The sequence below is a fragment of the Aythya marila genome (assembly GCF_965140915.1).
Source record: "Aythya marila genome assembly, chromosome: 16".
NCBI lineage: Eukaryota > Metazoa > Chordata > Aves > Anseriformes > Anatidae > Aythya > Aythya marila.
In genome coordinates this window covers 14435448-14537943 of record NC_139057.1, presented here as the reverse complement: position 1 = coordinate 14537943, position 102496 = coordinate 14435448, and the positions used below count along the sequence as shown (strand labels likewise).

At 50.1% G+C, this 102496-nt stretch overlaps 5 protein-coding genes and 1 long non-coding RNA gene across 11 annotated transcripts; 3 read left to right on the top strand and 3 right to left on the bottom strand.

The window, feature by feature from the left end:
* Window positions 1–5039: 5039 nt before the first annotated feature.
* On the bottom strand, window positions 5040–12455 carry FITM2 (fat storage inducing transmembrane protein 2). Its single transcript, XM_082773414.1, has 2 exons — window positions 12257–12455; window positions 5040–10410 (listed from the first exon to the last, which is right to left on the bottom strand). The coding sequence occupies exons 1-2, from the start codon at window positions 12427–12429 to the stop codon at window positions 9768–9770; spliced, it is 816 nt and encodes a 271-aa protein (XP_082629540.1). The 5' UTR covers window positions 12430–12455; the 3' UTR covers window positions 5040–9767.
* A 12606-nt stretch (window positions 12456–25061) lies between these two features.
* On the top strand, window positions 25062–28508 carry R3HDML (R3H domain containing like; the record flags this gene model as incomplete). The annotated part of the gene is made up of 6 exons (XM_082773397.1): window positions 25062–25094; window positions 25637–25940; window positions 26875–26993; window positions 27143–27275; window positions 28170–28285; window positions 28376–28508. Exons 2-6 carry the CDS (start codon window positions 25680–25682, stop codon window positions 28506–28508), a joined length of 762 nt encoding a protein of 253 aa, XP_082629523.1. The 5' UTR covers window positions 25062–25094; window positions 25637–25679.
* A 1815-nt stretch (window positions 28509–30323) lies between these two features.
* Window positions 30324–65253, top strand: HNF4A (hepatocyte nuclear factor 4 alpha). Of its 3 annotated transcripts, none has more exons than XM_082773197.1 (10): window positions 30324–30520; window positions 49892–50066; window positions 51891–51985; window positions 54277–54383; window positions 56549–56704; window positions 59950–60037; window positions 60519–60674; window positions 60965–61201; window positions 61884–62006; window positions 62665–65253. In XM_082773197.1, the coding sequence occupies exons 1-10, from the start codon at window positions 30472–30474 to the stop codon at window positions 62805–62807; spliced, it is 1329 nt and encodes a 442-aa protein (XP_082629323.1). In that variant the 5' UTR covers window positions 30324–30471; the 3' UTR covers window positions 62808–65253. The 3 variants fall into 3 exon arrangements, with proteins under 3 accessions (XP_082629323.1, XP_082629322.1, XP_082629321.1); XM_082773196.1 differs by lacking the exon at window positions 30324–30520 and adding an exon at window positions 45618–46064; XM_082773195.1 differs by lacking the exon at window positions 30324–30520 and adding an exon at window positions 45618–46064 and having other exon boundaries at window positions 49889–50066.
* On the bottom strand, window positions 31797–42784 carry LOC309884338. Of its 4 annotated transcripts, none has more exons than XR_014318606.1 (5): window positions 42065–42784; window positions 38883–39090; window positions 33822–33988; window positions 32266–33018; window positions 31797–32043 (listed from the first exon to the last, which is right to left on the bottom strand). It is a non-coding gene; the product is annotated as an uncharacterized lncRNA (long non-coding RNA). The 4 variants fall into 4 exon arrangements; XR_014318607.1 differs by having other exon boundaries at window positions 32266–32540; window positions 42065–42725; XR_014318608.1 differs by having other exon boundaries at window positions 32266–32533; window positions 42065–42725.
* Window positions 65254–71702: 6449 nt separating the features above from the next.
* Window positions 71703–80889, top strand: TTPAL (alpha tocopherol transfer protein like). Its single transcript, XM_082773194.1, has 5 exons — window positions 71703–71776; window positions 72678–73130; window positions 73834–74027; window positions 76125–76235; window positions 76923–80889. The coding sequence occupies exons 2-5, from the start codon at window positions 72692–72694 to the stop codon at window positions 77196–77198; spliced, it is 1020 nt and encodes a 339-aa protein (XP_082629320.1). The 5' UTR covers window positions 71703–71776; window positions 72678–72691; the 3' UTR covers window positions 77199–80889.
* Window positions 80890–81041: 152 nt separating this feature from the next.
* On the bottom strand, window positions 81042–88779 carry SERINC3 (serine incorporator 3). The gene is made up of 10 exons (XM_082773193.1): window positions 88691–88779; window positions 88376–88537; window positions 87686–87879; window positions 86620–86699; window positions 85788–85925; window positions 84754–84923; window positions 83973–84063; window positions 83415–83592; window positions 82769–82996; window positions 81042–81978 (listed from the first exon to the last, which is right to left on the bottom strand). The coding sequence occupies exons 1-10, from the start codon at window positions 88727–88729 to the stop codon at window positions 81840–81842; spliced, it is 1419 nt and encodes a 472-aa protein (XP_082629319.1). The 5' UTR covers window positions 88730–88779; the 3' UTR covers window positions 81042–81839.
* Between the last annotated feature and the right edge of the window lie 13717 nt (window positions 88780–102496).

The window sequence follows — 102496 nt, the reverse complement described above, 5'->3', positions numbered from 1 at the left end:
TGTTCAACAAACTCCTAGTCTAATTTCAAAGCATGTCCATGCGCAGAGGCATGTGCAGGTGGTTTGTGCTTTTTCTTTTGAGCTGTACTGGTATAAAACTCGCGTGGAAACAATGCATATTCCTCTTCCAAAGTGCACATTTCTGCAGGCATTCAGCCCGCTAGGACCTCCTGTGGCTGGTTTGCAGAGCGCTCTGGTGATCCCTGCCGAGCCACACTGCCTCTCTCGGCTTGGGAACGTATGCCAACTGTGGCTGAAGCAGTATGAGTTTCATCGCCTCCAATTCAAAAATGATCTTTATGGCTTGGAAAGCTGCAGGATTTCCCAGGAGCTTTGGTTCTCAGTACAACCTGGCAGCCATGGAATTGTGAATACTGAGCAGGAGTTACAAGGGTTGAGCACACAGGGATTAGACAAATGCAAAATGCACAAATGTATGCAGTGTTTGCAATGAGTATGGGCTGGTGGCGTGCCTCTGGAATACAACCTGTGCAGCTGCAATAGCAGTTACCCCCGTTACCTCCCAGTGTCATGCTTTTGGTGTGTGAGAACCCAAATTCACCACCTGTGCATGCACAGCAGGCACCTGCAGCTCAGGTTGCTGAGTGGAACATCAGATGTCCTCCCAAATACGGTTACCTATTTGCTTCATGGCATCAGTGACTTCAGGAGAAACAGTTGTTCTGCTTCTCTTTGAAGAAGGAAGCAAGGGGGTCCCCTGAGGTCATCCCTTCTGTTGAATCTGAAAGGTGTAAGTACATGATGATCCCTAGTTCATCGTGTCTGTGACACTAAATTCCCCCCCAGTTGTTTTTACCTGGATTTCATCCTTCTACCTTTGTTGGTTGTTCTACAAAGGCATTCTCTGGTGCTCTCTAAGAGCCAATGAAATATACCCACCAGATATAGAAAGGAATAGTAATGGGGGAACAAGGCCATGAAACCCGGAGAGAACAGGAGCAAATACTCTCACAGTTCCCAGCATTTCAGCCTGAGAACGAGGCAGAAGAAAGCTTCTTAGCAAGACTGCTGTTTGTTATTTTGCTGCCCCCCGCCCTTTTTTTTTTAAGGAAATAAAGAATAAATTTAGAGTCACAAATCAGAACTCTAACCACTGGGGAAAGTAGGTGCTTGTTTTGTTTTGGAGCACGTTGTTATAATCCAGCTATTATAAGGAATGTCAGAGAGAGCCAACAGCCAGAACAAGGCACAGGTCAGCTCGGACCAAACTGACAGCTGTCTGTTTTGTTGTCTCATGTTCTGCTGGAAAGCCACAGATGCTGTAGTGACGAGTGTTGTATAGGGTAGTAGGTGGGCTAGTACTACTTACTGACAAACCTTTGTTTTGATCCAAATAAAAGAAAAATAAAAATCGATGAAGACAGTGCCACTCCCTGTCACTGAGCCTTGTTTCCCGACCTTGGTAATGAAAAATAACAGGAGTTTGCTCCAGGGAAAAGCAATCTCCAAGAGTGATAAGAGACAATTACTGTGACAGGCAGGGGCTGGATGGATGTTGAAGTGAACCACGAGATGAATGTCACCACCCCAATTGATCCAGATTAGAGACTTACTGTGAAGCAGCCCTGTTGTGATTACAGGCTATCATAATAAAAAGTTGCTTTCGCTCCAGTTGACCTAAGCCTCATCGGTTTTTCCTCCTCCAGTTCCATTTAAAAACAGGGAGCCCCATCCTACAGCACCGTAAGCCAGGCTCTGGCCTGATGTTCCCTGCCCAAGGTGCCTTCTGTACATACAAATGTGAAAACGAGAGCAACCATCTGTTTTCTCGCTCCAGGACTTTGTGCTTTGCTCTCAGCAAGGTGTGGGGTAAGAGCAGCTCCCAGGGGTAAGGCTGGAAGTTGAGGCACTCAGAGATGCTGTTTGGAACAAACGCCTGCCCTGGGATACCTCACAGTTTGCTGCTGACCAATTCTGTAGCAAGCTGCTAGCCCTGAAGCACTGCCTCAGCTGCACAAGACAAGAGAGGGAATGGTTTCTGCTGTATCATCCTGCACCACACACTCCTGACTACCTGACCCAGCCCCGTTTAGGGTCCTTCTTCCCTCCCACTTGCCAAGTCCCAGTCCAGCTCCGAGGGACAGCTTCACCTTACACGCACTTATTTATCCAAGCAAATTTTTAGGCTTCAAAATCCCTGCTTTTCAGGAGCAGCCATGCCTTTAGACACCTACAGACCTTAAAAATCTTTATGCATGCTGAAATGCTGAGATATTGAAAGAGGGGAGATCAGTGGCTACTTGACAAGTCCAAGCTCTTCTAAACACCTCTGAGATGGAGCCTCATGACACTGAGTGAGCTGCGGGTACCGCACAACCTCCTCCTCCCTCCCAAGCCTCCTGTTCAAGAGGCTCCCAGGGATCAGATTCATAACCCTACAGTTTCTTTTCTTTCATAACCCTACAGATCTTTTTACTCCTATGGGTTTTGCTCAAAAGGCTCAAATATGAAAACCAAAATGTATGGGTCAGTCTTGTGGCTGCAGCTTGTAGCCTTCTCTTCGTGTTGAGGCATGGGGAAAATCTCTCCATGCAAAATAAAGGACTTGGAAACAAAGCTTGGTGGAGGACATAGGACAGACTTTAAACCTGTCTGTCACAGGTTGCCAAAGAAATCGAGATCAAGGGCTAAAACTACCTAATGACAGTCTTGTGGCCCTCTGAGAGATTAATTGCTGAGTCTTGCTGTGCTTCTGGATGGAAAAATATCCTTACCACCCAACTGCAGTTCCAGTGACCTCGCTAATGAGGAGAGGGGGATGGTGTAAGAGGTACTCTTTCAAGCAAGGGGAAACTTCATTTCTGCTATGCAAATAAATGAGGGACTTCTTCCCCACCTGAGAATGGCAAACAGAAAACATTAGAGCTGGTGACGGTACTGTGTTTTGTGACATTCACATCAAGATCAAAGCCAAACCCACCCAAGCTGGTTCTGCAATATTCCTGTCCATCCCCCTAAAGGATTTCCTAAAGCATGGCCTCACTGTTCACAGGAAAGGTTTTGTCTCAGACCCCTAATACTGAATCTAAGGTTTTAAGCAGGAGCAAAAACCCCAGGAACTTTTATTCTCAGATAAAGCACATCCATGACAACCAAGTTTCCTTTCCTCCCCGTCACACTGACTTCCTAACATGCCCAGGTGACACATACTATCATTACCTTTTATTTTCCATTTTACACGCTTTCCCCTGCAAGATTCAACAGAGAGGAAACAGCCTGCTTTCAATGCCTCAGCAAAACAAAGAGTTGCATGCGGGCCCTAAATAACTGAGGGGAACAATCGCTGTGTCAGCACACAGATGCCTGTCTGTGTGCTGTTGCAGCAGCAGGAGCGGAGGCCGCAGGCTGCAGAGAGCCGCGTGCTGCAGGCCACGGCCGTACATGCAGAGGGCAGCTGCCACTGCCAAAGCAGATTATTTCTATTTCCACACAGCTTCAACACCAAACCGTATCGATGAGCAAATCGCCAACCTCCACCCACTCCTTGGGAGCTCACACTGCTTTTTTCTGCCTTGTCCTTCTTCTCTGCACAGCGATCTGCTTTCTGCTCCGCTTTTCTTTGCCCCTCTCCACCATCCTACCCCTTTTCTCTCTTCTGGATTTTCCTGATTTCACTCCTATCTGCAGCATAGGGATACATGAGTATTTTCACGGGGACATCTCCGTTATCAGGAGCCCATGGGCTGTGGAACTGCATCAGTAGGCAAAGCACGTCCCATTTCCACCTTCTGAGGAAGAGCAGAAAAAAAAAAAAAAAAAAAAAAAAAAAAAGATAAAATCTTGTTAAAGGGCTCTCACCTAACAGCAGAGAGCAACTGACAACCTAGAAAGCTTTTCTTCAAAAATAACACTGCCCATCCCCCTGCTTTCAGTGTCTCAACCCTTTCCCAACTGTACCTCATCTCTCCTGTGACCCAAATCCCTTTTAGCTGCAGTGGAGTTAGCCAAATAAAGCTACTTTGCAACCAGAACTGCGTGTAACTGGGTTTGAGGGCGTGTTTGAATGTTGCAGGCACTTCTTGGCACAGAACCACTTTCTATAGTTGAGAGCTGTTTCACCCGTACTTACATCACAAGGTAATGTCACTCCACTGCAAGTCTCCTAGAACACTCTTCTATTTTTGTTGACCAAATGCAATTTCTTCCCATCCCATGTTCTCTGAGCCAAGCATTAGAGAAGAGCAACAGAAAGGATTCTTGGCCACAAACAAACAAAAAAAAAAAAACCACCACAAAACTGAACTAAGAAGAAAAACTCTCCCACCAAACAAACAAAAAAACCCCACCTGGCATCACTTCACCTCCCTCTCAACTTCCAAATCATGACAATGAATGGGAAAAAAATACATTCTTAAATTCAATCCTCTACCACCTCCATTCTCCTAAAGACTGAAATGGTAACGCCAGGCTCCAGCAAAGCTGGAGCCATGGTGCACGGTGCTGAGCCAAGCTGTGACCTAGAATGACACCGAGTGTATCAAGTAGATTTTAAATCGTGCCTTGTTTCCATCATCTGCCAAGTACTCAGTGCAGACTGAATGCCATGCAGAACCAGCCCAATCCTGCTGGCTTTGGGTACAGCTCACATATGTGGCTGTAAGCCTAACAGGCTTTGTGGGCATAGCATCACATTCTCGATTAGCTTTCCATGGATTTCTCTGTCACAATCACCTATTTTGAGCCACAACCTATTTAGCTGAATTTTCCCCAGCACTGAGTCACGATCCGTTACGCCTGGCACTGATGCAGTCACGCCATGAGCGACCTCTGAGCGCTGCAGCTCTCCCCAGTCCCATCGCTCTGCAGAACATCACAGGAGTCAGGAAGAGGTTTCAGAAGAGAGCTGCTGTTACATCAAGGATGTGCCTATTTGTTGCTTGGACATCAACGTTTTCCATGGGTTAAATGTTATTAAATTGCATGATGGAGGGAATGCATGATCTAAAACTGCAGAACAAATCTAGACTGCACGTGGAAAAAGGCTTCAGAGATGAGACAGAAAAAAATAATCATTTATATTTACTTTTATTCCAAGCTTTTCTTTATTCAGCCTTATACCACTAGGGAGGCATGCAGTACAACTGCAGATCTCCTACCAGGGGGTACATCTTCAGGAGAAGCCTGACCAAGAAAGGGCATTTTGCTGAGTACTCCTTTCCCTCAATGTTCAACTCTCCTGAAAAGCTAGTAAAGCTCTTCATGCTGCTTATTTTCTGTGCCACATTACAGTTCCAAAGCTTTACAGAAAACATTGCTCAGATTGTTACAAAGCACGTGGCATTGCTTGTGTTTCGTGACAGCCAGAGGGCAGATTAAAAAAAAAAACAACTTTCAGACTAAACGTTGCCTGAAATTTCAGGGATTGCTCTCCATCCTGACGGTCATTTGCATTTCTCATTTCCCAACTAGCCACCTCTACATTCTCATTGTATACTTAAGGCACTGAGGTCCCCATCTCACGTTCAAATGAATTAGTAATTTTCTGCTAAATACCCAGGTAAAACTACCCTGCAGAAAACGCAGTGCTTGTCCCCAAGAAAAAAGAAAAAGCTAACTACTAACGCATTGAGTGGCGCTCTCAAGTGACCTTCTTTCCTTCCAGGAGTTCAGGCACATCAGACTTACTCCTGCTTCAAAAAATTACGCATGCGCTTTTTTTCCAAGTAAAAAATTACAGTGACCAACTCCTTTTAACAATGGTTAATTATGAGTTCAGAGCCACAACAGCCTTTATTGCTAGTACTAACTACCTTTGTCTTAAGCTTTGACAAAATACTTAAAAGAGGGGAAGACAACATAAAGGGAGAAAGCAAGCATTTAGCAGAGGTAGGGAGCGCTTATTACTAATCTGCACCCCAGGAGCTGAGATGAAGCTATGAAAAGAAATAATCCTAGGAAACAGGTTTGAGTGAGCAGAGATAAACATGGGCTGATCAAAGGCAAAGAGCTGGAAAAGGCTGATTGCAGAGAAGCTGCAGGGATGGGCTTTAAGCTACGGTGAAAAAATGGGTATTATTTTACTAAGAAAAGCGGCTGCATATTTGCGTTCAGAACTAAAGGCTGATTTTCCAAGGCATTTAATATATCACAGCAGCCCCTACAGTTTTTCAGTTAAAGTGCACCACCACACATAACTGGGCCTTGCTCACATTGTCACAAATTACCGTGCATCAAAACAGAAAACGGGATTCGATTCTTGTGGCTGCTCCATGACCCAAGCTTCAGCCCATGCACACAAAAAAAGGGGAAACCAGGAATTTAGCACCAGTGAAGTGTTTTGGACTAGATGATCTTCAGAGGTCCCTTCCAACCTCAGCCATTCTGTGATTTACAGAACAAGTCTGCTGTGAACAGACACTGAGGAAGAATCAAAACCCCCAGTTTCAGGTATGCTTGAAGCCTGAACTGTTCGAATGGATTTTACAAAAGACCCAAGCCTTCCTGTTTGCCTGATCTTGCCTCCCGTGATGCAAACAGCTGAACGAGTCCCAGGTAAGTGAAGAGGGAAATGAATCTTAATCCATTTAAACTTCCCCCTGTGTTCTAGTTGAGACTCCCTCCTTTAGTGGCTCCATCAGAGGAGAACCTCTAAGGCACCAAGACCAAGATCATCATCTGCATCACTCAGGCTAAATGCTACTTTTGTGAAAGCAGAGATAAAGAGCCTGCAAAACAAGCTAGACAATCACATGCAATGAAAAATTAGCAAACTTATGTTAAAACAATAAGCCAGTAAGATGCTGCAGAGAAAAATTCTCTATGTAATTCTACAAACATGGAAATACAATTCTGTGGAAGTAGAGAAATGCTGTGCTGAACTAACTTTAATGCAAAAAAAAAAAAAAAAAAAAAAAAACCAACCAAAACCAAACAAACCAAAACCCAATTGTTTCTCAATATTATAGTTTTCTGTTGGAATCCACTACAGAATGTGAACATTTACCTTTAGATGATGTTATTTTATTCCAAAATTTTAAAACAAATTATGAGTAACTGTTGATAATTGAACGAAAGGATCTGACAGTTTGGTAGAAGCCCTCAACTCCAGTTATTCATAGCCTTGTTTCTTCTTTGGCTGAAAATTTCTAATAGACCCACATTGTTATTTTAATGATAAAAGTGTGGGGAGGAGGAAGTCAGGTAAAGGTGACAGCATATATGCAAACAGAAAATCTGCACCTTTGATTTCCAGTTAACGGAAATAAAGTCAAAAGGCACAAAAAGGAGGCCTGGCGCATGAGGAAACCTAAGGTAACAGTCGGCACATGGTCTCTGGGCACTGAGAAAGACACACAGGCCATGATTTTCAAACTCCTAAGGAGTATTACAGTGCATGGGAACTTTTCCATAGATTTCAGTGGATTAGGCTTTCATTTCGCTATGATGAGCAATTGTTGGTGTCTAAATAATCAGCTGCATGGCGAAACAGGCACACGTTAGGAATCTTGCATTTGGCAGGTTTTGTTTTTGTTTTTTTAAACCTTGTACATTTGAGAGCTTGTGCCATATTAACCTCATTCAAATACTGTGTGCTCAGACTGTGATTGATAATCCTGCATCTCAACAGCCACAAAAAAACAAACAAACAAAAAAACAACCACAACTGGAAGGCTGGATTGTTCAGGGAAATGAAGAGCAGCAGCAGTATCTTCACAGATTCCAGAAACATCCTCAAAGACACAAACACTGATAAGGTTTAAGTATTTTTCTTTCATTGTTTAAATTTTGAGAGCAGCCATATCCCACATTATTTTCATAATAAACAGTTTGCATGACACTGGTCTGAAGTGCACAGAAACATCCACATAGTGATCGCACAAAACACTGGTGGCACTGAAGATAATTTCAGCAAGCCCTGTTAGTTTAAATAAATAGCATTTCCTATTATTAGGCCTTGTCTATGTAGCAAAATTACATAAAGATAACCTAAAATAGAAACTTAAATCTAGTGAAATTAATCAGAAGACCTTCTGGGTATATAATCCTTTTTCATGATCAAAGTTGCTTGCAAACTATCTTAACTCAATTGGGAGCAGGCTTATATTACATCAAAAGAACGTCTGCAAATGAATCTACATTGTTAGTTAAACCCAATATGAGTTAGTCAGTACAAATTTCCCAAAGAGTCAGTTTAAATGCAGTTTAATGCCAAAAACAAAAGGGCACACTTGACAGAAAATACATAACCTCCTGAAAGAGCTTCTTTCTGAAAGGTGATTTGCACTTTCTGAGGATGTGCAGCTCCCACTTGCCACTGAATTCAAGGGAATTCAGTTTTCCTCAGAGGCAGGCCCAATAGTGGAATTAATATAGTATTTACTGCATATACTTCCACTCACTTGCTGGAAAAGAGATGTTGAGATGGCAAAATAATGTGCCGAGATTAGACTATGGTACATCATAATCTATATTCAGCAAAATAATCAAACATTGCAGACAGATCACGTCCACTATCGGATCAACAGACACTTCTACAGCCTTGCCTACAGACCTTCTGGACTGTCTTGTTCATCTTTACAACTGTCAGACCAGTTTTGTGCAACTGCGATATGAGTAAGCCTTTATGAAATAATAAAAAGCTTTTCCAGATAAAAACTATGCTAAATGTTTGCTTGATATGATGAGTAAACCCATCCCATATCATACCTATTCATTACACAACAGTAGTGTTTTATTCAGTAGTGGCTTCCCAACCACAACAGAAGTGGCCACAACTTCAGGTGCAATCAAAATTAAGCAGCTTATTGATACGCCTGGATAAGCAAGAATAAATATTGCTTCAAGCACACCGTTTTGCAGCTCTTAGGATAAATGATATGTTTCATTCATTTCCAAGCATAATATTCAGAAAATGGCAGCTTAAACCAACATGTTTGTAACACCAGAATTTCATTGTTCTTCTGGGAGAAACATACTAGAAAATACTCTTCATTGTAAGGTGCTCAATTTGCAAAATTAAAAAAATAAAAATAACCCCTCCAAGTCTCTTATTTGACTTGCTTTCTGTCTAGAATAAAATGACAAAACTTGACTACAGATACTTCATGTAAGGAGAAAGTGAAGACTTGTTATTCAAGAGTTTCCTTTCCAAAGGCAGGCATGAATTTGAAGTCACAATCTGCTTGAGACATTACATGTCAGGTTCACTCTTTTTCTTGTAGATTGTGCATCCTCTTAACAACAATTTGTGGCAAGTTGGTTTGATAACATAAGATGTTCTAGTTTCACAACTGAGCTCTATGCTGCTTTAACAAGTGAATATTTTTGGCCAAGCCTATTGCAACAATTAGCAGCACTATCATTACGAGAGATTTCCCTTAAGGCAATACAAGTAGAGCATTAAAAAGAATATGAGGTTTGGATCATCCCTGGAGTTTTTGACAAAAACAAACCAAGAAAGAAGAAAAAGAATTGACTTAAGATCAGTTAAGCTCCTAACGAGCAAAGGCCTCTGTCAGTCTCAGAGGATCTGTTCCTCAATATATCATTAAGAGAAACAAATCCAACTTCTTACTCCTTTGCTGAGAATGCCAGCCAGGAACTCCTAAACAAGAGCTGACCTTTTCCAATACAATTTTTTTTTCTCATGAGGACAAAGCTCATTACCACCTGCCAGCCATCAGCTAGTGAAGATTGTTCTCTGCCCCAGCCCATCATCTTGTTCCTTACAGTGGAAATACTGTAACCATTCCTATACTCAACTACCCCAGTACTGAAAGCAAAATTCAAAGTGTTTAAAACTTCTTTTATCTGCTGTAGCTGTATTTCTTTGAACTCAAAGGTATATTTGGGAGAGGTAGTCCAGGAGAAAAGGGTTTCAAGTACCAAACTCTGTACGTTACATACCAAGCTGACAAACCTATCAGTGCACCAAGAAGCTTTTGACTGAAATCATGGAAATATATGGCAGTGCACACAAACATGAATACCCAGATCATGGTGAGAAAACACAAGGAAACAAAAAGGCTGTTGACCACAACACGCAGCTTTGAGTTCTGGTCTATGGACAAGCCTTCCAGCACTGCCATTTCCTCCACAATCATTAGAGCACAGTACGAGAGCAGAAAACAGTGCCCTGAGATATCAAAACCATTCCAGATCCCATTGTTCTGGTGGCACTCCTGCTTGGTGGCGTACAGCCGGTGAGGCTCGTTGTGTTTACCCGAGGTAGAGCACATGCCGGTGAGATTCTCGATATACATGAAGAGTCCAGTGCAGACATACCAGATGGCAGTGCCCACCAGCAGTGCACTAAGACGCCGCAGAGCTGTCAAAATGCTCTTCGTGGGACCATAGAGGAACTTGCTCTTGGCAAAAAGGTAGGTGGTAACTCCGATGAAGGGCAGCAGAAGCCAGAACGTCCATGCCCAAGCCACCTTGACAAAGTATCTGCCAGAGAAAAGCCAGAAGAGAAACATGCACGTGTGAAATTTCATAGGAGCCAGGACGAGGGAGCTGGGGGTATGTTATGGTGCTTGAACCAGCAGCTTTTCAAGGTCACTGTTCAGAGCTGTCTAAATTAGGCACGTGATTCCTGCCCTCCGAGTACAGTATAGATAAAATCTTAATCCTCTCCCCATTAATTTCTCTTGGGTCCAAAACCTGAGTACTTTCTTGACCACATACTTCAACTGTTTCCCAGGCAGCAATCCCTTGGACCTAGAGCCTCATTCAGACTCCCAGCTGACTTGCAGTTCAGCTACTGCAATTGCCTTTACCCTACAAACCCATTCAACTTTGCCTTACTCAAAGAACAGCTGCAAAGATATTCTCAGCCTGCCACCCCGACCACAGTAACCCTTTCTCTGACTTTCAGTGTTCCCCTCTTCCTCCATCTCAGATTATCTTTGCTTTCAAATCCCTTCACAACCTCACCCTCTTCATACTAAGATACCCAGGAGAAGGGCTGACTCTTCTCCCTCATCAGCCCACAACACTCTTCCTCCATTATATCTTGTAAAATAAATGAAGTAACATAACCTCACAGTAGTGTCTGGTCTTTTGCTATCCCTCCAGTTGATGAAAGCCATCCTATGGCATACACAAACCTTTCAGTCTCAAAACTCACTCTCTGCCTTGCCTTTTTTTTCCTGTGATGTCTGTAAATTTTGAAAACGAGCTGACAACGTGCTGCTATCCTGTTTAACAAGATATTGCCTAACTAGTCCTGACAGCATTGCGTAACTAGTCCCCTTTTCAGATCTTACAATGGGGCAGGTTCAAGTGAATTTACTACCGCGTTAAGGAGACCGTGGCCTCTGACCTTTGTCCCAGCAGCACTTTCCCAGGCAGCTTGCTTCCTCTTTACCCACATCTTTGTTTGAAAAGCATAGGCAGAATTCTGATCTGTGACCAAGTTATAGCCAGACACACTCATAATTTAATCATCACCTACCTCAGCACCTAAGACAAGAACAAGCAGGAACAAAGCTCTGTGTTTTCATTAAGGTCCTAACAAAAACTGTCAGGGACTGCCCAGGACTTTAAGGAGCACCTCCCTTGCCCTGCACTGTACAGCAGGGGCACCTGTGCAGCAACTACAGCTGAAAATAAAACTCTCATTTGGCTGAGACACTTAAAAGAAAAAAAAGAAAAAAAGGCTGCTAACACGACTGCTGTCAGCAAACCAGCACACAAATGACCTGTGGGGAAAAAAATTGCCTCGGTACTGACACAGCTCCCCTCTTTCAGCCGGGCAGGGCACCGCAGCACTGTCAGACCAACTCCCCTCCGAGCACCCTGCCAACTGCTCTCTGCAGTCACGCTGAAAGCACTTCCTCTACCACGTGTCGACAAGCGAAAAATTCAAATCAATAAAGTAAAGAACCCCCAAGTCGCCACGGAATACAGAAATCTTAGCTTCATCTTCTGGTCTACAGCAGGTAGAGGATGGGTGCACTCGCATGGCTCAATCCCTTCAGCATTCAAGCAAAGGGTTAAGGAAACGCTGAGCCATCGCCTAAGGAGCAGAAAACAAGAATAATAACGCTGCTTTTACAAAGATGCTAAAAGACTTAGGCTTGCAAGACTTCAGCTTGCTTTTGGATCAATTCACTGCCAGGTCTGAAAACCTGAAAAATTATCTGGGAGCTGAAGAAGGGGCAAGGATCCTGATCCTCCTCCTCCTCCTCCTCCTCCTCCTCGAAGCCGGGCAGCCCCCGGCAGCCCCAGCCCGGGGGGACCCGCAGCCCCCCTCACCTCCTCGCCCCCCGAGGGCCCCCCCAGCCCTCCTCACACGTTGAGCAGGTTGCGCTTGTTCTGCATGGGCGTCTCCGGCACCAGGTCGCCGTCCTTCAGCGCCGACCCGAGGAGGACGATGCCGAGCAGCACCCAGGGCAGCCGGCGGCGCACGGCCCCGGCCGCCAGCCCGGCGCGCAGCGAGCGGCTGCACCGCTCCAGCCGCTCCATCGCTCCCCGCCCGCCTCCTTCGCGGCCCCCGGAACGAGCCGAGCCCGGCTCCCGGCTCCGCCCGCCGCCACCACACGGCCACCGCCGAGCTCCTCGGGCGCCCCCGGGCGGCGCCCGCCGGGCCCCCGGCCCCGCGGTGGCGGTGAGGGGAGGAAGGAGCGCGGCCGCTGTGGGCATGCGCGCCCCCCGGCCCGCCATGTTGTGGCCGTGGCCTCAGGGCGCCGAGCTGCGCTGGGGGAATGGGGCCCGGCGCCCTGCTTCGGGCCGCGGGAGGGTTCCTGGGCTCTAGGGGTGCTCCTGCCCCCGACAGACGGTTCAGGGGCGGGCAGGGCTTAATCCCCTCGAGGTTCCCTCGTAAAGCTCTGAGGGCTTTTTGGCTGCTGTAGCTGATGTGTCTGTTGAAGGAGCTGAGTGATCCTAGCAGGGGGAGAAAGCGCTCTGCAGGGATGCTAACACAACATTAAAATTGGGTGGACAAAAAGCACTGGTTTCTAGCCACAAGTCACCATCTGGCTTTAAAGAAGTTCCCATGCTGGGCGTGCAGCTGAGGGACATGAGCAGCCCCACCTCTCGCTGCAAACAAGCACAGAAAACCAGGGATCTGGGGGCACAGCATGCCTGGTTCAGTTCAATGGTGTAAAGTGGAGTACAAGCTCCAAATCTATCACGTATAATGAGAGAAATGCTGCTCAAACAGCAAGATCCTCAACATATGTCAGTAAACTACATATTCAGAAGCATTGTTTTCCCACCCTAATGTATCAAAACAAGAACAAAAATTACTTTTTACAGCCATTACCAAATGGGTAGGTGGCTTCCAGACCAGAACATCAGAACAGGGCATCAAGAGGGTTATACTACGCACCATAAATGAACGTCCATTCCTTGTAGAGTAACATGCACAGCTTCCCTTAAAGAGAGTATAGTTTTTTTTTTTTTTTCTGTGCCTGAAGAGTGTTCTGGTAAGACTCCTGCACTGCTCATACTGCTGAGAGCAACAGTGTCCAGGCACTGGCAGTCTGTCACTATGGTGTTTGAGACCTGCTTCATCTATTGAGCTGCTGCAGATGTCATTTCAACTTACGTTTTGGAAAATAAAATGCCATCAGCAAGCAGAGAAATTGCTAAATGAACAAAGAGCCTTTATTCATCTGAATGGCCTTAGTAATAAAAAATGTGAGGTGAAAAGAAAGCAGACCCTATCTGAGACAGGATGGGAAAGTATTTCTTGCCAGAGTGCATTTCAAAGCCTTTTTGCAGTCATCGTCAGCAAATCTATGACAACATCTGGGCTGAAAGAGCAGAAGGATACATCAAAGTCGACTGACGCACAAGCAACTGCAGCAGATATGGACAGTTTCAGCTAAGAAGGTTATCCAGGGTAAATGGCATTTGGCAATTTATTGTATGTTGTTTTTAACAAGACTGACATGGCCACGTCTAGCACTTCTAGCCACAGCATTGTACCCCTGAATTAGAAAAGACAGACAGCTGCGTTCACTCAAATGAGTGAGGATAACAGGGTCTGGGAGCAGGTTTCACAGAGTCCAGCATTGTCTGCCTAAATCCCCTCCTGTGGGAGTCCAGCTGCCTTTGAAACTTTTCCTTCTTTGCTTCACAGGTTTGGGTCTCTGATCTCCAGATTGTTTTCAGTGCCTGTGAGCTGGAGATGGCAAGTTGCTTGGTTGGCTGTTAATGAAGCATACTGTGGTGTCTACCACATTGCAGGAGGATTTCATAAGCTTGGCACCTGTTACAGATGAACGGAATTGATGGCATGGGCTGGAAATTTGTCTGTCTTCAGCCCAGCTTGAAATGTCTGAGGATTATCTCTATAAATCATCAATTCTAGCAAGTGCAGTGAGCAAAGCTCAACTGGGTTCCAGGTGTCCTGCAGATTTAGACTGAATCTGTACTTTCATACCATGTATATGCTGCCACATGCACCGGCCAAGGCCAACAGTCCTTTTGAGAAACCAAGTGTAGTTCCCTCATTAAAAGTAAAAAATATTAAAAAAAAAAACAGAAGCAGGATTTAGATATTTCAAAACTGCAGAAAATGCTTTTACTCATAACCAGGAAATGGGGTTTATTCTAGGGCAATCGTAGAAGGTTCCCAAAATGTTCTCACAGACAGCAAATTAGTATTTGACGGCTATAAACAATAGCAAACAATTAATTGCTCAGGTATAACAAAACTGGCTGTCCTTTCCTTTTTTCATACCTTTTTCCTTAAGCTCACCAAGTCACTGCCTGATTCAAGCTGAATACTTCCAGACTATTTGATGAAGACCATTGTTTTTTTTTCCTCCCCGTTTGAAGAAAGTGTTTAACATGAACCAAGGCCCAAGACAAAGTTGGTGAGTATTGCCCCTGCATGCCCAGTTGCCCAAAGCTTTGGGCAATTATTTGGACGTGCAACGTGGAAATCACAGCATCCTGAGCAGAGGTCTGAAATGAGATCAAATATGCCTTGAGAGTGTCCTTGCTCCTGAGCCGTGTCAGATTGGAGGGAATCTTTCATGGTCATAAAGTTCCATGTTTTAGCAGGTGTTCCATTATTCATTGGAGCAAGAACAATGACACTGAGTTGTTCTTAATATTATTTAAAATAATTACATTACACTTAAAATAACTCATCTAGTTCTAGCAATTGTATTAATCATCCATTTCACTTTGCAAGGAAACTTGCCTTTCTCATGCAAGACTATGACATGGATGCCTTCTGCAGAATTGAGAATAATCATCTGGAAACAGTCACCTAACCTCAGCGTGCAGTTAGTGGAGAGAGACCCTGACCCTTCACAGCTCTTGCCAGACCTTTTTGTCTGAGTGACATTTTGCTCAGTCATAGTATGATTTCTGGGTCCACTACTCTGTTGCAATCACAGAAAGATGCCTAGAGAATAAAAATAAAACAACAACAACAAAAAAAACCCTGCATATATATATATATATATATATATATATATATATTTTAAACACAGGAAAGGTTGGCTCTTCTCTGACCTGAGATTGGGCTAAGGTGAACTCTCACCAGCTGATCTACCCTTAGGGAAGATGTGCTTCAGGGAGCGCTCCCCAGGCACCTGGGCCGGGGGTCGTGCTGGAGCTCAGCACAGCCACTCACCTGCCCACACGGCTCAGTCTCTTTGCCATGGATGTGGTAGCACGCGGGCACAACTTGCACCTCATCCTCACTTGGAATCAGGAGGAGACAAGGACAACAGGTGCCCTTCAGAGCACACTGCCTGTGGTTGCACACTTGATGGGTCTGAGATACCCCAGTAAGGCACCCGTCTGGACCTGGGAGACTCCCCGTCTTCCCAGCTTGCCCTCCTGTCTCAGAACAATACCTACAACCCGGTGGCATCTGCTTGTCCATCATTACCTGCCTGCTTTTCACCCTGGGGACCATCTACCCCAGCTCTCTCCATCCACAAGGCACTTTCCAGATGGAAACCATTTAGAAACCACGGGCTCTCAGTGGTTGTGGCACCCCTCCTTTCCAAGCCTTGCTTGCTCTGCTTTCCTTGGTGAATGCTGCTCACATCTCCATGATTGATTGTGTTTGAGTTTGATTGTTAAGTGTGCTGGGATGTTTGCATGAGAGGTGCTACATAAGCATTATCTGTGCTGTATTTTCTTTGCCTAATAGGAGCTTAAGCTTGAAGTAGAAGATAGTTTTGGCCCTTTGCTGAGATACCATCCTTCAACTTCAGTGCTTTCAGTTCTGCAGCCTTCTCTGTTCACTGTCAGCTTAAAAAAAGTATGCTTTGTTCCTTTCTGTGTCAGTGATGCCTTTGAAATGCAGCCAGAGCAGAGTCACCACAGCCTTCCCATCACACTGAGCTGGATCCTCGCTGCCTGTCCCTGATGGTGAGGGATGCTCTTCACACCAGCACACCTCATCATTGCTCTGCAGAACCAAAGGCTTCTCACTTCTGTGACCGGATGCTGCATTATTTGCAGCAGCAAAGACAAATCGAGAGACAGAGAAAACGGCCATTCACAACCTGTGCGTCTGCTCAAACAAATGGGAAAGACCTTTCCTCATCCCCAAACCCACAAAATGTTGGAAAAAGTTATGGAAATTAGCCCCAGGTAATTTGTATAGACTGGGCCCAGCTTTAAAACCTCTGCAGGTCACACATTTCCCCTCAAACTCTTTTCAGATGAATCGGAAGGGTATGATCTTAGCTGAAGGGAATTTTCAGCATAGCTGGTGGTTATACCCAAAGATCAAAATATTTTGGGATACAGGGCAAAGCCTAATAAAGAACCAATTCAGTTTTCAGTGGAGTAAACTTTACTAACACTACAAATTAATACCTACTGCTACAAAATATTTATGTTCCTTGCTCTGCACAGCCAGATTTCAGTAGGGCAGACTAATGACAGGTCTGAATTTATGGAAGAGGATGGTCTGGTGATTAAGGCCCCAAGCAAGGATTCAGAGGGTCTGGTTTTAATTTGTGGCTCTGACAAACTCCCTCTAAAGCCATAGGCAGGTTCCTTAACCTCTGTATTCCCATATTCCAGGTAAGAAATGGGAGCAGTTACATTTTCCTGCTTCCTCAGAGATAATGTGAGGTTGCGGAGAGATACAGTGAGTATCTAAACAGCTTAAAAATAACCAGAGCTCACAAAGCTATGAAATATTTATTCTTGCTACAGAGAGAATAAAGCAGCTCATTAGCAGATGAAATGGGGGATGAGATTACACCTAAAAATGCCTGATTCATGTAAGTATACGTGCACTTGCGCATAAAATGGTCTTAATTAGTCATGTTTCTGTAATTACCTGACCTAGTGCAGCTGCGGTGGCTGTGTACAGCTCCCTGCTGAAATAGCTGGCCAGGTTTGCATTCACCTTTTTGCACAGCAGATGATACGTGCTTTTTGTGTTTGCCAAAGAAAATCTTCACTCCCAAACACCTGCATACATGAATTAAGTTGGTTCTGTGTTGTCTTTTCGCAGTAGCTGATGTATCCCCCCCCCCCACACACACACTTAACAGGATTCTCAGAGAAGCATGGCTACTGGTAAGCAACTCCCATTCACTTAGATTAACTTTTCTGGTAGTCCTGTGCTAGAAGTGTTATTTGTTTCTTTCATTTATTTGCTTTCTATAGTGGTTATCAATCACAGGTTAAACTTCATGCAAAATTCACAATATCCATGAAGTCCTTCATGGGTGGCCTTTGAGCTACTGTATAAAAATACAGACTTTTTTTTTTTTTTAAAGAAAAAACAGCTTGCTGTAACTGCTCAAATACGGGAAGAAAGTGATCTGTACTTATGAATTTAAATTCAGAAATATGAACTTTTCAGACTTTACTAGTGCATTTTTAGCTCATGTGTTTACATTCAGGTGTAGGACCTGGAGCTGCCTTTATGCTGATCAGCTGCAGGGACCACAGCTAGCAGTTCCAGCTTCCTGGCTGGATAACTGGCACAACAAACCACATAACATGAGCTGCAGCTGCTTTAGTCAAATATGTAATTACAAATATTAAATGCAAAGCTAAAAAATAAATATGCATACATAATATTTAATCTGTGCTTTACTGGCTTAGTTAATTATATAAGTGTCAGCTAGAAATGTGATGCAATTCGCCCTGAAAATAATCCCTACTGAAGTGCTCTGTAGATAAAAATAATAATTACAGAAAACATCAAAGCATATGTTGACTGGCCAGTGGACTCAGGGTTGTCCTAGTCTTAATTTGGCTGTAGTTAAGAAGTTTAAATTTACACATTTATTTTTGCTAATGATTTGTTTGGTTTCTTACCGATCTATTCCCTGCGCTCAGCAAGCTGAACACCTCCTGCTGCCCCCATCTGTGCTCTTCCACCACAAGCTGCTCCACATCTCAGCCTGCATCAGAAGGGGAAAGGAGGATGCCCAAGGCTGGGGAGTTCCAGCGTGATAACCAGCCACGAGTACTATTGGAAGGACAGTGGGGTGACAGACAGAGGCACTGAGCTGTCCTCAGGACTGGGATGATGGCTAAGGCACTTACCTGAAGGAGAAGCCAGAGCTGTACTAGTGTCTGAGCTTGGCTTCATCACATTTTTTTCTGAGCCAGGCTCTTTCCTTTAGTGTCTGTAGGAGCTCAGAAGCACTCGTTTGGCTGTGGCATGCAACTCAGCTTGCCTTGCTGTGTGGAGGTGAGCAAGATCCTTGCACCTTCCCCATGGCATCCAGTGAGTTCTCACTGCTGGGCACCAGCTGGTGGCAGGGCACTCACTTCACCCAGCTTCCTGACATTAAGAGGAACAAGCCAGCTGCTCTCACCAAGGAAATGCATCCCAGTCTACCAGGAGCAGAGCATCCCCAGAATACCAGGGTCCTGTCTGCTCCTCACCAAGCTGGGGTGAAGGCATGGGTGTCAGTCCAACTCAAACCCCGCTGATGGTGTCCACGAGCAGCAGGGAGGCAGCTCTGGGTCCCCAGCCAGTTCCGCTAGGATGGACACCAAACTGCATCCACATCGAGATCCTACCAACAGCCCAGAGCTGCGCAGGGATGGCAAGTGTGCTCCTGCTGCCTGTTCTTACAATAAAGAACTCTTCAGCATATTTCTCCTCTAGGTTCTGTAAGAAATAGAATTACAGCCAAATCCTAGTGCTTTAAATCCGAGCATTTAACAGCTTTAGTTAAAGCAGTCAGGTTCTTTCCAGAAGTGTTTGTTTGTCCAGCTCAAACAAGCTGCTTTTCTTAAATAGAAGCCTGCCACAGATGGGTGACTCAACCCCATCCCCGCTGACACGATTCAGAGGCTAGGAAAAAAACACACAAGAAGTGCATCCTGCCACTGGGCTGAAAAAAGTCCATTTTAGGGCTGTTTCTTTAACATAGGCTCCAAACAATCAGAAAACCATTCTTCCCCCAGTGTGCAGAGGACGGGGGATGCCAGCACTGAGCAGCACAGGGCCCGTCCTGCAGCAGCATCCCCGCACCCACAGGGACGTGGGCATTGCTGGGGCTTTGAACTCCACTTCAAAGCTGTGGCCAGAGCAAGGTTTCTGTAAACTCAGGGAAACAGGTAAATATTTGTCAGGGTCAATTAAGCCTCCTCATCCCCTCAAAAGTCATCTGCATGATCTGGCAGGCACAGAGCCCTGGGGCTTACCAAACCTCCCCAGGAGGCAGACAGACACCCAGCACTGCAGCGAGGAGGTCAGGAGGTTTTCCCCTCACCACAAGCCATGAACTCACACAGACATCTCCTTCAGTTGCTGGCTGGTAGGCATAGGAAGGTCCTGTCCTCAGGCACAAAGGAGGGGAGAGGAGCAGAGCTCTGGTTTGTAACCCCTCCTCGCACCCCCATTACTCCAGATTGGCGTCAGCTGCTCGCGGAGGCTGAGCGCACACCTCCCGTGTCCCACCTGCTCCTGCAGGTTTTAGCGGTGGGCATTGCGAGCTATTGGTGCCAGAAGCTGTAACATCAGATAACGCCTCCAGGAATTTATGAAGTTCCACTTTCTGACATCCCCTGGCCCACGCAGGGGGCCTGAGGTGTGGAGTGTGGAAGCAGGGCTGTGCTGCAAACACCCTGCCATCGGCTGAGACACCAAACCCTACCAGTGCTCCCGGCCTTCCCCTTGCTTAGCACAGCACAAAAATGCCATCTTAAAGAAGAAAAAAGGCAAGGGAAAAGCTAAAAACAGCCAACCACCAGATGAGACACATGCAGAAGGAGGCGGCAAGGCTCCTTCCCCCATCCCAAACCCCAGCTGCTGGTGGCCGATCCCCCCTGCTCCACCGTGGCCCTGGGGCAACGCCACCCTCCCTGACTTTTAGCCAGATGTAGACAAGCTGTAGACAAGCAGAGGCTGTAGACAAGTGGAAAAGGAAGCACCAGGGCTGTATCTGAGGCAAGCTGGGAGCCATGTGCCGGCCCCAAGGGTGCCTTTTCCCTTGGCTCCAGCCCCGCGTGCACCCAGCCCCATGGCCGTCCCCTCCTCGCTGCTCTCGGCACTGGGGCAGGGCCACGGCAGCACAGATGCATTGGCACAGGGCACAGCCAGAGCTTTGTCCCGCAGCCCCAGCGACATCCAGAGCTGCCGATGAGCTGCAGGAATCCGCCCGTTCGCCTCCCTTTGTACTTCAAAGGCCGGAGGCTGGGAAGCGCGGGCTGAGCGCAGCTGGCAGCGCCCAGGCCCTCGGGAGATAAGGTATCTGTCCTCAGCCAAGCTGCTCCAGTTCTGGGCTTTTCAGGGGCTCACAAGTCTGTGTGTCCCCTGGTTAGGGGAGAAAAGAGCGCGGGGGAAGCATCTCTGTGCTGGGAGAGGCACAGAGCGCATCACTCCCATTTTGGATGCGCTCAGTTAAAGTTCACGTCCCTACAGCTCCTTTCTTTGCATCAGTATCAGTCGATGGGGCAGGTAATAAAGAAATAAGGCAGAAAGGAGCACCCTGAGGGCTCGTTTTCTGCTTTTCCAGCCACTGTCCTGCTTTGAGCAAAGTGGTCCTTGCGAACATCTGAGCCCCCACAGCTGAACCTGAGAAATCTCTCGTCCAGGCAGGCAGAAATCTGATGGCTTGGGTCCAGCCATCTGGACGTGGGAAAGCTCGGGAGCCCCATGAGAAAAGGGAGATTTCTTGGCAAAGGCTCAGGCAATCTTTCCGGGAGAGCAGAGGGCTGGAAACATGATGTGTCTGTCAGGCTGCGCCTGCTCTGCTGGCACAAGCCAGGAGTCCTCAAGGTGCACAGGTAAAGCAAGAGACTTTATAAATCTGTGCAAAACATAGCAGTTTTTTTTTTTTGTTTTTTTTTTTTTTTTTTTTCTTTTTTCTCAGCTTTGATGCTAGAAGCAGGCAGACATCACAGCAATCCCACCCTGTGCTGCCTTGGGGGCATGGGATCAGCTCCTGCATGGTGCTGGGCATCAGCACCCCCCAAAGACGTGGTGCTGTGCATGAAGAGCGATGTGCCCAGTGCCACTCGGAAGACTGAAAGCATCAGGGGCAGCCCCTGCTGTGCCTCTGCACCTCCACGGGGAGCACTGGAGGTGCTGGACCCCGCAGTTTCCCAGCCTCGTGAAGGGTTTTAACCCATCAGTCCTGTCTGCCCGAAGCCCCCGTCCTGCAGCCGTGAGCTCAGCCCCCATGCCCCTGGGCACCCAGCAGCTGCTGAGCTGTGTCCCTCCATGGTCTGCTCCAAGCCTGCCTCTCCTGGCAGGTCGTTTCAGCCCTTTTCTTCTCCCGGACAAGCTGCAGATGCTGGAGGGCACTGCTGGTGCTGTGGGGGGAGTGAGCAGGGGTAGAGGGTGCCAGGGCCACCTGGGCACGGAGGTGACCAAGGAGAGGAACAACGGGAACAAGACCTCCCTGTGCGGCCATGAGAAATCCGCCTGTGAGCCAGTGCCAGGTGCTCAGTTTCTATCTTAATTTTGGTCTAGGAAAAAAAAAAAAAAAAAGTGAGCACGCTGAACAGACAGGGGCTCCAGTCAAGCTGCGGTGCACACCCGCCCCAGCAAGAAAATTACACGGGGAGGCTGCCAGGGTGTCCTGACTTCACTTTGCCGGGTCTGGGCTTTTGGGGCTGCGATCCCACAGCCCCTGGCCAGCTGGGATCCAGCCCTCCAGCCGAGCTGCAGCACGTCCCCGGCACCACCACGCAGGTAGCGCTGCCTGCGCCAGACACCGAGGAAAGAAGTGACCTCGGATGCTGTCGGCTGTGGGGTGGGTTTTGCCCCTGTGCCGTGGCACCCAGCGATGCGCAGCCCCGGTGGGTGCTGCTGCTCCTGCTCCCTGTGCTCACATCCCCAGCACGGGCGCAGCAGCCACAGGGACAGAGGGGATGCTGCGGGCTCTGGATGTGCACGGCGGCAGCGTGGGGTGGCCACCAGCAGAAATTGGCCGTGGTCCGGGCATCATTGGCTAGTGGCAGGGGTGGGGAACTCCCACCTGGACCCCGTTGCACCAGCAGGACGGGACAGAGGCTGAACATGGGCTAAAATAAAGGATGGATGTGGTTCTGCCACGAAGCCCGGCAGCTGGACATGCAGACACCAAGCACCAGGCGTGGTGAAGAACTGCAGATATTCACCTCCCCGTCACGTTTGCAGGGCTGCTGGCAAACAGTAACAGCAAATTGCCTTTGAGCTGGGCTTCGAGTAGCTGCCGTGCTGTTTGCTAAGTGGATTTCTAAACTTAGCCCGGTTACTGTAAAAAATACCTTCGCAAGAACCTTCTGTCTGCAGCTTCAACTTCAGAGAGCTTCGTTTCTCGAGACGGCAGAAAAATTTCTCGCCGTTGAAAGGCGCCGATTGTGCCCCGCTGCTGGCAGGAGCTCCCCGCATCCTCGTCACAGCCGTGGGCACACCAGGAGAGGCGGTGTGTGTGACCCTGCTCCTTCCCAAAGAGATCACTTGGGATCCTGGCAGCCCGGCAGCCTTGCCCTTTGGTGGGCAGCGTTTGGCCACCGCTGCCTGAATGCCCCCAGGCCATGGGTTTTGCTTCGCTCCCCAAGGGCAGGGCTCTGCTGCCCTCCTCATCCTCGCCCGGAGCAGTGGGATGTCCCCCTCGGGCTTTTGGTGTGAAATCCTGGCATTACCTCAGCCTGGAGGAGCCGAGGCACATGGACGGGGTGGTAGCAGGGTGCCAGACAGCCCTGCCACATGGAGCCAGCAGTGTGGATGCTTTGGAGGAGTCATTTTTAAAATGGGAGTCCTGAAGAAAGAGTCTCAGTGACAGCTTAACTGTGTGTTTACCTCCAAAGTTCACAAATAAATGCGCGAGGGTTGGTCTGGGCTTTCTCATGTTGTAAAATACGAAGATCGAGTTCTTCTGACCTGCAAGTCAGGAGAATTTCCTTCCATGTTCCCTGAGGAGGAACCTAGCCCTTGGCTGAGCAGCCTTTGACTGCCTCAGGGCTTTGGCAATGTCAGGAGACCCCAAATCCCTTTCTATCCCTGCCAAGGTGGCGCTGGGGTGGCCTGGCTCTGTTGCACCCGCTAAGGGTCCGGCTGCCTCCACTGCACCTCCATCCTTTGTGCCAGGGTCTGGGGAGCTCTGCAGGTCCCCAGCACCGCCCTGTGCCACCCCTCGTGGGGTTGTGTCACCCCTGCCACCTCCACGCACGGTGGAGGATGCCCAAAGCCCCAGACCAGGAGCCACACAGATGTGCCAGAGAAACCCTGCTAGGTGCATCAGCCCAAAAAGCATCCGAGCACATCTCTGCTGAGACAGGGCTGCGAACCCGGTGGTTTCTCTCCTTTCTTTCCCCAATGCTCACTAAAACGAGCTCGCCGGCGCTGCTGCCTCCAGCTGAGTGTGTGTGCTTCTTGGCGCCCTGCGAGCTGCTCTCTGCAGATGCCGTGTGCTTTGGCAGCCCGGCCAGTCTGGGCTGCAGGATATTACCCCTGGCAGGGACACAAACCCCTCCAGTTCCTGGAATTCGGATTGTCTCGCAGAGTGCTGATCAAGCAGCGCTTTCCCTCTGCACCCAAGGCAAGCCCCTTGCCTGTCCTGTGTGGCTGCAGGACCACGGCAGGTTCACCTCTCCGACAAAGCAAGGCACAGCACATTGGGGAAAAAAAAGCTATTTCCTCAAATGCAGAGCTCTGCAGTTCATGGCACTGGGCGAGCATTCATTATGCAGGGCTCTGTCTTTTGTGAAACAATAAATCACTGAAAAACCCCCTCTGCAAACCAGCCCCAGTGCCCTGGAAAGGCTGCATGTGGTGAGCAGCTCCCTGGGGCGCAGACGGGGATATCCCTCCTGCACACACCTCCCTCCACCCCCGGGGCCCGCAGCACCTCCAGTTACTTTACAGGAGAGCGGATTCCAGGAAAACTCAAGTGCTGGCAGAAAGCTACCTGGGGTGTGTTTCAGCAGTGCCCCACAGCAGGGGGAGGCTGCGTTGGTGGTGCACACCAGCTCTGTACCCGCACCCTATTCCCACTCCATGCACACTCCTGGTGCTCCCCACGTTCCCGTTTCCCTTGTGCTGCAGCGTGGGTTTGCTGCGGGTGCTCAGCCAGTGCCAGGCTTCTCCGCTCGTTGTCTCTGCCACAACAGTTACGGGCTCTTGTGTTTCGGTGCCCTGTGACCACTCAGCCACCCCCCGGGGATGCTGACTGCTCGGGTGCTGCAGGAACACACACCTGCTGCTGCAGGATGGTCTGTGCAGGACCGCTGCTGGCCTGAGGACACGTGCACCCCAGTGACTGTGTCCCCCAAGGAAGGGACAACTCTGCCACCAGCTCACAGCACCCTGGGGTCCCCCTGCTTCCCCACATCGCCTTGCTGGAGCAAACCCCTGCACCCAGCCTGCTTTCCTGGCTGCAGCCCCCCAGCCAGACCCCCGTGGGGGACACAGGCAGGGACACACATCCCTGGGGCTCTCTCCCTGCGGGTATCTCACGAAAAACAAACAAAAAACCACCCGGCAGCCAAAGAGCAGCTTCCCTGCCTGCCGGCGGTGGCTGCGTGTGCAAGAGGCGTGCACGGGGAGCTGGCTATAAACCGCCGGGCAGAGCTCTTCCCAAACCTCAGCACGTTCCCCGGGGGGAAGAGCTAAGATGCAGCTTCTGCGTCACGCTGCCGCGGGCTGCCCGCCTTGGCTGGGTTAAATCCCTCGCACACGTGCCCCGAGCAGGTTCTCTGCGCTCAGCCCCGCGCTCAGGACCCGTGGCTCAGTCCTCAAGGTACGTGGGGGATGCAGGAGATGCAGCGCTGAGGGATGAGGAGGTTCCAGCCTTTTATTTTTTTAATCATTCTGGTTTTGCGGTGGTTTATTTTTCTCCCCCTCCTGCCCCAAGATAAGGACTTGTTAGGATTTCTCGCCGATGCTTTTAGAAGTTGCTGGGTGTTTCTTTACCTGTGTGAGGTTTCTGTTTGCCCAGGGGATTTTCTCTACATGCCCAGCACCTGAGAAGTGACGGGGCGAGTAGCTCTGCATGCCCCTAATTAGCCCTGTCTGGCAGGTAGCTGGGATAACCGAAACAACTGGGGCAGAGTCTGCGCTGCTTTTTTCTTAAAAGAAACACCAAGACAAGCGAGCCAGCTCCCTGCCGCTCCTGGTGAAGTTACCGTGACGAGCGCACAGGAACGGCGGGTGGTCAGCAGGGTGATCCAAGACCGATTTCAGAAAGGACTTTTGTCCTTTTGCAAACCCTTTTCCACCTTCTTTGGGGACAGGGGCTTGCACGGCTGCATGCAGAGGTGCGGGCGGTGTTTTCTCTTGCAGCCTGACCCGGGCTCTGCTCCGCGCTCCGGCTGGCAGGGCTGCGATGCCGCGGCTGCGCTTGCACCTCTGCTTCACCGGCGTGCTCTGCTGGCTGGCGCACGAGGCTGGCTCCTTCGCGCTGCCCAACGCCACCGAGCTCCTGTCCCCTCCCAGCAGCATGGGGCCGGGGCCGGCTCCTGGCACCGGGGTGCCCCGCGGCCGCCGCCGCCGCTCCCTGGCCCCCCGCGAGGTGAGCGCCATCCTGGACTACCACAACCAGGTGCGGGCGCAGGTGTCCCCCCCGGCCGCCAACATGGAGTACATGGTGAGTGTGCATCGCTCGTGCCGCAGGGCAGGGGGCTGCTGGGGTTTGTGGCTCATCCCGGGGGTGTTTTGCACCCCTGGTGCAGGACGGACCCATGTGCGCCCAGAGCTTTCCTCCAGGAGAGGCAGAGCGGGTGCAGGATGCGACCCGGCACATCCCGTGCCAGGGCAGATGTGGGTCCCTGATTTCCCTGCCCCTGGGGCCATTCCCCCTGCTGCAAGCTGGGTTTTCCTGCAGTCCCAGCACTGCAGGGAGGCTGCCTGGCCCTGCTTGTGTCTGCAGGTGCCCCATGGGGATGCTGCGGGAGGGAACAAAGCTGCTGGCACCACTACAGTGCCCTCAGGCACCTGGCTGGGGATGGACCAGCTCCTTATAGCATGGAGCACCCTGACATCCCCATCCTTCCTCTAGCACTGAGCAGGGAGGGTCTTTCTGGTACCCTGTGAAGCAGAAAGCTCCCACACCTGCAGAGGGGGATGTGCCTTGGGTGTCTCCATCCCACCGGGAGCAGGTGGTGCCATGTGCTGCTCCTGAGCTGGTCCCCGAGGGCTCTGGGGTGGGACAGCAGATCCAGGAGGGAGGTGGGAGCAGACCCGGGATGGAGCTGGGAGCAGCCGGGAGGTCCCTGGATGCTGCTGGAGGAGCAGCAGGCTCAGCACACAGCAGGTCAGATGTGCCTGGGGCATCCTGTGCTGCTTCGTGCTTGGCCTAAATCCCTGCCTTCCAAAATCCCTCTCCTGGGCACGGCTGAGGCTCATCCCCAGAGCAGTTTGCCCCCTTCCCGCAGCTCTTTTCCAGACTGACATGCAGGCCAGGTTTTGGGGGCAGCTGGAGGGGTTCAGATCCCCCTCTCCAAACACAAGGAGCGGGTTTCCCCACCTGCCTGCCCCTAGCAGCCCAAATCCCCACCGCTCTTTCTTTTCCCCCTCTCCAGGTGTGGGACGAGCGGCTGGCCAGGGCGGCGGAGGCGTGGGCCGTGCAGTGCGTGTGGGACCACGGCCCCCCCCAGCTGATGAAGTACGTGGGGCAGAACCTCTCCATCCACTCGGGCAGGTAAGGGCCCCCCGGGGAGCCCCCGGGAGCTGGCTCCCAGCACTTGGTGCTCCGGTGGGGGCTGGATCTTCCGAGCCGCTGCCTCTGGCCTGGGGAGCAGTGGTTCCTGCAGCGGGGCGTCCTGCCCACACCGCAGGCTCCCTTTGCAGGTACCGCTCCGTGGTGGACATGGTGCGCTCGTGGCACCGCGAGCAGCAGCACTTCTCCTTCCCGCACCCCCGCGAGTGCAACCCCCGCTGCCCCTCCAAGTGCAGCGGCTCCGTCTGCAGCCACTACACCCAGGTGAGAGCCCCCCCGAGCCCCGGCTCACACAGAAGGGGGGGGCTGGATTTGTGCTGGGGGCGATGGAGCCCCTGAAGGTGCTCGCAGCGGTCCCTGCACGCGCATTTCTGCATCCTCCTCCTCTGGGACCGGATCCTTGCTTCTGTTTGGTTTGAGTCACAAAGCTCGCTCCAGGAGCTTTTTTCCCCACTTTGCCCTCACTTTCTCCTTATTACCCCCCTAACACCTCGAAGGCTTTGAAAAGCAAAAGAAACCCAACCAGCCCCTTCCCGCTCTGCCCGATCATGAATCACCTCCGTGGCAGAGCGGCTTCTTGGCGCTGCCCAGCCCCGTGAATGCAGCCCCTTCATCCCGCGGCACCTCCGGCCACGCGTTGCCAGCACGAGGTGGAAAACCTCCAAGCCTCCCTCTGCCTCCCCGCCTTGGGGCTGAGCCCCTGCGATGTTTGTGCGGCTGTCTGGGAGCGCAGAGCTGCCTCGGTCCCGGTGTGGTTCCCCGGGGGGGGTCTCGGAGGCTGTCTGGGCTACAAATGGGCAAAACACATTTTTAAAGGGAGAAATTCAGCCCTCGGCGGCTTTAGGAGGAGCCTTCTGGTTCTGGTCCCCACGGGAGGAGTTTCACCTCCCTGCAGCCTCCGCTGGCAGTGCTTCAGGGCGAGCTTTGGTGGTTCGGTCGGGTCAATCAGACACCACCAGACCCCGCTGCTCATTTCAGGCAGTGTGTCCTGGTGCTGGGTGGGCACAGAAAAGGGACATGGAGAAGCCACCCTCGGGTGGCCGAGTGGTGCCAGGGTGGGCACAGCACCCCCCTAGGGAATTGGGGCTGTCGGGGCCCGGTCCCTGCCCGTTGGCTGGAGCTGGCAGTGCTGACCACCCGCTCTCTGTCCTGGCACAGATGGTGTGGGCGTCCTCCAACAGGCTGGGCTGCGCCATCCACGCCTGCAGCAATGTGCGGGTTTGGGGCAGCACGTGGCGCCGCGCCGTCCTCCTCGTCTGCAACTACGCCATCAAGTAAGTGCGCGCGGGGAGCCGGCCGCACCGCGCTGTGCCACGCTGCGCTGGGTGCCGTGCAGGGGCGATGCTGCTCTCCTCTCTTCCCAGGGGCAACTGGATCGGGGAGGCGCCCTACAAGGTGGGGAGGCCGTGCTCAGCCTGCCCGCCCTCCTACGGCGGGGTCTGCTCCAACAACATGTGCTTCACGGGACTCAAATCCAACCAAGTGGGCTGGCTGTAGGGCTGCGGCAGCGCTCCATGCCCCCCCTGCCCCATCACCCCCTGGCGACGGGGGAAAAGAGGATTATTTATAACACCACGCTGCTTTTGGCCCTCCGACCCTCCTCCCTGTGCTGCGTTAGGCGTTAGGCAGGATATCAAACCCATTTCAGCCCCAGTGCTCCCACCCTTTTTGGACACCCTCTGGGGGCACTGCCTTTTCCAGCTGCTTCGTGCTGGGGGGCACTGGGGACAGCTCGTGGTGGCCTGGGGCACGTGGGGGGAGTAGGGTTGGCTGTCATGGCCCTGCTGCGTGGGGCTGGGGGCTCTCCCTGGGCTGGGCAGGGGCTGTGCAGTGACCAGCCAGACCGTCCCTTTGGGGTGAGTGACTGGAGCCCTGTGTGCATCGCTCTGTGGGGCCCCCAAGCCACGGCCCCCAGCTCTGAGCACCCCAATAAAGCGGTCTGGAGACCTGAGTGCTCGTGTCTGTCCTTACTCACAGCCTGCTGTCCCCTCCTAACATGGAGTTGTGCAAGTTTGCTCTGTGTTTTGGGGTTTCCCCAAAGCGCCAAAGGGTGCAGGAGCTCTGTGTTGGCCATTACTCTGGGAGATGCCCGGGCACTTTGCTCCATCATGTGGGAGAAGCCAGCACTGCCGCGACACCGGGCACAGCGGGGACACGGCTGCCAAAAATCCCTGAGGTTTTGGCTCAGGACCGTGCCCTGCCTGCGATGCTGGGGCTGGTGGGAGCTGGGGCAGGCAGAGCCCCCCCAGGTGCCCCAGCTCTCCCCATCTGCCAGCTGCTCGGATTTCTTCCAAACCTGCCTTTCCCCCACTGCTGCAAAGGGCTTTAGCCCAGCCTGGAGGCGACAGGGGGCTCAGTCCCAGCCTGGGCTGCCGGGAGGGGGGTGCAGAGCAGTCCCCCAGCACCTGGCAGAGCCGGGTTGGTGTTGCCTCAGGTGTGGGCACGCTGGCAAGATGTCCCTTCCTCCCCCTGCTGCACGCCTCCCGGGAGGAAAGGGGGGAGGCCAAGCAGCGCCCCCCAAATGGAACCCCCTCAAACCTCCCCGCAGGGCCCTGCCCAAGTGTGGGGTCGCATCCACACACCTTGTGACTGTGAGGTCCCAGATGTCCTCCTGGGTGGAGCACGGATGTCCACGGGTCACTCCAGGCCATCGCAGGTCCCCACGAACCCCAGGAAGGCAGCCAGCTCTCCCTGCTGCTCCGTGAGCACAGACAGAGCATCCTGCAAGGAGACCGCCAGAAACAGGGGTGCAGGGAAGGGTTTGGGGAGCAGAGGGAGATGAGGAGCGAGCTGCAAACACCACGCACCAGCCCCACGCTGTGGGCACCACCCTGCATCCCACCACTGCATCCCCAGCCCCACCGACCCCCCCGGTTTGGCACCGAGGGCACAAACCCTGAGCTGCAGCCGGGGGATTTCCCCCCTTGGCCGGGCTCTGCTCTGCCCCGGCCCCTCTCTGCCATCCCCAGCCCGGCGCCACGTGGCTCTGCCCTCGCTCGCCTTTGTTCCCCCCACGGCCGGGCGATGCCGTGAGCCCCGCGGCGCCGCGCTGCCGACCTCCCCGCAGCTGGGGGGAGCCCCGGCCTCCGCCACCCTGGCCTTGACACCGGCTGGCAGCAGGAGCCCCAAAAGAGTCCAGTAAAAGCCATGTTTGAGTTTCTAGCTTGGCAGCAGTTACTATAGCTACAGCAACAGCACCTTGCAGATTGGTTTCCATAAGAGCTGGGTTACTATTTAACATCTCCACCCACATTAGCCCTGATTAAGCGAATCAATAAGATAACAGGAGAGGCAGGTTTCCTCGCCCTGCCTCTCCACGCTCCCTCCTGCCTTCACCTAGTTCCTTAGAAAGACACTTCCATTTATTTATTTTATTTTTTTTTAGTTTAATTTTATTTTTTTAATTCCTACACTTCCTCCGCCTTTCGCCCCGAGTCCCCGTAGCGGTAGCCGGCGCGACATGGTCAATGTAAGCACCCAGCTAAGCGCTAAGATGGAGGCTCCGTACGGTGAGTAGCGCGGCCCCGCGGGGAGCGGGGCTGGGACACGGCAGCGGCACCGGCCCCGCCGCGCCGCCCCCGCGGGCTCCGCCACGTGCTGGAGAGAAAGGGTCCCTGGTCCTACCCGTGCCTACTAGAGGTAGATGCAAAGATCCCTGTTCTCGCTTGCCCCGCTCGGCTGGAAGAAGAAGGAAGGTGCTGGAGGGAGCGGAGCGGGGCTGAGCCGCTCGCCGAGGGGCCGCTGCGCCCTGCGTCGGGAGCGGGTGCCCAGCTGCAAGTGGAAGCAGCCTCGAAGCCCCCCGACGTGCCGCCTCGGGACACAGAGCCAGCCCCAAACACCAAGGCTGTGTCTGGTCGGCGCCACGCCCCGGCTGCCCAAGCGGCCAAGGGAAGGGGCCGGGGTGATGCTGAGCAGGGCTCCCAGCGGGGATTTCAGCGCCCATCCCCGTGGTGCGGGGTGCCAGGCAGCACGTCCTGCCCCTGCACCGGCCTGGGGCAGCCCCAGGCGGCTGCTCTCGTGCTGGGCCGGGTGCCAACAGCGCACAGAGGCACGTGGGCGCTGGGGGACAGGTCCCCTCTGCCCAGGCTGTCGTCATCCCGCTGTTACCCTCTGGGCTCAGACGTGCTGCAGCTTCCCCAGGAGGCAAGGGGCTGGGGCTGGTGTGGTCCTGTGGGATCTGGGACATCCAGAGTCCTGGGTATGGCCAGGGGGCAGAGCGGGGATGCAGCAGATGAGGTCTTGCAGTCACGAGGCTCTCCATCACATCCCCATGGCTCTCGTTCACGCCACCTCACTGTTTTCGGCATCCTGCTCCTCTTCTCCTTTGCCACACTCGCCCCAAAGTCACAGCCCCACCAGCCCGTGCCCCATGTGTGCCGCAGCCAGCCCCAGGAGGTTTGCTGGGCTCCCGGGCCACCCACCCATGCTTTGCCTGTAGCCACATTTTGGGTGATGGCTCCTCTGGCTCCAGGCCCACAGCAGGGGACGTCCCTGCCACCTTCAGCCCTAAGCCAGTCCCATGCTGGGAGTCCTTGCCGTGGGGGCCTGTGTTTCCTCACCCCATGTACTTCAGGATTCCCCAGCCTGCTTTGCTCTTGGGCCCCAAATGCTCCCATGCACAGCCCTGCAGTGACACACGGCACATCGGCACATCAGCGGGTGCACGGCCCCTCGCAATAGAAATGTGTAGGGATTGTCTGGGATGTGCAACAGCATCCCCGGGCTGGGCACGGAGCAGAGAGCTACAGGGGCGCAGGAGATATGTGACAGGTACAAAACTTTGGTTTAGTCTGCTCTCATTTATTTGTACACCCTAAGCGTACAGGAGCCGGGGGTTCTCGCATTAAGCCCAGCTCAAAACCATGCTCAGCTTTTGGTCTGGTCGGAGCAGATCGCGACCGTGCGCAGGGAGATGTGTGATGAGGGCTGTCAGTAAACCAAGCCTTGATTCCTGTGGGAGATCTGGAGGCTCTGCTCCTCGGTACGGTCACTGCCACCGGCCAGCACAGAGGCCTGGGATGCTGATCCTTAACTGGGCAGAAGGGGAGGCACAAGTGACGTGGATGTCACAGCCACGGGATGTGACAGCACAGGGGGAGCGCTGCGAGGTGGCTGGGTCCGGGTGTCCCAAACCCAGGGTGCCTGTGCCCTCCTCTGCCCTGGGACACGAGGCCATCCACTTTTCTTCAGCGAGCATCAGCCCTTGCTGGACAGACGATACCCGAGGAGCTGGACGAGCAGTTTATTCACTTACGATTAAGTTGTGACGTCCGCTTGCATCTGGCTCTAAGCGAGCGGCTGTTTGCCAGCCCTGGCACATCGGTGACCGTAGGGGAAGGCAGGCGAATAGCTCTGCTGGTAATTCTCCCCGGGGAGCAGCTGAGGGTCAGCGGGCGGGCCTGCTTGGGAAGAATTGCTCCACATCCCACCTGCGCCGCTCGCCCCATCTGGCTCGGAGCACAAACAAAGGCAGCGCAGACACCCGCGGCTTGCGAGGCTGTGCCGGGGCCAGGCTGCTGAGCCTGGGGCCTCGCGAGGGGGAAGAGAGAAAAAAATAATAATAATAAAAGAGAAAAAGGGCCTCCCGGGCTGAAATGAGAGAAAAGTCAGACTGTCGGCAGGAGGAGGGGAGTCCTCCTAAACAAAACGGGTGAAGAAGTTATCCAAACAGGCAGAGGAGACGGAGCCCTGGCAGCCCCTCGCCTCCCCAGGAGCCTGCAGTGCATTTCCTGGGCTGGCAGCGCAGCTGGCTGGGCACGGGGACCGGGACACGGGGACCAGGACACGCTGCGGGGCGGGTGGCAGCGGGGTGGCCAAACCCTGCCCAGAGCCACCGGGGAGTTTGTTCCCTCGTGAGGAAATGCGGGAGCTGCCTGGAGCCGTGGCAGAGCTGAGCCCCAGCCGTGCTGTGAGCTTATTTGCAGGGCTTTCTGTGACCAATGCCAGGCTGGCTTCTGGTCTTTTCACCTCTCTGTCTGTCTCAGGGGCTTTGGCATTACAGCATCCACTGGAAGTCAGGGACAAAGAGCAAGAGCCCAGAGTGGGGCACCCCCAGCATGTTCACAGCAATCCTCCCCGTCCACCCCAGCCCCAAAGCACCTCCTGGGTTCCCACGAAAACACAGGGCCTGTGCTTTGTGTAAAGGAGCTGGAGGATGCCCGGCAGGAGCCGTGGTGAAGGTATCTGATCCCCTGAACCCCGCACGGACGCTCAGCAAGAAGGGAGAGAGGTCACGGGGCTGGGGGGACGTTCAGCCTCCTCCCCAGCCCCTGCTCAGGGCTGGAGGATGGAAACTGCCCCCCCAGCAGTGCCTGCCACGCCGGCACGCTGGTACTAAAACACTGGTGGAGGAGAGGCTGTAAATGTCTGTGAGAGGACATGGGATGGAGAGGGCGATGCCCGGGGCCTCCTTCCTTCCAGGATGGAGAAGAGGAGCCTGTCTCTGCTTTTCTCCTCCCAGTGAGACCAGCACAATCAGGGCAGCTGCCCCTAAGCCCAGCACAGAACCGCTCCTTCCTATTTCAGGAGAGGCTCTCGGTGCCAGGGATGCCTTGGCTGGGTGCTTTCAGCAGGCAGCAGCGCATAATTGGGGCGAGCTCAGTAAAGCAGCTTTGGAAATTAGCTGAAAAATGTGAGAGGTCAGAGCTGCTAAGGCATTTTGGTCAGATGTGGTGAATAGTTTCAGCTGAAGAACATAAAAATAGGCAGAATTCCTGAATATTTGTACTTTTCATTATAAAACTGATTTAATTTGTATTGGCTCCCATTCGATATGACCCAAACTGAGCCTTTTTCCCCTGGAATACTCACGTTAGCTGCTATTTAACACCTCTGTCTCTTCTTTGTCCATTGCACGAGGGCTGTCAAGGACAGGCAGTGTTGGGACACCCACCACAGCCACGTGCTTCCCGCAGCCCCCTTCCCATCCCTGCCAGCTGCTCCCAGGGGCTGTGAGGCCAATGCTGGTGGGGCAGCACCTACAGGGGCAAGAAATGGCTGAGTGGTAATGAGTAGTAAATATTTCCTGTAAATACAGCAATATCTGCAGCAGGAGCAGGGTAGTTCACAGGCAGAGCAGGGCAAGCGTCTGGAAGTGTCGGAGTTAGAGTGTGTCAAATACTGCAAAAAAAACATCCCTGCCTGTTTGTGTTCAGGCTCCTCTGTTTGCTTTCCTCAAATGTTCGAGCAAACAAATTTCCTGGCAGAAATGTTTGTGGAAACAGCAAATGTTGCAGAATTTTCATGGAAAGAGTATTTCGAGGTAGTGGCTGGATCGCGAACCCGGACCCGACAGCTCTGCTCACCAGTGCTGGGCACAGGCACCAAATTTCCACCAGGGTCCCGGAGCTAAGCCAGGTCCCAGAGGCGATTGCTCCCCAAAATAACTCATGTCCAAGCTTCGGCCTGAGCATCAGCAGAAATCATCTAGCAAATCCCTTCAGGAAATGCAAGCCTCAAGAAAATAACATGTCTGAGACAACGCACCAAAGCTCCACGGGAAGCAGCTTCAAGCAGAGCTGTGGCTGCAGAAAGGCACCAGCAGCCGAGGAGCAGATCCTGGCTCAAAAAGCCACGTCTGTGCGTGGCCGGACCAGATTCCTATCCCAAAATGCTGCAGCCACTAGAGGGACTCTGGTTGCATCCTCTGGGACCAGGAGCCCCAGTGCTGAGGGGCGGATGGGGGCCACCAGCATGGGCCCAGACCCCCGCAGGGAGGTGTCCCCGGGGGCTCAGCGGGTGCTGGCACCTCCCCAGGGGCAGAGGAGTGGAAGTGGGGACGGTGACAAATGGGCCACCATGTGTGCTGCCTCCTCCATGGCAACGTGTTGGGAGCTCCGACACCTTCTCCAGACATCCAAGCTGGTTTGTGCACACTGGTTTTCATCGCAGCCCTACGAGTCTCTCCCCTCACCTTGCTCATCCCACCCCAGGCTGGCCAGGACACAAGCCCCCGGCAGCACCTTCCTTGCTGCTTTGCCCACACACCCCGAAACATCCAGCTGGGTGGGTGGCTCAGCTCCTGCCACCGTGCCTGGGCACCCGAACCTACCAGTGAGGGACCCGCGGGTACCTTTCACCTGCCTCCGCATGGGGAAGCTGTCCTGGCCATGGGCGTGTGCAAGATTTTATAGGCGATAGCCCCTGGGAAAGGGGGAAGAGCAGGGAGAGCTGTACACAACTTCCTGGCGTGGCTCTGCACTCTGCTTAAGAGAGCCAATGTCAACAGATAGACCTGGAGGAAGGAGCAAAACCAAATACACGGGCACTTCTCAGAACAAGAGCTGTAAAACCTGCGCAAACCTGAACAAGTGGCACAACACTCGTTTTATATGGTAAGAATCAATAGGCGAGCCCACTCCACATGTTTGCCAACACGTAGCTGACAGCCCCCGGGCTGCGTTTATGGCCCAGCGCCTCCCACACAGCCGGCAGAGCTCAGCTCCCACCGCCACGCTCCGTCACCTCTCGCCCTCTCCGCTCTGATGGGATGCCCCAAATTTTGCCACACGGTCCCCAAAGCCTTGACTCCACATGAGAAGCTTCTGCTCCTCCTTCCACCACCCCAGCCCAGCCCGCTCCACGTTTCCAGAGGATGCACAAGCCCCAAACCCTGCCCTGTCCATAGGGGAACCAGGGCCCACCCCACTGCCCTGGTGAGACACAGCAGCCTGGGATGAAGATTCATCAGTGATCACCCCAAGGAAATTCAGCCACAGACTGTGAGGCTGGATAGGGTCAGGTTAACAGATAGGGCAACAGTGGGGGACAGCAGGAGGCATAAAAAAGACAACACAAGTGCCCCATGCTGTGGGTCCCCAAAGGGACTGGCTCTGGCAGGGCAAAGGCAGCAGCAGGAAATCAAGGCCTTGAGTGGGGTAGGGAGAAAGAGGAGCAGGGGGGCAAGCAGCAGGGCTTTGGATCCACATCCCTGTCTGCCCCCCCTGCCTTGGAGGGCTGAGGTCACGGAGTAAATGGTGGTGGCTTGGTCCCCACGGGGACATCCTGGTGGAGGCAGAGGCGGGTGCTGCCCACAGCTCCATCCCTGGGTGTGTGCCTGGTGACCGCCAGCGTCTGGGAGCAATCTCTGCGTGCTGGGTGTGTTTCCCTGCTGCAGGAGTTAACGCTCCGGTGTGGAAACAGACGGGTGAAGGGAGGTGTCACGGGGTTAGGCACAGTTCAGAGCCGGCCCTGCCCTCCAGGCAGCGCATGATGCTGCTCCTGGTCCCACGCAGACACGCTGGGCATCTGCACCCATCACCGGCCAGCATGGGACATGGGCACGGACCTGCCGGGCTGGGGTCCCCTCACCGGCTTCCTCGGAGGGACTCAGGCTGTCCCTCCTGGCCCCACATCTCACATCCATCGCACTTCTTTAAACCTCAAAGCCAAACTGAAACTTGCCTTCCCCTCCGAACAGCATCTTCTGTTTGAACTGAATCGCCATTCCCCACCCGTGGCTCACCAGGAGCCTTCTGGCAGCCCCTGGCAGCTGTGCTACCAAAATTAATTCTGATGAGTCCCAGGAAACCCAGGGTGGAAGCAGAGGCTTGCAGATGTGGGGCAGGGACAATTTAGTCACAATTTTGCCCATTAGAATCGTGCTTTTGAGAGGGCAGCGAGGGGTCTGGCATCTCTGGGAGAGCAGAAACGAGCTCTCCTCTGCACAGTGAGAGGAGGGGCAGGCTCGGCAGGAAAGCTCTCTGAGGAGGAAGAAAAGTGCAGGAACGTTTGTGTTTCAGAGGGGCTTGGCCATGTCGATAGCTCCCTGAGGTGTGGGGGCTGACAAAGGCCATGCTTGCTCCTGGCCCTGATCAGGGCAGCTGCCAAGCAGCACGCAGATGCATTGCAAAGTTGCCTAGTTCTCTGTCTCAGCATTAAATTCATTGCTCTAAACATCTGAAAACTCAGTGAAGTGCCACTCTAATCCCTCACCTAATTTTACTCCTCCAGCCTAAGCAGGGCCACACAGTGCCAGCACTCCTGGCAGCTTCTGTGCTCCCCGCTGGACCTGGGCCATTGGGTCAACACGAGTGCCGTAGCAGCAATATCTCCAGAAAAAAAAAATAGAAAACTCAGTGCTGCAATGGCAGAGAGGGTTCTCTTGTCGTTTGGTACCTGGAAAATCCCTGTTCTGCCTGGTGGGCTTGACTTGGCTGGGCCACAGCGAGAGGCACATCCAGGGCCCATGCTAGCCAAAAGCTCAGGCTGCCTGGGGCATGGACATCAACTGCCCAGCAAGAGGAGCTGGGTGAACCAATGTGCATGGTCTATTAAAAAACCTCAGCCCTGAGAGCTTTCCAGCTCCCAGTTTCTTTAGGAGAGGAGGGCTCCGACACAGGGCAGCAGTGCTCCTGCAGAGCTGCCACCGGGGCGGTTTGAATCGCTGGAGCTGCTGCCGGGGGCTCTGCAAGACACAAAGCTGAAGGCTGCCCAAAGGTGGGGAGCACCAGGCACAGCTCCCCGCCTGCTGACCTGCTGTGCCTTCACACCTCCCTTCTCCCCATTTCATAATGGCAGCTGCCTGACATCGATTGCCCATGCGTGGCTGGGAGGTGAAACAAAGGTTGTTTCTCACTGATATCGTGTTATGGGTATTTATATAGAAACATTTTAAAGAGAAAGCTCCCAGCCTCTCCCCAGACAGCCTGACCCGCTCCTGTTGTTAAACGTGCCCAGGCACATTTTGCAGAGCAGCCTCCACAGCTGCACGTGCAGTCGGGCCCCCCTGCCCTGCAGAAATCCAGCAGCAGGCCAGAGACCAGGGCGAGGGCACCTCAGAAAGGTGGCTCAGAAAGCACCGAGCATCGCTACGGGCACCGCCAGCAGGGCACAGACCCCGAGCCACCTTATAATTCCCCTCCAGGCAGTGGCCAGAGCCCTTTAAAACCTGCAGCTCTGCAGCACAAACTCCTGCTCCCCATCAAATCTCATTGTGACCAGCATTAAGGGATTAGCCGAGCCCTGCTGCCACACGGCAGCCAGCTCCCCAGCGCCCGCTTGGGCATGGCTCTCAGCCCGCAGCCCACGGGGGGCTCGCGGCCCCACGCGAGGGCGAGACTCCCCTAGCTCTGCCTGCAGGGCCAGGCACCCCTGGAAGATGCATGGCAGCAGATACCACCTGCTCCAGGAAACACCAGGTACCCACACGTGTTCCCAAAGGTTCTCTTAGCAGGATGAGAGCTGGCTCTGTGCGCTGCTCCCCTGCCCCAGCACCCACGGGGAGGTTGGTGCAGAGGAGTGGGGCGAGGGGAGAGGCAGTGAGGAGGTCTCCTGGAGTCAGGGTGCTCGTGGGGAAAGGCTTATCCTAGGGGTCCTCTTGCATGAGCAATTCCCACATGGAGTTTTTGCACTTGCAGAGGCTGCTCCAGCATAATTTGTGTCCCCTGCGTGTCCCCAGCCACCACGGCGCGGGACGGGCCCCCCACACCAGCACCGTGCTGGGAGCCGCTTGGGGAGCCATGAGCTGGGAGCTGCTCCCAGCAAATACCTGCACTCTTTATCAGCTGGTGATTGATTTAGAAAAGTTCATGGCTTTGGCATCCCATGATAAGTTTACTAGAAATGGTTCATTTCCTTAAATGATGTAGTTTATGGTCATAATATATTTTAATTTCTTTATGGCAGAAGAGGCCAATGGCACTGGGTCCTGCAGGAGTATAAAGGGACAAATAATAATGTTATTCTCTCTTGGAGACATAGGTCAGATACTCGAAGGGAATTAGCAGTTTGCCATGTTTGTTAGCTGCGAGCCAGGCGATTGGCGCTGTCCCGGTTGTGTGGTTTTGGGACTGGTGAGATAAGTAATTCCCTCCCTTTGCTGCCACCCCACGCAACAAAACTTGCACGTAGAAAGTTCAGATCTGTCCGTACCTTGCTATCTCCTGCAGGTTTTTATTTCTGTGGCAGCAAACAGGGCAGGAGCGCTATGCAGACGAGTGTCGTGGTGTCCACAGGCTGCAGGTGCTACCAGCAAGCTCCTGGTGGTTGTTTTGCTTCCATCTACTCCTCTGGCACTTGTTTCCTTAGGAGACTGAGGGCATCAGGGCCAGTCCAGGCTATTTGGTCACTCTGCATGCCCCTGTGGAGAAAAAGCATTTTGCACTAACTTGTTTCTGACTCCAGAAACTGGAATCTCTCAAATTTTACCCATCCTCCAAGGACAGAGGTTTAGACCATCCCTCCACCACCCTCCTGATGCTTGCAGTGCTTCAGACCCTGATTAGTTTTGCAGTCGTTTGCCTTAATTTCATCAGCTCCCCCCCTAGCGGGGGCTGATCCCCAGAGTCCCAGCAGTGACTGGAGGTCACTTCCAGCAGGCATGGAGTGCTGATGAAATCCACCTTTGCAAAAAGATAAATTTAAACAAAACAAAAAAAATAAGCGAAATTTGCTTTGTAACCTCTGTTGATTTTGGCTGTTCTCCTCCTCAGCCTATTTCTCCACTGGCTGGATCAATTCTGGGGCTGTTCCATGTGCAGAAGGAACATGCAGAAGGGTATAAAGGCAATGAAACCTAAAAGCGCTGCAAACAGCCGGCAGGGGTGCACGGACAGCCCAGGTTGTCTGCCAGCCCATAGGCTGTGTAGGGATCTTTTTCCCTGGGAAACTATAGGATTACTTCAATTCCAAAGGGATCGCATTCGCCTGTTGAACAAGTTCTCTACAGGTCCAGGCGTGTGCTGCCAAGCTCCCTGTCATGCTAAATGTGTGAGCTGGCAAGGCACGAAGCGATAAGTGCTCCCTGCTGAACACAGCTCTGCAGAAAATCTGACAGCAAACTTTCCTTCCCGTGCCGCTGCTTCCCCACGACTTCTGTTCCCCTACAGATGGGGGCTGAAATGGTTGGATTGGGGCTGAGCAGCTGCCAACAGCCCGCGAATCTGGACCATCACGTGGCAAGGTGGCTCTGGAGCTTTCCTTGATTTCCTCCCGAGCAGGCAGCAGAGTATTTTGCTGGAAAGCTTCCGGGTTTCCGTTCGGTTGTGTCTGGGACCTGACGCAATGGTCACAGACTATAGGGATTTGGGTGGGGCAGCAGGAATCGGAGGTGGCAGCTGTAACTTGGGCCAAGCGGCAGGCTGCGGTGTGATGGGATAAGATTAAGTTAATAGTTCCTCTTCCTCGCTTGGGCTCGCTGCATGATTTTGCACAAAAACTCACCAGCCAGATTTTCAGAGCCAGCAGCACGTACTTGTGGCTACCGACACGTGGGCACCGTTCTCGACGGCTGCCATGTAGCCCGAGCGATTGCAAACACAAACAAGATAGGCAAATGCGCTGACATTTCTGAGCGCAGCTGCCATGCTGAAAACAGCTCCAACTTTCTTTGTTTCTACTGTCCTTGCAAAACAACAGCTCCTAAGAGTAACAATAATTACTTCCTCAAGAGCTCAGAGCCTTTGTTAGTCAGCACAATAAACCCTTTTCTGATCCTGGGATGAAAGGCACGCACGGTGTTATCGCTAAAGCAGTATATGCCGAAATGCTCTGTCTGTCCCCGTGTTTGCAGTTCTTTTTCTGCCACTTTCACATAGCAGCTATTTATTCTAGCTCCGTTGCCTCCAGCTCCAACATCCATCCCGGCTTCGGTTGAAAAGCACATGTTGCTTTTGGAGAGGATTTCAAGCAGAGTTGTCTGCATCCTTTGAAGCGCATGTCCAAAAATCGCCTTGGTTCGCTGTACAGTGATTTTATGTCCTGGGGGCCTGGACTGTTCGGGTTGGTTTGGCTACCTTTCAAAACTTTTGGCACCAGTGAGAAATAACCTGAGGTTGCAGCAAAGCTGTCTGCATCCTCCAGAGCTGTGCTGGGGAGCCCCAGGCACTGCTGCGTGTCCCAGGGCTCAGCAGTGGCAACATGTCCGGCGTCTGCTCGGGAGCTGCTCTGCCTTAGCTACGGCACTGCCCCGTCCAGCATCCCGGCTGACACAGCAGCATCGCCCCAAGGCCTCCGAACAACATCTGTCCCAACCACAGCCACAGGAACTTCAGCACTGGAGAGAATTTGTCATTGAACAAAATGCCCGCATCTTCCCCAGGGCACAAATCTCACTCTGACATGTCACTTCGGTCACCTCCTGATCTGCTTCCCACGTGAGCTGTGCACCACCAAGGGCTCTTCTGTGTGTTTTGCCAGGGCAGGGATGTGCTGCATGGGGCTGGCAAGGGGCAGACAGACCCTAAACAGCTTCTGGTTAATGATCTGTTTTCCTGGAGACTTCTCTCTGCTGCCGTGGACGTTTTGGGGACTGACACCTTTCCGTGTGTCAGCCAGATGATTGCCTGGAGCTTAAACGAAGATCCTCTGCTTCAACTCGGGGCTTGTTTCAGCTGTGCTGACCTGCAGTCCCCCGCAGCCCCTGCAAATTCCTTGGAGCTGCTTATTAACACGCCAGCAGCTCTGCCCCGTAAGTCATGACTCTCTGCAGTAGAAGGCAAAGGGGCTTGACAGTGTGGCCTAAATATCCCTGTTTACAGAAAGTCTGACAAAACACTAGCCCTTGGCTTTATCTTTCCCCTTTGGAAATAGCCACAGAGCAAATATACTTAAGGTATGAAGGGAGGGGGATTTATATTGACTTTAGAAAAAGCCGTTCTTTAAAAACAGGAAAAAAAAACTCATCCTCGAGCTGCGCAGACGGGGTGCTTCACCCAAAAGGCTTGTGTTGAGGCTTAAAGCCTGCCTGCTAATCTGTAGCATTGCTGTGTGAACAAGTCATGCAGTAAACTGCTCTCTGTTAATTTTTTAATGCAGAATAAACAGGTCAAGAAATGATTAGCATGAGAATAAGTTGAGCTTAATCAGGAGAATCAGAAAAGATGAGAGGGAAGAGGCAAATTGGAGTTATCAGTTAACCATATGGAGTGGCTTTGCCTCCAAGAGCTAATGTGCCCTCGTGTTTTCCATCCCTTCTGAAGCTGCCTTTTTTTTTCCCCCCTTCCCTAATTTAAATGATGAGCTAAAATTGCTAGTATAAGCACAATGGAAGCCCTTGTTTCACCTTCTCATTTTCTGTGGCTGCCCAAATGAATTGCAGGTGATAAGGCTCCTACCTGGTTATTACAGATGGTCCTTCCCATTCCACGTTCAGAAAGGAAGATACTGAAGATAAGGTTCAAACGTGCAAAATCCACTTTCTGCAAGTATGAGCGCTCTGTTCTGGTGCAAAAGTTTCGGTGAGATCCTGGCAGATCCAGGGACTGAGCGGAGGCATCCGTGGGCAAGGGGAAACACAGCCCTCAGGACTGCTTGGAGTGGAGTTTGGTCAGTGGTCGAAGATCTATATTCTCAGATAGGCAGGACTTTGTCCACAAACTGGAATTTGAAATTTCAAAGGGGAAAAAAAAAAAAGCAGAAGGGACCTTTGCATGTGTGGAGATGACTATGCTGGCGACGTTCCCCTGGGACTTTTGGTCTTAGTCTTGTACCTCAACTTTGTGCTTTCCCACCAGCTTGCTTGGCAAAACTGCGGTGGGCTTTGCCGGTACAGTCCCTGAGCAGTGGCCCTGGGGCTGGCTGCAAAGCCCTGACCTTGTTCAGGGCTTTCCTGGACTGGAGAGATTTCAGATCCAGAGCCCAGCTCTACTTCACTTGCTTGCCAAGGAAAAGCCACTCCAGTTGTGGAGTGACATGGTCGGAGCGATCTGGAGTGGTGGCTGCCAAGCAGCAGCAGAAGCATCGCCAGCACTCTGCGAGGTTTGTCCCGCTGGCTCCAGGCACTGGCACTTCTGCCAGGTATTTCCTGAGAGTGCAGAGCTGGAACAGTGAAAACCAAAGGTTTGCTCTGAGCAGGAGGCTGGATTGGAGATTTCTGAGGTCCCTGTCAGCTTGAATTGTCTCTTGATCCTACAACACTGTTCAAGAAGGGCAGGAGGAGCCCGCTCACCCACTTGACATAAAGAGCTAGCAAGTGTGGAAGCTGATGGTATCCTTCCCATAAATGCTCCATTACAGAGTCTATTCCCCATCCTCCTTTGCTGAAAGGCATAGATCTTATTTTCAGGGAATCCCCTTCTGCTTTGGATTAATTTGCCAAAGATACACAGATAAGGCAGAATTAGTGTCATGAGGTGCTAGAGTGGAAAAAGGCTGAAGGATTTATTGTTCAACCGATAAAAATTAAATAATTACTTAGTGCAGAAGGCTCCATGGCCTGAAGCTGTAAAAGTTTCCTTTGCAGCCATCTTCTGGCATGGGTGGAGGGGACAGAAAAAGGAGAAGGAGATGGCCTGAAAGCTGAAATTCCCCTGAGCACCTGGCTTGGAACAGCCTTTGCTTTACCAGGGCTCTGCTTGGGATGCAGTACGGGGTCCCTCTGTGCCTGTATTGCATTGCTAAAGCCCTTCCAAAATGCCCTTTCCTTCCTATGGGACATACCAGGTCTGGGTACTCTTCCAGCCGTGCTTGTGCCCCTGGAGCACACCCTGCCTTCCCCTGGGTTTACATCCTGGCAGCCCAGCGAGGACAAGCAGGCTGTCCCCCATTGATTGCCAGCTTAGAGTTGTCTCTGCCTCAAACAGAAAAAAACTAAACACCTTCTGTAAGGCAGAAGTGTTCAAATCAGCCTCCAAACCAGCTTCAAGTCAGCACATATCCATTCTAAAACAGCCACAGGCCATCGTGGTCCTAAGCCGCCATGCAGAGATGTGGGACAGAGACAAGGACCCCCCAGGCAGCCTGTCCCCAGGGGACACCAGCCTCGTGCAGCAGACACATTTCCAGCTGGGGGCTCGTCCCCATGCTGTGAGCCCATCTTGGGGGCAAAGGAAGTGCGCCGTGTCCTTGATGGACTGGTCCTTCACCTCTGTGCTAAGACGAGCTTTGTGAGGGTGCACCAGGCAGAGGACACCGGTAATGAGAAAACAACAGTCAACACAAGCCTGGGGACGGAAAGCTCCACGTCCCATTGACAGCTCCCTGCCTCGTGAGCCACCTAATGCTCTCCAAACTTCCCCGCTCCTTATCTGCCTCTCTCACACACACACTGCCTCCCCATCTTCTATTCCCGGCCCTCTTAATCCTTCCTGCCCTAGGAGCAAACGGCCTTTGCAGCCTTATTTTGTCAGCAGGCTACTTAAGCAAAAGGCTTGTTTTGCTGAACAGAGCAAAACAGACCATGCTTTTATGATATTTTACTAGACACTGTGGCAAATCCTGCACATATTTGACCTAGTGTCTGTAGCATTTATCTAATCAAAGGGATCACTGTGGCCTGAGCAGGACTGGGACGGAGGGCCCTGAAATGAGGCCACAGCAGGGCTACACTCTACCTTACCAGATACACCCTGGTGCACATCATTAAATTCATTTTTAGCCCAGGACTATTCCTGCTGAAGGAAAGTACAACCAGCCACGTGAGTGCAGAGAGGGTCCAGCTTGTCTCCTGAGAACACAGAGCAGAGGACTGTTTCCCCTGAAGAAAAGGATAATTTATTGTTAGTCCCAAGTAGGAAATCAGGGGCTTTCCCCTGTTCCCCGCTTTGCTCCTGCAGATCTGTAGCCCAAAGGTAAAGGTGCTATCTGGAAGCGCTACCTACATCCTAATTTAGCCACCACAGTGAGGATGGCCCAGGGAGCCAGGGCTGCATTGGTGCACCCAGAGGCACAAACACAAACATATTTGAAGCCCACGTTGGCAGCGTGGACACAGCCGATTGTGAAATCCGGGATGTTTTCAATGCAGAGCAAGCTGATACTGAATCATCAGTTGCTTGTTCTCCTGAGCAATCCAGCTGACGCCATTCAGTGATCAATTAAATACCCGCTCACTGATCTCACGCTTCTCACGCTTTTAGGTGGTGCACATTACACTGGAACTTGTCAGTCCTGCAGAGGGCTGACATGCCCTGGGTCAGCTCTGGGCCAGAGAGCAAGAGCTTGGCTGCTTGTGTGCCCCTGGGGTCTGCCCCAAGGTGTCGGCCATGCCGCAGGCTGGAGGCCTGTAAGGCAGCACAGGTTGAATCCCCAGAAGGCAACTCCACACTGCAGAGCAAAGCCCTACTATGCTGTAAAACGCCCAATGAAACTTTTAAGACGTGTCAGTCAAAGCGGGGCTGGGGTGTGTCTGACAGCGGGTGGCTCTAGCACCAGGAGGAAGGGGACAGGAGCAGGCCCGGCCGTACCCCCGGTGCCCGAGCCTGCCCCAGCCTGGCTCAGCCCCTCACTCGCCGCTCTGCTTGCGTGCCTGGCACTCGGCAAACCCTCACCCCAAAGGTTGTTTGGTCACGGCTGCAGAGTGGGACCTGTTTATAGGGCACTCAGCCCCTGTAAAACCGGGTTTATAGGGAAGTAAAGCGAGCCCTACGCTGTTACTTTGCATAGCAACGTGTAAATTGCAATGCGGGCGCTGACCTTCCCAGGGAGGAAAGGGAGAAAAAAGGAAGAGCTGTGGGGGGGAGGGAGCCAGAAGGGGAAATCGGGGGGCGAAGGCAATGAACGGTGGAGAGGGGAAGGCGATGACAGAAGTGAAGAGCAGCCTTGTTCTCTAGGCAGGGTTTTTTCCAAGTTTTCCACCCCAGGTACAATTAAGACCAACAGCAGCAGCTCGGCATCAAGGTCAATAGCCCCAGGAAGGTGTTTCCTGGGTGGCGAGCGCCTTCTCCCGCGGTCCCGCGTGTGCCTGGGGCTGAAATGAGCACAGCACCTCGAGATTCAATAATAAACAGTCAACAAGAATCACTGCTGCTCCACCAAAAAAAAAAAAAAACCACACACACAGCCTAGCAGCCTTCAGCAGTGGGTGATTAAAGATTAACCCCCTGCCTCCTGCCTCCACCCCTCTGGGGAGTATAGGCCTTGAGGCTCAGCAAATCCTTTCAGAGAAATATCTGAAATAAAAGACAACAGATAGGGGACGCAGCGAAGGCAGAGAGAGGCATAAGGGCCAATAGCCTCGGACAAGGGAATCAGTACAATCTGGCCCGTGTTTGCCGATGATAATGCGCCTTTCCAAAGCCCTGATAGACATGGAGATGGCAGATTATAGCGCAGCATTGGACCCGGCGTACACCACTCTGGAGTTTGAGAACATGCAGGTGCTGGCTATGGGCAATGGTAAGTCCCCACGCTGACGCTTCTCCTGAGGGACGAGGCCCCGAGGTGGTCGCCGAATCGCTCCTGGGGAGGGCTGGGGGCACCACGGGGCTCTGCTGAGTGGCTTGTGGGGGCTTCTTGCTTTACCTGGAGAGAAATGGAGGTGGTGGAGCAGTGCCGGGCATGGGAGGGATGGTGCCCGGACACCCCGGGGATGGGCGCGTACCAAGAGTGCGGTGGGATTAGCGGTCCACACCGGGCATTGAGCCACAGCCCAGGGCCTGAGCTGAGGACAGGTGGGTCTCAGTGCCCACAGCCTCCGAAAGAAAACAAACAAAAACAAACAAAAAAACCCTCCAAAGCTGCAAACTGAAATGCTGCCCAACACTCACCAGAAACTCCACCGAGCCCGTGACTCGAGCGGAAAGCCAGTCCTATCCCAGGAGTGGCTGTAGCTAGGTTTTCCCCAGCCCAGAAAGCTTCTTAGTGCCTGGTAAGGGTGAAATTGCTTTAAAAGGTGATTCAAGCACTGCCCCAGGAGCCACCCTGAGGCCACAGCCCTTCACCTGTGCAGTGCTGGGTGGGAGTGCGGTCCCTGGGGGCTCAGCCTGGTTGGGAGGGGAGCAAGTGGAGCTGGCAGGGGTTGTTGAGAGCTCCCATCCCTTCAGGAGGGTGGAATCACACGTAACCCACCAGGATTTGCAATACTGGCCCACCCATTTGGGGACCAAGGTGTACTGTTAATTAACACTCGGCAATAAGAGGAGACTCCTCTCCAAGTCCCACTAACATCTCTCTAAATACACGTTAATGACTAAACAAGTAACACTGCAGAAAATGACTCCCTGAGCCCCTTCCTCTTGCTCACCGTGTCACCGGGGCTGCTTGGGCACCCCTGTGCTGGCAGGACCATGCCAGCAGCACAGCTCTTTCCCCAGCTGCAGCTCCCTCCCCGCAGATATGGCATCGTGGTGCCAAAATTGGCAACCGCCTCCCCCTGCCCTCTGTGCCCAGGGCTGACCCTAACCACCTAGGGAGCTCAGGGCCAAAAGCAGCCCCCTTGGGCTCTGCCGGCACCCAGTGGGACCCTTGAGGACAAGCCCAGGCTTTGCTCCTGTGCTCCTTTCCCAGACAGCACACAGAGGTTTCTGTGTGGGGAAACCAGAAAAGCTCACCCTGCATGGGGCTGCGAGCGGGGCTCCATGGGACAGAGGGACGCAGGAATTTCATACAACTAGCTCAGGGGCAGCACAAAATGTGCCCTAGAGGCAGATGAGTCAGCTGCACTATAAGGCACTGACCCCTCTCCTCATGTGCCTAGGTCCTGGTGAGGGGCTGGTCTCACCCCAGGGCAATTGCCCATGGAGTGCCAGAGAGCTCGGCTGGTGCCCTGTGGGGCTCCCCAGCTCCAGCCTGGGGTGGCCACTCAGCTCCGAGAAGTTTGCCACTGTCCCACTGCAAATGCATCCTGTCTTTGGGCTGGCTTGGGGAACCTGAGGGGGTCCTGTCATCCTAACATAGCTGTGAGGTCACAAACTGTGTTGTTGTTTTTTTCTTCCTCCATTTACTTTAACTCCAAACCTATGTCCATTAAACTCCCTTCAACAGCCAGGAGCCCATATTTCTGGCACCATAAAAATAAACTCGATAGGAAACTTACCATTAGCTCACCAAAAACAGAACCAGTTCCTATCAGACAAAGATTTCTCCAATAACGGTGCCAGTTTCTCCTGTTATATATTCCTCTGTTTAGAGCACGATACACCACTAGGAGGGATGTATCTGGGCTTTCACTGATAGACAAGCATTGTGATTATGGATGCATTGGCTCTTTTATCCTCTCGGTTGCAAGCTCCATGTTTAAACATAGAAAGCAAACTGAAAACAAACTGAAAATCTAACTTTCTGGAACAACACTGAGGCAGCTGAGCCCTCAGGGTGCATTCAGAGGAAGGTTTTCGGAGGCAAGGGACACATGGGCCCAGAGGAAGGGGCTCAGGGGTTTGGGAGCAGGGGAAGGAGCTTCCCGAGCAGGCAGGGCAGCACGTCCAGGAACACAGCTCCTCCAGCCCCGAGGTACAGCCGGGTGTGCCAGGCTCAGAGAGGGAGCAAACTGTGACTCAGGAAAGCAACATAGGAGGGACACAAGGAACCAGAAAGCAAGCAGGGAAACGAAAACTGCTGCCAGAGCCAGGGGAGGGCTGGCTCGAGACGCCCTGTGTGAGCCCACTGCCAGGGTCATGGCATCCACTCCAAGCTACTTGTGCCCACCCATCTGAACCAAGGGATGGCATGAGGATGCTGTGCACATCCCCATACTAAATAAAAGCTAATATTAAAGTCCCAGAAGCATTACCTTAGCCTTCCCCCAGCACACAGGCTCCAGCTAGTAAAGGCAGCTGCTCTGGGACCAGCCTTTTTATAGCCCCCAGCTGCCCTGCGGCCCCTTTCTGGTGGGTGCCAAGTAGAAGCCGCTGTGGCTCTCCCTGGGCAGGCATTAACTGTGTCCCTGCCAAATCCAGGAGGAGCATGGTGAGGGAGAAGGCAAGAGGGGGATCAGGAGTGCAGAGCTGTTACCCACACACCTGGGGAGATCAGGGCTCACGCTCAGCATCTGACTGTCAGGTCTCCAGAAATGGGGGGTGAACGTCCTCTGGGGAGCCCCATTCGTTGTGCAATGCCCACCTCTGTGCTGTGGGATGCAGGCAGGGACACGAGTGGTGCCTGAGGATGTTCTTTCAGTGCCTCTGGCAGAAACCACTGCTGTCTTGGTCAGAGCCTCTGTTGGTCCTGCTGATCTCCATGACTGTCATTTGATGGGGGCTGTCGGGATCAATATACTCAGGTATTAAAGTCTCAGCAGGTTTCTGTGGCTTTGTAGATCCAGGGTATCATTTGCAAATGGGATTTCCACTGAGGCAGGGGAATGTGCTCATGCTGATACAAGAAAATGTGCACAGGAGGGGACAATTAGATCAACTGAATTACGAGCTGATCCCTTCAGCCTTGAGATTTGTTTGGCTTGCTGCAGGGGTTTAAGTGTAGGGCTTGTATGGTTTTGAGCCTTTCAGGTGTCCTTTCCTACAGAGACTGCTGCAATTCCCCACCCTCCCAAAAGAGCCCTGCACATGCCAGTCCCCTTACAGCTTTTAAGGACTGTGAGGCCCGTCTGTCCCAGCAGGAGTGTTACCAGACTGGAAGATACCCAGCACACCACCTCCTCTGTGTACAGTGTCACCCTTTCTTGCTGGGTTAGCTTGATCCATGCTTCCTTGCATGGCTAGTATTTGCCCATGAGTTTTCCAGCTGAGCCTGCTGTGCTCTGAAGGCCTCATTCAGCTGCAGACATGCTGTGCAGACTGCAGCTCCATGCCTGGCAGAGGCTCTACAGCACCTCATTTTTGTAACAGCGTCTGCTCAGGGCTGACTTGGGCTCTTTCAGGGCTATAACACAAACACCATGCTCATAACCCAGCAGCTCATCCTGAGCTGTAAGGCCTCAGCTTTAACTCTGCACCAGCTCACCCTCTGGCCATGCCACAGCGGCCCAAAGCATCTGCAAATCCCCCAGGAATTTGGGCTGTGCTCTGTGACAGCTGGGTTTCTGTACAGTCTGAAGGCACTGCTGGAGGCAGGCCTTTGGGAAGAGCTGTCTCACCGTGGCACACCAGCAGCTTGTACACATTCAAGGGGGCTGCAGTGACTTAGGACACTTGAGGCACCTCCACTCCTCACGCACATCTCTGACCAGTTCCTCCAAAAATCAGGCCTCTCGCTGCAGACTGAGCTAGGAGATAGATGTTGGCTGGCTGTCTCACCCTCTTCTCCCTGTGTCCTTCCCCAAGCAGACACATCTCCATCAGAAGCAGCCAACCTCAACACCTCCAACAGCATCGGGGTGAGCGCGCTGTGTGCCATCTGCGGGGACCGCGCCACGGGGAAGCATTACGGGGCTTCCAGCTGTGATGGCTGCAAAGGGTTCTTCAGGAGGAGCGTCAGGAAGAACCACATGTACTCCTGCAGGTAAGGACAGAGGGGGACGAGATGTGTGGCAGAGGCAAAACAGTCCCCAGAAGCAAAGCTCTGTACAGGAAAGCTCTCAGAGCATGGCAGCACGCTCCTTCATCCTCTTCATCCTCCCTGCATCCTCCACCATATTCCCTCACCTCATCCTCTGGCTGGGCAGGGCCAGAGGCACACAACAGCTCTCCCTCTGGCATGGCCCTCATGGGATTACTGAGGGAAGACCCTGCGAGCTCGTACTTTAGGGGCCAAGCACATGTTCTTTGCAAACAGGTGTTGCCAACTACGGATGCGACCAAAAAGCCAGGTGGTGCTGGTGGGGAAGCCCCGTTCCAGGGGCTGAGCACACTGCTGCCCTGCGCTCCGAGTGCAGCACAAACCCCTTTCACTCCCTGGGGGCACTTCAGTGGCCTCCTTCCCCTTCTCCATCACGAGGTGGAGGTGTGTCTGCCATCTCCCTGCTGCGCTCCCTGAGCACCTAAGGAGGCAACAAGCTGGGGAACGTGGCATGCAAGTGGCTGCGCAACCCGTGACGGGACGAGACATGCGTGCTGCTCGTGCACCTCACACACTTCACCCAGTGCTGCTGGCAGGAGGCCCACGGCTCTCCCATGCCACCAGTGGCTGCGACTTGCCTGCTCGCTGCTCTGAGCGACCAAGACCTGGAGTCAGGGAAATCGAGGAACCCTCAGCTCGGTGTCCGACTCCCTCAGGGCCTTTGAGTGATTCACTCCTGATGTCCTGACAGCCACTTGAACAGCGTGAACAGCAACGGGACTCTCAAATCTGGGTGATGGAAAGAAGCCCCAGATTTAGCAGTGCACATGAAACATATTTTCACTTGTACCCAGGGTTATTTAGCCTGGCTGCCCAGGGAGCCCCCTCCACACAGCTCCAGTGAGAAAAGCCCGGGTGTCCCGCTCTTTTGACACTAGACCTACAGAAGTGCTACAAAAATGCTTAAAGGGCTGCTTTCAGTCAACCATTTGAGGAAATCTTAGCCTGGGGCTTCCAGAAGCACAGCAGAAACAAAAGCTACAGAACTCGGCGTGGCTGGGAGCCCTTTCCCAGTTCTGTTTGCCTTTGTCTTTGCTTTGCAAGCTCGATCAATCAGCAGCAAATTAGAGCATATTTGCAAGTGAAATTCCTGCTGCAAATGGCTACCTGGCTTGTGTTGCATACAAGAACCACACATGGGAGATCAGCGTATGCACCCATGTGTGATCAATGTGGTAATACAAGTGTATAGGGCCAGATCTGGTTGCTTGCCACCTCCTCTCTGAAGCAGAGGTGACTGCAGAGCTGTGTGTGGACCAGCAAACTTGTCCGGAGGTCAGGAGCAACCTCCCTGGATCCCACACTGCCTTGGAGAGATGCAGGGACCTAAACTCACTTCTACCCTTTTTCTGAATTTATAATAAACGCATTCTTCCTCCCTTCTAACTGGATCCCAGCGTATAATAAAGGTTACCAAGGTAGCTCTGACCCTCTTGGCTCACACTTTTAACTTCCCTGGGGTGGTTGCTCCATCTCAAGTATCTCTGCCTCGTGGCCAGCATGTACAAGCAGCAGCCTGAGCTCCTATGTGTGACTGTCAGATCTAGCCTGTCCTTGTTACTCAGCCAGGGGTAGAGCAGAGGGCCGAGGTGCTCAGTTCAGATTAAAGCAAGCATGAAAGTAGCATGGATTGGGGCTCCTTTCTCAGGGTGAGCCTCAGGAAATCTGCTCTAAGTGTATCGTGGAGCCTGGGGCTCTGCCTTGTCCTGTCACCTCACTTCTGTAACAGGCTCGGTCTTGCTGCTCCTCACACCTGTTTCTTCCCAGGTTTAACAGGCAGTGCGTGGTAGACAAAGACAAAAGGAACCAGTGCCGATACTGCCGGCTTAAGAAGTGCTTCCGAGCAGGAATGAAGAAAGAAGGTGGGTCACAGCGTGGCTTCCCCGTGCTGCCCTCAGGAGGTTCACTGTCTGTCTGTCTGTCTGTCTGAGGAAGCCCCTGCAGCCAAAGGCCAGTCCCTGCCGGTTCGTGGGCACGCTCGCTCAGCCAGCTTAGTCCCATCTTCCTTCCATAGTCCTCCCCTCTGCACAGATCCAGGCCTCCATCACTGGGGGGTTAGGGCGAGTTTTGGCCCCTCATCATAAGCCCTGCATGTGCCCAGCCTGCCCTGCTGCCATCTGTACTGGGGCTTTGCAAGCAGCTCTCATCCCAACAGGCAATTAAGCTTCCAAGCAAAGCGCAGGGACCCTGTGTGCTCCTAAATTCAATTTCAGGGGCCCTTTTCAGGGGTCAGCAAAGACAGAGCCAGGGCCATGCCTGTGTCCCAGAACTTCCCATGCTTGTACATACAAATTGCACCCGTGGCTCTTTAGTGCACTCTCACACTGACACACACATCACCTCTGCTCCCACATCTGAGCGACCTGGGAACACTTCTTAATATCAGTGAGATGCAGGAACGTCAGAGAAGGCCTGGACAATTCAGAAACACTTTGGGAACATTGCTGTCAGTGCTAGTGCCCACGGTCACCATCAGATCCACAGCAGGACAGGTGCCTCCAGCAAAGGGTCCCGCTATCATTTTGCCCTTTTGTTTCCTCATGTGCCTGTAGGTTCTTGTTGGCCCTCAGTAGACAGCTGAGTTTTACCTGATACATCAGCCATGGCAGGAAGGACCCAGAGCAAGGTGGAGCATTTCAACTATGCCTCTACTCGAAATGAGTAAAGACATCCATCCACCTGCCTGCATGGCCTGGGAGCACCCCACAGACCTGCCTGCATCTCTGTCTCTGCAGTCCTTCTGGGTCCCCTGCCCCAGACATGACGGGGCAGGATTCACCCCCTGCTCAGCCCTGCTCGCTTCTCAGAAGCCCTCACAGCAGTGAGGGCACCTGGGGCTGCCGGTGATCACGCTGGTGACCCTGCTGGTGGAGGCACCAAGGCCCTGCCCCATGAACACGGGGCTGTGGGAAGTTCTCTGAGCAGGAGCATTTCTCCCCCATTAAAGCGGATGAGGTGTTGCAAGGAACCGGGCCTGACTTTTCCTGAAGAACATAGGAATCCTCCTCTCCCCGCAGAGCCCGCTCATCCCGTGCCCAGAGCTCTGCTGCTGTCTGTTAATATTCAATAGAAGTTACATTAGGTGCATGACCAGCTAATACTGAGCAAACATTTGGAAAACATCATGGCGTGACTGAACTCGGGGGCCTGCTACTGATAACAAGCGGCATAACCTTGAGAGCTCCTATTTACAGCCGCTGACTGCAGGGCTTTGCTTCTGGCCCAGCCTCATTATTGCTTTTTATCAGGCGGATTTATACATTGAGAACGTATCAATCCAGGCAGCCAACAGCCTAAGGCAGAGACTGTTCTGTTTCCCCTGCCATCGATCAATACCTTATTTGAGCAGATGGCTTTGGGTGACTGGCTTGGCTGTGGTGAGTTATGGCCAGCCCACGGCCTCGGAGCAGACAGAGAGGCAAAATCTCCTCCTCAGCATTCCTGCTGCTGCTCCGGCTGCTGCTGCCTCTCGGATTTGGAGCTCAGGCCCTGCTCAAGAGCAGACCAAGCAGGGAGGCGTGCCGGGGGGACACCTGTCCTGGGACTCACTTTGTATTAAGGTGTGAGAGCACTCTGTTGCTCTGGATAGAAACACAGGAGCTGGTCTGCATTTTCTTCCTTACCGTAGCTGAGAGAGGTTTGCAAACTGCACCTACGCAGTGCAGGAGCTTCCCAAATGCAGCTCACAGAAGTCGCGTGGACAGACAAAATAGCCCTGCGGGTACTCAGCTGCTCAATGTCACATGTATGGGGGCTCTGTGTGTGAGCAAGGCCACAGTCTCAGAGATTCCCCTAAGACACTGATCCTATATCTTGAAATCAAAAACTTGAGAGCCAGGTCCTCTGAAATGAAACTTTCCCCTTGAACCCCACAGGTTTCGAACCAAGTCCTTGAGCTCTGAAACACCCCAGTCCCAGGAAAGCCTAACAAAGGCAATGTGAACACAGAATGACTAAATGTAGTCAGCTCTCGCAGGCATCATGTCACAAACCAGAGACAGCTGCACCCTGCCCTGCCAGGCAGGGAAGCTGGGAAATTGCAGCTCAGGAAGCAGTCCAAAGCACTGCGAGAGGGAACGCCAAAAGACTGTGATAGTTTTTGCTGTGCATTTCCATGAATAACCTGCAGCTATGCCAAATTGCTCTCTTGCAGCTGTACAAAACGAACGGGACCGAATCAGCACCCGGAGATCAAGTTATGAAGACAGCAGCTTGCCCTCCATCAATGTCCTACTGCAGGCAGAAGTCCTGGCACAGCAGGTACCTCTTCTTTCTTCCCTGGCAAATTCAGAAACATCAGGCACTATCTGACCACTAGGGCCTGGTGAGTATTTAACAGCTGAGTCTTCAGATCCCTGCCTATTTTCTAAGCAACTTATCTGCCAACTCAGTGCCGGTTTTTCAAGACATTGTTACCTGAAACTTTCCCCTTAATGCTCCTTGGTCAGGAGCTGTGCTGTAATAATAGGCAATGTGGGGCACATGGAGGCTGGAGAGCCTGCTGGAAGAAAACGGGAGAGTTATTGCAATCCAAGGAGCTGCAGCAGTCTGTGCCAGCCGAGGGGCTGGCCTCGCACAGGCAGTTTCCCTTTCCCGATGCCCGTTAGGAACTCCTGGTTTCTAGCTTCCTGCACAGTTTCACAAGGAATCGGTTTCATGCTTTTTTATGCAGATATTCTTTCCAGTGCTTGCTTGACGTTCCTCATTGCCACAAACATACTGCCAAAACTGATTTCCTAGAGCATTCACTGAAAAGAGGATTCCAGTTTAAAAGTCTGCACACAGTGTTTGTCAAATGGGCTTTGTGTGGGAGGACACAGGACAGGAGCTCACAGGCCATGGCTGGAGGCAGGAGCAGCCATCCTTCGTGGGAGCTGAGGAGAGCAGCACTCCTTGTCCTCCTGAAAACAAAGATGGGTTCCAGTTGGTGGTCCGTGTTCTTCCTTGCTCCAAGGCTCACGTTGCCCTCAGAGTGCCCAGGGAGATGCCCCAGGACAGGACACGCCGCACTCTGGGCTCCGTGCTCAGGCTGTAAGGTCCTGCTCCTTAAAGAGGGGATATATCAGAACGGCTAAGGGCCAAGCCTTGACAGCAGCAGTGTACCCATGTCTCACTTTGTCCTGCACAGGTCCTAATGTATTTATCTACCCTCCAAAAATAACATTGGTGCTGCTCCTGGAGAGGTGAGATAATGGGGTCTCAAGTCACCAGACCTAGAAGGGAAGGGCATTTCTGGGTCCTGCAGTGACATGATATGTAAGGCTTGAGTGGGGTCTGCTGATAAAACTACAGCCATTGACAAATCCCAGGGAGCTGTTGCTCTCCCGCAGAGCACAGGCAGACTCATTAAACAAGGCAGGCTCCGGCACACTAATTGGTAACTTTTATGTTCCTAGTAATTAGAACGAGATACTGCTGAGGAGCTGTTTTCTCCAAGATCTTGGGTCACTCACTCAGAGGTCTTTATTTATTTGCTAAGCCTTCCAGGGCATTCTGATTAGGGTAATAGGTGGTGAGATTTTTACAATCTTATTTATTCAATAGTAGCTCGAGAGCTGGAGAGCTTCCAGGTAATGCAACCTGAACAACAAAAAAAAAACCCACGCAGATGGCATTTGAACTCCATTTCCTTAGGGAGGCTGGCAGGGTCCAAGCTGAAAATGCTGGCAGGAACAGGACAGGAAGAGCTGATGTTGTACATGAGCGGACAGGGCAGGCAGAGGGCAGTGATGGGGTTGAGTTAATTGCTTACAGAAGCATGAGGATAAAGTAGTGACTAAGGGCAAGTTTTCAGATGAGCTGGGTGAGCAGCTATGCATGAGAACCAGGCAGGAGGTTGGGTGCCTGGTTTGGGGGAGATGTTCTTTCTCAGGGTGAAGGGACTGGCAGAGTTGTCAGGCCTTTGCATATGAAATGGCTCCATTTGCCTCTGCAATCCCAAATAATTCTCCATGCAGAAAAGGGACCTGCATTGTGGGCATGTTTGCACACGTACAGTTTTGCAAAAAAGGCTTAAATGTGTGTGTGGAGGTTAGAGGGACACCAAGAGGGAAAGGCTGACTGCTACATGAGCCCCTTCATTCCCTCTTGGATCTTGACTGAGCACATTTGTTCAGTTGGAGGAAGATCTTGGCTTTGGGAGCATTTATACTGTAATTCTACTGAATTTGAACTATTCAAGGCCTGACAGTTCACCAAGGTGATCCACAGTCTCAGCTTTGCAACATTTCTTATTCACAGATAACCGATTTGACCTCATTTTGAAATGAACTGGGCTGCATATTCTGGAGGCTGGATGTGCAGCAGATAAAACTCTGCTTGGAGTCTTCATCAGCACACAACCCTGAGCCTCCCAGGCCTGGGATTTTCCTGTCTGCATTCCCTCTGCAGCATTGAAAGCTGAAGGCTCCTTTCTTTCCTTCCAGATATCATCCCCGGTTCCTGTGATGAACGGAGACATCCGAGGGAAGAAGATTGCCAACATCGCTGACGTCTGCGAGTCCATGAAGCAGCAGCTGCTGGTGCTGGTGGAGTGGGCCAAGTACATCCCCGCCTTCTGTGAGCTACCCCTGGATGACCAGGTGAGTGCCCGCGGCCACCCGCCTCACTCTGCCCCGACCAAGGCGGCTGGGAGCCGAACGAGAGCCGAGACCTTCAAAGAAAATGCGCATTGTTCACTCCCTTATCGGGCTGCTGCAGCTGATGGGGAGCCCGTACACACAATGGCAACGCAGGGTATTTGCATGTGCAACTGATCAGCCCACGAGCACAGGTGTGATAACAGCGAGCTGAAATTAGGCACACAATCAGGCGAGCATTTTGTATGGATCTATCAGTCGATCATGGATTGATTATAGTTTGTGCAGCACTTTGAAAACCTGAAGTGCTGTACAAATGCTCAGGGTAATTGGAATTAGCAGGAATTCTCACCTAAAGCCTGCTCAAGACCAAACAAATTTAGCTGTCTAGCTGTCTGTCTGTGTTTCTGTTTCTTGCCTGGGGATATGCTGGTATTCATTCTCCTAGAGTGAAGTTATTGAAACTAAACACTATTTTGCTCCCAAGGCAATAAGAAAATCTCTCTTCAGAGTTAAAAAGCAGGAATATATTTACATTTAACACAAATAACTAAAAAAATATTTATGGATTTCCTAACCAAGATAGGCACCATGCGTTTGAATTCCTCTGTAAAACTGTACTGCAACATCTCATGCTGCATCAGAGACACAAAGAGCTATCTTCAGCTAAGTCTAAATATCAGACCAGATGTCACAGGACACGATGTGCGTCCTGGCTCAAACAGTATGTGAGGATGGTGGGGAAGCTCCAGTGGGAAGGGACGCTTCTGGCAGCGGCCAGCACAGCTCCTCTTACATGTAGGAAGGCATTTCCAATCCAGCCACTGTTCAGCCACAAAACTAGCCTGGGTCCTCTTCAGCTAGGATTAGTTTCCAGCCCAGTTCCAGGGCGTATCCAGCTGATCAAAACCCCCTAAGTGCTAAAGCTGAGAGCTTCAGTAAAAAATTAGCAGCCCATAGCTCCAGGGAATCTAACGATCTTTCAAAGCACAGTTAATTCCATTATTTTTTAACACTGTGTGAAAGTGTTAAATTGTTTAAAATGATAATCTGCTAAACTCCTAAGGCAAATACAACTGAAAAATTATGAAAAACAAAATGGAGTCCAACAGCAAATGACATTTACACAGCAAACAGGCTGCAGCCCAGGGGAGGCTTGGGGCAGCTCGGCATAACCCCTTCTGCCATTTGGAACAGAGGCAGTAAACCCGGTTAACAACTGCAAACTACAGCAATTTCTACCTGAGCTCATTTTACAATTGTGGGGCTGTCAAACTTTTCAGAAGATGAAAACAAAACCTAAAGAAGAGACTGTCTGAACACTGCCTTCCCAGAGGGGAAAGGCCACGCGCGGAACATGCCACAGAAAGAGCTCTGTTATGACTTCCATGAGCAGCTCCCCCGTGACGAGCAGTTCCCAATCTGTCCCAAAGGGCTTGAAAGGAAAGCCTGTGTTGCATTAAACCTAATCAGTTAATGACATCCGTGCTTTCGAGGGACGGAGTGTGAGAACAGAGACAGCAGATACTCAGGGGAGTGCAGGAAGGAGGACAGACATGCCAAGGAGCAGGAATGAACAAAAATACATGCGAGCCAAATGCCCAAGGGGCATGAGAGCTGGTCAAGACATGTCCGGTGGGAACATGTAATGTTGGGAAACGCTGTGACACTGCCATTAAAATGCTGCCTCAGAATGAATCATCTCAGCCAGCATATTTATAGGAAAGGTCACACCCAACTCATTTTTCCTCTGCACCAAAATGTCAGAGTACTGGGTTTGGTGGGGCAAAGCCATTCCACTTCAAAGTTAAAGTTCTACTTTGCGGTGTTACAACTTTTATATTTATCCTAGTTGACAAGGGAGTGATGTATCTCAGGGTGATCACTGCAAGAACAAAGAACAGTTAAGATGTTTTTGCTTTGCTGAAGTAATTTAGTTTAACTTTAAAGTACATTGTATGGATACAAAAATGGTGTTTCCAACCTGAGCTTTTGAATTTGGATTAGGCAGAAAATTTCCATGAGGGGTTTGTTCCCCATTGGGACTTGCAGTCTTTCCAACCTTCTCAAATTTTCGGCAGATAGGAAAGCTCAGCTTTGTGCAGCTCCACTAATTACGAGCAGCTCAGCTAGTACACCCACCCATGTTTGGATAGCGATAGAGAGAGGCTAGATTTGGGCATACAGATAAAGGTTCCCCAGCATCATGTGTGCATACTCTTTTTGCAAGGACCTCCACTCTGTTTATTTTGCATAACCCTTTTACACCCCCAGGAAGAAAAAAAAAAAAAAAAAAAAAAAAAAAAACACCAAAAAACATCTCTCAGACATCAGCATCTTTTTTAACCAGCGCTTTCTTCCACAGGTGACACACTTCCCTGACATTTCTGGTAGGGTAGGACTTTGCTTGGCTTTGTCAGATGCTGAGAGATAACCCACTGGAAAAGGGGACCATTCCCATCAGGACAAACTTTTCAGAATCTCTCCTTTAATGTTTAATGATTGTTTTCTTCAGCAGAGTTTCCTGGCTGGATATTAAGGAGCCTCCATGTCAGGCTGTCCAATTGTTAACTTCTGTTTCTGCCTAAATCTCTGAAATTTTTAACCGAAGGAGGGCAAAAGATTCAGAACATTCTCGGGAGCCAATGGAGGGTGTAAAATGAAACACTTCAATCATTAACGCCAAGGCAGAAAAACATCCCTTTGGCTTCCCTGGCCCAAATGCCCACTGCTATGGAGGGAACAAATGACCAGAGAGCGACCCCCCAGCCAGTGGACGTGAGTCCCTGTGGGCACTGCCCAGAGACACGGCAGCCCTCCTCCTTGGTCCTGTGAGAGACAGCTAAAGCCTCATCTCCCCTCACACAGGCACCTCAGGCTCATTCCTGGGCCTCTGATCCCGGGTCACTGAGTGCAGCAGGGAGCTTTCAGCGAGGGGCACGATGCACGTGGGCTGGGTTACAGGAATCCCCCCGTGCTGCCCTGGTAGGGCCCTGCAGCCCCATCCCACCCCGTGACCAGGCTGCTCTGCAGTCTCTCCCCACTGCCTTCCTCCTCAGTCATCATGGTTTCACCCAGTCTCTTCCTAAGATGGAACCTCACTTTCCCAAGCACTCCCTTGCTTCCCCCTCCCATACATCTAGCCTGAGTGTAACACAGATTCTCAGCTTCCTCTGCTGCTTACATGAAATCACAGCCGTGTGTGTCTGTCTGTGCACCACCCAAGTAACTTGTCCCTACCCTTGCAGGTGGCACTGCTGCGAGCACATGCAGGCGAACATCTGTTACTGGGAGTTGCCAAGAGGTCCATGGTGTTCAAGGATGTCTTGCTGCTAGGTAAAGAGTGCGCTTCTGCTCCCTGCTGCTCTGTTCCTGCTAAGCTTCCCTGCTGGGATAAAGGAGAGCGTGGTTCAGTGTTTGCAGGCACCCTTTTTGCAGGGTGGTGGCTTGAGCTTTTAAGGAACCCTTTGTGTGCAGCCAGGCCTGACACATATTCACATCTGGACCATGACATGTTGGTGTGGCAAAGGTAGTTGACAATAAACATCCCCATCAGGTTTAGTGTAAGCAGGCTGTGGTGTGATTGAGAAGAAGCTCTTGCTCCTCAATCAGCTTCTCCTTGCTTGAGTGACTCCTGAGTGGGGAGGAGCTGCTCTGGCAGAAAAGATCAGCATTTCTGGTGGGCCATACTAGGCAGAAACAGGAACTTTTTAAGGCTTCCATCTCAACATTAGTTGTCTGGGTTTTGAACTCCTTGTCACCCTTATGAATTTTTGGTCAATGACGGGGTGATGGTCTCTGTGCTGCTTGTCCAAAGGAAACGACCATATCATCCCACGGAACTGCCCCGAGCTGGTGGAGGTCAGCCGCGTGGCCATCCGCATCCTGGACGAGCTGGTCCTCCCCTTCCAGGAGCTGCAGATAGATGATAACGAATACGCCTGCTTGAAAGCCATCATCTTCTTTGACCCAGGTATGCTCTGTCTTGCAGCAGGCAAGGCTCATTGTCAAAGGGAACTAGTCGCTGTTATGCCAACTAATATTAGTTGTGAGCTGTGGAAGTGCCGCCTGGTCTCCTCCTGGGGTCAAGCTGTTCATAGAGGGAGGGGTGAAGTCAGACTAAGAAGAAGAAAAATGTCCACTGCCACAGACAGTAGAGAATCAGAGACAGCTCACCTCAGCCTTTGCCCGGAATTCATGTTATTACTGAAGGACAGTTCCTAGGGAAGCAGCCTGGATAGTTTGCTCTGTGGGTTGTTTCAGATGCCAAAGGACTGAGTGACCCCTCCAAGATCAAGCGGATGCGGTACCAGGTGCAGGTCAGCCTGGAGGACTACATCAATGACAGGCAGTACGACTCACGGGGCCGCTTCGGGGAGCTGCTGCTGCTGCTGCCCGTGCTGCAGAGCATCACCTGGCAGATGATAGAGCAGATCCAGTTTGTTAAGCTCTTCGGCATGGCTAAGATCGACAACCTGCTGCAGGAGATGCTGCTGGGAGGTGAGTGTTTGAGGGTCCTGCAAGAGGCCTCCCAGTTCTTCCTGATCCTTTGGGAACCCTCACAGCCACCGTTCCCCATCTGAAAAAGGTGGAGATCCAGCCTGTCTGCAGGTCAGCCCTTGACTCGCATGAAACCATCTCCTCCTGTCATTTGCAGTTATAACAAAGAGTATTTATATTCTAATCACCTAAAGAGATGCTTTACCTCTGCAGCTACTTACAGAGAGGAATCCCCAGCCCTCTGCATGTAGACAAGTGTCACAATGCAACCCCCAGACTCCTACGAGCCAGCTGTTTCACTGATCCTCCTCTGTCAGGAGGGAGTTGTCTAATCTAAAGGGTCTGAAAGACCAGCTTGAAAGTGCATCCCATATTTTCTACTGGAAGCATCCAATGGGAAAAAAAAAAAAAAAAAAAAAAAAAAGAGAGAGAGAGAGGGAGAAGTCACTGTGCTATTTTTCACCATAGAAATGTGTCTCAAGAGAAGAGGGATGTAACCCTACATAAAAGTAAATGCAGGCAGGGTTACTGAGCCCAAGGCATCTGTGGAGAAATATGGGATAGGTACAAGCTGATCGTGCACAACTGGGGAGGCCTGGGCATTTTGGTGCAGTGTTTTTTTGCCCATCTGAGATGTCTCTTTCTGCTGTAGTGGCACCTAATATGATATGCACGTTTGTAGGTTCATCAAGTGAAACGCCGCATGCTCACCACCCCCTGCACCCTCATCTGATCCAGGAGAACCTGGGAACAAACGTCATTGTGGCCAACACAATGCCTCCTCAGATGCACAATGGGCAGATGTGTGAGTATTGCCAGAGGGAGGGGAGCCCCCGGGAAAAACTGAGAGCTTTCCAATGTGTGGAGGTAGTTTCTACCTTGTAAGGACATTTCAGTGCAAGACAGTCTCTGATCAAAGTCTGTGAGAGAATGCAGAAAGGAGGGAAAGACAAACAGAGAAGTGGATTAGATCAGAGCAGGATGGACTGATTCAACAAGATACTCCCTGGCAGACTGTAATTTTTGCATAGCCCTTAAATTTAGAGATGGATGATCCCACCCAGTGCTTACTGAGAGCAGTGGAAAGGCTCCCCTTACCTTGAATGGTCCAAACACACCTCACTTCACCCTGTGCAAAAACAGAAGAATCTGATCCAACACAAAAGGTTACCACATGGGAATTTGGGCTGAAACGATCTCAGCTGACCAAAAACTGTGGCCAGTACAGGCTAAAAGCCCAGTAGCTCCCTTCATCCAGTGTTCATCACTGTGGCTCTCCCAGGGCATCTAACCAGGCCCGCATGTCAGGGCTGCCCTGCAGCCAACACACCAGCCATTAGGGGCTATCGTTTTGCTACAGAGCCTTTGTCTGGCTTACAGCTGAACCTAGCACGGATAGGGGATAGATCCCATTGCCATCAGGTCCATGTGGCCCTCTTCTAATTTTGTGTGTCTCTCTGTAGCAACTCCAGAAACTCCCCAGCCATCTCCACCCGCGGGCTCAGGGCCAGAGCAGTACAAGCTGCTGCCCGGAGCCATTGCAACCGTGGCGAAACAGCCCAGCTCCATCCCACAGCCTGCCATCACAAAACAGGAGGTCATTTAGCAAGCTGCAGACCGGCTGGCCTCGTTGAGAAGACCGTGTGGGAGAAAAACCTGAGCTGCCTCTGTCACTGTGAAAAGAGAAGCCATCCAGAGGTCCTCAGGCACAAACACACGGACTTGCTTATTGGACTAGTCCACCACTACCAAAAGCTGTCTTCCTGCAGCTATGGGCAGCGCATGCCACGGAGAGCCTCGAGTCACAGAACTAAGGTTGAAGCCTTCCTGAAACCCTCATTCCTCATAAGAAGGGCCAGATTTCTGTCTGCCTCCATCGGGAGGTTTGCAGGGACTGGCTGTGGACAGTGCAGCTGGCTGTTCCCCATTGCTGCCTCTCTGCGTCGGTTCAGCATGCACCAGACCCTGTGAACAAGCAATTCTCCAAACCAAGACACTGTGCTGTGCAAAAGGAGGGCCTCCACCCACAGCCATGCCAGCTCCCCAGACAGCCCCCATCCTGCCAGACTTCTCGGAGGTGACAGCTCCCCTAGGAGCATTGCTGCAGGTGAAGCACACTGGGGTTTGCCCAGGCAGCACTGAGAGAATGGTTCCTCAGCCTCAGCTCACCCCAAACCTTACCATGGTCACCTTCCAGCAAACTAAGCTCCCAGCCAGCTCTACCAAACCTTTTCAGCTGATACAGGCACACTTGCCCACTGGGATTTTCCACTATTTGTATCCTGCTGCCTTTTGAGGGGTTTTGCTGTTTCCATGCCATGGCTGCTGTCCCACCACAGGGCTCAGAGAGGCAGCCAGATCATTCCTTTACACTACTGCCTCCTCACCACCCAGCATGGGAAGCCGGGGAATGTGGGATGGGGCCACCCCAGCACAGGCTGTGAGGGTGAGAATTGCCTGAGCCTCACAAACAGACTCCTGAGTGCCAGGAGTGTTGTAACCCAGGAGTTCAGCTCAGACCCTTTGCTTTAAGGCTAAGACATGCCATATGATCTACGTGTCCAGTTCAGTGACACTCCCTCCTTAGAGTGAGTGGCTGATAACAGATTTATAGGGCTTCACAATGTGATAAGAACTCATTATGGCTCCTCCAGACCTCAGCAGGTTTGAGAGCAGAGCCTCAAAACACAGTGCTTCGAGTCCCACAGCGAAGACTGACAGAGGCCAGGGAAGGGCCCTGTCCCACCAGAGCCCCTCGGTCTGCCCCAGCCTGCACAGCCTAGCCCCCGTTTCCCTGTGCCTGCCTATTTCTGTTACTCTCTGAGGCCTGCCAGGGCCGAAACCATGCAGATTTGACCTTTGGTTTACAGCTGAAATCAGGCAAGGAGCCCTCCTGTCGCCTCCGCGGGCACGGCCTCCAGGCCTCTCCTCAGGTTCAGTTTTGGCAGCACCACAGCAGAGGTGCCGAGAAAACCTGGAACAAATGTTTTTTGTGAGAGAAGGCCGACAGCAGATGCACAGCATCTGTGCCCTGGAAAACCCAGCAGGAAGGAGAAAGATCCTGGTTTAGCACTGGGAAACAGCAGCTCTACCGAACCACAGACTGCGTTCCTGCGGGTCCTGGCTATGTGGGGTGATGTGGGCCCTGTGGGGACATGAAGCTGGTGGAATCGCAGCAAAAATGGGGCCTGGGACAGGTCCCCAGCAGGGACGAATCTGAGCCAGCCACACCAGAGGAGCTGCAGCTCTGTGCCGTGATCGCCAATGCAAACATGGAACACCTCGCCTTGCGCCCACGGCGTCAGAAGCGTTGTATTGTCCCTGAGAGCTGGTGGCATTATACTGAGTAATTTATTGCAATGATGAATCCAATCATTTTCTGTAAATTATTTTGTAAATCACATTGATTATTTATAATTGGGAGATTAAATGAAAAAAAAAAAAAAAAAAAAAAAAGATTAACCAGGCTGTCTTTTCCAACTGCAGCAACCATTTTCCCCCGTACGTAGAGATACTCTGTGGGGAATCACTGTGGTCCATTTGCACCGAGCATTCCTCGATACTGTACATTAATTTTTGCTGGTTACTGCCTTCCAATGGAAACAGAGGAATATTTCTTCACTAGAGTTTGTATTCATAAAAAAAAAAAAAAGAAATAAATGCCAAAATATTTTCTAACTTTTCCCAGACAGATGGATTTCTTTCTTCTGGGAAGACTTATTCTAAATTCAGGAGCTCACCTCCCTGTTGGTCTGAGCACAAAGCATATGTGTATTGAGGAAAAAACTAAAAAACAAGTGTTTGATGCCGCTGCCAGCTGTCACTATTTCATGGGGAGCCTAATGTTAGCTGGTGTCTGTCCTGAAGCCATGTATGCTGGAATCATAAGGTTGAATGACAACCCCAATTTTCATTAAAACAACCACGAAGAATAAATATTTACTTCCATGATTCCAAAGAGCTTAAAAACTTCAATTAACCACACTCTGAGTGCCAAGCAATGGAAGATAAAATGTTATTAGCATTTTGAACCCATTCATTTCTAAGTCCCTCTCATATTTTAAGGGTCATTTTTTAGTATTTGGGGGCAATGATTCTGCTTTGGTTCACACACAGCCAACCTACTGCTGACAGCAGGTGCAGTCAAAGGCAGAGTAAGCTTATAGGGCACAATAAGACAATAAAGTGAAAGTCAGCTTGTCACCAGTTGTAAAGGTGAAGAAATGCCTTGACAATTAGAGAAGACTCTTAATGACCTGCTCTGATCACGCGAGCCTGCTCTCAGCTGCAGCATTCATGGCAAGATAACAGGAAGAGAGGAGAGAGGTCTAGATTGCTATAAAGATTTGGTATCTGGGGAGGAACAACATCTAGCATTTTCAGTGCTGATCCACCTGAGATGCCCTTCATGTCCCCCCATCTCCTGCCCCTAACGTGAAGTGAGGAGGACAGTCCCACCCCAGGCAGAAGGGCTTGAGGGGCAGCCTGGTTTTGCAGCCTGCTACTCACATCACAAGCCTCCTTGTGCATCCAGTGACCTTCCAGTTAGTCATGTTGGTGAAAACATCTCATACCTGTCAACAGGTACAAGATGCAGCTATGCTTGAGGGCTGTGTGGAGACAGAACTTAAAGTTTGCCTTCAGTCAGACACCAAGGGCCCAGAATAGGGCAGGCCTCGAACAAAACACCCCAGCACCTACGCACCCTTTCCCAGCTGATGATCCAGAACCACAATGCCATTGCTAGACGTGTTATATCAGCCCAGACACAGTGACTGAGTGATTAGTCAAGAAAAGGAGAAGGAGTTAGTTCCTTGCCTTTAATGTGGAATAAAACCCAGGACTGCTCTGTCTGCACAGGAACCCCGTGACCCACAGTTGGTTTCACCTGGGTATATGCCCTAATAGCTCTGCATATGCAATATCAAATCTTTGAAGCAATAAATTCTCCTGGATTCCTTCCCGTGAACTGTTCTATCAAGGTTGCCCTTTACCTGGTTAATCTTAAATCAGTGCAGTCCCTAGAAGATTTTTCTCATTGCTGGATTCAGCTTGCTTGGAAAAAAAACCTACAAACAGCCCCAGAGACAACTTTGTCCTTATGAGGTATCCTCAGTCACAGCCCTCACCTCTTCTGTCATTCCAGCCTGGAATCACACTGAGACACTGGTTTTGCCATGCATGGGCTGTGTTTTATCCTCCTAGGCTCCCTGGAGCCTGCAGGCAATGTCCCATGACACAGGGGGTGGCTTCTGTAAGGACAGAAGTATTGACTTTTGAGACAACTTCCTGACATTGTTTTTGGACAAGAGAGCCTTTTACTGCTCTCTTCTGTGCTTGCTACCTAAACTGAGGACATTATCCCAGAGATTAGTATCTCCAGCTGCAAGATATTTTCATGATGTTCAAACAAAGATCTGCAGAAGCGGTATTTTTAGGTACTCTGGCCACTAAGAAATGCATTCTTTTCATATTCCTTATATAACCGTCACATGAAATCACCAACAGGCTTTGGAGCCTTTTCCACAGCTTTCATATCTCAGTGGAAAGAAACAAACAAACAAAAAAATGGCAAATGAGCTTTATGGCCTGCATATCATCTCTGACAAAAGCAACTATTGCTGCTATTAAACTTGCAAGTGCACACACAGGCACAGATAGTCATGAAAAACAAGAGGCAGCTGGGACAGCTCAGCAACGTGGCACTGCTGAGCCAGGCAATTCTGAGTGCCAGGCTGTCAGGTTCCTTCAAGGCTGAGTGCAAAAAATACCAACCAGTTTGGGAATTCAGGCCGTGCGCTGCACAATCCCCTTCTGCTCTGACAGACCAGAGAGGGAAGGGTAAGGTGTGGGTACGTTTAAAATCCCTCTCCCCATTCCTAATTCAGGTGTGACCCTGACAGCCATAAACACACCTAGCACCTGAAAAATTGCCAGCCAGGCCAATAAAGGTGGCAATATACTGTCAGCTTCGTTACGTGCAGAGTGAGCAGGGGAGCTCGGCACAAACACGACGGCAGTCACTTCCTGCAGCTTGGTGCCCTTGTAGGAAAAAAAAGAGGCTGCTGCGGTCACCAGCGTGCTCCCTGCTAAAGCCCTGGAGGTGGAGAGCTCTTGGTCTGAGCTGCCTTGGGAAGGAAGGTGGTTTGGGAACTGTATTTCCAAGGCTTACTCTAGTTTTGGGCCTGGAGCGATGCCAGGTTGGCTGCTTCATCAGGTTTCAGAGGCCTGGGGCCACCCCTGCTGCAGGTGGTTACTCACAGAAAATACAGGCTACAGAAACTGCTTCACTTCTTCCCACTGAAATAAGGGCTTGTGATGGGTACCAGGTTGAAAATCCCCAGAGCAAAGCACCCAGTCCAACCCAGGGAGCAGCAGTGCTTCCTTCATCCTGCCCCCACCTCTTACAGGCTGGATTTTGGAGGAGCAAAACCGAGTGCTCGTGCTGCTCTAACACAGCCCTCAGCGCTGTGGCATCGCCACGGAGGTGCTGGCAGGGCACACAGCTCCCCAAGCAGCACATCCACAGCACCCAGCAAGGGCTGATCCTGCCAGGGACCCATCCCACCACGGAGCCAGCTGCTTTCCTTCCGCTGTGCAAAGACACCGGGAAGCATGATGGAAGGCTGAGAAAACACAGTCTGTTCAGAATAAATTAAACTACAGAAATCCTGTAATATTTAAAACATTCAGAGGCCCTGCCAAGCACATTCCTCACTGAGCTTTTGCGAAAACATGGTTAGTCTTGAAGCTGGTAAAGCCAAGGAGGAAAGAAATCTTTTCTCAGGCCCTGGGATGGGTACGGCTGTGTCTGTCACACTGTGACCTGGCTGCAAGGCTGACTGCATGTTAGTATGACTTTCACGTGGCTGGGAGGGGGTCTCTGCCTGCATACAGCTGCTTCCCAGGCAGATGTGACAGCTTTGAATGTGTTTGCATATTACTGACTGTTCCCATAGCTTTGCATGTGGCTCTGGCCCGCCACACGTGCAGAGCAGGGGCAGAGCTCTGCAGAGGGATGCTTACTTCTCAGAACCAAAGCTGAGATCCCCTTCTTACCCTGAGACACACAGGGCAAGAGCAGGCATGGACAACTGGCTGGAAGGAGTCTTCCAGGCTTTGAGACCATGAATGTTTATGGTAATTTAGGGCATATTTTCACTTCACCCTCTTTGTGCCTGTAAGCATGGGGGAGTAGCTGTTGGACTGCATCACAGCCAAGCACCCCACGGGCAAGCTACCACATCCAGAGCAGGCTTGCACCAGCCTGGCATGGCCCTGCTCGGTGGATAAATATTGTCTGCCATTCCCCAATGCTCCTTTTCACCCTCCTGCTCTGCTTCAATAGCAGAAACTCAGGCCTGGGACACAACACGGCCCCACACATGGGCAGGCCTCGCCCAGCATCACGGACTGCTGGCTCTCTCTCGTGGTGCTGAGCTGCCCAAAGTGTTTGTGTAATCCACAGGGCACCAAGCTTCCACCTGCACCCCGAGGGCCAGAGCCCCTCTTGGCCTGAACTGTACAGAGATTATCTTTATTACAGGACTGTTATGTTTGCACAGTTTAGCGACTTAATATCAGTTTAAAGCCTTCTCTGCTAGCAGTGCTGTTTGAAGTCATGCTCTCGTCTCAGCCTCAGCTTGCCAAGACTGTAAAATGTTTATTGCTAATGGTGGAAAAGCTTGAAGAAGCCAAGATAACTTTCCCAGGCTGGGTATTAAGACTGTTTGGATAAGTAAATGAGTGAAGAGTATTACATGAACTTCATTAAATATCAACCAACACCAACAGCCATCCATTTATAACACAACGGCAGGGTGCGGGAGCACCCAGGAGCAGCAGAGCTGAGAACGGTATGAACCACAAGCGATAGGAGAGAGGAACATGAGAAAGGCTGGATTCCCCATGGGGTCCAGGTGTGGCTCCAAGGTCAGGCAACACAACTCCTGACTGAAACTCATGCAAAATACAATAGATTTGGGGCTGATGAAATAGTAGAGCACTAGAGCTCATCCCCTCTCAGCTGGGGAGGTTTGCACGCATGTGATGCACTACGTCCTCCTCCCTCCTGCAGCCACGCGTAAGGCAAAACTCTCCAACTAAGGGAGGACTATCGGTGTTTTTTTCCATTTTTTTTGGCTTTACTTCCTTATAGACATGTTTTGCCTTTACTGGTTTCTAGTCACAGGATGCCACACCACTTAAACTACAGAAACTCTTGCTACTGTTCCCATGATTTCACATGCCAGCACTTTAACAGTCCCCCTGTAACGTGGCTCAGAGCTTGAAACCTTCACTTTGATTCACCACCACCCTTGAGTTCCATGTTCTCCACATAAGGAAAACTGGAGCCAGACAGTTACTTCATTTGGAGACCACCCCCAAAATGTACATGTATTTCATCTCTAGTCCTTCTTCACTACACAGCATTCTCATTTCTACTTATTCCTTCCTTATATATCTTTCCTTATACATCCTTCCTTATTCTCCTTTATTAGCCCAAGGCTCCTGCTCTTATTTTAGTACCCTTTAGTATCACCAGTCATCCCTGCTTGGTCCCAACACCCTGTTGCAGCAGCTATAAACAGATCTGGTACTGTCTCCCTGCTAAACCATCCTCACTAGTACAATTCCAACCAAATTCTGCACCTGTAGCACAAATTCCTGATCACAACTCCAGCATTTCCTACCTCTTTGGTGTTCTTAAGCCTTTTCTCAGATCATCTCTACCTCCTGCTAATCTCAAGCAATTAACTGGGATTAAATGCAACTGGGAACCTCCTTCAGCTGTGAGGCCACAGACCTGCCTTCCAAACATGCTCCTTCTCCCTCCTTCCAGAGGGATTTTACCTGCTCAGAGACAGCTCCCTCCAAAATGCATCCACAGCTGTCAGCTTCAGGCTCTCACCTACGCCCTGGGCCTCCACGTCCTGCCTGGTTGCTTTTCTCCTTGTGCTTCAGGGCTCCAGACCCAGGAGCTGTAAGAATGTAAAGAGGGGCAACGTAAGGCCTCTTGTTCTCCCTTGTGAAGTCTCTTCACAACCTCATTTATCCCCTGATCTACTGAAAAGGGCACAAAATAACATCACAAGCAGGCCTAATTCACAGAGAGCATCCCAGCACAGGGCACCAGCTTGCCCAGCTGCACCCAGCTCTGAGCTGGCTGGACCCAAAGTCGTGCTGGACTAAAACACTGGCAATGGGTCAAACCCTGTATTCCCCTTCTCCTGAAACGTCTCTCTGCAGATAAACACCTGCAGCATATTAAATTTACTGCCACATTGGTGCATCTCTTGCCTGGCACGGTGTCATTGCAATCTTTTCAATTTCAGAAGGGTGAAACCTCCAAGAGGAGTAAATCAGGGCTGAACATCAGATGCTACGGAAAGGCCTGGCTTCCCACTGAGGGCTCCCTGGGCTCCCGCTGTCCAACTGTCCTCGACTCCCTCTCCTGGCTGCAGGCACAGGCTGCAACCAAGCCAGGAGCAGCGCCCACCGCCCCCCAGGTGGGGCACAGAGCCCAGCGGGTGCTGAGCCCCTTGCGCCACCTCCCTCTGTCCATGGATCGGCGGGGTAAACGTGAGCCCTTCTTTCCCTACACCCTCGCTAGCCCTCCCTGCTGGACCCTTTTTAAAGCAGCAAGCCCGGGGTGGGGCCATTAGTAGTAGTACTAGTAGTACTAGTAGTAGTAGTACACCACATTTCATGCCCCACAGTCTGCATTCCTGGGTTTTCTGCCCCCTCAAAACACAAAGCCAGCTCTCTATTAGTGCTGTCTCCCTCTACCCTCACTAAAATCCCCCCTGTAGCCCTCTTCCCCATCCCAGGAGTTGACTCCACTTGCCTGGACCCCGCTGTGGGACCCCCCCAACCCCTCATGAGCAGTAGGTGCTGCAGGGGGACACGGACAGCAGGACGGGAGGTGATCCTCCCCTCTGCACAGCTCTGGTGGGGCTGCGCCTGGAACACGGTGTGCAGTGCTGGGCACAGCACAGGAGGGAGGAGAGCTTCTGGAGAGGGCCCAGCGTAGAGCCATGAAGATGTTTAAGGGATTGGGGCATCTGTCTTACGAGGAAAGACTCAATAAACTGGGCACATTTAGCCTAGAGAAGGGATCTCACCAACCTCTATCTCAACCTGAGGGGACCCTGTAAAGAGGATGGGGCCAAACTTCTCTGTGATACGATGAGGGTTAATTGTTATAAATTGAACCGCAGGAGGTTTCATCACGGTGTGAGGAAGGACTTTCTTGTGAGGGTGACTGAGCACAGGCTGCCCACAGGGGCTGTGGAGCCTCCTCCTCCGGAGATGTTCAAACCCTGACGGGACGCGGCCCTGGCTGTCCCTGCTGGGGCAGGGGCCGGGGCAGACGCCCCTGGCCGCCCCTTCCCACCTCAGCCCTCCCCCGGGAGCCGCCGGGCCCCGCTCCCCTCCCCGCGGCCGCACGGGGGGGCCCGCTCCCGGCTCTGCGGGCTCCGAGCGGGGCCGGGCCGGGCCCGGCGCTTCCTGGCGGCCGCTTTGGTTCCGGGGCGCCGCTGCCTGGAGACGGCGCTGCCCAGCGGGGCCGCTCCGGTACGGCCGGGCAGGGGGGTTTGGGGCCGGGAGGGCCGGGAGGACGAGGGGATGGACGGAGGGGAGGGAGGGAGGGAGGGAGGGGAGCGGAGCTGCCGCACGAGCAGCCGGCACGGGCAGCGGGGGCTGGAGGCTGGCGGCCCCACGGCCGGACCCGTGCCGCAGTGCAACAGCAGGGGCAGCTCGGGGGTGGGGGGCACGGCGCGATGCTGTCCCCGCTCGGTGCCCCCGCTCGGTGTCCCCTCCCGGCCCCAGGGGAGGCAGCGGGAGGCCGGCCGGGCTCCTGGCCTTGCTGCTTGGCACGGGAGGCGAGGTGCGGATGAGCAGCGGCCTGCCCCGCTGTCCCCGCAGCGGTTGTGTCCCCCGCACCCGTGCCCCCAGCTGGGTGCTCTTGGGGTGCTGCTCCCAGCGTGCCGCTCAGTCGCATGGGGGGGTTGCCCGACCGATGTGGGGTTTGCCAGGCAAGCTCCTGCACAGTCCTGTCTGGGTCTGCCTGGGAGAGCTCCTCAGAGTGCGATTTGACAGGTTTTTGGTACAGAACCCAGCAATCCTGCCTAACCAGGGCGCGTTCGCTTTGCTTTAGTTTCCAGCTGGATGTAGGAAATACACATTAAGGCAAATTACATTCTGTGTTTTGCAATGCAGCCGTGCAGTTCTTGTATTCTTTTTGGATTTGGCTAGGTTGTTTTATACCTGCTATGCAGGATAAAGAGATTAGAGAACCTGCACTTTCTAATCCCAGAAAGAGAATTAGAATGTCTGGGCTGTGCTGGCGGCAGGGCTGGTTCTTGCAAGGATTTCTCTCTTTGGCAGGGAAGTGGAGGGATGCGGGACATAAGTATGTAAATATTCAATACTAGTCTGTGGGATTGTTTGTCACTTTTAAGCTTGTTTTTGACAGATTCCTGCCACATCATGTCAGGAGACAGCGACTGCACGAGGACAAGTCCATCAGCAGGGTCTCTGTCCGACAATGAATTCTTGCCAGATCGGCCTAAGTATGTTTGCTCGCTATCTCCTGATCTCATTACCAAAGCCCGCGAAGAGCTCCAAGAGAAACCTGAATGGAGGCTCCGTGACGTGCAGGCGCTCCGAGACATGGTGTGCAAAGACTATCCCTCCCTGGGGACGTGCCTGGACGATGCTTTTTTGCTAAGATTTCTCAGAGCCAGGAAATTCGATTACGATCGAGCTCTTCAGCTTCTGGTGAACTACCACACTTGCCGGAGGAGCTGGCCCGAGGTCTTCAACAATTTGAAGCCGTCTGCAATAAAACCTGTCCTAGAGTCTGGTTTTGTCACTGTGCTGCCTTGTCTGGACCCAGAGGGACGCCACATCGTCTGCATCCGTCCAGGTACTGAAATGCATGAATAGCTTTGTTCTCCATCTTCAAGGTGTTTCTGGGCCAAAAATCTGTTTCCTACTCTCCTGTGAACACTGGTTACTTACACAGAGTGCGTGGGTTCTCTTTGAAACTTGAACAGCTAACTTGCGAAGGGACACCTCTGTCATTAGGCAACGTAGCACCAGTTCCTTTTCCTGTTTCAGCAATAACTGCAGCTGAGTAAAAAACAAAATGCAGTGAGGTGGGCTGATGAAACAGGTGATTCGAGAAAAAATGTGTAGTAACTCAAATTGAAGCAGGGCTGCTGGCTTATTACTTGCTTTTACAGTGAGTGGAGAGAGGAGCCTGTGGCTGTGACTCCAGTACAAATAATCAGAGGCTTCAATGTGCTTTTGGTGCTGCCAGGCTTGCTGTAAATTTGTCTTCATTCATCCTCCTCTTTTCCATTTACCTGCTTTCTTTCTGAGCTGAAGCTGCTTCTAATGAGCTGTGCTGGGTAGAGAATGGGGTTCTTAAAACCATTGCCTTTGCTCCTTGAAGTAAAAACGAGTTGCCATTTATCTCTTGCTTAAGAAAGGCTGCTCTGAACTAGGACTGTGGCTATTAAAGACTAACTTTTAAGAGTCCAGTAACATAGAAAATCAGTTTTTGGAATGTGTATTGTTAGCTTATCTGTACTTTCCGACTTACCATCCATGTCTTGTAACCTCAGACAGATGGACACCCAGTAATTATCCGATTACTGAGAACATTCGTGCCATATACTTAACGTTAGAAAAACTCATTCAGTCCGAAGAGACCCAGGTGAATGGAATTGTAATCCTGGCAGACTACAAAGGAGTCAGCTTATCTAAGGCGTCTCATTTTGGTCCTTTTGTAGCCAAAAAAGTGATTGGAATTCTTCAGGTAAGACCTGAACTGGTGGGAAAATAAGCTTGTGCATTGTAAATGACTGCTTCTGTGTCTAGAGTTCTTGACTATGTCACCAGAAACTTAAGCAACTTGGCTTTTACCAGAAGAGTTGGAACATGTCCCTGTCCAACCAGTTTCTCAGATCCTTGCCAACTTAACTTGCTTCTCCTGTTTTTAACTTGTGCTTCCCTAAAATTAATTTTGCATTAGAAATGCAAACTTTGAGTTGGAACAGAAAAGGCCAGTTCTGCTAGCTCGTGATGAGGAACAGAGCAATGAGTTACAGTTAGGCAGAGGACTTCACTTTGCCTGAATGCTAAGGAATGTCTCTTGTTATTTAAATGGTTCCTTCCTAAACATGTTTCTGTCAGCCCCTGTGGATGGAACATGTCACTCACTGACCGCTGGGCAAGGGCAAGTGCAAGTCCTGCTGCAAAAATTTTGCAGAGGATTTTTGAATGTGTGTGATTTGGGGAGGATTTCCATCCAGTCCCTGAAAGAAAGGGTTCTTCAGCACAGAGGGCAGCAAGAGACAGCAATGAGAAGGATCTCAGACTACACAGTTGGGAGGAAAGTGACAACAAGCAAGTTAGAGAAAAGGTCTAAGCACAAGTGGAGCTGTAGAGCATAGGAAGGTGAAGGCGTAACCTGGTCAAAGCGGCAGGAAGTTCTCACGAGTTGAGCTGATGTTCTGCCCTGCTATATGAAGGAGTAAGATGAAAATTTCTCTTGAATGGATTTATTTCCTTGTTACTTTCTGGTCTGAGCTGGTTCTATTTTATGCTGTGTCTGTGGAGGGATAACAAAGGATAAGGGGAATAAGGAGTTTGTGGAGACAAGACTAGTGAGTTTATGAATGTCTGCGTAACAAGTCACATAATCCTTAAAATTATAATCTAAATATGTCATTAAACTGTCTGAGCCCAGCAATGGGTGTCTGCTACTGTCAGTGGAAGCTATTAACAAAACAAAGAAGGTAAAGGACAAGGTGTGGGTAACATATAAACATGTTGCATCAACCTTGCTGAACTGCATCTCCTGAAGGAGGAGCCAATTCTCTGACCTTCAGGAGAAAAATACTCCCACAGTGCATGCATCTGCTTTTCAGCCTAAAAACAGACTGCTTTCTTTGTACAGGTTGAGGTGATCATAAGGGAAAGAAACTTCTCTGAGGCACGTGAGATCCTAATGCTGATCATGAGCTTTTGGCTTGGAGAGCTTTATGGAAATTAATTCCTCAGTACACATCTCGTGGCTAACTGTTTTAGACTGTGGGCTGTACAGGAGGCGCTGTGTGCTCGGCTGGCAGCAGATCTGGTTGTCAGCCCTGCCTGACTGCATGGAAGGGCAGGGAAGGAAGAAGCTGTAGTTGCAGAGCCTGTTTGTATTTTGTAGTTAGCACGAAATGTTGAAATGGCAGAAAAATAGGGCTATACGATTTCCTCCTCCTCTAAACGCACATTTTAGATGTGCTTGGTACCCAGACGTCATAGCTGGACACACAGAAGCAACCTGTGCTGGGCTCCCAGCATGGTGCACTCCTCAGAAGCTAGGAACACAGAACAGTTTGGGTTGGAAGGGACCTTAAAGACCACCTCATGCCACCCCCCTGCCATGGGCAGGGACACCTCCTGCTAGACCAAGTTGCCCAAAGCCCCATCCAGCCTGGCCTTAAACATTTCCAGGGATGGGACACCCACAGCTGGTGCCAGTGCTCATAGTAAATCACGTAACTCTGCATCCTCATCAGGATTGGGAACACCCAGAGGACAGTGCCTGTGACTAAGCACAGTCACTGGTACCTCACTCAGCATCTTTCTTCAGGGAGACAAACAACATGAGAATGGAGGACTTAGTGGCAGTAGTGTTTCCCAACGTTTCTTGTCTCTCACCTTTATTTTTATGCCCACAGCCCTGGTACTGCTCCCTGTTAGAAGGTGCATTTCTGTTCCATTATCAGCTTATGTTGGTATCTCAGATGAAGTCTGGGAGCCAGTGGGTTGTGCTGGCGGTCAGTCTTGGGAGATTTTAATAAGAGGAAAACGGCAGATGTTTTAAAACTGCATTACAAAAATCTTCTTTACCCTTCAGGATGGATTTCCCATTCGAATAAAAGCTGTTAACATAATAAATGAACCTCGTATATTCAAAGGCATTTTTGCAATCATCAAGCCTTTTCTGAAGGAAAAGATAGCAAACCGGGTAAGGATCTGCATCATTCTAACATTAATGCTGGTGTTTTTAAGTTCCTTGCTTATATCTGTTTAAAAATCTCACAGCTAGAAAAATCTTGGTGCCACTTCGCTGATCTAACTGGTCCTTTCTTCTGCTTTAATCTTTAAAAAAAATCCTGTTAGGAAAATTCTTCAAGAGAAAGAAGCTTCGAGGAGTTTAAATACTGGCATAATATTAACATGGATATTTAATGCATATGCTGTATAATCATGACATTGATTCCACCCCTGGGGTTGGGCTGTCTTGGCAAGTAACACTGTGTGCTTCTAAGGTGGTATCATAGGAGATAGCACTGTCCTTTCCTTGTACCGTAGGACTGGACATCGTTGCAAAGAACGATGCCCTTTTCCACATGGATAAGTACTTCAAGTGCCACAAATGGGTTTGGGGATAAACTGAATATAGAATTTCTGCGGAGACTAGCAAATCTCAAGTCTTTTTTGCTGGGATTTAAGCTGCTCTAGACTTGGCTCATCTCAAGACTCCTCTCACTAGTGCATCCAACAGCACCTGCCCAATGTTGTATGCTGGCACTTACATGTAATGGCATCAATTCCAGAATTCGCTCTTTAATACAAAATAACCTCTTTAGCTGACTATACGCTGCGCTGCTTGATACACGCTATTAAAGCTATTTTTGTCTTTCCTCTCTAGTTTTTTCTTCATGGCTGTGATCTGAATTCCCTTCATCAAAACATTCCTCCAGTGATCCTGCCTGAAGAATACGGTGGTACTTCGGGGAAGCTGGATATATCAGCATGGAATGAGCTGCTGCTGGCCTCTGAAGAGGATTTTCTGCACGATTTCTCACAGCTGGTACTCCCATGTGACAGCTCTCCCCAAGACATGCTAGTGAGTGGGGATGCCGATGAAAAACAATGTGATGATTCCCTGCGAGGCATGAAACCTCAGCTCTACTACTGTTATTAGCAAATCGGTGAAGGGAACCTTTCCAGCAGTTAAGACCTCTTCTGTTCTGATAGGTGATGTTGTGAACTCTGCCTTACTCCTAAACCCGCAGTTTAGGAACAGACTGCTGAGGCACTTTACACTATAGAACCAAAGGAAGCTGAAGAGGGCACAATGGGGGCAGGGCAGAATTCACAGAGGAAAAAGGCAAAGAGCACAGAGTTGCCAAGTTACACAGAATACCTAAAGTTCATTAACCTCTGTGGATGATGCAAACCTGCCTGTTGCTTCTTATGATAAAGACAAAAATGCAGGATGGTAAGCTTGATAGTTTCTTCTCCCCACCCACTAAAAGTGACAACAACCATTTGCTAGCTTTGTGACTGTCCATTCCCTTCCCCTTCTAAAAACACCCACTAACCCAAGAAAAACAATTGCTGTTTGCTTTTGAACCCTGTGAAATGTAGTTCAGTCAGCAGAGATTGCTTAAAACAGTAAGAGTCTAACTTGGCCAGTCCCCTATCTCTTGGTTCAGAGTGTAACTTGGCACTTCTGGAATACCCAAATGAATATTCGGCTCAAATTAACGCCAAGGGAGACTTTTTTAATCCATGAAGACCAGTGTGGAAATTCTCTCTGAAGCTTCCTCACATGGGGAAATTAACTATTATAACATCAATATCAAGGCTTACTATAAACAGATGCAATCTTCATTTGCAGAGAACAGTAAGTTCCTCAGATCAGGTAATGAGGCTTTTGAGTGGCTACAACTCCAAATACTGAGGTTTGAGACCAAATGAGAAAAGGCTGTCACCCACCTTCCCGCATTATCAGTTGTTCTTTTTCTTCAGCTGATTGCTATGAGGAATTTGGTAAGTAACTCTCATGTAGAATTTGTAAGGCAGCTTTGTAGCAGCTGGCATGACAGAGAAGGCAATACTTCATGTAAGAAAGCAAGGTGCTTCTTTAGCTTGTTACATTTGACAGATTTTGAACTTGGGTCTTTGTGAAACCAAATGCAGACAGGCTATTTGAAAGCACATTCTTCAATTTCCTGGTATTGTAGCATTTTGTTTCCTGTGCTTGTCTGCTCTTTTGTGAAGTGTTACAACTTCGGTTTCAGCTTTTACCTCTTTTGTCTTTGTTCTTGTATGAAGTTAGACTTTAATGATCTCTGTAATATTTACCCATAGCTTGTATGCCTGTGCTTAGAGGTCTTTGTCTAGAGACACAGCTAAGACTCCAATGTCAAATCAGGGTAAGATATCCTATGTCTAAATAAGCTGTTCCCACTCCACGTTCAAATGTTGAATGACATAGAATTAGAACATAACTGTCACACACTTTTAGCACTTTTTTTGCACTGTAAGAGTGCAGAGCTGGGAAACCTCACTAGGACCAAGAAAGCACACCCAATTATTTCAAGGTGAAATACTTCACTTCTTGGTGAAAAAGAAATCCCTTCTACCAGGAGACTTATCTCCAGAGCACTTTCTCTGGCTGAAATCTTTATTTAGTGCCAAGTGTGATATAATTACCGGTTTTGTTTCTGTAAATATAAAAACAACAAAAGTATCTTGAGAATTTCAGACTTTTTTTTTCTCGAAGTGCCAAACTCTGTTTTGAATGTCTTTTTCTCCTCTCAGACCCCCTACAGCATGATTGCACTGCTAAAAACCTTCACCACCACAGTAATGAATTCCTGACCTGGCAGCAGACCTCATCCTGGAGCTAAGGGTGGCAAATGCCAGACCTGTAATCCAAGCATTATAGAAGGAGACTAGGTTTTGAAAAGGGGTAAGCCACGAAGCTTTTTCCTGGGCAGCAGTTCAGAATTTCAGTGGGAGGAAGGAACTCATCACTTGACCTGCTTTAGAACAAAGGTGGGAACAAATTAACTTCCCTCACTTAAAGCATCTGATTTTTTCCTACCTTTATAAGGCATCTTATTCTTACTTGACGGTTATACCTTAAGCAGAGGAAGAAAAAAATACCATTTTCTGCTATGTAAAATAAGGTAAAAGAGTAATGCTAGCCACTTTCTCCTCACTTCTGACCAGAACTGGCTGCATGTTTTGCAGAGATTGAATTCTTTGTACCACCTAGCAAGACACATTAATACACAGTACACGACTTAAAGGTAAGTGGCTACCCAACCTGTTTAATTGCCAGAACACAGAGATTGCTCTGGTGTTTGTATTCTTTGAGTGCCTCTTAATTGTAGCCACAATGTACAATTTAAAAAATATATTTTGAAACGTCTACTATAAGAACAGCTACTTTGATCCACTTATACAACTACTAGAGAGGAAAGGTGAATTTTCAAAATTCAATTTTAATATCCCTTAAAAAAAAAAAAAAGTGGTGGCCAACAGAAGGTGGCACTTGAGGAACCTTCAAAGAAACCAAACCCTTTTCCAGGGTCTTAGATTATCTTGCATGGTAGAGAAAACGGATCTTACCCTCCCCTTTTCAATTCTGCTTACAATGGAACTAAATCATTTGTTTTATTTTTAAACATAACAGGTAAGGCTACATTATCCAAGCTGAAAATAGCCTGTGATATGCCTCCAGAACTTTATCCTTGAAGCTGGATGCTCGATGTCAGGATACATGAACTAAGACAGGCTTACCTGTGTCAGTCATTTAACTAATATTCTAGATTTGCTCTTCCTTGGCTTTAGAATTTAGAGTTTACTAAGTTTGCAACTCTATGTCCCTTTTTAGGTTTGTAGCCAGTGCTTAGCTTGTCTTACAGCAAGCACACCTCTGTCTCATACATACCTGACAACAGAGCCAAGGAGTGTTCTTTGAGCTTTAGCACTTACTAGCAAAGAAACAATTTTGGTCTCAGAATTTCTTGTCAGATTAGTGAAATAAACACTTGCTTTAAATATAGTCTCCTTATCTGCAGAATAGATACGAAAAGCTGTTTAGCTTGGTGGTTGTGGTTTTTATCCCCCCCCCCCCTTCCCACCACTTCACAGCACTAAAACTGATGTGATTCCCCCCCCCCACAACATGAAATAGCTTTGTTTCCAGAGGTTACATGCCTCTGGAAATCCATCCCTGCTAAATGCAACACATCCTAAGGAAAGGTACTCAAACTGCATTGGGTCGTCATGGCTTTTGGCATTAAGTGGGACAGCAGTTAGCTGCATACTGTACATAAAAATACTTGAATTTATACTCTTGCAAATGGGTGTTACAAACCCTGAGGTATTTTCAGGAAGTGGGTGAAGTTTTTTTTTTTGTTAAATCATTTTGGCATGAGTTAATCAGTGTTACTCAAACTAATAATTTCGCCTTTTTGTTGTATGTGGGCCTAGAGGTGTTGGGTGGTTAAGTGTACATTTTATTTTGACAAAATTTATTTTTATATTGCATTTTATAAAATGGAGTGGTCAAAATGTGTAATTTTATGATGCATGACTGGGTGATTAAACACATTATTGTAACAGCTGCTAATGTGGTGTTTTGAATACATTTTCCTTGCGTCATCTTGGAGTATTTATTGTAAAAGCGAATAGCAACGTATACTTAGTTCCACACTAAACACATACTTGCAACTAAGTATAATTGCCAAGGAATTACATTAGAAAGGGTGTTGATTTCTACCACATAACTAAATTTTACTTGAACAGTACCCAAGCAATTTCAAGGAACAGGATTTGACATTCAGAAAAAAAATCACACGAAGGTGCACTTTCAAAATACATCATGACTTACTGTTTGCTGCATGAGAAGACATCCACTCAGATCTAAGTGGTGACTAGCAGCTAATTAGCATTGTAATCTTTAGATGCAATATTTTGCAGTAGAGAATAACTGCCCCAGTCCTCAACACTTCTCAACAGAGCTGGGAAAGTTTCAGTAGTTAGTTTTATTCAAATGAGTTTACAGTGCAAATGCCTTAGTGCCAATAATAATCATCTCGTGTACACTTTTATAAGCATACTAGACAAGTGAAAATTACGTAGCTCTATTTTCCACCATAATCATGAAGTCATTTAAGCTAGTCGTACACTTACTACTCAATATTTGGCAAACATACTAAGAAAGATTATCACAGAAGTTGCCTCTTAGAAAGAGAAAATTTGTTCTTAAAATGAATTCGTTAACAGCTTTTCAACCTCAAAGTTCTGTTGTTTTGGTGAGGAGTAAGGTTTTTTTTGCCACAAAACAGAAAGATAAGTATCACCAACTTCTGCTTTAAACAAAACCTTTGCAGCAGAACGTAGAAGTTAAGCAGTATGGCTTACACTTCCAGGAACTGAAGTGTTAGCATTAGTGCATTATGCTGAACATAACTTGTTCTTTAAAATATATTACTTCATATTTAGCTAAATGTTGCTTCTGTTCAATATTAAGGTTGGGGCTATTGGACAGAACAGATACTTTTTGTGCTTTGACAGCACAGCTGTAGTGAATTTTTAAAACACAGTAAAAAGAGTTAACCATGAGTTAAGGTTAAAATAGAAAGATAAATGATAATTTTGATCCTGCATCAAGCATTGTGCAATACGTAACTGTCCATCCATCTGCATGTTAATATTAACATAAGAAGAGACAGTACTTGCCTTAATAACTAAAGCAATACATAACATTTTGGCTTTAAGCAAAAAATTCCCCACTTTTGTAAGCTCAGACATGTGCAGGTATTTAACTGAAGTCCCTATTGGTGAGGACAAGGGGAGCCACTAGGGTCCAAAGGTAGAGAAGGAGACACAGCCAGCTGGAGGTTATCTTCACCCACACAGCTGGCCACTTACTTGTCATCGTTTTAAAATCCGCATCAGGGCTAAAAAGCAAAGAAATCAATTATTAGATATCTAAGACTCCTTCAACCATTACTTGCTACCTCTCAAATCACATCAAACTCAGACAATTCAAATCATCAAACTCAGATGGGGCACTCCATTACCAGAGCCCTTCTGGGACCACAGCGAGAGAACTAAAGGAGCAGTTTCCCAGGGCTCCATAGTAGGCCTGTTCCTCCCAGCTCCCTGTTTTCAAACCAAACCTGCTTGCATACACTGACGTGCTGCTCCTAAAGGAAGTCTCCCAGTGAGCTACAATATCAGACTCCCAATAGTTGCCACTCCGTAAACATACTTGCTAATTTACACAATATTGCAGTCCTGGGGAAAGCTATTATAAGCTGCAGAAGCTAAGGATATGTCCGACTCCCAGCAGATGTAGGAAAACATCTCTCTGTTTAAGTGGCACAGCCCTGGCATGGCTTTCCCATGGTGAAGACATTAGGCAGGCCTCTGACAAACTTCCCAGGATGCCCCTTTAAGCCGAACTCGTATCTATCCTTCCTGCTGCTTATGTAATAAGTCTGGTAAGCACACTTTCTGCCCTTGCAGCTGAAACAGACCACTAGGAGTACAGCTACTGATTTAATTTTTTGCCTTTTCTACATGTATTTAATTCAGCAACACAAAATTGAGAAGCTACAGCCGTAATGCAGCTGGCGTAGGGACAGCACATAAACAACTTGGCAGAGTAGCCAGAACAGGAATCCCCTGTCCCCCTAGAAATACCGGCTAGCACATGCCGCCTGTCATTTTCTGCCTTGCTCTTACCTGTACCAGTTCGTGAGTGTCATCATGATATAAAGAGAGGCAAGGAAGAGCATGAAGTGGAAGAAGGTATAGCTGTACTGAACACCATCCTTCTCATTATCCACGACACGGCGCACTTCTCCTTCCTCGGCAGCCCCGCTGCCTGCTCCCCCAGCCTCCTCCAGAATGGCACTGTCGCTCCCAGACAGCATCAGCTTGTTCACTTGGCTGTTACTTGAAGAGCGAATGCTGCAGGGTAACCCAAAGAAAAAGATGGTTAGGAACTCCCTTTTCAGGTATCTATGTTTGCTGATAAAACAAGCAACAGATGAGAATGAATGTCTGGGACTAGCCAATTGCATTTTTTAATCCATCTGGAAACATCGAGGAAGCTCCTTGAAGAGAGCTGTTTCAATCTGAGCTTTCATTAACCAAATCAAACAGCGGTCCTAGGCCAGGTCTTATACCACAGAGTGTTACCAGAATTGGGCTAATAAAGCCTGTATTTATGCACAGAACAGCATGCAGCTTCATTAGTTGTATTTGGCTTGGGCCTGGGACCACAGTTTGACATGAGCAAATGCCAATATATTTTTCACTGGAGCCAGAGTCAAATCAAGAAGGCAAAACTCTATTGTTTGTCATTTGATAGCAGCACAGATCCTACCTGGAATACAGGAGGCAGAGAACAAATATAACCAATCCAACAATACTCTGGGCATCCCACCACTGCAGGGACTTGGGTGGAGCTGGAGTAGGCGGTACAACTGTGGTGTTGGCTGGAAAAACTGTGGGTGTAGCTATCTGGGTAATGATGTTCAGCAAACTTGGGTTACAGTTTCGCTCTGAAAGGGATTTTGAGGCAGATTTAGATGAGGTGAGCTTTGCAAGCAAGTAGCTAAGAGAAGATGACAGAAACTTGCAATTTATCATTCCCTTTAATATCTTCAATTCACCAGGGGCAGTAACAGCATGGAATATTTTTCGTTCTTGTGAATTAGGCAAGGGTGTATTATTTAAATAATAAAACCGGAATGCCCTCAACAAATACCCTAGTTTATTCTTGAAAGAGGCAATTTGATGGTTTCACTAAACTTAGCTTTACTTTCTGACTAGATTTTATCTAGACAGAAGATCAGCAATGCCCACACGGTGATCTGTAATAACTGGGTCACACCAATAGTTTCGCACCAAGTAATGTCACTCAGGACAATCTGGTACTTACCAGGCTCGTTAGACATGGCTGACCACGTGAGGTACATGGTGTACAGAGTAATGATAGAGGACTGCAGGAGGCCAGAGTGAGGCTGATATTCCTGTTCAAAGACAAGACAAGAGGAAAAGGGTGGCTTTTACCTACAGCTGGATGAAACCCTATGGCCATAGATATAACAACTGTTGGCATTTAAAACTAAAGTTTTTAGAAATGTGTTTGGCTTTGTTCCGTTTAAAAGACAGGAAGAAACTCCTTAGAGCAACACAATGTATGCAGCAATAACGCAAACATGGAAGGAATACGGAAACCAAACCCAGTTCTCCTGTGCTGAAGACTCAGGTACAAGTTCTAGCCAAGTTAATCCCAAGTTGCTTAACAGTTCTGTAAATACAGACCTAGCATGTGATTTATTTGAGCAATAGTAGTTCAGAATCAAGTAACATGCAAGCTTTCTACTGATATTAAACACTCGTACTCATTGTTTTGAAGCCATAATTTTTTGGATCCCCAAAGCCACACCAGCAGTGACCCCACCTCCACCACCGGAAACAGTGTCCAGAACAATGTGAGCCAAAAAAAGCCTTATCTTCAGGAAATACATCACTATAAGATCAAGGACTTGTTTTTTTTTGTTTGTTTGTTTTTACATCTTACTTATTTCTCAAATATCCCTAGCTAGCATAGCTATAACAGACAAACTTACAAGTTCTTTGCCTGGCTGAATGAATGTGACATCCTTCTTACATCCCTGCTTTGCATGTCAGATGAAAATAGTAAAGAAAAAGAGTACCTGAACTTTTGGAAGGATAGAAACGATGGATACAGCAATGCACAGGATCATATTAATGCTTATGAAGAACTTGTTTTCAGCGCAATCCTCAGGCTTTGTGTAGAAAACATAGAAAAGCACAACAAAAACCAGTGACAAGCCGTAGAACAAGCTTGTACAGGACAGCAGAGCTGGTGGGGAAAAAATAACCGTTAGAATAAAGCCATAGCTTAACAGTACATCTAAGGTACTTCAGTGGCTAGCTACTGCTGTAAATGGACAGGCCCCTTCCTTACTTCTAAATCTGGTTCAGGAAGCTAGACTAGCAGGATATATTTTCATTAGGTATGGCCAAATGTCTGCTTCAGCTCACTAAGCAGTGCAGCTCAGAAGAAAGTCAACGCTGCCATCGGGGGAATAAGACCTGCCTTCCAGCTGCAGGGTAATTGCTTTTACTGGGTTGTCAAGCCAGTGTCAAAGAGCACTTTTTGCACACTTTAATCTATGATCTACTGTTTACAAGCCCTGAATTTCCTCTTCTATGCTAAAGGCCACCTGTTTTCATTCCCATTCTGCTATGTTCTTTACAAGAAGCTACAAAATGCTGTTGCAGCATTCACAGCTGTAACAAAGAACCACAACTGTTGGTGCCCTGATTTTGGTGGTCAAGTCAGTGGCGCGCACTGTGACACTGTGTTGGAGAGCAGCCACCATCACCGACATAACGGACTTCCTGAGAACATCAGCAGGGGAGGCGACAAGGCAAAATCAGAACTAAAAAGATCCAGGCTGCTAGTTCTGTACTCACTCCGCAAACCAGACAAGTTAAGTATTGTTTATTACTACTGTCAGACCTGCTAGTCGCAAGCCTGGAGTATTTTACATTTTATTTAATGAGAAAATGGCAACACTGCAGTTATTAATTCCCAGCGCTTACAGTAGTGACTCAGGGAGACTGGAGTGTATAATTCTAGGACATGTTTGCAAACTAGTACATGATATTCTGCAGAGCGCTGGCCAGCCAAAATAAATCCCTGCCAGCTTAAGATTCCTACCTGCATACCAACATTTAGAGTTTCCCTCCTCCATTCTCTCAACCCAGTTCTCATTCCAGGAGTGAGCAAAGTCCACGAGAAGCACCAGCTGGATAAGAATGAAGCAGAAGGCTCCAAAAATACCTACAACAAACCAGGCTAGAAAAGAGTAACAAAAACAAGCTTAACTTTCATCATTTGCATGTTAACCCAGGAAATAGAAAAACACCTATTTCTAATTATACTGCAGACAAGTAACAAAAATAAATCTGAAACTATATTTTGAAGCGTTATTTGCTTTGGCCTCCATCCTGCAGAATCATGTGAGGAACTGCTGCTACTTTACAGCTGTGGCCTACTCTCATCAAGCTGAGCGTGGAAATGCTTAGCCCTGGGTGTTGTCAGAATGAATTCCAGATCCAAGTCAAGATACCTCTGTGTCAGTAAGCGCCACAGGGCCACATTTCTTTAGGGAACAAGAACCCTCTCGAGTGCCTGTGATGTGGCCAGACAGTGGAGGTACCCTGCGGCGATCTTTTTCAAAGGCTCTGAGGTAGTAATTTGCACTCATTGCAGACAGCACGCTGAGGGCTCTCATCAAAACAGCATCAGGAGGCTCAGCCCAGCAGTTAGTGTCAGAGCCCTGTATTAGTAACAGGCAGCGCCTATGGGCTTGAGAAGGGATCACTTCAGCTGGTCACTACATCACTGGGCAACCAAAATATTAATTCTAAAGAAGGACAGAATCTGCATTTTCTACAAGGTAACTTCACTATCACAACCATAGCCCAGCAAGTCTTGAGAAGTTTTGAGTTTAATAGCAATTAACACGGTAAGAATTTTGTCACTGTACCTCTTGTGAAAGGCCCTTCAGGAATGTAGAACGCCCCGACCATGATGCCCACAATGGCAGCTATTTTGAAGAACCAGAACCTTGAAAAGAAGAAAGTTCACAGTCTTACTCCGCATACAATATTCAGCTTTTCCACAACATACCAACAGCTTGCTGCACACAGATGAACGTCTAAGAAACAAACCCAAAAGTTGTGTTCAGTGGGATTACACACAGATATTTACCAAATGGGGGAGGAGCGCAAACGCAAAGTGTTGCACCTGGGACAGAAAAACTCCGTGCAACAGAACAGGCTGGGGCCAAAGGTTTCCTGTACGAGGAGCTCCTGCTCCAAACAGAGCATGGTTCAGCAGCAGGTCCTCGCAGGGGGGAAGGCTGCACTGTTCAGTTTGGAGAAGGGAAGAGGGAGACCCAATAGCTGTGCTCAGCTGCCTAAAGGAAGGTGTGAGGACTTTTGACAGTGTGCAGACTCTTCTTGCAGGTGAAAGGGCAAATAGCAACAGACAAGTTGCAGAAAGATGAGTTACAGTCAGATATCACAAAAATAGAAACATGGGCTGTGCAGAGAGGTCAAAGCAACCCTCAGAGATGTTCAAAAAAATCAGAAAGGTCACAAACACCTGCTCCATATTGGTCCTGCTCTGATAATTCATTCATGTAGCCCAAAACTAACTCAGTGACAGCAGGAAACTGGAAATCAGAGCTCAGTTTCTGCTGGATTAGAGTCAGACTAGTGCCCTGTGGACAAGCCAAGGAATGCCACAGAGAGCACAGGGAAGGGGACATAAACCACCTGGCACCTGACGTCTCTGCTGACACACAGAGGAGTCATCACCTCCCTTCTGCATTAACAGTGATGTCTGGCTTTCCATTATCAGTGCATCGACACGCTACACAAACAGGAAGCCTCTTAGGAGACCGAAGCATTGCTCTTTATTCTGTTCAAAAGAAACTCCAGGCTATCTACATATGCTTTAGCAATTCTCCACTGTGTTCAGCAGAGAAACCTGAGAGAAGAAAGAAAGGAAGCTAGTTAGGAGACCAGAGAGGCGGCTTACAAACATACCCGTTGTGCACTGCTGCTCTTGGATCATTACTTGTTTTCACTGCTATCATCATCAGTGATAAGACAAAGAAAAACACTGCCATGGCAAAGCTGATTCGATAGACAGCTCTGTAGCCAACAAACACATCGCAGCTGACAAAGCCGTTCAGATGTGGTATCAGCGTGTGAAGCCCCTCGTCACAAAATCCCGGCACCTGAGCAGAGACACATTTAGTGGTGAATTAACTTCTGTGTTTGCAGTTACAGTCTTTAAGCACTCTAACAGCTACGCTCCTCAGTCAGCTCTCTGCTGGGACATCTGTTAACAAAAGACATTTTGCTCTGCCAGCCCACACAGAGCTCATTGTCATCTGTTGCTTCCCGAGCCATCACTAAAAGCATTCAGGAAGACTGAGATACCAGAGCTGCAGACAGCGCTGCCAATAGCCAGCCATCTCTAGGGTCTGGTCGAGTTTCAGAGACAAGACATTCTGAAAAATGCACACTTAACGAATCGCCTATTTCAGGCGGGAGCCGCTTGGTACATGCGGGTTCTTAACTCGGGGGCGCTGCCACCTCAGGAATCACCTCGGGGACCACCTTTGCGGCTCCGTTGTGCTCCGATCCAAGTACAAACCACCAAGCACCGCTGTCAGACGCCCCGGCTTTGCTAACAGCCGACACAACCCCCCCCCCCCCCCCCCCCCGTACCTTTTTCAGCTGCTCCTCCATGCCCGGCGCCAGCATGATGCAGGCGACAGCGGTGCTGAGGAGGAGGAGGAAGGCGTAGATGAGGCGGGTGACGGTGGAGTTGCTGCTGCTCGGGCAGCAGCGGCACAGCAGGCAGGAGGCGCCGCCGCACAGGCACGGCACCTGCGGGACACGCACAGCCCGTCAGGCCGCGGCCCCGGGGGGACCCCCGAGGAGACCCCCGGGGGGACCCGGGCTCCGCTTCCTCGCCCCGGTGCCCTCCCGGTGCCCTCCCCCCGCCCCCCCCCGTGCCCTCCCCGCGGCCCCGGCCCTGACCCAGCTGCCCAGCGAGCACAGCCCCAGCACGGCCCCCATCGCGCCGCCGCCACCGAGCCCCCGCCGGCCGCTTCCTGCTTCCGCCCTCAGCGCCCTCAGCGCCCGCTGGCCGCCCCCCAGCGTCGCCGCCGCTCATTGGTCGTCCCCGCCACACCGCCCGCCAATAGGAAAGGGGGAAAGCGTGGCGGGAGGAAAGAGCACCCTCCCGCCCGCTGTTTGTGTCCTTTGACGAGCGGTGGTCGTGAGGAGGAGAGCGCTGATTGGATGAAGAGAAGGGAGTGGGTGGTTCCACTAGCAGCGTGACCAATGAGCGAGGCTAATTGGCGTCAGGGCTCTGATCGGCAGGTCTTGTAGCCAATCCATACTCGCCTCTCCCTGAAGCCACAAGGGGCGCTGCGGCCGCCCCGCGGTTGTCCTGGCAGCAGGCGCCACGGCGGCGGGGCCTGGGGCCGGGCCGCGGAATGGCGGGCGGCTCCCTGAGGGGCGGCTCCCTGAGGGGCGGCTCCCTGAGGGGCGGCTCCCTGAGGGGCGCTCCCGCTCCCAGCCCCAAGGGAGCGGCCGTGCCAGGAGCCCCCCGGCTCGGTGGGGCTGAGCCGAGCCCTGAGCGGGCTGCGGCTGGAGCGGGGCTCGGGGGAAGCCCGCAGCCTGCCGGGCAGTTTGTGGAGCCACAAGCACTCAGTCCCTGTTCCCGAGGCGCTCGGCTGTGCGGCCGCAGCTGTGTCCTCTGGAGGATCATTAAAGTTGGAAGAAACCTCCAGGCTCATCTGGTCCAACCACCCCCTGCCACCAATGTCACCCACTAACCCATGTCCCCAAGCGCCACGTCCAGCCTGTAAAACCCTTAACGTGGAGGAAGGGCAGCCTGTGAGAACAATCATGGTTCTGCCCAGGGGCCTCTCCAGCTTCTCGTCACCAGCGTGCTGCCCGATTTGCAGCCTGCAGGAGTTAAACAGCGGTGACCGCGCTCCGTAGCTAAATCCGGAGCAAATTAAAGGGCTGGGAGCTGGCCGTGAGGACGTAACCAACGGCAGCAGGAAGGTGACAAAGGTTTACACAGAAGTTCAGACACAAGCCCTCTGGAGCTATTTAATCGGTGCCAGTGTTGCAAAATACCAGAGGTCACGGTTGGAGCTGACCAGCTAGCGTTAGAGGAGATATTTTGGCTATGGTAGTTCCAGCATCACTTCCTGCTGCGTCAGACCCTTCTTTCCTTCACACAATCCCTCTCAGAAAAAAACCTACGTCCATCACAGTGACAAATAATCAGGATGACAGCTTTACTGCCTTCTAAAATTGCCAAGAAATGACAAAAAGCATCCAGTAAGACAGACGCTTATTTTCCACAGCAGCTTTAACACTCGGAGTATATGAACATGATGTTAACAGAAGCATCCCTCCTGCAATCAGCCTCATTCATGAAGACATAGAGCCTTCTTTCAGAAAGAGATTGCACCATAAATCATTCAAACTGTGCTTGCCTCAGATAATACGTGAACCTTTACCTTATTATTAATGTATTTTTCTTGCTCTTTTGGGAGCACCAGCTGGATCTGTAGGCTTTTGTCACACCCCTGCTACCTCACTGTTTGTGCTTATGAATGTATGCAGAAGGCAGAGTCCAAAATTCTGTGTTCCTTCCCCAGTAATCTTGGATAAATCACTTCATAATTATATTACTAAAAGGTATGAAGCTTAGCTAAATCCTCAGTCTAACAACATTTTCTTCACAAGAAACTTATGAGCCTAAATAGTTTTAAGTACTGTGAGATCCTCCACTCAGTTATGTGAAAGAAAGACAAAGTATACAGATATAAGGGTTTTGCCTTCTACTGCCCATGTAAGAAGAGATTTCCTTTCAACATAAAACCCCTCTGATTCTGCATAACATCATCTCAAAGCACACACATTTAACAGGAGATAAGGACGAAGCCAGCCTGGTTACTGTCAGCTGTGGGAACAAGACAGGACATGGCAGGAGGTTATCCTAGTCGTTCAAAAATACTTCGCTCTGGTATATTAATCAGTTCTGAAATCAGAATAAAATGATGTATATGTATGTTATATCACATACATATCTATATATTAGTTGTTTGAAGTGCCTAGATATTTTTTTTTTACCTTGAAATTAGGTGGTATTTAAAGGAAATGTGCCAGATACAGTCATTGGAAAGTAGTTCTCTGCAGTTCTTTTTGCAACAGAGCTAATAAAAAAATGTCACTCAAGCTTGTGCGTTAGTGCTATTCCTGTTAATCTCAAGGGTCTCCCTTTCATGATATCAAAAATGCAGAACTTTCCTGATGTTCCCTGGAGTATTCAAGGGTCTCTGCTCTGCATAGGCTGTATTTTTGTAGGTAACAGATCCAGGTTATAATCAAAAATCCTTTGACTGACCAGAATCTTTCAGGCAGGTGTTTAACTGGGGGAACTGCAAATTAGAATGGCTGGGTTAAATCAACTGTAACAAAAACAAAAACAAAATAAAATAAAATCATATATAATCTGTGTTTCTGTATACATGTACAGGACCTGTATACAGGTCTAAACATCTTCTTGTGCTCCTGCCTGCATAAACTTCAGAAGTTTGAAGTATTGGCGTCAGCTTTCTAGTAAAACTCACTGATTTACTGGGCTCCTGTGAAGTGTTTAGCTTAAAGCAGTATTTTTAACTGTGCTTCTTTTGGATCTCCAGAGCATAGTTACAGAGTTTTCATATGGGAGAACTGTTTTTACAGCTGTTTAGTTCAGGCTTTGGGTTGAGCTATATTCCACAGTACTGATATTAAACCATGCTTTCAAAGTAGCCATCGAAGCGGACTGTCTCTGAGGAAGTTAGCAATTAGATAATGGGCAAACCCTGCTACAGCCGAAGCCACTAGTGGGTTGAGTTTGCCTCTCCATGGATAGAGTTAATAGTTTCTACAAAGTCATGATGTTCCAGCTGGGTAGAAAGTCCTCCCAGGTATAAATATCATTAAGTTTATGGAGCTCCCGGACCACTTTTGGTGGGGCATATTCTTATCACACGCCATCAATACAAGTATGCATTCCCCGTGAACACGTCAGGGCCAGCAGGTATCATTTGCTGTGATTCCCCACGAAGCACAGGGACCAGTGCCAGCAGTGTAGGGTTTTTTTGTGGCTTACAGGCTGGCTTTAGGCTCACAGGTCCCTGCAGCTGGAGACCAGTGAAAGTCAACCTAGTCCACACTCGAGTTTTTAAATATGCAAGCTTCTTTTCTTCTCAGTCCTTTGCTCACGATTTTATAATTTTCATCTTCCCTTGACTGCATGCATTGTGACTGCATTAACACCTGCCTCTGCTCTTCTTAGACTATTTTCCTATCATGTCATGGACACATGAGTCATCCTATTTGTGATCTGCTGAGCTGAGTGAGAGTCATAGTAACGTTGTGCGCTTCAAGGCCATTAGTAACGCTGCTAAAACTTGCATAATATATTCTTCTGTGTCTAAATCCCTAAGAGATTGAGTAACTGTTTTCTTTTTCACCCTAAGTGACTATGCAACTGCATGAGTCACTCCTGTTATGATAGAGAAATTGTAATCTTTGTGTCTTTCCAGTTTTGTTTGGCCAGAACTTTATTTTATAGGACACCTTTGTTCATTCTGCTCCAAGTCTGTATATGTCACTGGAGATGTTTTTGCTGACTTTGGTTCGCTTCAAGTCATGTGCTTTGGTCTGGAAACCGCTTTAGTTTTGGTTATTGGTAAAACAGATGGAGAAACATTCATCTTTACCCAATGATATTACTAAACTTTTTCATCTCGTTACTTATGGAAGCATTAGTGAGACTTAAACATATTTAAATAACAAGAACAACAACAACAGCTTAAAATAATAATAATTAGGAAAAAGAAAAAACAACAGGGAAAAATATGCTGGAGGGAATATTTTGTACAAAAGATCTGCAGTGACAGCTGTGAATGAACCATGAAAGGGCCTAGCAACAGATGGCTGGTAAAAAGGAGGAGGGAGTGAAAGGTGTCCTTTTGTACTAGGTGAACATGATATCCCTGCAAACAGCACAGGGCGCTCCCCAAAGGGAGCGGGGTCTTGCACAGAAAGGCCATCACAGCTCTTCCAGGGCTGCTGAAGCAGCCTTAGCCCTGCTCTGACGCTGCCGCTGATGCCAGCAGCTGTCCCAGGAGGAGCCGTGCAGCCAGAGGAGCTGCTGGAGCTTGGCACCTCGCTCTGTCACTGCGAGCAAGACTGCGTTAGTGCAGAGCCAGGTGTCAGCCCCTGCTCCTCAGCAGTGCTGAGCTGGGCTTGGTGTTGCTGCTGGAACACCTGGGGCTGTGCAGGACATCAGAGGTCCTGCTTTCCAGTAGCCACTTCAACACTGATTAGTCACAAAGCAAATTGATCTCCTACTTGAGCAACGCACAAGTACACTTAAAAAATGTTGCTGAATTTCTTGCTTGAAACGTTTTAATGATTTCATTCTTCTGGCACACATTTTTTATTAAGCCAGGACCTTTTTCCCCTTCTCTCTGTGACCTCATCTCCTCCACAAAGCCTGCACAGACACCCAGCTGGCCAGCCCCGGTGGGTCAGCAGTCACTGTGGCACAACGTACACCGAAACGCCAGGGGAAGGAGAAGTCAGGGGTTTCTGGGTTTGATCCTGCCTCTAGCAGCGACAAGCTGTGCAGCTTCAGATGAGCCACAGGACTAGGTGAGTCAACATGTCAAGTGAGAAAAGGAGCACATCGAGCAGCAGCGTGGCACTTCATCTTTCAGAGAGGGAAATGCAGACCCTGAGCAGCTGCTCCCCAGCCTTGCTGGTGTGAGCGGCTGCAGAGTGGGACTGGGAGCCAGCAGCAGGCAGGAGCCTAAAACCTAACCAGAGCCCACCCCAGCTAGGTCTGAACTGACTTAGCTACTTGAGCATTGCCAGCTTAAAATCAGATGAGTGCTTCACCAATCTTTTCTCACAATAAAAAGCACCGTAGGATCATACCAGCTATGGCCATTTCTTTTAGCTTTTTTTTTTTTTTTTTTTTTTTTTTTTTTTTTTTTTTTTTTTTCCCCTCTTTTACCACTGCTCCCCATTCCAGTGCTTCTGCTTTCCAAGAAGATATTCTGAAGCTGGTGAGATTTTTATTTTTTTTTTTTCTTTCCCATAAATCTTTTACATCATGTAAATCCCCCCAGTGTACCAGCTGACATTTTAGAGGTTACATTTTTGCACTTGAGCCAGGAAGCATTTAGCATGTTACAGTGGCTTATGTTGTTGTACTATTTTTTTTAAGAAGGGAAAACAGTTCCTTCCTCTTGTGTCTCCAACAGAGACTGTTTCTCCTTGGGGAAGGAGTTCACATGATCGTATAGATGCGTCAGATAAATCCCTTCCCACGTTTGATATTTGCTAAGTTGAATGATTGTTATTCCAAGCCGATAGCTGGAATGGCTGTGTGATTTAATATCCACAACTTTCTTATTTTCTTGTGTTCACAAGCTTTAAAGAAATGAAATATAAAAATGAAACCCTTCAACTTAGACTCACTAACCAAACACTCTTGACCACATTATCTACACAAATATTTCTCCCTGTTTGTTTGTTTAAAGCTGGCGAAGAGTCAGGCCGTGAGTTCCAGAAATACTTTTAAGATAACAGAAATGGGCATCCAGATCGAAAAGGAACTCTGAATTTAGAAACTCTGAAATACTACTGGGGGGTGGCTGTGCTGTTAACTGTTTTCTGGCTGCTCTGCATCTCCATGGCTTTGGAAAGTGAGTCATGACATTCTTCTTTATATAAATGTTTTTCCCATCCTAGATGACTTAAAAAAAAATACCCTAGGGGAGTCTAATAATACAATACCCATCTCTAGTCACATCACTGTTTTCAATAGGGCTGTTGCTTGAGTGAGGCTAAATCAAGCCATTTCCCAGAGGCAGTGTTGGGCAAGAGTTGACAAGGCTCAGCATTCACGGAGCCCACGTGCACCCCGTGCAGAAGCAGCCACAAGCGTAATGCTGGGAGGGAGGGCAGGGCAAGAACTGAGGGCTGAGTGTTGGCTTATCGAGATGTCTTACAAACTTGGCTCGCTGCTGCAAAACACCCTTGGGAACATGCTGGACCTTCGCTAAAAAAATCACACAAATTTTAAAACACCTTGGGTAGGTGTCACAGTATTGCAAAATGTAAAATATTCCCAAGAACACAAAAGCAAGGCACCTCACTGAGCTTGACCTCCACTGGCGTTTCAGAATCAGAATAATTTTCCCTTAATCTAAATATTAGCTCAGTTCCAAATTTACTGTTCCTCAGAGAAAATGGCAGAAGCTTGGTATTTTGGTATTTTTTTATTTTATTTTATTTTATTTTATGTTGTTAAACTAAAGACTTGCTTACAGTTTTAAAACATGTGTTAGTATGAGTATATTTGTTACTGTGTTTTTAGGGAGTCATGTGAAACCCAATGCTTTGATAGGCTAGCAATGCACTTCTCCTGGATATTTTCTTTCTACCTCCAGACAGAAGAAGCCACTGCTCCTTAGTCCCAGCCTCTACTTACTGCCATGGGCACTTTGGTGTCTTATCTTTAGATGAATTTTTGTGGTTCTGTAATGTAAGTGTGTTTGTAGCCAGATATTAATTGCAGTGAAGATAATAACGTGCAGAACCTGGCACATCCTGGTCAGCAAGGAATGTGCCGGGCAGCTGTGATCTCTGTGCAGTTATCTGCAGAGGCTGAAATTTGGTTAGTGTTTTATGCCTAGGCACCAGATAGAGCTAAGATATTGCTTAACTGAAGAGCTATTATTTACCGTTAATAAAACTGACACCGTGACACATTCCTTATGGCGTAGACGTGCTATCATATCTTGGCAACGGTAACAGAAGGAATTATTCTGCCTGGCTTGCAGTCTTTTCTTCATTGTAAAAGGAAAAATAATGAGGCTGTAATTACCCAGCCTGGAACTAAATGAACCCAACTGAAAATGCTGAATGATGAGGGATGACTCCTAACAGCTTCCCAAACTTAGCTTGTTTGGATGCCATCACCGATAGTGCCAATGCCAGCCTCAGATCCCTGTTTCCATAGCCAGGAGTCATAGTGCATTTGTTTGGACTCAGCGGTGCCCCAGCTTGAAGCAGTGGAGAATAAATAGTGGTAAGCATGCCATGAGCCCTGCCAAAATGACCCGTTTACATGACAAAGTCAGTATGTTGCAAATTAGGATGAAATTTATAGCACACAATCCACTCCACCCCACATCTTGGGGTAAAGATCTGTAGTGGTTTGCTTCAGATTAGGAATTACTTTGCGTGAAGTTTCGCCATGCAGTGTGGTTACTAGTTAACGTGCTATAAACTTCCTCTGCAGCACCAGATGAACCATACTCTCTGCGTAGGCAGGTCTTCAGGACAGGCTGTCACCATGCAGCGAGCAGTCATTCCAGGGCAAGCAGGATCACACATTCCTCCGTCCAACCTTTCCATATCAAGTCTGTGAGGCTTCTCTAATTTTGCATCTTAAATTTATCTAATAAACCAGCTGATTCAAAGGCTTTTTTTTTTTTTTTTTTTTTTTTTTTTATTTCCTTCCTGCAAATGCAGAAGGGGATCTGTTATTCCATTAATTCTATTTCTCAGTGTCACACAATGTCTTGTTAGCCAGATATGCAACAGCTTGCAGACTTGCTTCCCAGCTTGGTATAGATACTGGAAAGCTGGTGGCCTGCTGCATTTGGTACAGGAGAAGCGTGTTTGGCAGAGCTGCAGGAGAGAGCCGGGATGAACTTCCCATAGTGATGAAGAGGCATAAAGGAATGCTTCTAGGTGCCCAGCTGGCTCCATTCTTGTTCAACTCATCCTTTAAGACCACTAAGATTTAATTGTATTAGGAACAATATGTTACAATGCCTAGAAACCTGGCTAAATACCAACTAACGAGGCATCTTAGTGAAAAGAAGTAGGATTTTCCCTCGTGGTTCCTCTGTTTGAACCCTGATTTCTGCAGGAAGGCACACAGCGCTGCTGGGAAGCACACACCTCTTGCCCAAATGCTGCGATCTCGCGCTGGTTGCCATAGCAATGGGGAGAGCTGAGGCCATTTGGGTTGTTGTTCCCAAGGCACACGCCAGTGAGGTGCAACAGCCCCACGCCGAGCCTCAGACACCTTCCAGCAACCACATCCAGCCCGAGAAAGGCAGCTCGCAAAGCGTGGTTGTTTTACAGACACAGAGCTTGTTGTGGAGGTTGCTTCCTTGAAGGAACCTTTGTAGGATGGCCAAAAGTTATCCATATAAAAACAACAGCACGCCTGTCACACCAACAGCTTGCAGCGTACGTGGCAGGTCACCAACACCGCAGCCACCTCTGCATGCAGGGAAGAGCTATCGGGCAGCAGAGCGCTTTGAGCAAGGGATAGTTTGGATGGGGACCAACATTTCCTTCTCACTCAGTATTAAAGGGCGAGGAACACTGGAGCAAACCCAGACTTGGGGGTCAAATGTGACTAATGCCTTCGGACACAGGCGGGACTGCCTGGATGGCAGGCTTCTGCTGACCGCCCTTCTGCAGGACCTTCTCACAAGACATCTAACTCAGGACTGTGTGGAGATAAGGTTTTGATGTATGGCTTGAGAAAGCTGATGTCTATTTAAACACCATTGCTAGATTATTATGATGGATAATCTGAATAAAGATACTTGATGCTTTATCAGGACAAGTTCTACAAAGTTGGAAACGATTACGTGAGAGTTGTTATGAAAAGAAATAACTTCATCCACACAAGTGAGTGGCAGCAGGGAACTGTAGGAGACATTAAACTCTCTAGCCCAAAAGCTGTAGTCTGTTTTGGCTATTTAAAGGGTTAAGCTTTCTGAGGCTGGGACTGTGCCTGAACATCTCCTGCTACAGCAGGGCTGAAGCGTGGATCCAACATGGTTCCAACACCCCCAGGGTCACCGGTGCCAGCACTGAGAACTGACGGCCCTGTTTCCTGGCAGGTCCCTGCATCCTGTCTGCCTCCCTGGAGCCATCATCGTGCCCTGCCCATGGTCAGGAAGCAACAACCAGTTTTTGTCAGTGTGCAGTGGCCGTCACACCTCAGCCAGGAGCGGGAGCACACCACAGCACAACCCAGGCCTGGGAGCTGAGGCTTGCATGAGGCGCCTCGGTGAAGGCTCCCAGCTCACCAGACAAACCCTGCTTTTATGTTGTGCGTGCTGTTAGCACAAACAGAATATTTTGTTCCCTGACCAGAACACGGAGCCCTTCCCACAGAGCGCCCTGAATTCCTGCTGCTTTCTGAGCAAGTCACGGGGAAGCTTGCTGCACCTCCCCTCTCCTAGGCCCGGGTCTCCAGAGCTGCTGCACCCACCAGGCCTGAGGGCACGGACACAGGGACAGCTTTACTGAGCTGCTTCGGCACTCGTACTAGTTACCCGTACCCCTTCACCAGGCACAGAAAGCAAGGAACTGTGCCAGGAGGGCAGGCTGAAGTCCCTCCTGACCTTAGGTACGGGGTGAGCACACACGGTGAAGCCCTTTGCCTCACCAGAGGATTACCCAGCCCAGTCTGATCCCCCCTGCGCAGAGCCCTGGGAAAACACCACGTGGAAGCCCGCTGAGCTGGGAGCACGGGTCGGGATCAAAATATTTACAGGGCTTCTGCACATCTGCAGCAGGAATCCTTCTCCGGCTGCCAAAGGCTGTGAAAAACTGTAATGGTTGCCTGGGTGGCTCTGGCACATCTTGTACAGAGCTGACAGATGACTTTTTCTCATTTATTAGTGTGCCCCTTTGCTCTCCAAAAGGGATAATTGCTGTTGCCAGCCTAGCCTGCTGCTTATCTTCCTCTAGCTCTTGCATCTAGCAGAAACAGGGGGATGAAAGGAAGGAACACCTGTGTGCAAGCCTGTGAGGAATGCCTGCTTCCCTTGCAGTAACACCTGAACCTCACACATCCCCCGCTGTACCTTTTCATCCTGACAGTCATTTTCAGCCCTTTCTGGATATCTGATCAATCTGGACAAGCAGAATGAACCCATCTAACTAATACTTGCATATTTCCCCCTCTCTGAATATGTCCCTGAGCTGACACAGATGCTGCTATCCACCCCTGTCACAAACAAGAAAGCTTTGGCCAGCGGGATGATTTTCTGGTGAAGCATGTGCTGGATGCGTGACCTTTGTGGGTTTATACTGAAGAAGCTTCTGGATTCCTTTAGACAAACAAATCCCTTAACAAGCAGGATTTATGCTTGTTCTGTAGTCTTTGTGCTACTAACCAGCTGCCACGCTTTCTCCTACCAACAGCAGGTAAAAAGTGCTTCTTATATAGTGTGCAAGGGAGTTTGTAATGGGCTGTGGGACCCTTAGGGGTAAAACACGGCACGAGACGGTGCTGTCACTGCGTGGTCTTGGCTTGCCAGGAGATGTGATTCTGAGACCTTCTTGTATTTGCTGCAGCTGCAGAGAGTGACTATCAAGTGACTTATTCTGCAAGGGCCTTTGGCTGGAAGGAGTTTTGTAGAAATGAATGATTGGAGGTGCACAGCCAAGATTTGCTTTCCACAAAAGCCTCAAAACAAATTTTGGAGGCTATTTAAAACACGTTCTTACTTTCCAAACGGAATGCCTTCCCTAGGGAAAAGGAAAAAAAAAAAAAAAAAAGCAAGCCTGGGATGAGGTTCCAGTCAGCAATCTAACCAGGGCGAGCCCTTGGAGGTGTCTGGCTCGGCAGACTGAGGAGATAACATCCTGCCGTGGCTGAGAAGGGGGTGGGATGAGTTCCTGGGGTGAAATTGCCCAGGAGCACAGCACAGCCACTCACTTTGCATTGCAAAGCTTTATCATCTCCGCACAGATTACTGGAGCCAAAAATAGCTGCAGCTTAAAGCAAACAGTTTTTTGAGCGCGCTCTGCCCTGCTGGCATGCCAGCCCGCGCCGAGCCTCTGGGCCAGCCCTCGTGGCCCCACACTCCTTGGCACCAGGCTGGGCTCCCAGCCCCTGGGGGTGCTTCGCTAATGAGCTCAGCCTCGTTAACACTTCTCTGAGTTCCACTTGTTGAGGAACCTTTCTGGGTTAACAACTCCTGTAATAGCAAAATTGGTCTGAATGTCAAATAATTCACCGAGACACCCACTCTCGTCCTTAATCTAAGCAACCTGTCCTTCCTGTGGCAGTTTAAAGGGTGGCTCATCGCTAATGCTGCTTCTACCTGCTGGTTTCTCTCCTTCTCATGAATCCGAGTACAAGATGTCATTCGAGGGCTTAAGACATAAGCATTTTCCTGAGGGAGCCCAGAAGACTGTTGAAATATGTTTTGCATTTTTTGATCCAAAGGTTATTTAAAGTATTTGTTTTGGGGAGCGGAAATCTGGAAAAAATCAGTTTACCACATTTTTTCCATGTCTAATTTGTGCCATTCCGCATTTCCTTGCGATCTTGATGACATCAAGTGACACGGAGAGCTCAGCGCCTGGGAAATGCCATGAAAGTTGCTCTTGCATGAGGACATTTGACGATACAAGTGAGGGCTGTGGCAACACGAGCTTCGGAGGGACACGAAGCTCAGGCTGCCAAATGTTCAGGTCAGAAGCAGGTCAGATCCTCCTGCAATGACAGTTTGGCTCCTTTGGCTTCAGAGCTCCTGGACAACCCTTTGTGCCAATGCTTTTTCACGCTGGAACACGCAGAGCATGAGCAGCACTGCAGCACTGCCCTGGGGATTGATTTCTGAATGTTAGCACCCTTTGGGATACTCTCACCTCATTTGGGGATGTGCCCTACAGGACTGCTCCTTGTCCCTCTTCCTTTTGGTCACCCTTCCTTTTGGTCACCCTTCCTTTTGGGCAGCTGCTTGCTCCTCACAACAGAGCAGAGGAGTTGGTACCTGCACAGCGTCACGGTCCCATCCCCTCCTTGTGGTGTTGCTGTCCCCAGTGAAAAGCTGCTAACAGCTTAAATAAAATAAAATAAAAATCACCACAATCCTCTGCAGACCAACTGCACTACCAACACCAGTATAACAGAGCAAAACCAAGCCTCCCGTTGTGCAGGGTGGTGATGGCATCAATGCCATCCCTGGGCCACGCAGGGTGGCACAGTGCAGAGCAGCTGGATGCAAGAGGCAGCAAGAACCTCAGCAAAGAGGAGCAGATTAGTCAGCTGGAGTCAAAGCCATAGGAAAGTAGAGAAAGCCACAAAAGGCTGATTGTGGCTTCGGCTGAATCTGCTCAGCACTGCAGCACAGTCTGCCATTCAGAGCGGGCCATGCCAGGCATCTATAACGTCTGCTCCTATTGTGAGAGGAACTGTGGTTATTCCTTTATTCATAGCCCACAGCTCAGGATGAATGTCCTGGGGTGCCTGTGATGCCAAAGCCTCTGGCATCTTGTACAGAGCGATAGGATAAGAGATGGTGAACCTCAGAAGTAGCTAGAAGTTGGGGTGGATTTCCAGAGAAAAATAACAACTTTCATTTAAAAATAGCAAGAACGAATACATCGAAAGCATTTTTAACCTAATGCGTTAAGATTTCAGACAAACTGAAAACTATTTGGCATCTCATGGCTTGGTTTTTCCTTGTGGAAAAAAAAATGCTCCGTAGAAAACACTTTAATCCCAAAGTACATTTTTCTGCTTAAGAGTTTTGATGGAAAATGTTAGGCCAGTCCTTGCAGGGATGGGCCTGGATGGAGCACCATCAGGACACGGTGTGGGGAGGGAGGAGAGAGCTCTCCTGATGGGTGCTCCTTGATCCCAGGACCAGGCACAGGATTGGAGGTTTGAATACGTCAAATAGTTAGCAGACACCGTATGCTCATGTGCTGTATTCCTGGATTTCTGAAGTGTTTTGCTACTACCACTCCTATGTGCTGCACGGGTTGCTGCCAAGGCAAGGCCCAGCTGCTGGTGGGGCAGCACTCGTATCTCTGCAAGATCTGGCCTCCAGACCCTGCGGTCTGAGAGTCAGGATAAGCACTACAGCCTCCTGGATCGCTTTCAAATATAAGCTGGAGTAAAAGCAGAAACCTTCAGCTCTTCCAAGGCGGCCGAGCTGCCTCCTGAGGCCGCAGCCACCTTGGCAGGGGGCAGAGCCCTCCTGGGCCCTCTTGCCCGGCAGTGCACCGCAGCCAGCTCCTTGCCATCACCGCCGGGTAAGTAATAATGCATGACCCAAAAGCACTGGGGAGAGATTAGTTTCAGTCAAGTGATACATCTCTGGAAATCAAACTGTCTTCCCAGAGCTGGTTTTGAAATAAAATAGAGGGGAATCGAGAGGTGGAGCTGTAAGAGGTTAGCGTGGCTGCACTGAGCGCAGGGATGTTTTGTTTTATTGAGGTTCTTTCCCCTTCCTCAGCACCTCCTTAGAGCCGTCAGGGTGTTTCCTGCACTGCCAGCTGCTTTTGTTGGTATTTTTATCTCTTCCTGCATGCGATGGCAGGGCGTGGGTATCTGCCATCACCAGCAGCTTGCAGGAACAGGGCTCGTGGCTGGGAGGGGACGGCTGGTGCCTGCTCACCAGGGTGGGCAGAAACACTGCTGTCAGGCCTTGTGCTCTGCAAGGTGGCAGCCTGGGAGCAGAGTCCTCCAGCTCACGCTGCTCACTGGGCTCTCAGCCCGAAGTTAAACCTCCCGTGGCTCCAGCAGGACGGGATCAGGTTCCCAGCAAATGCCCTCCAGCCAAGTCATGCCCTCTAATCTCCCCTTTACAAGGCCGCGGGCAGTAGCATCCTTACAGCAGGGAAAAACACACCCTCCACTCTGCTGGAGGAGCAATCAGCACTAACGAGCCCTGGTTCCATGCTGGGCTTGGGGCAGGA

Bases quoted from the DNA above. Each gene is read 5' to 3' on its own strand.
- FITM2 (XM_082773414.1), bottom strand. From the start codon at position 12,429: ATGGAGCGGCTGGAGCGGTGCAGCCGCTCGCTGCGCGCCGGGCTGGCG. The intron at 10,411-12,256 runs GTGAGGAGGGCT...TTTCTCTGGCAG, and splicing joins AAGCGCAACCTGCTCAACGT to ATACTTTGTCAAGGTGGCTT.
- HNF4A (XM_082773195.1), top strand. From the start codon at position 45,944: ATGATAATGCGCCTTTCCAAAGCCCTGATAGACATGGAGATGGCAGAT. The intron at 60,675-60,964 runs GTATGCTCTGTC...GGGTTGTTTCAG, and splicing joins CATCATCTTCTTTGACCCAG to ATGCCAAAGGACTGAGTGAC. The intron at 61,202-61,883 runs GTGAGTGTTTGA...GCACGTTTGTAG, and splicing joins GCAGGAGATGCTGCTGGGAG to GTTCATCAAGTGAAACGCCG.
- TTPAL (XM_082773194.1), top strand. From the start codon at position 72,692: ATGTCAGGAGACAGCGACTGCACGAGGACAAGTCCATCAGCAGGGTCT. The intron at 73,131-73,833 runs GTACTGAAATGC...TTGTAACCTCAG, and splicing joins CATCGTCTGCATCCGTCCAG to ACAGATGGACACCCAGTAAT. The intron at 74,028-76,124 runs GTAAGACCTGAA...TTTACCCTTCAG, and splicing joins AAGTGATTGGAATTCTTCAG to GATGGATTTCCCATTCGAAT.
- SERINC3 (XM_082773193.1), bottom strand. From the start codon at position 88,729: ATGGGGGCCGTGCTGGGGCTGTGCTCGCTGGGCAGCTGG. The intron at 84,924-85,787 runs GTAGGAATCTTA...TTTCCCCACCAG, and splicing joins CTCTAAATGTTGGTATGCAG to CTCTGCTGTCCTGTACAAGC. The intron at 81,979-82,768 runs GTAAGAGCAAGG...TTTGCTTTTTAG, and splicing joins ACACTCACGAACTGGTACAG to CCCTGATGCGGATTTTAAAA.